General features: G+C 43.3%; 2 protein-coding genes across 4 annotated transcripts; one reads left to right on the top strand and one right to left on the bottom strand.

Annotated features, from left to right (window-relative positions):
• Positions 1 to 2,005: 2,005 nt before the first annotated feature.
• ITCH (itchy E3 ubiquitin protein ligase) lies at positions 2,006 to 70,685 on the bottom strand. 3 transcript variants are annotated; one of them, XM_074157382.1, is made up of 24 exons: positions 70,606 to 70,685; positions 41,769 to 41,859; positions 38,152 to 38,290; positions 35,336 to 35,460; positions 34,048 to 34,185; positions 31,794 to 31,836; positions 29,563 to 29,732; positions 28,180 to 28,426; positions 26,339 to 26,434; positions 24,903 to 25,077; positions 23,856 to 23,922; positions 21,719 to 21,803; positions 20,246 to 20,374; positions 19,527 to 19,599; positions 18,465 to 18,536; positions 16,280 to 16,368; positions 15,461 to 15,620; positions 15,047 to 15,180; positions 11,034 to 11,174; positions 9,130 to 9,250; positions 7,783 to 7,887; positions 7,464 to 7,560; positions 7,026 to 7,098; positions 2,006 to 5,516 (listed from the first exon to the last, which is right to left on the bottom strand). In XM_074157382.1, the coding sequence occupies exons 2-24, from the start codon at positions 41,836 to 41,838 to the stop codon at positions 5,417 to 5,419; spliced, it is 2,649 nt and encodes an 882-aa protein (XP_074013483.1). In that variant the 5' UTR covers positions 41,839 to 41,859; positions 70,606 to 70,685; the 3' UTR covers positions 2,006 to 5,416. The 3 variants fall into 3 exon arrangements, with proteins under 3 accessions (XP_074013483.1, XP_074013485.1, XP_074013484.1); XM_074157384.1 differs by lacking the exons at positions 31,794 to 31,836; positions 70,606 to 70,685 and adding an exon at positions 32,534 to 32,548 and having other exon boundaries at positions 5,378 to 5,516; positions 28,180 to 28,377; positions 29,574 to 29,732; positions 34,044 to 34,185; positions 41,769 to 41,838; XM_074157383.1 differs by lacking the exon at positions 70,606 to 70,685 and having other exon boundaries at positions 5,378 to 5,516; positions 28,180 to 28,422; positions 29,559 to 29,732; positions 41,769 to 41,838.
• A 12,592-nt stretch (positions 70,686 to 83,277) lies between these two features.
• Positions 83,278 to 112,044, top strand: AHCY (adenosylhomocysteinase). The gene is made up of 10 exons (XM_074156856.1): positions 83,278 to 83,336; positions 85,082 to 85,272; positions 88,139 to 88,214; positions 90,122 to 90,274; positions 97,386 to 97,498; positions 100,435 to 100,642; positions 101,449 to 101,536; positions 102,461 to 102,578; positions 107,758 to 107,952; positions 111,065 to 112,044. Exons 1-10 carry the CDS (start codon positions 83,309 to 83,311, stop codon positions 111,194 to 111,196), a joined length of 1,302 nt encoding a protein of 433 aa, XP_074012957.1. The 5' UTR covers positions 83,278 to 83,308; the 3' UTR covers positions 111,197 to 112,044.
• The last annotated feature ends 7,907 nt before the right edge of the window (positions 112,045 to 119,951 follow it).

Here is a 119,951-nt window from a genome sequence, read left to right as displayed (position 1 = left end):
ACAGAAAGGTATTTTACCTCAGATTGATTCAACCGGTCCCAGGTGATGGGATGGTGGAGGTGAGCAGCGCCCAGCCCCAAACCACACCAGGTTTCGGTTAAACTCAGCAGGGTTTAACCAAACCCAGCTCCCCAGCTACAAAACCACCCCAAAACCACTCAGGCAGTGCCATCAGCAACGCCAGCACAGGAGGAAGCAGCAAGGAAGTAAGCAGCAGGTCGCAGGAGGTGATTTTGCCCCTCTACTCTACCTGGAGTACTGTGTCCAGCTTTGGAGTCCTCAACACAGGAAGGACATGGACCTGTTGGAACAGGTCCAGCAGAGGGCCACGAAGATGATCAGAGGGCCGGAGCACCTCCCCTATGAAGACAGGCTGAGAGAGCTAGGGCTGTTCAGCCTGGAGAAGAGAAGGCTCTGGGGAGACCTCATAGCAGCCTTCCAATATCTGAAGGGAGCCTACAGGAGAGCTGGAGAGGGACTCTTTGTCAGGAGATGTAGTGACAGGACAAGGGGTAATGGTTTTAAATTGGAAGAGGGGAGATTTAGATTAGATATTAGGAAGAAATTCTTTACTGTGAGGGTGGTGAAGCACTGGAACAGGTTGCTCAGGGAAGTTGTGGCTGCCCCATCCCTGGAAGTGTTCAAGGCCAGGTTGGAGGGGGCTCTGAGCAACCTGCTCTAGTGGAGGTGTCCCTGCCCATGGCAGGGGGGTTGGAACTCGATGATCTTTAAGGTCCCTTCCAACTCTAGCCATTCTATGATTCTAATGTCATGGTGCAACCGAGCTGTGCATTTATCATACCATGGAGTTACTGTGTATCACACAGTGATTGATTGGGGGTTTTTTTTGCCTTTTTTTTTTTTAAACTTTGGCTATCTGTGAAATACCCTCACAGCTGTACTAACTTAAAACTACCCAAAGCAGTGCCAGTATTTGGGTTTACACAACTTACTAGCACACTTCTAAGTGATTTCCATCAAAGCACGGAGGAAAAAATCAAAACTAACCTCCCCTGCTGCACAAAAAAAAGGCAATTCTTACTGCATCTATTTACCCGGTGTAGAAAAGCATACCTGGGATCTGCCTCTACTAACAAAATCGGATTAACCAAACCTGTGTCAGCATCTGGAGAGAAAACCCAGTGGGATTTACCCTCAGTCTTACCCTCAGTGGAGGAGGATCAGTTTCGGGAATGTTTGAACGAACTGTACATCAATGAGTTCACGAGACCTGACAGGACGCACCAGGGAGCGCTGAGGGAGGCCAATGTCACTGTCAAGCCAATCTCAGTTCTCTTTGCAAGGTCATGGCGATCAGGAGAGGTTCCTGATGACAGGAAGAATGTAAATACCCCGTTCTCCCTTCAGGGAGAAGGGGACTGGGGTAACCACAAGGCTGGTCAGTCTCACCTGGACTTTTTTCCCTAAACAGCAACCACAAACTTGCCCAGTGATACCTCGTTTCTGTTATCACTGCAATAGTGGCACAAGAAAAGGTTGAAACTGTGGCTCCTGCAGAAAGTTTCTCCAGACCGTCCCCCCTCAGAGGACCACCACTGACAGACCAGCCCCCCAACCCTCTCCTCGGGCAGCATCTCCAGGACCACTAAAAATTCAGGAATTGTTTTACCTGCAGTTTCTAAGCAAAGGCAGCTGCTTCTGAAATCTCATGAATTTCCAGTGCAATCAACAACAGCAGACGAGGTCTTGGGAAAGAAACATTCCTGAAGAACTTGTAGCTGCCCCATCCCTGGAGGGGTTCAAGGCCAGGTTGGAGGGGGCTTTGAGCAACCTGGTCTGGTGGGAGGTGTCCCTGCCCAAGGCAGGGGGTGGCACTGGATGGGCTTTGAGGCTCCTTCCAACCCAAACCATTCCATGATTCTCTAACTTTGCTGGAAGGATGACTTCAGAGAGCTGAAGCCCTCACCCCCCCCAAAGAGCAGACACACAATTTATTTGCACACAGATGCTTCAGAAGGAATAATGAGGAGACTACCAGCTCTTTGAGTAGTTTTATAAAAGTATTTGACTTACTGAGATACTGTTACAGTTACCTGAGTATTTGAAATTACAATGCAAGGAAATTTCAACAACGAATTTCAGTACAGTATTTTACAATCCAGTGCTGCTGATCCCAGTTTCTATAGGAGTTCACTAGAGCACATATACACAAACAGTGATTCTGGAAGAAAATTAAAAGACATCAGAAAAAAAGGGGGCTGGAGATACCAACAGAACAGAGAGAGCTGAGATTACAAATCCAGTGCAGCATGTAATAAAAATTCAAACAAAAAAAATTAAACAAGCATTTTTTTTGTTTTACTTTTCTGAGAATAATAAAAAAAGCTTTTTTTTTTTTAAACACAAGCAACTGGATTAAAAAAAAACAAACAGCTTCCGTACTAGATGAGTGAAGACACGAGCATGTCTTCCAACCCAAACCATTCTATGACACATTTACCGTGCATTTCATTAGTATATTAACATTTCCTGAGCTACCCAGAACAATAAGGCTTTGTTAATTCTTAGATCAGCGGCTCAGCGTTTCATTTTCTCATGTCACTCTCATAAGGCAAAATTCTAAATAGAAGTTATTTTAATAGTTGAAAATTCAGATCAATTGACAGTTGCGTATGAATATAGATTTGTGACATCATATGAATTTATGCAGCTCTGGCTGCTAAATCAGTTGAAGTAGAGGGAGATAATAATTAATTTCTGCTGAAAAACTTACTTCCAAGTCCAATTCATAATAATCTATTATCTGGGCTACCAGATGCTGTGGGCTCATCCACATGTTGTTTTCACCAGATCCCCATAAAGAACAGAAAAGTGCACCAGTGGCTTCTATTAATTCCTGTTTATTTCTACAGAACATGCTGTAAAAACTGAACAGATTTGTTTGCATTCACAATGCTGACAGAATAAAATGCCCCAGTGGTCTTAACCTCTGACTTCAGAAATATTGCCAATTCAACACAGTAAAGTTGCTTTAAATTTCTTATATTTTGGGCGAATCCAATGTTTCACAGATTATTTTTCTTCCCCGCAATGAATTCTTCATTTGCAATATTTTAAAATTGTATCTGGTGCTTGGGATATCCAGCCCCCTCTCCCCCATCCTAATACAGCAGAAAAGACATATAAACATGCCATTTAAATTAAAGAAAGAAAAATGGAGTAAGTGGAATCCCGGACTGCAAAAATATATACAAGCATTTACCTTTTTCCTGAACTAAAACATTTCAACCATAAAAATATTAAACAGCCATACCCTATAGAACTAGGGCTAAGGCTATTTCAATTATAACTATTCTTTATTTTAAAAATATAGGGGCTGAAAGCCTTTTGGGTGATATTTATACATTAACAATATCTCTAGGTTCCCTACACGAATCATAAAGCATTATGCAGAACACTGACTATTTTTCATAGCTTAATCTTGCATTATCTTGCTTAATTTAATCTCTCTTGTAAATATGTTAGATAACTACATTTCCTTGTAAGAATTAATATAAACAGAAAATATTTATAAGGCTTTTTTTTTTTTTTTCTCCTTGTGAGCTGTATACTGTAATATACCCATCACGTGTTTTGAAGTTGGCAGGTTTTCCTCCTCCTAAAGCCACGAGCTGAGGTTAATTCTCACCGTCAGTGGAACTGTAGGAGGGTCATTTCTGTATCATCAGAAACTCTTTTCCATGCCTTTCCTAGAATATGCATGACAAAAGAGCTACTTACTCTGAAGTCATATCATTCTGCCTTCCAATGAGCATCTATTCTATGACCTGAAAAACTCCTGAAGTCAGTTAAAAACTGTAGTGTCTTGGTTCTTCTTAGGCCTGAATCAGTTTTTCCCTCAGAGAGAAGGGACAGCAGGGAAGAGGTACTCTCTTCAAGCCTGGAATTTCAGTTTTACAGTTCCCCACTGTCCTGTTTCAGCTCCGATATCTAGAAGCCTCTTAAAACCAGCTCCTGTCCCAAAGCTTTGAGCTGCGCTTATGCTTTAATACGTGCTATTTCGAGTGTCACGTCCCTCACTATGGCTAACAGCTCCGCTCACTGACGTCTGCTTTCCTTCCCTCCAGGTAAGGAGAGAGCTGACCATACCCAAAAAGTGCATTCAGTCTAAAGGAGCAGTAAAATGCAAAACGTTACTGTAAACCAGAAGAGAAATGAATACTAACATATCCTAAAAGGAAGTTAAAGATGTTACTAATCCAATAGGAACTCAAAGTTACTAGCTAGAAGCAGTTCAGGGTGAATTAGCTTACAAACCTCCCCCAAAAACTTTAGTTTCAATCTTTATAGAACTAGGTACTGATGCTCCAGCTTTTCAAAAAAAAAAAAAAAAAAAAAATCTGTAATCTGTGTCTGAACTTTCCAATCCTCCCCCCTTTAGCCAGTATCGTGTATCAGTTCACAGGCAAAATGATAAGTATTACCATTTCCCGAATCCAGTTGTTTTGCACCTCTTCCTGAGAGCCCGATAAAGTCTTCAGAGCAAACTGACTGCTACATGTAAGAATAACACTGAGAATAATGTCCGTTAACACTTTTGACAAGAAACATCAGTCTGCAAACAGGAATCTCAACGGAATCAGTGCAATCCCAGGTGGCCTTGTCTTTTGCAAAACAAGTACCACAGTGTTAATATGGATTTAAAAGTTAAATGTGTTATGCAGAGAAAGATCAGAATTCTTCTGAGGGCACACAGAAATGTTCCAACAACTTTGGGCGGGTGTCTGTTTTGCTGAAATTAGCAGGATTTGGAAAAGAAAAAACCAACCAACCAAAGCAAAGCTCTGCCCTGGATTTGTGCCACAGTTTGACATCCCCTTAACAGCAGCTTGAGTCCAGCTGGCACGTGAGCAGACTCCAGGGGGGACATAAAAACAGTCTGGCCACACTTGAGATAGAAAAAAGAGCTTTAGCGATGAATTTGCTCATGGTACACGCAGAGGATCGTTACAGGCTGGCTCTAATTACACTGCTGTAAAGAGGCTTATGACGCTGCTGCAGCATTGCAGCTACCAATGAACTTCCCAGTGCATCAGTAGCAAAAAATGCTACTAAAAAGGAAAGACAAAACTATTGTTAAAAATGTGTCAGTCATTAAGGACACATTCTAATTAATGAATGGTAAAACAAAGCAGAGCCCAAAGCTGCATTAAACCTCTACCTCGGTCATAATTATTTGTAGCCATATCTGATTGCTCATTTGATTTCTGAAAGTGCTCAGTAGAAATCCAGAGTTAACGTGGATAAATCCTCAGGATAACATCCATTTACTTACACATTAGTACTGTTAAATAAATCCAAGTCAAGTCTACTTTACAATGAAGTGTGCAACAAGCAGAAGAAGTGAAGAACATACATCGTGTTGAGTTCACATTCTTCAAGGTGCAAATTTTAACTACTCTTGCCCAAATCCTTCTGTTTCTTCAATTGCAAACAACAGCTTTTCCTTCAACTGCTCATAATTCTTGTAGGGTGGAAGGTCTAAGCGATTGAAACTGGAAATAAAGAAAAAAACTTAGAGTACTGAAAAATAATTAAACCATCACAAAAAACCCAATGTTATGAATATGGGTAATTAAAATTTTTGTTGTGTATTTCTACCCTGTGAAAAGCTGACTACTGACAGAAATTTATATATTTCTGAGAACAAAAGTAAGCATTCAAGTGCTTGAACAGCGAGAATTTTCTAGAAATGCAGTGTACTTGGTAAAAAGTTTCATTAATCTTTCCTAGTTGGGTAACTAGAGTCACAGAATCACAGAATGGCATGGGGCTGGAAGGGACCTCTGGAGATCATCCAGTCCAACCCCCTGCCAGAGCAGGGTCACCCAGAGCAGGATGCACGGGAACAAGTCCAGGCAGGGTTTGAATGTCTCCAGAGACAGAGACTCCACCACCTCTCTGGGCAGCCTGTTCCAGGGCTCTGCCACCCTCACAGGAAAGAAGTTCCTCCTCATGTTTAGATGGAACTTCTCATGTTCAAGTCTGTGCCTGTTGCCTCTTGTCCTGTCACTGGACACCACTGAAAAAAGACTGGCCCCATCTTCCTGATACCCACCCTTTAAGTGTTTATAGGCGTTGATCAGATCCCCCCTCAGTCTTCTCTTCTCTAGACTAAGAAGGCCCAAGTCCCTCAGCTTTTCCTCATCAGAGATGCTCCAGGCCCCTCACCATCTTTGTAGTCCTTTACTGTACCCTCTCCAGCAGTTCCGTGTCCTTCTTAAACTGGGGAGCCCAGAACTGGACACAGTGCTCCAGATGGGGCCTCACCAGGGCAGAGCAGAGGGGGAGAATGACCTCCCTCCACCTGCTGGCCACAATCTTCCTGATGCACCCCAGGATGCCATTGGTCTTCTTGGCCACAAGGGCACATTGCTGGCTCATGGGCATCCTGTTGTCCACCAGGACTCCCAGGTCTTTTTCCTCAGAGCTGCTCTCCAGCAGGTCAGCCCCAGCCTGTCCTGGTGCAGGTGGCTATTCCTCCCCAGGTGCAGGAGCCTACACTTGCCCTTGTTGAACTTCATCAGGTTCCTCTCCACCCAACTCTCCAGCCTGTCCAGGTCTCACTGTGTGGCGGCACAGCCTTCTGGTGTGTCAGCCACCCCTCCCAGTCATCACTCACATTTGAAATTTTAAATTTGTGTGGTTTTGCTAAGCACTAATTCACCAGAGAAAACTTTTCTCTAGGGGAGAGTGTGAATGTGGCTACTTCACTATCAAGATGGAGTGCAGTGATAACAAAAGATCAATCCCAACCTCTTTAGACAGTACCGCTTATTACTTTAAATTTTCAGTAATACACAAATCCATGGAATTTACAATGGAATCTACTCCATTCCCCAGGAGTTTTTCAGAAGTTCAGCTGTTATTCAACACCAAAGTTTATCAGTAGAACTTTGCTTTCACACAGTCTCAACCATTTAAGTATATGCAATAAAATCTCCAAGTAGATTTTGTCAGCAAAACTGGAACAATAGTACCGTCCTGCTTTGTGCCGTACTGACCAGGTATGACTTCTGGGTAACCAGTTTTCCTTTCCAACTTTTTCGATACAGAACTTCTGGGGTCCGTTGCTCCCTGTAACAAATTCAAATAAACAAGGCCTAGGTCTAGCTGCCTTGGTAGGAGTAAGACATTACAGCTGAAGTATGAGGCTTAAACCCAAGACAAGATTGCTGTTACTCGCATAGAAAAGAGACATCTCTCTTCCACTGTTCAACTCTGTTGAGATCAGTGTGTGGTGAAATGCATAAATTTGAAGTGATTTTGAAACTCGTTACAAGTGTAAACATTCCCTCCTTCTCTTTTTCCGTTATACTCAAGTATATGCAGGACTTACAAAAGAGCATTCAATATAAAATTCATTAAAAACGTCCATAAACATGTAACTTGGTTCTTTTAAAACAATTTTCTAATGCATTAGAGGGATTATTAACACATACCCATGAGGTCAACAAATCCTCCCACTGGTAATCTGCATGTTCCGGTAACAAACTGCAGGAGTCTCATTCTCTTCTCATTATCTATTTCTTTCACAAACTGAAAAATAATAAATAAACATTTAGATATAGATTTGATATTCAGCTTTTCACATCAGCATCCTCCATAGATTAACGTGAATGTTACGAACAGCTGGATTAGCAGTAAGAAATCATATTTACACACTACAGATCTGGTCAATAATTGTGATCATTGTTTACAAAGCTGTAGCTTGTGCTCTGTAACTTCTGTTGGTCCCAGAATAAAACACAGTTTACACACCTGCCAGAACCATATTATCTGTCTGCTGGTCCTGGTATAGTGCCGGTAGATGGTATGTCTCTGCCAGTCATTCAAATCAATTTCTTGCATTCCACACAGAAGCACCTTTAGGGGAGAAAAAGGGAAATAAACATGTGAATACAAGTTAGGACTTTCCTTCTATGAGTTCCCACAGAGCCAGAACGTCAACCGCACTCGTACTTAGAAGCACCTGCAGGGACAGCATGTTTGTTTTTGATTTTAAACTTTATCCAAAACTTCTAAAACAAAGAATGACGACTGCTCATGAAGGGTACTTGGAGAGGCCACAAAATAGAAAGCATTTCTGTCATGAAAAATGGAAGAATTGCTTGCATTTAGACATCCAAGCCAGGAACAGTTATCACTGCCCAGCCATAAAATTCTGCACTAGAATCACATCGTCACAGAGTGGCAGGGGTTGGAAGGGACCTCTGGAGATCATCCAGTCCAAGCCCCTGCAGGATCACCCAGAGCAGGCTGCACAGGAACATGTCCAGGTGGGTTTGAATGTCTCCAGAGACAGAGACTCCACCACCTCTCTGGGCAGCCTGTTCCAGGGCTCTGCCACCCTCACAGGAAAGAAGTTCCTCCTCATGTTGAGATGGAATTTCCCGTGTTCCAGTTTGTGCCTGTTGCCCCTTGTCCTGTCACCAGGCACCACTGAGAAGAATCTGGCCTCATCCTCTTGCCCCCTGCCCTTTAGATATTGCTCAGCATCGATGAGATCCCCTCTCAGTCTGCTCTTCTCCAGCTGAACAGTCCCAGGTCCCTCAGCCTTTCCTCAGCAGAGAGATGCTCCAGTCCCTCATCATCTTCACAGCCCCCCACTGGACTCTCCCCAGCAGTTCCCTGTCCTTCTTGAACTGGGGAGCCTAGATACAGGATGTCTTGCTTTTATGTTTTTTTATATTTTTAAATTGAACATGCTTCAGAAAGGGTAATTTTCAGAGATCAAAACCATCTAGAACCTTGTCCAGTCTATATGAGATCATCCATTGCATAACTGGTTTTATCCTCCTTTCTGTCAAGTTACTCATTCTTTTAACATGGGCAAATCAAATCGCTGAGGGTTAAAAAAGCAGTTTGATAAGAAATTTCTACTGGTAGAATCAGTAGAATGCATGCGTTTGGAAATGCATACACAGGCAACAAAGAGGAAAGTGAAGTGAAACACAATAATCAAATACTCCATAACTTTTCCTTCATATGCCCTATAAAAATGAGTTGTCAGCCTCAGCGAGTTCTGCTCTTCAGACATAATGACTGGAGTTTTAAGTATTTTATGTGTAAAAACCTGGATCTAGCAATTGGCAAACAATCCTTTACCTCCAGTTCTTTAGCATCAAAATACTGCAAATACTGTTGTGGCAGAATTTCGTTGAAGCCTTCAAAGAAAGCCTGTGTCTGCTCCTCAACACCTCGGGAGAGTCTCCATTCTGCTACCAACCTGGAAAAGAAGATACAGAAAGATAATTTAAATGGCTTGCGCTAACCAAAGTCCACATCCTTGTTAGCCTATTTTGAGATGAACTGCAAGCTAAGTTAAAAAAAAAAAAAAGTCTGGGAAGTTCTGGGGATAGAGAATTGCATAATTTTATCAGTAACCTTTACTCCGTGCAAACCATTTTGGTTTTTCTTCAAGTTAAAACCCTGTGTTTCCAACCATTCTGCTACGGAAAGTATTTTAGACTCAAAGAGCAGGCTGCACCTATTCACTGATGACATTAATGAGAGCACAGCAGTCCCCAGGTATTTGATGAACAGAAAAAAAAACGCAGAGCTATATTTGTCTAATATTCTCCCCAGAAATCTCAGTCATTATCCATGAGAAGGTAAAAACTAGGTCAAGTTGTAGCGGTGAAGATAAGTAGGACTGCCAGCTTACCAACAAACGCCTATGTCCATTTGGAAAGTTCCATATTTGTTTCTGTTAATCATGAAACTTTTGCTCTGTGGCAGAAAGTCCACTCTCCATTAATAAAAGGGTGAAAAGCAGGCAGGAGACCCGAAGAACCTGAACCCAGGGAGAAGCAGATATTATGCTGAATTCAAGCCTAACCTGGCAGGAGGACGGGAGTCTAAAGGAGAGGCGGCCACTCTCTGGTTGCAATCCTAGAAACTTTGGGGACTTAAAGCAGGGCTCAGAGTAAGACAGAACATGAGTGAAACCAGAATCCAAGCTCTCCCTGGGTTCCTAGAAACTAGAAGAGAATGGTTTTCTGCAGATCCTCCCTATTTTCAACCCCAATATGAATACAAAACTGCACAAAACACCAGGATGTTTCTTCTGCAAATACCATCTTTTCTGTGAATCACTGAAATGTCTTCAGGTTACTCAGGCCACAAAAACAAAATCCGCTGCCTTCTCCCTCACCCCTCCCCATGAAAGACGCCTTCACAGAACACAGCGCAAGAAGGAGAGGAAAATTCTACTATGATTCAGTTTGTTTTGTGCCTACAATGTGTGAATTCTTTTAATTTTTTTTTGCAAGCACATCCTCCAAGTTTATAAGTTGAAGTTCGCACCTTAAAGCAGAGCTTATGTAGTGCTACACGCTGAGGAAGAAGGGGGTATTTCAGCAGGTCACTGTTCACATTTTTATTCTTTAATCGCTCTTAGGGTCCTTCCTTCTTAACCTTAAAAACCTTCTAATACTGCAAATATGATCATTTATGATAATACAACTCATAACACCGTTCATAACACTGGCCTGTTACAAATGGTAAGACCTAATTAGACTGTAAGATCAGTTCAGATAAAATTAGTAGCAATCCCAAGTATCTTCAAAAAATAAGAATCATCACAGAAGCATGCAAAAATGTTCTTAAGTTTAAAAAAAGCCCCAAACAGAAATGGCTGGGGAGAGTATCAGCAGGCTGTAAAGAAATGTAATTCCAATAATAAACACATGCAACGATTTCATGAAATACCTGACACTCCGATTTGTTGTCACGATGCTCTGCTCAAAAATACCTCTAGGAAAAAAACTGGACCTTCTACTAACTGTAATCTTTGGAATAAGTGGATTTTAAAAACTTGTTTCTCTCAATATTCTTCTTTAAAATACAGAATCCAAACAACTGCCACCTGTTGCCAACATCAGCAATTACTGAGACACAGAATTTCAGCAACACTTCAGATGACACAGTTCGACAATCTTGCCCTGCCAGAGCTAATGGAAGAAAATGAGGGCGATAAGAGTATTTTAAAAATCTTCTTTTATCCTTACCTAATGTATTCTTCTTTGTTTTCTTCTGTGACCAATATGTTGCTACCGTTTGGCTTCAAATCATGACTTTTGATTTCACCTAGAATTTCTTTATCAACCGAGAAAAACATTTCCAAGCCACATTCTTCAATATCATTCTCTCTGTAAGGAAAAAATATGATTTTAAGTAACTGCGTCAAGACCTTGTACTGAGTAGAAGAGATGAGTATGAAGAACCTTAAGAAAAATAAATTTTGGAACTAAATAATCAGGATCAGGAAACGTTCCTTACACAATAATTATGGTTTTGCAAGAAGTACTGACTTTACCAACGTGTATACATGAATTGCTGTAGCCACCAAACATTGCTCAAATAAACTCTATTCTCTTTATAGTCATTTATGGCCAGAGTAACAGGTACAGCACTGAGATTTATAGGCTGATATGTGCTCCTGTAAAGTGAAGAAACACCTGCACATGCAGAGGCTTTGATGACCATTTTCCCCCAAAATAAAGTGCAAAATCAAGATATTTGGCTTGAATCATAACACAGAAATGTCAGTCTTGAAAACATTGCTGCGGTTTATCAAGCGTCATGTTCTGAAGGTGATCTTTCCAAAATACATAGAATGGTTCAGGTTGGAAGGGACCTTAAAGCCCATCCAGTCCCACCCCCTGCCCTGGGCAGGGACACCTCCCACCACACCATGTTGCTCAAAGCCCCCTCCAACCTGGCCTTGAACCCCTCCAGGGATGGGGCAGCCACAGCTTCTCTGGGCAACCTGGGCCAGGCTCTCACCACCCTCACAGCAAAGAAGTTCTTCCCCAGATCTCAGCTCAATCTCCCCTCTTTCAGTTTAAAACTGTTCCCACTTGTCCTGTCCCTCTCCTCCCTGATCACGAGTCCCCCCCCAGCTTTCCTGGAGCCCCTTTAGGGACCAGAAGGGGCTTTAAGGTCTCCCTGGAGCCTTCTCTTCTCCAGGCTGAACCTCCCCAACTCTCTCAGCCTGTCCTCGCAGCAGAGGGGCTCCAGCCTTCCCAGCATCTCCGTGGCCTCCTCTGGACCCACTCCAACGGGTCCTTCCTGTGCTCTTCCATGAAATCTCAGATGAGGAAGGAAGGCTGCAGATGGATGGGTGATGAAGTAAAATCACACCTTCCTTTTGAAACTCTAGCTGCGGTTGAGCAGAGAGCTTTGGCTAGATGACCTCTAGAGGTCTCCTTCCCAACTCAGTGATTCTGTGCAATTTTCAAAATTGCAGGAATGAGAAAAATGACCACCTGAAAGAAGCACCAAGAAATTCAAAACTACTGAAAGCTTCCTGCAAAGTTATAAAACTTGCTTTTTTGATGAGGAATAAAATTATGTCCATGCTGACAGACATGACTTTTTCCCCCCTACGAATGTGGAGTCATTTCCTTAGAGAACTTCAGCAGCATTACAGATGAGTGGGCTCCACTACACTGAACTCGAAGTTGAGGTCTCTGTATTTAGAGGACAATGTGCACCATCGGAGGTCTGAAGGTTTCTCTCCAGAACTTTCATATCTTTAAATGTTTTTTTTTTTTTTTTTTAAAAAGGCAAAGCCTTTAATGGACTCCAACCTAGAATATTTCTTTATCACTACAGAAATTGCTGCTGGTATTTGGGTCATATTTGCTCTAGAGAGAGCCTTCAGAAAAGTTCTCGTTACAGCCTTAGGCTTCCTTATTGCTTTCTGCTGTGGTAAAAGGGACAAAAAAAGAAAAAAAAAACCCAAATCCTGAGCACAGATGAATAAAAGCACATGCAGCCAGTGCAGCTTAGTCCTTTGAAACCCTGATATACAGAGTGAGATGTAAGAGCTGTGCTTAGTCAAGTTCTGAGTTTTCTAGTTCCTTACTACAGATGTGGGCTCCTCCTGGCTTTGACAAAAATCTTTCCTTCGGGACTGCTGGCCCCCAAGAATTCAGGCTTTGAAATTTCACACCAAGGGTCCACCAGGTGGTACCTGGCAACACTGCACACTTTGAATTAAAATGGGGAAATGGGGGGAAAAAAATAGTCTGCGATGTCTGTGACAAGACCCCATTTATTGCCATGGACCAGCAGCCTAACACTGACATCCGGAAGCCTCTGCACTCTCTTTTAGACCATCGTAAATTAAATACACACCAAAAGAACTATACACTGCAGCAGCACTGAAAGACCCTGCAATTATTGGGTGTTACAAAGAGAATGCATTGCTTTGAAATGTGAAAAGTGGCCAGTTTATGTGCACTCCACACACCAGTGCGAAGATGCAACTATGTCTACAGATAATGGCTTAAAACAACACCCTTTTACTCTAGACTTTCCACAAAATACTAAGATTGATGCTGTTCCTAAAGTAAACGTTGTTATATGTGCAACTTGGTACAATTCAGTCAGAAGCTCATTCATCAGTAATAGCTTCCCCCATCATTTAATGCAGATTTCTTCCCTATAAATTGCATTTTTTAGTATCGTATTTGCTTGGCCTCTAAAACTCAGTAACTCACAAGATCACAAGAAAGTGCCCTTCTTTTTAAAAAAAATATATACATTTTCTGACTACAAAACAGGTAACAGGATTCCTTAATTACAGAGATCGGGACTTACAGCTTTTGAGGCCTTTTCCTCCCTTTCAGGTCTCAGTTTCACAGCATCTTTACTCAAATAGCAATAGTTTTAAGTTTTCCTAATGGAATTTTATAACTCACTACACCTTTTAGCAGCACACACATTGAGTAGGGAACATACTGCTCTTCGAAACCAAATCCCAATTTCTGTCTCAATTTGTAAACATCTCATAAAGCTGCTTTCCCCCCTCCTCATTATTCAAGATAATGCTTCCAAGACTCATCTCCACTACAGGAGATGAAAATCTTGTCTTTTATATTTATTTCTGCACTTTAAAAACCAATCTATCCCCACGCCTTTTATAAATTTCTTAAAGCATTTTTAAAACCATTCTGGTGTTTTATGATTCTTAAGTAAAATGTTTTATCTCTCCAGTCACATCAAAAAGACTAATTTTTCTGCTAAATTGTTTTTACTATAGCAGAAGCAAAAAAAAAAAAAATTAACTGATTTTGTCTTTTTATCTTTCCCTTCTAATTATTTTTTTTTAAACCGTTGGGAAAGGAAAATCTTCCGTGTTACTGAAACAAATGGTGCACATCAACCATGGACAACAACAACCTGGAGTCCTGCTACTATAAAATAACTACAGAATTACAATGCTTTAGACCTAAGGGGTGTTTAATTTTTTTTTCTTAAAATATTTCCATAATTCTGGTCTACAAACTCCAGATCCTTTTACTTGCTGCTCTCTGGAGAGGAATCTGCAAAGGAGCAGAGAAGGGAGACTCAAAGGGTATGAACGCAGAATAAAGAGCTGCCTGACAACATGCTACACGTGGGAATAATCCTGAATCACTCAGCTTGGAGCTAAAAACCAAGGCCAGCTAGAAAAATGCATGAGCATTAGCTTCTTTAAAGCATTAAATGTTCAATATTAACCCTTAAGGCAAATTTCAGGTATGACTAACAGAAGAATTACGTGGTAGGAAATAATAAACTACCTTTGTTAACTTCATGTTATTGTAGCACTAAACTTTTTTTGTTTCTAACTAAACTAGAGAGAAACACTGAGTGGATTTTTGCTGATATCTTTTAATCAGTTATCTGAAAAGTTTTAGTGCAATTTACTCAGGCCATTTGATTTGTAACAGTGTTCAAGGCTGCCACATCTGTATAACGTCTAGCTAGATTATTAAAACGAGCAAAAATGGAATGCAAGTTGCTGTGCAGAAGATTCAATGAACCAGGAAGCCTTTTGCATTATCAAATTCTTACCTAATTATTATCTTTTATTTATATAAAATTACAGTAAAACTCCAGTACTGCTCTTGGATTGCAATATCTTTCTTTCCAGTGGGGTTTTTAGTAATAAATTTACACCCAATTCCTGGCATAAGTGAAAATCAAACATTGTATTGCTATTTCAAGAACAAAATCAAGTCAAACTCACTTTACCCAGATGAGAGAGTTGTAAAACTCTGGGTCAACAGATTCTAAATCCTTGAGTCCCACCGGCTTGTTTAGGATACGTTTATAGAATGGCAGAGAGAAACCAGTGTCAATGAATTTCCCATGGAACAAAGCCTGAAGAACATGAAAACAGACAAAATAACGCAAAGGATGATTGGATACTTAATATGACAGCATTCTGTACTCTGTACCAATGAAATCTGACAGCCAAAGAATTAAAACAACCTAGAACATTATTACTGTTATGCTGAATTAACTTACACCAATAATAGTTATATCCCAACACCTGATAATAGTTTCAACTCAAAAATGAATTGTTTAATTATCCATCTGACCGTACGGTATTTATTCATAGGAAATTTACATGAGAACATCTTTCTGCTCTTGAACTTACCATGGCAATGAATCTTCCAATAAATCGGAAGTATTTCAGATGATCTGGGTTAATATAAGAGGCTGGGTTTATCTGTAAGCAGTAGTTATCTTTCCCTGCATATTCAAACAGGCAATACATGGGGTTCAAAACTTCATGTGACAACAGAAAGAACCATTCCCTGAAATCACACAAACAATAAAAACACATTTCAAAATAAATTAAATTAGAAATTACTTTTGCTAACTCATGTTGACTTTGGCACATAGGCAGGCAATCTGACTTCTTTACCAGAAAGTATCCCAGACCAAACTGAAATCAAACTGAAACCCATACAACTAACAAACTAATATGCAAAGTGACAATGATATTCAACTGTTAGTGGTTTGGATAAAAACCACCCTTATCTAAATAAGCAGATTAAAGAGTCTACCACTGATTTAAACTTCAAGGGTTTAAGGAATGCTAATTAATATATATGCACTTCTTGGTTACATTCCCATAAAGACTTTTGACTTGAAATTAGATTTCTATTAATTTTTTCAATAACCCTCTACTTTGATATTAATAGTTGGGCCAATGGCTTACTGTAGCTCAGTAACTGCATCTTTCCAATCACTGAGATGATTTAAGTAATTCCTAATGCAAGAACGGTTTTATACAGTTTTAAGACATGCATACGTCTTCAAGAACTGTCTTCCTCAGCTATTCCAAGGAAAGATAAGGAATAGACTTCACTAATATTTTGAAAGCACTGCAGTTTAAGTATCTCATTTGGGGAATTCTTCACACCAACAACTTGCAGAAAAAGATACTATTTGCCATTTCAGTTTTCTTTACCTTGCAACACCGCCATAATCTAAGCCTTCTTCACCAGGGAAAATAACCCATAAACGTCTCCGTAGATCCTGAGGGCTGAAGCTCATTATCTTAGTAAAAGAAAAAAGAATAAAGCTATAAGCACTGCCTAAACTTATTACTATTTGCTGTCAAGCAATATAGTACTTAATAATTTAGACCATAAAATGGACTATGAACAGGTACCAAAGTACCTGTTTACGGAACGCTCATGGAATTAGAAGCGTTAATGCAAACCTATTTCCATAGATTAAAAAGTAAAAGATGTAAAAGAAAAAGAAATAATAATTCTGAAATTAAAAACTCGGGACACTTAGGGCAGCATCCTGTCTTGAGTATATGACAGAAATCCAGCCAATAAATAATTGGGCCCAAAGTGAGTAAATTCGGTGTTTGTTAAATGCCATAATGAATGAAATCCCAGCTACAAGTAATGAAGAGACATGATCAAGGACTCAAAGAAAAAAAATTAGAAACAAACCAATAACAAACATACATTATATATTTTTTTCATTTTACAGCTTCATCTCCTAAGAGGATAACAAAATCTGAGTTGGTTGGTTGGTTTATTTTTTAAAAGTCAGGAAGAATCATAGATGTTAAGGAACTTTACTAATGCTGGTTTTAATACAATGACCAAATTTGTAATTATGTTTATTTATTTATTTTATTATCTCAATTGTTGGAGGTTTAAATAAAGAAATTCCATATAACGTTTCTGTGTGTCCAAGAACCCTAAGTTTTCGTTTGCAATGACAGGCACAGAATTTGGGCCAGGATCTGCATTTTAAAATCTCTTCTAGATGTCTGTAGAAATCATCACACAGCATTTTATAACCCCAACAGGGGTATCCGAAAATGATGAATGACTAATAAGTATAAAAAATTAACACAGGTCTTCGTGATTATGTCATGTAAATTATTGATAAGGCACCCTGTTTTCCTAAGGACACCCAGTTTTGCTGATGTGCACATAATCACTTGATCTATCCCTTGATACTTTCCAGCACAGTATAATTTTATTACCTCTAGAGTTACCGTAAAAGGACCAAGTGCAATTTCAGAAATCAGGCTGTAGCTCACTCTCAGTTACAGGACTTATTTTGTCCCCTTCTAACCCCTTTTATTTGAAGACATCCTTGTTCCAAAGGAAGAGACCAGCCAACTGCACCATTTGTGCCTTCTGCTGAGCCAGTTCACAGTAATTTGCACAAGAAAGCATTAATCTTTATTTAAGAATATATTTGTCTCAAAACATAGTATTCTCTTTGTTCAGATTTCGTGGCTTGACACATTGGTGATAATTCCTACGAGATACGAAGCCTGAAGACATATAGGAAGATTTAAAAAAAATTCAGCGAGGGACAGAGGAAGCTAAAAGTTCTTATATTCTTAGAGAAATTCTGCATTTTCTTAAGTTAGTCTTAAGTCAGAAAAATAAAGAAGCGGCCAAGAGGAGTATCTGCCAAGAGGAATTGTTCCCTGCGCTTCTAAGCCTGTTTCTATGTTTCTTATTAGACTGACAAAGAGTTGCTTTTGGCTTCAAAGCAAGGGGAGTGATTTATCGCCACAATGAACATTCAAAAAGTGACAGTAAAATTCAAAAGCACTTGAAAATATTGCATAGGAACAAATTTTAACCACGGTTCAGGTCTATAGACATTAACAAGAATTTTGCTACTAATAATTAAATAGAATTAATAGATTTTGTTTTCTTTCAAACATTTCATTACTCATTTAAAGAGCCATAACACCCACACTAAGAGCAACTTAATCTATTTTGGTGCACATCCCACACTTCTAGAACACACTGTTGGGAAAAATGTGCCAATAAACATTAACCCCAATGTGAAAACTTCCTGAGAACAGGGAGCTGCTCTGCCACAGCGCTCCCCTCAAAATTAACCCAGATTTTAAAGAATTCTGAGGAAAACTAAAAAAATTTTCAAATCCCCTTCTCTGTCATATTAAGCAGTCTTCAGAGCCTGAACTTCACATTTTAGCATGGTCTTTTAATATATAAGTATGAATGTATCCCAACTATTAAATCAGCATTTTTGTTAGTCTCACTTAAAATAACACTAGATGTCAAAAAGAATGATATGCGACAATAAATATAATCAACTAAACTTTACATGCCCGCTACTAACATGTTTTAATACAATACCTGTTGAAAAGAGTCTTCGAATAATGTTTTTCTGCTCACTGTAATCTTTATGTGTTGTGGCAGTGCCAGTTGCTGAAATGACATTTTTTAGAGGTACAATCAGTTAAAGTTTCTAATACCGAGTTTGGACTGTTATTTATTGTATACAGTGCTTAAATAGCTACACTTGAATTTCAATAATACATATAAAACAAACCCAGCAATCACGATATCTGAATTGTAATTTACTCCAAGGACAAAATGCTTCCAGTATTGCTGTCTACAGTGATGTTTATTTGCCTCCAGATCCAGTTTAGAACAGGTTCAAATACTGGACTCTTGTAAGACATTAGAAAAAATTAAGATCAATAACATATCACAAGTCAGCAAGGCTTTCTACCCTGCAATTTATTAAAAAAAAAATATAGAAAATTTAGGATTTTCTGCACAAAATCCAAAATGAAAAATTAGGCTAGTCTCTCTGCTGTTTTTCAAAGGATAATTCGTTGACTCTTGAAAACTGGAACATTTAAAGCTAGAAGTTTTTTCCTAAACAGCAAATGACTGACTCTGTTGATATACACAACGTTTAGAGGACTGAGACTGACACGCTGGAATTTGATATTATGTTAGAGCACGCTAACGTGCAACACAGTATATTCTTCAGTGTTTAGAGATGCATGTTCTCTGTCAAATGCCCTGCATTTTCTCCCAGAAGTATTTGAGCAGAAAGCAGATCTCATATTAACTGTAAAAACTGTATTAACAGTTTTTTAACTGTGCCTCCAAATATTCCTTTAACAGCATAAGGAAAATTCTATTCTGAAACCCACAGATTTACAAAACAAGGTAGATAAATGGATCTTTTCCTTTATTCTAAGAAGTTTTACAGCCATGGCTTACCCAGCTTTAAAGTTTACATGAGTTCATACAAGTCCTGTAGTTACGGCCTCCTTATTTAACTCACCGTTAATCTTAAGGCAGTTTGATTACATTTACTTGCAAGGCATTGAAGAGTTCATCTACATCATGTAAGCAAAAACCAAAACTGCAAACAAGTATTCCCAAGAAATAAATCCGTACCTGACACCAGAATCTGAAATAATGGACCTTTGCCTTGAAATCCCGCACATACGCGATCTGCGGTCCGTTGTCTCTGGAACCAAAGGGAGGAAAAAAAAATGACGTTCAAAAGTGGTTTTGTAATTTAAGTAAAAGCCTGCAAATGTATTAGTTACACTGTTGTATGGTTCAGTTGGCCATCCAGTTGGAAGACTCTTATTCACATTTTTTTTATTTTGGGGTGTAATTTTCTTGCTTTTAAACTAGGAAAAAAAAAAAGTATCTTCCTTTGTAAATTGTGGAGTGCACACAGTACTTTTTAAACAGCATCTGATTATTAACTGTAAAAGAGATTCTAACAATAAAGATGGGATGATATTCAGTTAATTCAACTGGGAGTTAAATTCTGGTTTTAACTCCATTCTGGTTCCTAAAAATCAAAGAAAGAACGGGTTGAGTGTAATTGCAAGGAAGGGATCTGGTCATCAGTCTTGAGGAACCTCCTCCATTACCCTCAAATCTTATATATTCCTTGGCAAGAAGGATTCTAAAGTGTTCAAAACACTGCCTTCTTCAGGGAGACTTATCAGGGGATGAAAAAACCAGAAAATTAAGCAGCATTATTACATGTAAAACTTTGTGCATAAAAAAACCCCAAACATACAAAGACAACAAAAACTTCAGAACTGATGTGTGCTAAACTTCACATGTGAAAGCAGTATAACGTTAAAAACACTTACAGAGCAGACTTGCCCGTGCGGGGATCTATATACGTAGTGGTTCTTCTATTGTGATCCACAAAATATGGAATCCCATCCACGGTAAATCGCATTTCCCAGCCCTCTGGTAAGGGTTTCTCATTTAATTGGCTACAGACACAAGAATATATATGGCTACTGATCAACTCAATACATTAAGTCAATTGAAGAATACCTGAGACAGTAAAAATTCTGGCAGATGTAGAAAAACTACAAATTGAGAAACTTTTCACTCAATATTTATTCTGCCTTTTTTTCCCTCTTAATGAGACTGTTTAAATAAACATTAGCTCATTTGGTTGCACTACCTGGAATAAAGGCAAATAGAAACTTAAGGGAAAAATGTAAGCAAGGTTTACCAATGTTTCCTCCAATTAACATAATTTTATCTTCTATTAGGATTTTACTCAAAAACTGACATAATTTTAATAAATTGCTTTTGGTCCCTCAGGTATAATCACATCATGCAAAAACTCAAGAGTTTCAGAATGACAAAAAAAAGAGCAAATGCAAATGCAGATCTTGTATAATTTTTCAACACCGTCCAACTCAATGTTGGTATATAAAACCAGATCTCAGTGTGTTTGGAAGACCTGAGGAGCATCACTCTGAGGTGCTCGCAGAGTGACTTCCCCCCACAGAACTGCACTGCAGGACCGTGTGTCTCACTGTGAAGGCAGCACCTGTGGTTCTTGGGTTGAATTAAGAGTAACAGTGTTTTCTCCACACACTCAGCTGCTGCAGACCTGACTGGGATGGAAAAGCTGTCATCTCTAGCTACAGCTGTCACCCCGCCACACACACTGGGCTATTCCACTCCCCCTCCTAACGCCTTCTCTATAGACGACAGATGAAGTTGCTTCACCAAATGGAAGTTTTCGGCTGGGATGGGAGGAGTTGGAATTGAACACCTTCACCCTCAATTTCCTGCCTACATTCCTCACCTCAAAGAGTCAGAGTGACCACAGCCCAAAATAAACAGTGCTCCATTACTTCTAGTAGTGCCTCCAGTTCTCTTTCTTTTTTTAAAGGTGTGAGAAGGGTTGCTGCAGTTTTTCAAGTCTGTCTTCTTTCTGCCTCTTAGCTATTGACTGTCTAGGAGAATCAAATTCTTATTGAGGATCCTCTGCAGTACTCCATCACTGCATGAAATAAACCCCTCCCGCCCCCAGTGATATAAACGCTTAGACACAAGTGTCTCATTTATAAAAAGAGCAGGAGCTGTTCCGGTGAATGAATTTACTGCTGTTGACCCAAGACTTTCCTGGTAACGGTACTATTAGCGAGTAATATTTGGAGAGTTTCCATTTTGGCTAGTACCTTTCCATATTTTAAGGGGCTGGCTGAAGTTTGTGTGGCCCCTGTTTCAGCCGTGGGCAGCATTTCCCAGCTCTGTCTCACTGCTGGGTTACATCTTCTTTCCAGACTTACATGAACCTGTGACTGACTCCTTACCCTTGACTCCTGGGATCTTCCCACTGTGTGATCCGCGTGTTGTGATTGACGAAATACACTCTGCCGTTGCTGTCAGTTCTCTTTTCTGAAAAGATGCAAAAGGAAAAAAATTTCAATCCCTGCTTAATGTATCACTGAGACTGCATCAAATGAAATAAATCAATCAATCAACAGACCCTGCAACAGCCTCTAGACTTATCACTTTTGACTCAACATCTTTTCACTGTCATTGATATTATTCCTTAATAGGCTACACACAAACAGGAACCTCTCTTAATCCCGACTGCTGATGGTCACATGGAACTATGCCCCGTGAAAAGCTGCGCTTAATGGTGTTCACAGATAAGTTCTTTATGTCTCAATTCTCACCCTGAGAAGCTGAGCTCTCACTACCTGCACTGCTTATACCAACACTCCCTACTGTGGGAGAGATTCCAGGCATCACAGCCACCGTATAAACACGGGCGAGAAGGAAGCAGCTCATCACCAGATGTTTACTTTCACTAGATCTATTGGGCTACTCTTTGCACTTTTTAAAAAGGTTTTTCAGCATTTTTGCAAGTTAAAAATTTATATGGATTAATATATTGATATCGACATAATATATTGAGGTTTTCTTGGGGTTTTTTTGGGGTTTTGTTTGTTTGGGTTTTTGTGAGGTTTTTTTGGTTTGGTTTGGTTTGGTTTTGGGTTTTTTTTTGGGGGGGTGGAGTGGGTGTTGTTGCTGTTGTTTTGTTGTTTTTTTTCTAGGTGTTGGTTTTTTTTTTTTTTTTTTTTTTTTTTGTGGTTGGACTCGATGAAAGATCCCTTCCAACCAAGAAGATTCTGTGATTCTGTGAAAATATTGATGAAGTTGAAATCTCTGTCTTGAGATCCTTTCCTATGCTATTTATTTTTCTATTGTAGGAAAACTAATTGGAAGAAAGAAAAAGGCTGTTTTCTCCACAGGAAATTCCAGCTGCTTTGATTATTGCGACAGACCTTACAGCAATACAGACAGAAACACAAAACAGGTTATCAGATGTATACACAAGTACCAAGAAAGTACAAGGGCTTAATATTCAAATTATGAGCAGGGAATAAAAAGTGATCAATGCATCTATATTTTCTCTCAGAGAGTTTAGTATATGCTATGATTGAACAAAGCTCATGATAAATGCCCCGGCTTGGTCTTCTCTACCATTCTGCAGCTCTTCATGCAACTTTTATTTAGTGTTGCAAAAGAAATACAGAATATAGAATGCAAATTATAAAAACAGGCCAAAAGCTGACTACCAGAGGGAAAATGCTACGGAAGCAGAATTCAACACGACGTGCAACTCACTTTTGTTGTTTCCTGGGCATTGCCAGCCTAAAGAACGTTCTTTGAAATGTTATGTGTCATGCAACAAAGCAAAGTGTGGGGAACAACTATTTTATGGCATGAAATTGCATCAATACCAGAACTAAAAGTCCTAATATTAATGTTTGAAAAACAGATCAGTCAAAAAGCAAGGTCTAATTACAAAAGCGAAGTAATTTCTTACTTTAAATAAACACAATTCTGAGAACTTTGGCTATGTATCATGAAACTGGAATTCTTGTATCTGCTTGATAGTCACACCAGAAATTAGTTTTACATTTACATTTTTGTACAAAACCCCCAATTCTATTAATTGTAAATTGTTAATCCTGTAAAGTACAAAACCAAAATTATTCCAGGGGGAGGAGCAAGTCAAGAAGTGATTAGTTGTCATTATACAAAAAACATTTTCAGCCCAACAAACCGGCTTGGGGAGGGAATTTGGCATCCTGATTTAGAGGGGATTTGGAGTCTGATTTGGCAGGAAAAGGGATTGTGGGGGTGAATCGTACCTAATGAAAGTGGTAAAATGGATGACAGTGTGAGAGAAGCTATTATGAGAGTTACAGGGAGTAAACTGGAACACTTTCTAGTTTCTAATCTACTTTGAAACCACACATCCTTGTCAGAACTCTGTTTTAACAGCACATTTGATTAGATTTAATTTTAGAAGATTTTTGATCCAGATTTTAATTTTAAAAAACTAGCTTAGAACAGCTGACAAAATAATTTGGCAGAAGTAGGCTTTAATGTTTAATTATATTGCATTACAAAACACTTTCAAGTCAGTCTTACCCCATCCATGTGGCAGAGGGCCAAGGGGATCAAACTCTTTGTTCTGTGTGGATGAAAAGTCCTGGTTCTGCAAGTCACACAAACAAATGGTGCATTAATGACTAGTCATTTGCTTCCCAGATGCTCTACCAGAGCCATCATGAATTATTGAAGGAAATGCATTTTTGTTAATGTTACATATAAGCAAAAGATGCCAACAATTTATTTTTCTCCACAGAGAAGGCCTATTTTACAGACTTTGGCATGCTTAATTAACTACAGTGCCAAGAAAATAATTATTCTTTGTTTAGCGTCCCTGCCTACGCAGAAGGGAAATTAGTACAGTAGCACCCAAACCAATCAGAAAGCAAACCCCTTCATTCCCGCATTCAGTGCAGTGCCCTCTACCACCATTTATGAGGTCTGTTTTTATTCTCTACACACAGAGCAAGTTTAGAACCTCCACCATTCTTTACAAACTGGTAGCGTGAGTTGGAGTTGTCTAAAGTCTACTGTTTGTCAGAGGTAAACAATGGATTTAAAATTCTGGAAGGATTTCAATTTCCCTGCTTTCGTAACAGTCATTGTGCATATTTCATTTTACCCAAAGCAGAAATATACGTCCTGTGAGCTCGCTTACCTTCCAGGACTTTGGCAAAGCCAATAAGGGACACAACACAAATAAACCAGCTCACTACTAAGCTGTAGTTTGTTTTGAACCAATGGCTTTTATCAATATTGTACATATACTTTATCAAAGAACATACCTATATTCAGCTGACAAATAAAAAAACATTATACTGCACCTGCTGCCTGCAGTCATTGCAAGGACGTGAACTAAGGTCGCCAATTATTACTGCCTGCTGTGCTACACACATAAAAATACTGTATTTTCATAAAGAATAAACCATAACGAAGTCTAGTATCTTTATGGGTAAAAATGACCCAACAAGCACACCCAAACCCCAAATACATATATACTTTCAATATGCAGAAAGGAGACTAATGTGTTGAAAAACTAAAAAAGATCTTTTACTTAATCTTTACAGTCATCATTAAATTCCTTACCCCGTATATAAACCTCTGATTAAATTGCTGCATGGCTCCCTGAAGCTGACTGCGCTGAAGCTGCCACTGCTCGTAATTTCGGACAGACTCTAGTGTTGGTCTCTGCCACGTCGTTGTTCTAGTGAAGTGGTCAACGTAATAAATCCTCCCCATGTTGTCGACGCGTCGCTCCCAGCTTTTAAAACAAATTACAAGCAACAGTTTCTCAATAGCAGACAATTTTGAAGGCCCCGGAAGGATTTTTAGGCAAAGAGGCAGAATGCAGGTAGTGGATAGAAAGCAGGGGCTCATCAGCCATCATTTTATTCTCCTTTCATCCTCCACTAAAACTATGTAAGAACTAATATCGATTGAGGAGAATCACTTCTACTCTGTTGCATATCATACCAAGTCAGAGTCGGTCCATTTACTGTATTTTCAGGATTTTTTTCAAATAGTTTTCAAGAGCTACACAAACCAGTCAATACTATAACTGCCCAAGCCATGAGACAACAGGCTGCTGGTTTCTCCTAAAAAGACAGCAAAACCCCTGACAGTTTGGGCTGTACAACGCAAGATTTCCTCACACTCTCATCTAGCAGAAAAGGAAGGTGCTGGCATTGAGGTTTGGGTTGGTTCTGGGTTGTTGGGTTTTTTTGATTATTTTCAGTTCATATGAATTCAGTACTATTTACAGAACTTGAGTGAAAACACTACTATTGTGAATAAATTTAAGTAATACACCAGTCAATCCTCTAAAAAGAGTGCAAAATAAATCGAGTACGACAGGTGGGTTCCCTCTATGAGACTGTCTGCCAGGTTTTCTTCTTAATATCAAGTTCTCTTTACTATCCCATGCTTTTACTTTGCAATTTTGTGTAGCGTGTGAACCACTTGAGTATGAGTGAAGTGCAACAGAATAATTCTCATGTTTTTCTTTTTTTTTTTTTTTTAAAAATAAGAAACACAGAACAAATGTGAACACCATTTCCATGCAGAGACTAACACCACCGGCTGTTCTGACGCTCACAGCTGGAAAAGCCCAATAACCAAAGCTGGTTTATAAGAGTGTAGTAAATGAACAGCTGGGAACCCTGGGAGAAGATGAAAGGACTGCAACCAGTAACCTCGGGATATAGAGCTAACCAAGGGCGTTCCCGCTCAAGCCAATCCTTACCTCAATCCCTAAATACTTTTCTGTGGTTTTGGTTCTGTTTCACAGTTGGGGGTGTCTATACTGTCTTTAGCTTAAATCTGTGCTTCTTAGTGCTTCATCTTTGACAGATTCTGTTATTTTTGACATTCAACTCTCTTCCATACTATGCATTTTTACAGAACTCCTTGGAGATAACCTGGGTGAATCGTTTGCACTGGGTTCATATTTCTATTTACAAACATGCCGTAGTAAATTGCCAGTCAATTAATTTCTGAAAAAATCCAGCCATATCCTGGCTCACCTTGGAGGAAGAGGCTCTGGTCGATCCCACGTTGTTCGTTTTTCAACATGATCTACATAGTACACTCGACCATGCTGGTCTACTCTTTGCTCCCAACTGAAAATAAAAGAATCTTTTTATCTTCCTGCAGATCAAACTACTCCAACCATTCATCTACAGTACCAAGATGAGAAATGTTTTTTTTCATAAAATGCTTATTTCCAAATGAAATGCTTGAAACTAACACTTGGTTCATGAGATGCACCAAAATGCTGTACAGTGTTCCCACTAACACTGATTCCACGTCAACTACAATACAAAAACCGTTCTACATGACCATCTTCCAGCTTCTGGGAAAGTGAAGCTAAAATTCATGCCTACAGAGAGAATTTTAGCAAGCAATGAAGCAAAGCTTTGTATTCAACATCAAGTATTATCAACCACCTGTTGAACAGGATCATCTGTAGAGCATAAACCCCTTTTAGAGAAAAACTAATTCGATTCAAATCCTCAAAATATGCAAATTATGTACCAATCACAAATATGTAGAGTTCATCGTAAGGGCACTGCTCACATATTTTCTGCATGTGCAGCATTTGGGATACTGACTTAGCCCTGTATTTGCATCAAACGTAACATTGTGGGGAAGAAAGCGTGCTCATTTGCCATTTCTGTTGAAATCAAAATGGTAAAGCAACAACCGATGTTTTCAAGACTGCTTTTACATTTCAGTTATCCTGTTAGTGAGGTAATTCAGACCTCCCCTACCCTTTGGTTCAGCTGCCTGCCAATCGAGGCAGATATTTCACCAAATACACCATTCCCACTGGGAAGCTTTTGCTTTCCCTCACTCAAAGAGTCAAAGAGCCCAGAAACGTTTGTGTTTTTTTTTTTGTTTTTTTTTTTTTTTTTTTTTAAAGTTTAGATTCTAAATGAGAGCTCTGAGGGAACAGAGCAACCATCTGGCAGACTCTACATGTGCCTGCCCACGCTACTCCCAGGAGCTGCAGTATGGAGTCCAAAACTTTTGATTATATACCGCAATAGCAGCTTTTCTTCTACTTATCTATACCAATATTTTACTGCCGGGCTTCATTGTAATTAGAAGACAGCAAACTGTCACACCATTTAGAACGTCTGTTTCATTAACATGGGAATGTAGGACAAGTATCAAAAATACCTGAAAGATTAATTCTTTTCTTGAGTAAACCATGCCTGAAGGCCCACCCAGCAAAACAGTTATGAATCATAGAATTGTCCAAGTTGGAAGGGACCTTTCAGATCATCTAGTCCAACCATCAACCTAACTCTGATAAAAAACCATCACTAAACCATGTCACTAAGCACCATGTCAACCCATATTTTAAATCCCTCCAGGGATGGTGCCTCAACCACTTCCCTGGGCAGCCCGTTCCAAGGCTTAATAACCCTTTCTGTGTAAAAATGTTTCCTAATCTCCAATCTGAACCTCCCCTGGTGCACCTTGAGGCCATTTCCTCTTGTCCTATCGCCTGTTCCTTGGGAGAAGAGACTGACCCCCCCTGGCTACACCCTCCTTTCAGGGAGTTGTAGAGAGCGAGAAGGTCTCCCCTCAGCCTCCTGTTCTCCAGGCTGAACACCCCCAGCTCCCTCAGTCGCTCCTCACAAGACTTGTGCTCCAGACCCCTCACACCAGCTCTGTTGCCCTTCTCTGGACACGCTCCAGCACCTCATGAAAACCTCCAAATTAATATTGGGGGGAATTTTCGTTATGCAGCAAAAGGCAGATGTTACAAATGCTTTGTTACACCTCCTGTAAGTAAAATAAAGTAAAACCAGAAATGTCAGCACCAAAAAAATAAATTAAATCATGAAAGCCATACCCAGGTGGAAGAGGACCTTGACTGACTGTGGTAAGCGCTTGAGGCGGAGGATTCACTGGCTGGACCTGCCGGGACACTGGGGGGGTGGTGAGCGCAGCCGTGGCAGGAGCTGTTGTGGAGGCTGTTGTGGGGGCTGCTGCCCCCTCCGGGCTCTGTTCTGGGGACGTGTTTGCAGCCGTAGCTGCTGCTGAGCCCGCACTGGCCCCTTCGTTCTCTGTGGATGTGGGTGAAGGACCATTTACACTCACTGTGGGGTCAGACATATCAAAAACAGAAGAAAAAAAAAAAAAGCCTTTAACTGCTATTTATCATCAATCTGTTTTAGAAGCTGTAAATCACAAAGGTATACATGCAAGAACCAGTATTTCAAAGTGCCTGCACACAGCCACATTTCACAGCTTACACAAAAACTAAAAAGCAATTTTGTTTCACTTCCTAAAAATGCTTTAATCCCAGAATTGCCACCAATGGCACAATTTTGATATTTCTGATAGAATAAACCACATTTACCAAAGGAAGTTGTCTGCATTCTGTAAATACTAAATGATTATAAACGAAAAATTACTTTATTGTATTGGTGAGTTAATTATTTCCCATGTATTGTTTGGAATAATAATTTAATAGATAATAAGCATAACATTTTCAAGAAGAGATTGCCTGGAAATAAATTATCAGAATGGGAGGGGAATACAGACATTCTTTAAATGTTTTCAGGTTTTTTCTGAATGCCGTTTGGTTGGTGGGATTAAAAGTTGTAGTTCATTACTGAACTACACTCAATTCATCTTTGAAAGTAATTTCTGTATCGCAGTTTCCCATCCAGACTCAGCATTTATCAATTGTAATAATGAGACTACTGAAACCAGCTGCAGTGTATGGGGGAAAAGGAAGTTTTTAGCTAATCAGATGAAATAAAATAAAATAGAATATCCATTTCAGTGCAAAAGAGTAATGAATGTTTTAAGTGTTTCTATTTCACAGAATTTAATTAGAATTGTAGAAACAAGTAAGGACTATTTCAAAACCCAGTATTATCAATTTGAGTCAGTTCTATGAGCCCTTCAGTAGGTTTCATCTCAAGCCTCAATCTCAGGGGATGTCTCAGTGCAGAAGCCGCATTCACTCATGTTGTTTTGATCCCGGCTGCACTCTGTGGAGCAGTATCACCGCAGTCATTACTTTGCAGACATGGAAATGAGAAATTTCTAATAATAGGAACAATGAGCAAACAACACGTACTGAACACAAGCTAAAAGCCCTTTGGAAGCTATCTGCCAAAGAATTTACCATCAAAAAATGTAGCTAACAATCAGCATCACAAAGAGTTATGTTCATGGAAAGAGTGTGTGGCTTTGGAATGAACCCTGGCCCCAGAACACGTACCAGGTACTGACGGGGGTCTGCGGGGAGTGGGCGGAGGTGGCCGAGAAGGTCTGGGAGGTCGAGCAGGTTTGCAGTTCCCATTGGTGAGTAAGGGAGAATCACTGCCGTTAACAGTCTTGTTTTCATTGGCAGCAGCATCTTCACAGCTTTCAAGGCCATTTGAGTTAGTCCTTTCGCAGGAAAAGATAAAAAGGAGGATTGTTGTAATAGCATGTGGATGACATTAAACTCTATGAAGAGACTAGAATGTAGTAGTTATGTCTAGGTGAGATTCTTACAGTCATAATAACTCTAAAAACCTACACATCTGTATAAACATACTAAGAGTTTATCATCTGAGGTATGTGAAACCTCAGCCCATGAAAAGGTTGTGAAATAGATGTATATAACATCCGTCACTGAAATCTCCTCTTTCATTTCCCAACTTGATATACCTGCCTTTAGGCCCAGGCTCTGGATTTTGCAGCTCAGCTACTTCCGCCACTTGTCTCTAATGAGATGAGAAGCTGACAAAGACCTGAGAGCAGCCTGGGTGCATTTACTCCACAGGGCTGGCATGTGCTCACAACACGCAGAATGCTTTTTAGAAAACACCATACATTTTTAGAAATACACCAATTTTCCCCCCTAAATTCAAGGAAAGACTGGGAGAATTTAGGACAAAGCATTAAAGTTTTGCCCAACAGCTGTGAATATAAGCTTCTCAAATTTATGAGAATTAAGAAACTAAATAGCAGCACTCACCCATTCTGTACCCTTCAGTTCCACCGAGCAGTGTATTAGTCTGATATATCTGTAGCTCCTTAAGCAGAGTTACAGGTATCTACAGCTTTACCTCTAAAGCATTTTATTTTCAGAATATGTTGAGCAAAATAAAAGGACTGTCAACCAAAATTCTAATGGATTGGCAGGTCAAGTACTTAGGCCATCAGTAATAAAGCCATAGGTTATGGTTTCAACCCAGCACTGCAAAAATTAGATTACTTTACATGTACAGAAAATAGAAAGCAGTAGGTAAGGCTAAGTAAGTGACAAACCACAGAGGACCAACTAGAATCACGTATATTTGACGACAATACCACTGTCAAACATAGTCTTGCTCTGTACCAGGTGTGGTGCATGCAATTCATACCGTACCACGCAAACCGCAAAGTAAATGACTCTGGAGACGTGTACAAGTCATTAGTGATGTGCAGTTTGTAAGAGCTATCACCCAGGTCTTCCTCAGGCCCAGAAAGCAGAGCGGTGGCATTTGAACATTAAAGGCAAAGGTGTAACCTCTTATCTTTAGTGTGTTTGACCGGTTGGCTTAAGGTATAACAATGCATGTCAAAACGTTATTATACGTGTAACAATAACCACCATTAGACATATTCCAGGTCATTTACATGATCCTCAAAATGGACCTTTAATGAACACCAAAGACCCCACTGGTTGATAATAAAACCAAATCAGCTATTATTATTATACTATCACACACCTGGGCACTGTGAATACCCAAGCATGGAAACATTCTTCTGAGCATGAAGGAAACGGAACAAAAACCCTTCCACGGGAAGACTTTAGATGACATAGATAAGAGAGTTATGATCTATTAACAAAAAATAGTGAAATTTAACTTCGCTACTCCAGATGTCATCCAAGAGTGATGTGCATTTCACAGCTTAGTACTGGGAGCTAATTAAAGTAGCACAGTGCTTGTTGCAGGTTAATCCACCAGCAAGTATGGTCACACTTTTATCCTACCAAGCAGCAGGGCACATAATCCGATATCAACCTTTAAACACCGCAACTGCTAGACAGCTTTTGGTATCTTCTTAAAAAAGCTAAATATAATTCTGATACCTCTGTGCTATACAGCAAAACAGGGTAAAAATAACCAGTGCCATTTACTCACCAGTGGGATTATTATTTTTTTTATATTTTACTTTGGTTAATCACTGGGAGAAGGATGAGGAACACGAAGGGAAAAACCAAAAAGATCACTCAGGTCTGGAGGCAAACTGAAGCCAGAAGATGGGGCTCATATGGAAAACAATTTAACATGTGAATGCATAACAGCACAGTATTTCTGTTTAGGACACGCTCAGATCTTAACAGACGCTGTTGCAGGGCATAATCTGAAATTTTTCAGTTGTCTTCTTTATAAAACATGTAATCCCTCTTTCAAAACTGCAAACACTAAAAGGCAGTATTAAAATAAAATAAAAAAAAGAGGAAAAAAGTCTTACCGTGTATCATTCTTTACTTTGGAGCTGTCATTCTGTGTAGGACCTTAAATATCAGAAAGAAAAAGACAACAGAAGTATAAGCAACATTCTGAATCATTTCCAAGAAAAGAAGAGTCTTTAACGCTCACATTTTTTCAAATGTGGAGGTGATGTGCTGCTTATCTACTGCCTTATTTCACACTCTATACATTTCACATGTCTCTCTAGATATGCCTGCATACATTTGTTTAAAACCACTGCCGCTGTGAGTAATATTTTCACCTTATGAAAGACGGAACAGGATATCATTAGATTGTATGAATATTCCTGAACACACACACAAGTTTGATAACATTGTCTCCTGTCTTTGTAGCAGCACCAAGCAGCGTTCTCCATTCTTCAAGTGGAACTGGCTTTTCGTGTTCTCTCCCTTTTGAAGGATGACAGGCAGAGCAGGAAAGGCAACAACTTCTCTAAAATCTTCTCTCCCGTTGGCTAACGAGCAACCACAGGGCTTTATCTTTTGGGGCTCTCTAGCCTGGACCCTTCCCTTTCTCTGTAAATTATTTAGCATAAAAGCATTCAAGCAGGTACAAAATATGGCAGCCCTCCAAACCGAATTACAGCCGCTCCGCCCACATTTGCACACATTTTGTAGCTGCTTATTCAGCCAGCCTGGAAATATTTGCCTTTTGTGCCAGCATTTGCAACACTTGAATATGCAGCACAGAACTGCTCATTCATGTAGACGGCACAAATACTTTATTTCCATAGAACTAAACAAATGGCATTAACAAAGAAATCGGTTATCAATTCTGATGGGAACTATGTAGAGATCTAAGCCAAAGACAAGGATGTAGCCATATAAAGGCTTACGATAATTGCTGTTAGTAGCCGGGGCACAGAAGGGGTTTTAATCTTAGAAACAGAAATCTTAACTTAAAAGCTACTCAATAAACAATGTATTTGCCTGTACCTTTAGCTTGTACAATAAGAATGTGTTACGCTAAGATTTAACTCTCCTCCTGTGCTCCAGTCCCCTGATCATCTGGGAACCTTCAGCTGAACTTCTGGGCTTGGGATGTCAACGTCTGTCTGCCCTGTCCAGCCCAAACCCGTATCCAGGACTCAATTCCACTACCTGCGTGCCCTTTACTACTTGCTACCACCTTTTTCTCAATAGGTGAATTTCAGGAAATGGAAGAAAGCACAGATGAAACCCGAGTATTGCATCAGGGGAAAATCTGTTACTCCCAGTAGGTATTTCTCTGGCCACCCCTCAGCCCTGCTCCACAAGCCCCAGGCAATCCCAGCATCTGTCTTTTATTTACTAAAAAATCCCACACCATCAGATAATGTGATCTTTTAACAAGATGCAAAGAAAGATGGACTAAAAGTTTTAAGAAATACTGGTTACAAAGCCAGTGTGTTAATTCCATTTTCCTATGATACTTAGATAGAATCTCAAAGCATTTTAGGCCTTTAAAAAGGCCTTCTTTTAGGCCTTTAAAAAAAACAAACAGAAGCCTAAAAATGCCCAATGAATTGCCAGCCTTGTCTCCCCAATGCTGCCTGCTGGAGAAATAACCTCATATCTATTTCTGCTTTGCAATGTACCATGCAGCCCTCAAAGATGCTCCGTTGCCTGTCCTGCACCAATGGAATTAAAACCCCTTAGTTTTTATTATAGTGTAATTACACATTTTATACGTACTCAAGATTTTCAGTTAAACATAATACTAGTTATCTGAAACTGATGACACCATCTAAAAAGAATAGTGAATCCCTCTCTGCAGCACTCCACAGGGAACAAAACCTATGAAAACATTTATTTAAATGAGATATTTTAAGAAAAAACTAATATAAACCCATGTCTCCTAGTAAGCAGAATATTTATGATGATGATAAGATCAAACTAACTTATTCTATACTCTTTTCTGTTTATGATATTATTAAACATTCAGGGAAGCTAGAGGCTTTTATTAAAGTTTGAGATTTTCTACCTATAAGTTAGCAAAGGAAAAAAAAGGAAATAAAGGAAAATAAAGATGCTGATCTTTTTTTCGTTACAGTAAGGCTGAAAAGCTTCACTGTGGGCTATGACTCCACCTCAAATAAAAATGCGAAAAAGTCCTGGCCCCTACAAACAGAGAGTTATAGAAACCACTGTTATTATGATTATTAAAACATTGTGTTAAAGTTTCCATAAAAAAAAAAAGGCTGCTTTGTATGCCAAATATACGCAGACGGTACATTTGAATTGGAAGTTACTTACTTCTTGTACTTGAGGCCTCTCCATTGGTCAGGAGCTCAGGGTCCACCTGCATCCCATCTAGACAGACAGAGAGATCTCCCACCACCTCTGCCGGCTCTCTGTCACCAACAAGATGCAACGTCACCACCACCTGCTCAACTGAAAAAGTACAGAAATAATGGGAGTCTATCTTACTACATGACCAAAAAAAAAAGTGCATTTTATTCAAGAAGCCAATCACAGACCACAGAGATCAAGGGAAGAAAAAAAACCAAACAAACCACAGAATGACAGTTCTGTCTCTCCATAATTTTCTGTGTTTTGTGTGGTAAAACTAAGCATTTCCAGACATCAGTAAAAAATTATTATTTCTACAAAAAGGAGAAAACTGGAGCATAACCTTATTGCTGCCTAAAGAAAGGATTATCATTACAGCAGAGATTGAGTCTCATGTTTCTGCCCACATTTCTAAAGCAATTAATACACCTGCCCTCAAAAAACTTTCGTTAGGAAATGTAATTCACCTTATTCCTCCTACAGAGCAGGTACCAATTCTACCTTCTGATTAAAATATTTCACACTTATCTAACAATATCAACATTCACATTTAGAACATGAAGATTTTGCATCATATCCCCAGACCAAAAATATTTTCAGGGTAAATCACTGTTTTTCAGTGAAACAGAACTGTAAATAAATGTTCTTGATTAAATGATTTGAAGCAAAACCCAATGAATTGCAGCAGGGAACATGGTGTGATACAGAATGATTTCCACCCAGATCCAGCAGGACAGTAACACTCTGCCAGGAGAACGTCTTACTACGCTTAAAACATGCTGCATTTACAACGCCCACATCTGAAAGTGTAGAATTCTGTATTTCTCTTTCAAGCTCCATAGGATGCATATGCTGCCTAATGGCTAACTAGTTCCAAGATGCATGGAATAATACAACATATCCCTGTAACACTATTTCAAACAAAAATAACTTTACACATTTCCAGGTCTAGCACCAGGAACATATCAGTATTCATTTTTAAGCTGTATAAAAGGAAACACTCTTTACTTTAATTAGGCTTGCACTCTTGCTCATACTAGCAAAGTGAAAAATACCCAGTTTTTAATGGCACCAGAGCAGGCTGTGTATAATGAGAAAAGATGACACTGAAAAAGCAGGAGGAAGCTCATAAAGGGAATCTATAGCCACAAAAGGAATTCTTGAGGCCACCTACAGAGTTGCACAGACTCGGTAACAGAGAATTCCTGAAAAATCCTGCAGCATTCCAAGGTATTGTTAACCTTACACTTACGTTTCATACTATTTGATTTCAAAGTCTCATGAATATCCAGAGCAGCACTTCCCAGAAGGACATCCGATTTTAACGTTTGATGGCTCCAGACTCGAAAGTTTAATTTACTTACAGGAGTGACAATTCTGAAAAGAAAAAGTTGAGCACCACGTAAGGGCATTTGTGGGCAGAGGAAAGCATGTGAACAGAGCAATCTACTTCACTGTCACTTCAAAGTATTTAAAAACAGAGAAATAACGGTGGTAACATCAAACCATTTCTAATTAGCACATTCCAGTATGCAGTCACATTTCCATGTCATGTAAATCAAGACTGTTGCAAGACTTTGTTCATAGACTGAGTACATTTTTTATTGTTACTATTTTAAGGGAAACATCTGTAGAAAAGCTAAAAAACTACCAGCTCACAATTGGCATCTGAGTGTAACCAGGATTAGAAAAAAAGAACGATTCTTACAGGTTCACATTTCCTGAGTGTTCAGGAATTTTTCATGCAGAGAGTGAAGACAGAAAATTTGCTTTCTGAAGAGGTTATCAGAAAATTTTAGGACATCCCATAAAAAGGCAAGTACTTGGAAATACTAAAAATTATTCCAAGTGTTTTTAGAAGATTACTGTTCTCCTAATAAACTGGCACACACACTTATATTATGATAAAGAAGCAGGAATATATTAAAAATTATTTAACATTTTATTAGTATACTTCTGGCTTCACAGTACTTTTACTGATAACAGAAGAACACGCTACATCTTAACAATCCAAAAACTTCCCTCACCATTTCCAGGAGCAGGATGTATTACTTCTACAGGGCGCTAATTGGATTGTGTCCTTGGAGAACTGGTTCCAGGTTTACTACCAGAAAAGCCCCTGATGGACCTCACTATTACAACAGTTTCTCTTCATTTCAAAGCAAGTAATTCAAAGAAGATTTCCACCATTTATTTCTACTCCCCTTTCACTTCCCTGAGGCTTTTCTTTCATTTTTACTTGTTTTAGTGATACAAAAATCTGAACTCATTCAAATCATGGGCCCACAACCTGAACAATGCCTTCCAGGGAGCCAGCACAGCACAGACATGGCCATGGAAGCCTCTACAGAGTCCAACCAACCACCAAAGCTCTCTTGGCAGATCTTCGAGAATAAAGGAACTCTCCCAGTCACAAGAAAACCAGAAAAGCCTAGATTTTTCTTTTTCCTTCTTACAAGTATTCTGACAACAGCAGAAAGATGAGCACCACAAAATAGTGTCACAACTAAGAATGGACTCACAAAACTTTTTTTTCTAGGAAGTTGCTTAGAGGTAAAATATTCACCTGCCCCTCATGCTCCCTTGAGTTGTGAGAAGCTTTGCACCGGAGAAACAAATTCATGTCACTATTAGTTGCTGACACTGTATGAACATATTTCTTTTTTTTTTTTAAATCCCTAACAGCAACTTCAAAGTAATTTTTAATACTGATATTCTTTTTACAAGGAACATTCTAACATCCATGTATTTTAAAATTATTTTAATTGTGAGAAACGGGTATTACAAATGACTGTTTATTTTCTTAGTGGATAATTTCACTTGTATCCGGTTGATAAATCCAGACTTTGACAGTCAATCCCTTCAGAATACACAGCTCCACCTCACACCCAGGAGAGGAACATACCCAGTTGCAGAAGCCATTACTCTTTTCCTTTCTCTTCTCAATCTGAATTTAAGCAGCTGTGTCAAAATATTTCCCAAAAAACAATTAACTTACTCCACTAATTCCCATGTAGCATTAGCGTAATCTTCAATGAAGCTGATGTGCATTGGGGGTCTCTGTTCGGTACTTACTGAACAACAGCAAAAATTGCCTGTGTGTTATTGTGTGTACTCGCACAGCCCAAGCCACAAACATTTCAATTTTTAATAAAAAAAAAAAAAAAAAAAAGGCAGGCTTTAAAAGCTAAAAGAAAATCCCGCTCTTGCGCATTGATACACATGTAAAGCACATGGTTTTCTTCTTCTTAAAATACTTCTTTGCAGAGGAAAGCAAGGTAAATAGTAGTAACTAAAACTTCATAATCATCTGAATTACAAGAACAGGCACAAAAAAGGTTTTGATCAGGCAGGAATGTTCAAGGTGCCTTAAGAATAATAATCTAGAATTTAAGCATAAACAAATGTGCAAGCACGAGACTGACCTTTATCCCAGTGTTCCATGTGACACATTCTTAAGAGAAAACTAAATTTCATAGAAGCTGCAGATCAGGTTTTTTTCTGCGCTTTACCTCAAAACTCAAATACCGGGCCAAGCAAACATCAACAGCTGTGTGCATCTTGACTCTCATGTTAGTTATGTGCTCTGAAGACACAAATTCATCAGGAATTTCGTACTTGTGATTGAATTTAGACATGCACAAGACCGAGGTAACCACCTGTGCTACAGCAGGGTACACAAAAAAGCGGTGCACAAAGAACAGCTGCACCCTTCATGGCATTTCTGAAACACCGTAACCTTAAATGTGACAACAAAAATGTGCAGTTTTAATAGCAAATTACCTTACTTTCCTTACTACTCACAGAATTAAAGCTCCTCTGATATGGCACATACATTAATACAGAATATATTCCTTGATAAACACTGGGTCCATTCCACAGAGTATAATGCAAATGCAAATGTTTGTAAATCCGTATTCCAGACTGTAGTACATTTGCTCCAAAAATTACACAAATATCTTCATATCACGTATACCTTGCTTAAAATAAAACCGCAACAACTTATATCCATTGTCAGTTGCACTAATTTAGCTCAAATAAATTGGAAAACAAACCCATCAAACCTACACTGTAAGATGCTGTTTCCACTTTGGGCTATTTGTATTGTTGCATTTTTCTGTCTTCTTTGACTGTCCATCTACTGAGACTTCCACATAAGGGCTAGGTCCAAACCATTTGTTTTTTTCTTTTAGTTTTGCCGAAATAACTGTTAAGAAAGAGAAAAATTGCAATTAATATTTTTCAGTTGTGTGTTTCAGTATTCACGTATTAGGTCATTGATGCCTGACAATAATGCTCAAGGAAAAAAAATACATTATATGGATAAAAATGTTCTTTCGTTAAAGATGATTTTATACAATGCTACAGTTCACACAAATGCCTATAAAACATGCAACAGCACTTCTGTAACATCAGACACTATAATTAATAATAATCAGGATAAGATCCACAAAAGCATTTCGGTGATTGAAATTAGAAAACATCCTCTACAACCTCCTCGTCTATCACCAGCCAAGAGAAGTCCGGGAGTTTATTACATTTGCTCGTTAAAAAGCTCAAAACAAGATCTGTCTCTCTCATTGAGGAATCATGGAAAACTTCCAACACTTTTGCTGGAAAGAACATCATCAGGAAAAAGAACTTTGTGTTAAGTTTTCTGTATCAAAGCAAACTCACAGAAAAGCTAACTTGAGGCAAAACTCCCTGAAACCGAGTTCCAAGAACTACCTATTGTTCTAGAAACACAAAACCTGGACAGGACATGCAGCTCTAGAGCTTTAATTTGGGGGAGGGGTTGGATGGCTGTTTTGTTCTTTGGTTGGTTGATTTTGGGGTTTTTTGGTGGTTTTGGGGGTTGTGGTTTTTTTAAACATTAAACACCATTGACTGCAACACTCCTGTCTCTCCAAACACTCTGTTCCCTCCATTCAGCCCAATAGCATCTGTGTGCAGGTGTCTGCCCCGACATCCGACTCTCAGATTAGGGGGGTTCTTGGATTCCTCGGCAACACTAAGCTCACAAACCAGTACTTAAGGCAAATTATCGTTTCCGATTACCAGTGAACTCCACTCTGTTCTAACAAATCACACCTCAGTCTCCAGCGTTTTCAGCCCCCGTTCACCTGCACTACAGCCTTAAAAAAAGGATGACTAATTCAAGCCCATATGGCTAATCTCCCTTGATTCCCTTTATAGTCTATGCTCCTTTAGAGATTTAGAGAAGTAGCTTAGTATAAACTGCTCTGAACTGCTCCCAAGGGAAACTCCTTATATATTAGAGACAACTTACAGAAATTAACTTCAGTGAGCTAACATTAACGTTCACAAATAGCTCCCCTTCCCTTCGTGTCTCCAGTACGTCTACACCGCAGCGTCTCCCTGCCTCGGCACCACCAGCGATCCCAAAGGCATCAAGGCCTGCTTTGAGGCAGCACAACCCATCGGTCTTGTACCTGCTTTCCAGGTTCTTCCCCAAACAACCTGAAAGTTCATTTAAAACTAACGAAGAGAGCAGAGGGGGGAGGTGAGGGTAGGGCAGGTGGGGAGGGGGGGCTGTTTACAGAAATGTCTTCAAAAAGCAAATGCCTGCTTGCACAGAGAACAGTCTGTTTGCAGACTGTGGCTGAACTTCTACAGAAATTAAGATCTGTTTAAACATCTTAACAGTCTCAATTCTAAAGACTATGAAGGGACAGAGTGTACCCTCAGCACATGTGCTGACGACACCAAACTGGGAGGGGTGGCTGACACACCAGAAGGCTGTGCCGCCACACAGTGAGACCTGGACAGGCTGGAGAGTTGGGTGGAGAGGAACCTGATGAAGTTCAACAAGGGCAAGTGTAGGCTCCTGCACCTGGGGAGGAATAGCCACCTGCACCAGGACAGGCTGGGGCTGACCTGCTGGAGAGCAGCTCTGAGGAAAAAGACCTGGGAGTCCTGGTGGACAACAGGATGCCCATGAGCCAGCAACGTGCCCTTGTGGCCAAGAAGACCAATGGCATCCTGGGGTGCATCAGGAAGATTGTGGCCCGCAGGTGGAGGGAGGTCATTCTCCCCCTCTGCTCTGCCCTGGTGAGGCCCCATCTGGAGCACTGTGTCCAGTTCTGGGCTCTCCAGTTCAAGAAGGACAGGGAAGTGCTGGAGAGGGTACAGCAGAGAGCTACAAAGATGATGAGGGACCTGGAGCATCTCTCTGATGAGGAAAGGCTGAGGGACTTGGGCCTTCTTAGTCTGGAGAAGAGAAGACTGAGAGGGATCTCATAGATGCTTATAAACGCTTAAAGGGTGGCTGTCAGGAGGATGGGGCCAGTCTTTTTTCAGGGGCGCCCAGTGACAGGACAAGAGGGAACGGGCACAAACTGGAACATAGGAAGTTCCATCTCAACACGAGGAGGAACTTCTTTCCTGTGAGGGTGGCAGAGCCCTGGAACAGGCTGCCCACAGAGGCGGTGGAGTCTCCTTCTCTGGAGTCATTCAAACCCTGCCTGGACTCGTTCCTGTGGGACCTGCTCTGAGTGACCCTGCTCTGGCAGGGGGTTGGACTGGATGACCTCCAGAGGTCCCCTCTGGCCCCATAGCATTCTGTGATTCTGTGAGACATTTCTTCACTTCCTTTATGCGAGTCACAGGCCTTTAATGGAGCAGGCCATGGAGAGCAATCACCACTTCAATACACACCTATGTGGAGGATGTACCTCCTTCTACACCTTTTCCATTTTTCTCTCCAACATCAACCTGTAGATTTCTCCTAAAGTCTCATAGCCTACTGAGAACAAACAAGCTTGTGACCTCAGTGTGACAGCTAGAGCCAGTGCAACTACTCAGTTCCAACCTCTTTTCTAGTCTAAAGCTTTCCCATTTATTTTTGGCAACTCTTTTCATCCCCACAGTACCAACTTTGTGAAACTTCTGCTCATACCCACAGATCTTCCCACTGAGGGGGCAAAATTTACCCTTGATGCTCCTAAACACAGGCCTGCAAGCATCCACAGATGTCCCACTCCCAGGGTCCAGCTTTTACACTTCAGGAAAAATTGTTGAAGAGCACAAGTGAGGAAGACTTGATAATTAAGATTTAACTGCTGCTCTGTTGGTGGGGCACTACAAAAAGCAAAGCATGTCATGTAAATCCTTTCCTGTGCAATCTACAGATGCTCAATCACACTGATATTCTCACCAACACTTTTTATTAAAGCTCCTTTATAATGGTGGCCATAAAAACAAGAGAGAGGCAATAAGTCAAATGTAATGACCAGCAGTTGAGATTCATTTCGCTTGAGATGCAAGAAAGATGTTAGGAGAAAGCGTTAGATTTGGTTCTATGTCAAGTGTTAGTAACTGAAAGCAGGATCGTGTTACGTTATTACATTATTACTTTTCAAAGAGAATTGGTCTGTACAATTTACTTAACAGCATTCAAAAAGTAATATTCCTTTCTTTTTTTTTTTTTTAACACAAAAACGCATCGTTTCCAAATGCATTTTAGATAAAATCCTGAATAAAATTGCTATATTCCTGCCAAGTAATGATGGCATAACAGCATCAGTTTTATTGGGAGATTTCTCTTGGGTTTTGTACAACTCAAAATGTCCTGAAATGCAGCATACGAGTAACTTCCGTTTAACTGGGGGAAAAACATTTCTACATTTCTAACCAGAAAAGATAAATCCTTTCAAAGGGCTTACCAGTGATCTGAAGCTGTGATTTCATGGAAAACCCACTGGATTGTCCTGATCTGGATCCACTGCCAGCCATAATATGGGCTGGATCTTGAATCTGGATAAAGAGACAATGTAAACATTTGAATCCTCAGAAACTCACAAATTAAACCAGCTGGTTTTTGACATGTAGATACATTACACTGCAAACAAACCCACCACACTTGTTTTCTTTCCAATTCCTTTCCATTTCCCCAAAGTACAGAAAATAGTTTACAAAGGGCTTAGTCTCTACTATTGCATGATCTGTAAATACTCGTGTTCCGGGCAAAAGAGGTCTTTTGATTTTGTCCCTTCAATTTGCAAATTAACTGAGAGTGAATGATGTTCTAATCGCAAAGTTTGCTGTACCTCTTATGCCTGAAAATATCTGCCTATTTTGATGTCGCAAGTCCTGGGTAAGAAGTTTATCTTCCCATTATTACTTAGTCCAGTGTTACTTGGTTTAAAAAAAAAAAAAAAAGAAAGAAAGAAAACCACAATCCCCAAGCATAAGAAAGGCTGAAAATGACTTATGTTAAAAAGTTAATTTCAAATTTAGAGAAACCTGCTTCTGTATGTCTTTTGTTTTCATTTGGTCAGATCAAGCCTACAGACAGAGGCTGTAATTCTACCAAGCACTTCACGAGATGAGGAAACCCATCACTTCTCAAAGAGGGTAAAACAACCTCCATTTGCAGCCCAACCTTCCCTCTGACCAGCCCCAGCCCCTCACCCCTGTGCCCATCCTCATCCTCCCAGCACCAACCCGAGCAAGCAGCTATTCCTACTATTCTCTGAACTTAATGCAATTCAGTATTTGGGTTTGGGGAGCAGGGGGGAGAGAGTGGACAACATGCATCTTAGAGCTTCACAGGAATGGTGTGCTATTTTATTAAACATAGACATCACTTTGGAAATATCCAGATATCCTGGTCTCCTATTCAGTTTTAAAACACATTTTGAGCTCAATCTCCCTTACTGACTAAACTCAGTATATATCAGTAAAACCCCTACAGGAGATTACCCACTGGAAAATGAATGGGCTATTGAAGACTCCAAATTACCCGCTGGATACAACTTCCAGACTACTCACTGCATCCCCCTTATGCCGTGGTCCCTCCTTAGTGCCATTTCCTCACTGTCTTCTGTGGTCATAAAATCATATAATGGTAAGAGTTGGAAGGGACCTTAAAGGTCATCCCATTCCAACCCCCCTGCCCTGGGCAGGGACACCTCCCACCCCAGACCAGGTTGCTCAAAGCCCCCTCCAACCTGGCCTTGAACCCCTCCAGGGATGGGGCAGCCACAGCTTCTCTGGGCAACCTGGGCCAGGGTCTCACCACCCTCACAGCAGAGAATTTCTCCCTGAGATCTCAGCTCAATCTCCCCTCTTCCAGTTTAAAACCATTCCCCCTTGTCCTATTGCTCCCCTCCCTGATCACGAGTCCCTCCCCAGCTTTCCTGGAGCCCCTTTAGGGACCAGAAGGGGCTCTAAGGTCTCCCCAGAGCCTTCTCTTCTCCAGGCTCCAGCCCTCTGAGTATCCCCGTGGCCTCCTCCGGCCCCACTCCAACAGGTCCATGTCCTTCTGATGTTGGTGGCCCCAGAGATAGAGGCAGCACTGCAGGGGGGTCTCCCCAGAGCAGAGGGGCAGAATCCCCCCCCCCACCCTGCTGGCCACGCTGCTGGGGATGCAGCCCAGGTTTGGGAGGGCTTTCTGGGCTGCGCGTGCACATTGTCAGCTCATGGCCAGCCTTTCAGCACCCAACACCCAAGTCCTTCTCCTCAGGGCTGCTCTCAATCCATTCCCTGCCCAACCTATGTTTGTCCTTGGGAGTGCCCCAACCCAGGTGCAGGACCTTGCATCTGGCCTGGTTGAGCTTCACGAGGTTGACAGGGTCCACCTCTCCAGCTTGTCCAGGTCCCTCTGGATGGCATCCCTTCCCTCCAGCGTGCCAACCGCCCCACACGGCTTGGTGAGTGTTGGGTGCCCTCATAACCTCCTACAAAACAACTCATCCACCTATCTGTGTCTGATCTCTCTCTCTTTGGGCTCAGCTGCTCTGGCCGAGGGGCTGGCTGATCAGCGCACGCCAATCTCCCAGCCCATGGCTGCACAGCTTTGATCAGCCACCGAATCTGACTCCCAAAGCAGATCAAACACTGCGTGCCAGCTCTCAGGTCATCTTCTGCACACAACATTATTTCCAACAAGGAAAGTAACATGTTAGCTTAATGCTGATACCTCTATCTTGAGTACAAAAGGCTTTATGTATTAATTTCCAACTGATAACGGCACAAGAGTCTGCACAAGCGCATGTCTTGCCCTCTGCATGCCATGCAAAACAGAATTTATACAAGGAGAGCTGGTCTGAATACTGCAACTTTCTTTTTAGAGGCTGGAATCTGAAGCAGAAGTCTGGATACTGTGACAATTGCTGTGAAACTGATAATTCTGCAGGTATTTCAAAAGTGGTAAAATGGGAAGTTCTTGCATCCTACAGGTTGCTGATGGCAGTGTAACTGCTGGAGAACATGACACCACACAAAAAAGTACTAATGACGGGCTTAAATAGTATATACTGTGATTAGTGGAGTTCCGTACCATTAATTACTAGATTCCAGATGTGAATCACACATCTAAATCCTGCTACAGTGAAAAAGCTCTTAATACTGGTATTTCAAAAGCAGACTAATTTTAAAAGATTTAGAGGACAATTCTTAATTCTAATCCTGTGATTAGTTCTACTGAACTCACTCGGTATCCTTTATGCTTTAAGAAAGCAGCTGATAGCGATGAGCGTAATACAGAGGTACTGGATGGCCTAAAGGAGGCTGCATTTATAGAAGAGCTGCTGTTTTCCACCTGGAGAAACAAAACTGCACATAATAAAACCACTATTACCGAAGGTGATAATTTTCAATTGAAGCACATGCTAAAGTTAACTTTCATGTCTAAATTTGCAAAAAACACTCATTAAAAATGATTTTATTAATATTTGATAATTTTCATTGAGAACACGCAGAAAAAAAATTCTAGCAGCTTAATCACATCTGAAATGACTGTCCCCCAAACACTTGTTGAGTTAGCAGAGATGTGCCAGTGTGTACGTAGTGAGACATAGTTTTCACTAACAACTAAAGTAAAACATCAAGAACCTTGCCTCCCAATACTCCTAAAAAAATACTTCTGATCATCTTAGGGCCACGGAGATGCTGGAGAGCTGGAGCCCCTCTGCAGTGAGGACAGGCTGAGAGAGTTGGGGGGTTCAGCCTGGAGAAGAGAAGGCTCCAGGGAGACCTTAGAGCCCCTTCTGGTCCCTAAAGGGGCTCCAGGAAAGCTGGGGAGGGACTCTGGATCAGGGAGGGGAGCCATAGGACGAGGGGGAAGGGTTTGACACTGAAAGAGGGGAGATTGGGATGAGATCTGGGGAAGAAATTCTCTGCTGTGAGGGTGGTGAGACCCTGGCCCAGGTTGCCCAGAGAAGCTGTGGCTGCCCCATCCCTGGAGGGGTTCAAGGCCAGGTTGGAGGGGGCTTTGAGCAACCTGGTCTGGGGTGGGAGGTGTCCCTGCCCAGGGCAGGGGGTGGGACTGGATGGGCTTTAAGGTCCCTTCCAACCCAAGCCATTCAAATATTCTATAAAAAAAAACCAAACTACGTTGCACAATGTTTAGTTCTCTCAGCTGCCATAAAGTTTCTAATTGTTTTTGAACAATGAAAATGAAGAGTCTAATTTTATTGCGTGTTTGCTCTCCATGTAAAGCAAGCTCCAGTAGTTAACCAGGAAAAAGAGTTTCAGGGGAAGAAGCAGCAAGCAACAATTTGCCCTGCACTTTACATAACTCTAGTTCTCTTTTCATGTTTCCGAATACATTCACCCCAAATGCATCTTCTGCTCCCCTGAACTGAAAAAAGAAGCTGAAAAAGACTCATTAAGCAGAATGGCTGGTTCCAAGCCAGGCCTCCAGCAAGAAATAATCACTGAGCTCTCACTGCAGCTCCTCTCTCTGCTAGGCACTAATTCAAGTCCATTCCCTACCACACATGTATATACTCCATCCATTATTTTCATAACTCATAGAAATTTAATCAACTTTGATATCTCCATCTCTATCAATTTTTAGCTGGAATGGATCAGCAATTAAAAAAGTTTGTAGTGCAACACACAGGAAAAAGGGAAGAGAACAGCACAGGATGGGCAGCTGGAACTGTACACCTCATTTTCTTAGGGAACAGGGTTAAAATACACTAACTGATGTAATAAGATTCTGTGATGATTAATGAACTACACTTGGAAGAAGCACAAAGAGATGGCAAAAGAAAATAACCCCACAAGTCACAGGCATTCAGCTGATTTCCACATTTAAACTTAATTTTTAGCATTTAAATCCTCTTTGTTTATATAACAAATACACAAATTAAATCTGTTTGGTAGGAAACTACTAGATTAAAAGCTACTTTTAATGGTAACACTGCATATGGTTTTAGCTCAAAACCAGCCTTGGGCTACTTATAAACTTAATCACAAACTAAGACAACATACACTCTTCAGTCATTATTAAAATATTTCTATTTAGTTTTATTACAATAGAAACAATAGTTCAGATTCTGTGAAAAGGAAATGTTTTTATGGAAGACAAGCAGTTCTGTCAGCAACTGGATGTGACCAGGCCACATGTGTGAACACCAACAAGGATTTTAACTGTACTATATCTTTGGACACCTTGCCAGTGGAAAGGAGTAAAATCATAGAATCACAGAATTGTCCAGGTTGGAAGGAACCTTTCAGATCATCTAGTCCAACCATCAACCTAACTCTGATAAAAACCATCACTAAACCATTTCTCTAAGCACTATGTCAACCCGGCTTTTAAATCCCTCCAGGGATGGCGCCTCAACCACTTCCCTGCGCAGCCCATTCCAAGGCTTAATAACCCTTACCGTATAAACATTTTTCCTAATATCCATCCTAAATCTCCCCTGGCCCAACTTGAGGCCATTTCCTCTTGTCCTATCACTTGTTCCTTGGGAGAAGAGACCAACCCCCCCTGGCTACACCCTCCTTTCAGGGAGTTGTAGAGAGCGAGAAGGTCTCCCCTCAGCCTCCTTTTCTCCAGGCTGAACACCCCCAGCTCCCTCAGTCGCTCCTCACAAGACTTGTGCTCCAGACCCCTCACCAGCTCTGCTGCCCTTGTCTGGACACGCTCCAGCACCTCAAGGTCTTTCTTGTGGTGAGGGGCCCAAAACCGGACACAGCACTTGAGGTGGGGCCTCACCAGTGCCCACTACAGGGGGACCATCCCCTCCCAAGTCCTGCTCACCACTCTGCTCCTGACACAGGCCAGGATGCCGTTGGCCTTCTTGGGCACCTGGGCACACTGCTGGCTCATGTTCAGCCGAGAGTCGACCAACACAGGCAGCCAGTCACTCTGCCCCATCCTATAGCGCTGCAGGGTGTTGCTGTGACCCAAGTGCAGGACCCAGCACTTGGCCTTGGTGAACCTCATCCCACTGGCCTCATCCCATCCAGCCAGCCTGTCCAGATCCCTCTGCAAAGCCTTTCTACCCTCCAGCAGATCAACACTCCCACCCAACTTGGGGTCATCTGCAAACTTACTGAGGGTGCACTCGATCCCCTTGTCCAGATCATTGATAAAGACGTTGAAGAGAACAATAATGACTGTTTTCAAATTATGCTATATATTTTTGCTCATAAAATGATTAATTTGTGAAATCATTATAAACTAGATATGTCTGCTTTATAAATTCACTGCAATGCAACAAGTACTTCCACAAGTTGAAACTGTTGCTCCAAACAGCCAAGACTGCATAGTCAAGGGGTTTTCTGCAGTAGAAAACTACCCACATCTTCAAAAATGTTTAGGGATTTGGTTTGTTTTGGGGTTCTTTTTTGTTGTGGTTTTGTTTTAAATTACAGTAAGGTCATAGTGCCATTTTTCCCATCAGAGGATACTACACGCTTCCAAGAAACACGCCAGAATTTTAAATTTAGGAACTGAGGTTGAAAGGTTTGACAGCTGTGACAGAGCAGGGCAGTGTAACAGATACTCAGCATGATCACGTAAGTATAATTTTCTTAGAAATGAACAAGGCAAATTATTTAGCATATTAAAAAATATAACACAGTATAATACAGAAATAATACCTGCTTGTCATTAAAAATAAACCATTGAAATGCTTGCCTGAAGTTCTTCAGAGGCTGCATACCTACTCCCAGGCAGGCTGGTTTGTTTTTATAACATGCTACCATAACGTGTAGATTATTAGATAAATTATGCTCAACTTACATAATTGCACAGGCCATTGTTTGTACTTGGGCAGGTTTGAACAAACATCGCTTAAAATAAATCTGCCTCACAGTAGGAACTCGGTCCGTGCATCCTTTTGGGATTTGCTTCTTCAGTGGCATTTTAATCCAAGACAGTGGATTTGTGAGTAGTGTGGAAAAGAGAAGAAATTCCAGAGGAGCACAGCCCTGATGCTACAAACGCTTTCAGAAAAAAGTAAGGCAGAAAGGGAGGATCCTCATTTATTTTTCTTTTAAAAAGTGGGGAGAAAAGCAGCTTTGAGTGTTCTTGGTTAGAGCAAAGTAAGGAAAGAGGAGGGAAGGAGTCTTACCCCACAAAATCAGGGAGTGTAAATATACAAAAAAATGCTACCAAGGGCTTGAGAGATCTTTAGAGCACGACACCAATTTCACTTATATTGACTTTATTCAGCAATGGGATTCATCTCTTAAAGAACTGACTTATCGAAGAAGGTAATTTAGTTTCATATTTATTTGGAAGAATAGCAGACACAACTAGGTCAGTGTGAAATCCTGTGACTGTGTATTATACATGCATAGCTTGGAAAATATGTTGGCACATGCTCTTTATAATTTAAAAAAAAAAACTGAAATAATTGCACATTGTTGGCTGCTGTAAGCCTTACGTTTAGTAATTAATTTTAAGAACAGGCTAAACTGCTCTTTACAGGAGAACCAATTCAAAATGTATTTGCTGTTTCAATAATGCAGTAAAAAAATAATCACATAATGAAAAATTTCTTTAACATATCTAGTCATTTTAACAATAGTTTTTAAAACCTCGCTGTGTAACTCAGGAATACAGACTTTTGGAAAAAGTGTAAAATATATAAAGTTTTGTTTAAAAACCTGCACATAAGGTATAACATGGCCCCTTTACAACAGTTAAATTTTTTATCAAGCTATGTGAGTTACAGACAATTAAGATGAGATTAAACTAGATATTTCAGAGAAAGTTCAAAGCCACCTGTTTACATTAACACCGCTTTTTTTGTGCGTGAGAAATTAAATACAAATGCTTCTTCTCCTTCCCCCAAAACACAGAAGCCTCTTTTTAATTGAAGACGTGCATATAGTGGAAAAGTTTTTTTTTTCTTACACGTTAGCTATAATTACCCAGTAAGCCCAAGCAGCAACAGCTAGTTTGGCAACTTGTTTAGCAAATCTGCAGTAACTTTAACTGTTCAAATTTCATCTTTAAGGTAAATGTGGTTTGACAAAGCTGGTTTTACTGTTTTACATTTTTATCATTTTTTTTTTTTCCCTAAAATAAGTTTTAAGGACATGGTCAGTTTTGCCCAAACAAGTAAGCAGACATACAGAAAGAAAGAAACTGCTGAGTAATCAACCAGGAAGAAAAGATAGACACAGATTATAAGAGTGTTGAGTACAAGTTGGAAAGGGAAGCAATTATGAGGTTTGCATCAAGGGATATTTATATAAGGAACGGGAACAAAGAGGGTTTGAACAGCAGAATGCAGCTCCGCTCCCTCAGCCATCCATCACTGCGTGTGAGCAGCACTACATCTATTGACTCAAAGTGCAGTAAAATCGAAGTACTCTCTGCCATAATACAGCTGTTGAAATTTAAATTCCAGCTGCCTAAACTGTTGGTTTTTTTATTTGAACAAAGGTGAAGTACAGCACATACCGGGTCCAAACCAAGACCCTAGGTTGAATTTCTGAGCTGCTGTTGTCGTATCTCCAGTATCACCAGTAACCACGCTGCCCAGATGCGGCACCGCAGGCATGGCTCCCATGCCGTGCGCTCACAAAGCTGACGTGCAGGCGGCTGCTCTGATAAGAATGAGTGAGACGCAGACGCGAAGACAACGCTTGGGTCAATTCAATACACCAGCTAAAAATATAATTGTGGGAAACACACTTTAATCAGTTTGGGAAGCAACCCAAGTGACACGACCTTCAGAGGCAAGGAGGGAAAAGCAAGATATAGAAACCGCAAAGCACAGGAGAGGAGCTGCCCAACTTCTTTCCCTACTACGGGCTTGCTAATGAGAAACCCTTGACATTGAAGTAGGAACTCCATCCATTATGCTGTTTTAAAAATGTATATTTTGCATTTGTCCTTAACTCATCTATAATATATGAACCATTGTACTTCTGGCTCAACACAGGAACCACTACCTCATTATATCTGCTTACAAACTACCATTCCTACACCCTTTCAAAGTACAGTGGTACACCATAGAATCATGGAATTGTCCAGGTTGGGACTTTTAAGGTCATCAAGTCCAACCATCAACCTAGCTCTGATAAAAAAACCATCACTAAACCATGTCACTAAGCACTATATCAGTCAGAAGTCACATTTCCTTTAAATCAACAGATCTAATTATATTTTATGAGTGAGATTATCTGAATCTATTCTAGATAATTACTAACCTGAAGCTTTCTATTGGATGCTCTTCTGCTACCAGTAAATGGATCTTGTAGAGAATTGCACTGGAGATGTTAAGATTGGTATGAATGAAGAAGGAATGGAAAGGTGCATGTATAAAGCAGAAAAACCAGCAAACCAAAGGTTAAAAGAATGGCTTTCATTGATAACAAAGGACACTTCTTGCAGCAATAAAAGTAAGGCATGTTTGTGTGGAGACCAGGATGCCTTGACTCTGGTAAGATACAGCTCAGACACTGAGCAGCAGCAAGAGCCAGTGCACTAAGGAGAGGAGAATGCCCAGGGGGTTACAGCACATCACACATGTCATTCCTTTTCCTGTTCACCCACAGGAAAACATACTGTGGCTATAAAGATATGGATATTCCAAATCAGGAAAAAACAACTAGCATTAGCCTTCACTTAAGGTTCATGGAGGCTGAAGTAAGCCAGATTCTAAAGCAAAGGACAAATGTAAAACAACTCTTGACTCCCAAGGGATATAAAATATCTGTCTATAAAGCAGTTTGTTGTCACCAAAAGGAACCCAAAGCATGATAAGCAGTTGACAGATACCATTAGTCTCATCCTCCATGTTGTGTGTTAAGAGTCACTGGCTGTACCACTTCAACACACAACAACGTCCCGGTGCTTGTGAATACACAACAGTGAGAGAAAGAGTAAGTTAAAAGTATGAGAGAACCCCATACATGAGAGATGTACATATCTGAGTGTGAGGGGTAAAATTAATTTGAGACTTTAAAAATGAATGCCACATTCCCTCCCTGTAAAGTCTCACGCTGAGTTTAGTTATACTGATTTCCTGCAACCTCATACTCAACATGAATGATAATCACTCTGACACCAAACTGATACCCTAACAATAGCATCAACAAACGACTCTCTTCTGTGTCATCAACAGATTGAAAGTTAAAATAGCAAAGACTAAAGCACTACAGACTAAGGGCCTTAAACACCTTTCCTAAAAACAGTCACATTATCTATGCAACACTAACCCTCATCCCTGATTGCTTGTTTTTCCTAAATATCTACCACTTCAAAGGAGAACTGAACATGGGAAACTCTCTTGAATCCAAAGTTTCTAAGTCAGAAAAGCTGAAAAACATTTAACCTGAGTATGAAAACAAAGAGATCACCCAAGGAAAGGCAGAGTAACTCCAGACACATCGTGGCCAGGCACCCAGTGACATTCACGCTGTAGCTTTTACCCCAACCCCATGGTTGGCTGTTGTTCCTCATGCGAACTGTGCAGATGAGAAAAACTGGTCTGTCAACTTCAACCTGCAGAGAAAAATGCTTCCAACAAGACTGCCTGCAATCCTAATTGAACTCTGTCTGCAGGCCTCCCCAACCAAAGCCTTACAGCAAAATTGTAGAGAATTCGGTCATTACCATTTCCGTGCACCAAGAAGCCTCCTTGTAAAACCTGCACCTCAGCAGAAATAGCTCCCATGATTTTTTTCTACATACATGTAGCATTTGATACTGAATAAAAGAATTGGAAAAAGATACATCAAGAAACAGTACTGCAATATACAAATTTTAAAGAAACAAAAAAGTAATTTGACAGTTTTGCCCCGTTTCAGTAGTAATCATTCCCCAGCCCAAGCTATTCTTAGATTATAACTGTGGCAGGCAGGGCAAAAGGGACAAAACAGGCTTTACCACCAACTCCGATAACTCGCCAATGAACTTCCTTCCTCACTAAAAGGATGTCAGCTTTTACTAACTTTTAAGAAATGCTCAAAAAGGAATAAAGGACAGACGTGTACATGAACATCATATGCCTTTTGCTTGATTCCAAAAAGCCTGGCAAGAATCACCACTGCAGAGAGCTGCACAAGATAATTAAAGCCATTTGTGAAAACAAAGAGATTGTCTATTTTTATTTCAGCCACTTCCTTCTCATGGCACAATCCGTTTCAAAGAGGACAACAATTCATATATGCAAACCACTGAGCTAAACCCAGTTCACTGCTGTAATCCTAGAAATAGAGCAACGCTGAAAATGGCTGGTTCTTAAACACCACCACTGGAAAACAAGATCTATTAAAGCTGGCATGTGCTGAACCACAGCAGAGAGTTACACTGGGACTGGGAAGACAGAGGAGACGGTGAAGTGGCATCATTGTAACTACCACTAACTTCAACAGATTTTTTTAAACTGCTGGATTCACTGGTATCAACAGGACATTAATTCGATTAACTCCTGCATTTTACAAAACACTGCTCTTAGAAATCCATTTTGGCCTTTTAAACCCTTTCTTAAAAAAATCTTTTGTGGTAACACAGGTTCGACACAACTGCATTGACTCAGAACTAGGTTTCACCTTAACGCTTCTGTGATGAGGCTTCAGGAGAATTTTGCGGCGGTAGGGCACCACCGGAACCATGTTACCCTCTGTGGAGCGGAAGGTGAGCAGTTACTCACGACTCACAAAGCGAGACAAACGGCTTTTCATTTAGGAAACCAGATATTCAAGCCTGTTACTTTCATGGCTGAAAGTACCCAAGTGTTATCACGGGCTGACAACACACTTGCAAAGTAAAACTTTGTTTATAAGGGTTTGTGCTTTTTTATCCATTTCACGATGGGCAAAACTATGTTCTCAGGTCCCCTCCTGTGGAAGCTTACCCTGCAGGTGAAGATTTTTAAATCACTGCTGGTTGCCTTTTCTTGACAGAGTAACAAATCCCTAAGGGTATGAGTAAAGAATATTTTTACTTAACTTACCAAAGACAACTAAACAAATTTAGCCCCAAACCTGTCTCCATACACGGTGGTTGTACTGGATTTAGGTGGCAAGGCTTTGGTAGCAGTGGGACTGCAGGGGTGGCCACTGTGAGACCAGACCTTGGGCTGCGCCCATACTGGACGAAGCCAGCTCCAAAACAGACCCCCCACTAGGCAAAGCTGGGCCCATTGGCGATGCTGGCAGCGTCCTCTATAACATATTTAAGAAAAGGCAAAACCCACTGCACAGCAGCTGTGTGGGAAAGGAGTGAATGTGAGAGAAACAACTCTGCAAACACCCAGGTCAGTGGAGAAGGAAGGGGAGAAGGTGCTTCAGTCAATAGAGCAGAGATTCCCCTGTAGCCCACGGTGAACACCATGGCTGTCCCTCTGCAGCCCATGGAGGACCCCATGCTAGAGCAGATGTCCCCCTGCAGCCCATGGAGGACCCCACACTAGAGCAGATGTCCCCCTGCAGCCCATGGAGGACCCCACACTAGAGCAGGTGGATGTGCCCTGAAGGAAGCTGCAGCCCATGGAGAGCCCAAACAAGAGCAGGCTCCTGGCAGGAGCTGCAGTCCATAGAGAGGAGCGTGGGTGGGAGCAGGTCTTTTGGCAGGACCTGTGTCTTGATGGGGGACCCACACTGGAGCAGTCTGTTCCTGAAGGACTGCACCCCATGTGAAGGACCCACACTGGAGCAGTTCGCAGAGAACTGCAGCCCATGGGAAGGACCCATATTGGAGAAGTTTGTGAAGGACTGTATCCCATAGGAAGGACCCCACACTGGAGCACAGGAAACGTGCAAGGATGAAGGACTGGCAAATACAAAGTGCTATGAACTGACCACAACCTCCGTTCCCTGTTCCCCTGTGCCACTCAGGGCAGAGGTAGAAGGGTTGGGAATGAAGGAGTGAAGTTGAGCCTGGAAAAAAGAGCAAAGTGGAAGGAAGGTGTTTTTAAATTTTGTTTTTATTTCATACTATCCTACTCTACTTTTAATTGGCAATAAATTAATCTTCCCCAAGTCAAGTCTGTTTTGCACATAACTGGTGAGTGATCTCCACATTCTTATCTCAACTAATCAGCTTTTTCAATTGTATTTTCTCCCCCCTCCTGCTGAGGAAGAAGAGTGAGAGAGCGGCTTGGTGGGCACCTGGCAGCCAGCCACTGGTCTGCTGTGGCCATCGCATTTCAGTTACATCACATTTCTTTCAAGATGGTATAGAGGAAATTCAAGCTTCCAACATAGAAATTAAATTCCTGATCTGAAACCTACCAGCTGCCAGTACAGATCAGAGAGTTGCTGCCCTGAAGAGGATCCAGAACCAGGGGTGATTGACTATATCGTAAAACAACTTCTCAGAATGAGCAATGTTCTTCTTTCATAGGAAAATATCTTTTTAGCATCTCCAAATACCAAAGTTTCTCTGACCTTACACAATTCCTGTTATTAGGACTGTTAGACTGTTATTACAGATCTCTAACAAAAAGGCACTGAGCTCTAGCAATTAGAACTCTCACATCTTGTAGAAATTAATTACAGCTTTCCCTCTAAATTCTTCCGCTTCATTGCACTGTGAACCATGTCCTGTATGGAGTTCTGTGAAAATACAGGTTAAAAAAAAATAATCTGTGCTGTAACTTCAGGACATCCTTCCTCAGAGAGAAAGGGAAGACAGTTACAAAGACTGAAGCAATCTAGTCAACCGGCATGTACTGACAGAGCCCTGTCAGGCAAACAGCCTTCTTGTATTTCACTTTCAAAAACCAACATTGTTTTATTTCCAGGAATCTAAAAAGTACCTAGAAAGTATAAACAACATTTTCCAGTGGTAACCTTGGAAGAGCATTTTCTCAAGGGAAAAGCAGACAGTGTGGCCAGTTACAAGGATCACTGTTAACTGTGCACTAACAATAAGCTGATCAAGTATCCAAAAGCATTGGTGCTTTCTTTGAATTGCAGCTGTTTCATAAACACAACATTCTACAGCTTGGAGCCCTGGTTAGGGTTTATCTAAGTAGGATTGTACCCTAAATGTAGAAATAAATGCATCGCTTTTGTCATTCAGAGATTATATTTCTCAATGCTACTCAAACTTTAGTCAACTTTGAGCACAAAGAAGCAGTGAAAAGAAGTCCAAGACAGTTATAAAACAGGGAGTTACACAAAAGCAGCAGTATGTTTTGTTCTGTCTGCCCTATAAAATCTCATTTAGCCCTACAGCTACCTTTAGACTTCAGCTGGCTCTGAGGCTAAGAGGTTCCTACAAAGCAAAAATCCCAGTCTAGAGCATCGCAGTCCAATATTAATGCCAGTGTTAGCAACAGGTTATTTTGGACCTTACCATGAAAGCATGAAAAAGAAATCTTCTGAAGACCTTCACCCAAAGTGTCCTCCTGCCTGTTGCTATGGGAAGGAGAAAGAAAGAATTTATCTGGAGCCCTCCGCTTATCACTGCTTTAGCTCCGAGAAACAGTAGTGAAATGGTCACACAAATCCACAAGCCATAAGCTACTTATTCATGCTATTCAATTAATTTTTAATTAGGGCAATGAAATAATCTTAATGTGATCACCATTAATGCAAAAATATTAAGTCAAAATTGTAAGTTATTTTTCCCACTTTATGCAATTCTCTTACTTGTAATCTATTAACTGATCATTGCTTGGAAGGAATCACCTCCTTTAACCATCTATTTGCAGTTTTCCTGAAATGCAAGATGCGAGCAGAAATAGTCAGGAAAAACCAAATTAACAATTCTACATTTAAAACAAAGATATTCAAGGATTAAAAGTTCTTTCACATCAAACACATGAACAAAACTTGAAAGATAAAAAAATACACCATAAACCCCCAAATTTTGCCTAGGAAGTAAAGGACAGGGAGAGTCAGTGACTTCAAAGCCTTGTGAAAAATTTCACACAGGATGAGAAAAGTTTGCTTGGTTTTACTCTCAAATGTTTCTGGACACAGTCTAAACAGCTGTCAAGCAGCATTTATATCTTACCTCTCAGAACCTTCCTATGTATATTTTTGTTCTCCCCTATCCTTTAAAAAAAACTATCAAAAAATGACCTGAAAAATAACATAAATGTGTTACTGAAAGAGCATATAAGGAAACAAGGGTATCTTAAAATGAGAACGCACTTCTATGAATTACTTTCTAATTTCCTCCCAAAAGTTTTTTTTATTATTTTTAATAGAACCACACAATAATTTAGGCTGGAAAGGACCTCTGGAGGTCACCCTGTCCAACACCCTTCCAGAACAGGGCCAACTTCAAAGTTAGACCAAGCTGCTCAGAGTCTCATGAAAACCTTCAGTTGCTCAGTGCAATAAACTAGGAGCAAGATACAAACTGTAACAAAGGTATCTCAATAGATATTCCTGTTTCCAGATACACTAACAACAAGTGAATAGCTCTGTGCATTTACACAAAGGCATATCCTAATTTATGTATATTTCATAACGCATAAATGTGCACAAATTCCTTACGTTCCTAACATTTCAGGCCTTTTGCACATCCCTGCCGTACTGCTGCTAAAACATATCAAGAGAAACAAAACATTTAACATGAAAGTTATTAAGTTGCCTAAAAATGCATTCCTTAGAAATTATATTCTTCTTGATATTTGCATTAATGTGGAAAAATGGAGTGAATAAACTGAAACAGGTGAACCCCAAAGACAACCACCTCCTCCACCTTAAGCAGTCACCTTTCAATCAAGTTCAATTAAAAGCCAGCTTTAATTTAATAAGAAATTTCTCACAGTCAAGATAATTTACTTCTTTCAGGACTTCATGCCCACCGTAAATCAAACTACTTTACTGAAACCAGAGGGAAAATCTAATAGTTCTTAAAAAAAAATAATCACATTTTGTATGACAAGATTTATTTTGTTACATGATTTAATTCTTAGAAGTGTAATAATTTTCCCAGTATATGTTTGTACTTTCATATAACTTGGCTCTCAACTGAAAGACTGAGAAGAGCTCCTAATCTAATTCCTCCTGAAGCATTCTCCATCTCACCATTCTCCAAAAAGAATTCTGGGTTTAGTGAATGTAACACCTATTCCTTTAATACCTTCGGACGTGTCTTTCCTCGCATCCTTTATCAATAAAAATCCATATAAATGCTTCCCTTCCCATCAATCTAAGTTCCTTTTTCGTTGTTTCTTTTTTCTTCTTGAAGACTTACTGCTTCTTCAAATTTTAAACGCGTTCATATTGTACACATTCAAGGAAAATTCAAATTCCTTTCTAAAAGTTGTATTTAAAAATAGGCCTATCCCTTGTATAAGCTCATTGCGTTGTCTTATGGCTTCTAAGCTTCACTGAGGGAAACACTTGCCAAAAGAGACTCCTATTTTGTAACAGACCCCCTTTTCACCCCCCTGTACACTAATCTTTCCAACATCTCCTTGCACACACCTTTCAGAAACAACAACAGTCGACCTGTCTCTGTTCAGATTCTTTCAGAATGGCAACAGCCTTTTCCCAGCAATGACAGTCTTTGAACTCTCACTGTACCTTCCTCAATCTGATTTAGCACGTGCTGTGTCCACGCCAGCAATGAGAGCAGTGACAGGAGTGGAGCTAGGAACAAAGTCAGGACTGCAGTCCCCATACTGACATTGGATACATTGCTGGAGTTTTATTTTGGAAGAGCTCACCCCTGACCCCATAGCCCCACACCAGTTGGACTGCACCTTCCAGTTTAGTTTCACCCAAGAACAATTCAGCTGCCTTGGTTGAGGCTCGTTTCACAAGTCAAGCCAAAGCGCAGTCTGTGAGAACAATCAGAGCATTCATTTCCAAATGTCCAAATTAAAACAATTAAAACACTAATGCAGATGCACTCCCTGTTTCCCCTTCACCTGTTCCTCCCTGTTCCCATTCTGGCCATATGGAAACCACCACAGGTCTCCAGCTCCTTCTTTTGAACTTCTGTTCTCTTTCTTTAATTCTGTGAACGTGGATATAGGTATTTTCATGCATGAATATTCTTATTCACTTTGATTCAAGACTTGTACCTTCCACTCTGTTTTGACAGTTTCAGAGGAGACTCTTTCATAGAACGCTTTCCTTTATAAAAATATCAAATGGAATTCCTGAAGTTTCCCAACTCTCCATCATTGGGGCAGATCTGCTTTTGGGATAGATGTGCTTTCTCCTGCACAAAACCTAGACTAGAAAAATTTTCTGCAAAACTACTGGAATGACCACAGCAGTTACAGTTAAGTAAATAATAAGGATCTTTTTAGTCAAACAGATTAAGATTGAATTTAAAGCACATAACTATTTAACTTGAATGACTAATGCTGTAGGTTAAAGAAAAGCTGTCGTAAGCACAAAGTATTTGTGTTTTCGAATAGGGTAAGAGATTGTGTTTCTCTGAGACCTAAGCAATGAGCTGGACCTCAGAACTACTTGTTTCATATGGAAGGAAGAGAAGTAACTTGAGTACCCCTACCCGTGTAAATACAAATGTTTCTTTTTACAAAGAGGATAAATTTCAAGAAGTGGGGAGCATCTACAGAGATGCTGAAAAACTGAAGTTTCTTTTCCCGTTCATTCCCTGTGTTAGAGGAGAAAATATGTCAAAACTAAAATTTCTGGTAAATCTCTGAAGTCATGGTTGAGCTCAGTGAAGCTCATTCTGTGCCATGTAAAAGTGAAAAGGTCACTCAGCTCCTTCCAAGTGACTCTCCGCGTTCCCAGGTACTGCAGAAGCGAACTGGAAAAAGCAAACATGCCCCTTTCTTCAAAAGAGCAAGAAGGAACATCCAAGAAATTACAGATTGGTCAGTCTCATCTCAAGGCCAGGGAACAAACGGTCACAGGAGCCATTTCCAAACGTTTACGGACAAGAAGGTGATTTTTTTGGATTATTCAGCATGGATGGATGAAGGGGAAATCATGTTTGGCCAACCTGACAGTTTTCTATGACAAGACGACTTGGGAGTTGAGAAGACAGCAGTGGATGCTGATTGTCTTTGACAGTGTCTCCTATAACATCATGAAGTCCAGGCCAGACAGAAGACTGTGGAGCAGCCTGAAAACCTGGCAGACCTGTGGCGCTCAAAAGGCTGTGGTCAGCGGTGCACAGACCAGTCAGAGGCCAGTCGTTAGTGCTGTACCCTGCGGGGAGATATGTGGCCACCACAGTTTAACTTCTTCATTTATGACCTGGACAACGGGACTGAGCTTACTCTCAGCAAATACGCTGATGATGCAGAAGTTCCATGAAGGGAAGTGCGAATTCTGCACCTGGGGAGGAATAAGCCCATGCATCAGTAAAGGCTGAGGGGCAGCTGGACAGAAAGCAACTTTGCAGAAAACACCAGTCCTGTTGAACACAAACTGGCAACGCTTCCTTGCAGCAAAAAAAAATTGGTCTCCAACACCCTGGGCTGCATTAGGAAGAGCATCATGAGCAGGATGAAGGTGGTGGTCCTTCCCCTCTATCCAATATTGCTGAGACCATATCTGGTGTGCTAGCCTGTCCAGTTCTGGGCTCCCCGAATCAAGAGTGACACAGACGTACTGGAGCGACACCACAGGGCCATAGAGATGACAAAGTGACTGGAACATGACATAGGGGGAGAGGCTGAGAGAGCTGGAATTGTTAAGCCTGGAAAAGAGGATGCTCAGTAGGATCTTACCAGTGTGTATAAATACCTGAAGGGGATATAAAGGGTTAAAAAAGATGAAGCTGGACTCTCCCCCAGCAGCGCAGTGATGGGACAATAGGCAGTGGGCACAAAATAAAATACAGGAAATTCCACTTAAAAACAGGGGATTTAGTTATTTATTTTACTGTGAGGTGGTTGAAAAGTGGAGAAGCTTGCCAAGAGAGGTTAAGTCACCACCCTCGGAGATATTCCAAACCTGACTGAACACGTCACGTTAGTGACTGCTCTAACTGGCCTTGCTTTAAGCAGATGTTCAGAAGTCCCTTACAACCTTAATTATTCTGTGATTCTTTGACTTCCCTAAAACAAACTCAGCAATTCCTGTTGTACCTGTCCCGTTCTTCCTGCTTGTTCTCTTTAGGCCTCTGTTTTGTAGCAGATTCCTCCTCTAAAGAGACTTCTATCAAGTTGGTTATGTAGATTTTTTTTAATTTTTTTTCAAACTGAGGTTCCCTTTCAGTGCCCAGTTGCCGATTACAGCTTAAGTTTTACTAGTTTCAATAGAAAAGCACAGACTGCATAAGCCAGCATGCACCTTCTTCAGGTTCACGACTTTAATTTATACCACTTTTCCCAAGTCCTATATTAAAATTCAATGCACTAGCCTACACTAGGTAATTTTTCTCGCTTTTAAAAACTAATTTCATTGACCTTATTGCTGCTGTCTATTATAAAGAGCAATGCAACACAGCTTGAGTCCATCTTCTACAAAACATCCAAGGCTGCACATATCAAAGTGTTAGACAGCTTCAACTAATGGCAATCAGGTAATGTGAAATAGAAAAACATGCAAAAATTAAGGCCAAGTTCAACTGTCCCAACAGAAAGAACCCTCCTGTACGCTGCATACGCACACTGCTTTCCTGGCTTATTTACATTTTCTTTTGCCCTGATAATAAACCTCATAAAGCATTCACATGTCACTGCCTTGGAACCTGTGGTACCCCTTCATTATTTATATAACATCAGAGATAGGGAAGTCATTGAATATCACGCTTAATGCTCTGTTTATTCAAAAAGATGTTTTACTTTGCTATTGGCAGTTGTCCAACTGTTCATACCTTTAAGAATTTCCTTCATTTTAACTCATATGGTGTTCACTTTCCCGAGCAAATCTGGACAGTTACCCATATGTTGCTCCATATCTCCCCCACACATCTCTAAAGCCTCTGTCCCAATCTTGGCAGTACTTTCAACCAAACTAATTACTCTATTTTACATTAAAAATATCCCACGTGTGACAAATTTGGGCTGGAGCATCACTTAGAGGATGCTGATTCTCTAACAATTTCTAAAAGTTTCTCCTAGGTATCTATGTAAATTAAGCCAAACCTCAGTGGAAAGGACTGGCAATGGAGTTCCATTTATGATACTAAAAACAAACAAAAATGATGCTGCCAATAATCCCAATGACATGTACGGGTAACTCTGCCATGGAGGCATAATATGGCTGCATACCAACCTGAAAAATTTATATCAATGAGCTGTTCTACCACTTTAGCCTTATGGTTTTAACATATCCACTAACTTTCACTCATGTCACACAGTTCCCAGTGCATACATCTCATTATTACAGAAATATCCACCACAGCAGCACAGTTCAGATTACAGTTTTATGTTATTTTCCAATTAAAATGGCGGAAATCATTAACCTTCATGAGCAAATTTCAGAAACTGTAGAACTTAATTTGGTGCTCATGGAAAGAGAGACAAAAGACTGAGATTAGTAGACACATTGGAGAACCACTTGAGCTTTAACTGACTGGTTATTTTGTGATTTGGCATCAGAAGAAAACTAATGCTTTTGTATTACAGCTATTTTTAAATGTGTTTCAAACGCATTACTTTTGAAGTGCCTATATTATCTCTATATTATAAACTCTCACAGCAAAACAAAGTACAAGGCCACTACCTTCTGTTTCACCATCCACCTCGCAGCTTTTAAACAAGTCGCTTTAGAGGGAGTTGTAGATTCAGTTATGAACAGAGGGCAGCATCTACGGAGGGTTTTGTAATCTCCAGCCATTAGCTTTTTCTTCTTGTTTACAGCTCAACGCTTGCTTCAGCGTATTTCCCCATTCCATTCTCAGTGCTACGTTTCATTATCACTGGTTCACACACACCCTTATCCAAATAAGCGGACAAAGTTTTTAACTCTGGGGGGAATGGAAAAAGAAAAAAGAAAGCTTGGCCATTAAAGTACACTGAATTAATTGCTAAGAATGACAGCTTCGGCCACTATTACAATTGTTTTGAAGGATGTTTTTAAAAGTAACCTTTTGAAAGGCTGTTTTGTTGTGTTGTTATAAGCAGTCTATAAACCCAGAACCAAAACCAGACCTGCCACCTGGTAAACCCAAATCTAGCAGATACCAGCTTTATTATGTTTTTGAAAAATGTATCTACATTAACCCAAACACGATTCTTTAGTATGTTCTGTACAGAACAGCGCACAATGCACCTCGTTGTATGAGTGTTCAATAGCACAGATGGAGGTTCACAGATGTACAAAGGTACCCCCCCTCTGGGGGACAGCAATGAAGAGAGCCCCAGATACACCTCTGCCTCTTCGCTCCCAAGAACCCAGAGAGCAGGAGCCAGGGAGGCATCAGGAGAAACTTACTGGCAAATGGTATCTCCTGACAAAAACTATCCTGTTAAACAGATTGTGACTGTTAGTACCTGAGCGATAAACCACATCAAAACAGACTGTGCAGATCTGCAATCCATCTGGCAAAGCTCATCTGAGAAATGATAAATCATTCTCTAGTACAACTGATAACCACAACTCCCAAATTCACTGATTATTTGAAATCTCTTGAAAAAGAAAGTTCTTTGTCATTTGCTGCTTGTACTTGCTTTAGCAAATTACATGGTGTAAGACACAGTTCCTCTTGATTAACTTTGACTCAGCTGTAAGAACAAGAACTCAGCATGTAGCCAATGCACTGAAATTCTTACAGTTAACTGGTTATTAAGGTATGAATATACATATATTGCTCCACAGGAAAAATAAGCTGTTTCTCTGAATACTCTTAAGCATTACAAACAATCAAGGAAACGAGAACTGGAAACCTCGTATTTGCAACAAAATGAAGTAATATTCCTGGTGTGCTAAACTGAATGCCATTCAGAAATAGAGGTTGCATCTTTCCAAGTTAAATTACGTATTACTAAAGTAAAGCACACAAATCCAAAAGTTGAAACAGAAATGAGAATTTCAGGAAAAAAAAAAAAGATATTATTTAAGCAAGCACTGAAGTATCTGAAAGTCTACTATGGCACACTCTCTTTCTCTTTTTTAAAACTGCAAACTTCTGCAAGTAAAATCTTCAGTTCCAGAGGAATCACCTTCATGTGTTCCAATTGCAAAAGAAGTTCATCACCTGCTTGTTAGGAATCTTTTGCAAGTGACCAGATGGCAATGTGAAAGCATAGCCAGGAATGGACAACACAACCAGCCAAACCCTGCAAAATGCAGCTGCCTGCTACGTTCCAGCTCATGCCTCTCTGAAAAATAGAACAGAAACTATAGGAAAAAGATGGCTGAAAATTGCTCCACTATTTCAGTATTCTCAGCACTTCCATTTAACTTGGGGTTTTTTTTGTGAGGCTGCCCTAAAACCCTTCTGCCCTTTATCAGAAGATAAAGTAGACTTCTTTTCCGAAATGCTGGGTTACCCAAGACTTCTGACTGTAGTAATAAATAAAACCCTTGAATGAAAGTTTCAATCTTTATGTTCTAGATCTTCTATATGAAGAACTGAAAATTGCATATTTAAAAAAAAAAAAAGAACAGGATTATCTGCTAACAACCACCATGAATTGCATCTTTCAATTTCAAGGGAATCACCGTACTGCAGGGACACAACTCAAAGCCCACAGGTCTGTGATGAAGCTTAGAACTGTCCCCTAAACTACACCATGAGCCGGAGGTAACTGCCCGGTAGGAGTGACAGCAATGGCTGTCACTGGAGATATCAGGGGAGTGCCGATGGTGAGTTCTCCTCTGGCAGCTGGAGATTGCTGAAGGTCCCACCTTCCCCTTTATGCTCCTCCCAGTCACACAGCCCTTCCCTATCTTGTGCTAATTCTAGTGCTAAATTGACACTTGCTGACCTGTTTAAATTCAGTAAATCTTCAGGGAAAAAGAAAGCCTAGGGCTCCTGGCAATTGCAAAACAACACTTTTTTTTTTCGTAATAAACCAGGCATACTTTGCATGCCCTGGCAAAGTATTCTGTACAAGGAATGTAATTCAGTGTGAACACACTTATTACACCATACATACACCTCTTCACAGCTTACCTGTCTGTGCATTATGTGGCAAACCAAAGAGGTACTCACATAGTGCAGTAGAAGTATGGGCCCATAGGGTTCTAACGTAATGACCTCCTTAAGGAGCAAAGCTGATTTTATATTCTTCTAGATACAAACCAAGTCTGAGTCATGTGAGGAAATTTCATTCAGACACTATTTATTTCGTCTGTAACGCATAAGCACCTTCCTGCGTTTGATTATAAGTCATGAAGATAGGACTACAAAATATAAAGTACAAGTTTACTACTTTAAAAATAGGAAGTGAAATTCCTAAAAGCAAGGAAATCCCAGCAGTGGCACAGGCTCTCTCTCATACTAGATCCACTGTTATTACTGTCCACCAAGTCCCTCCCCTTAACTCCCACTTCATCCACCCATAACAGCGAATTTCATTTTGTTGGTATCTTCTACACTCAAACATACAGTTCACTGGGAAGGGCACAGCTACAAAGCTAACAAACATCAGCCTGAGAGCATTTTCACCTCTAATATCACCATCAGGACAGTACTATTTTGTTCAGATGTTCACATCCCAGATGAAAGTAAGACTTTTCTTAAATGTTATCTTTTGCTTTAATAACTCTAATTGTTACTAATGCCATAAAAGTCTTGTAGTTCTGAGGGCCTGAAGAGAGGGAAAGGAAGGGAAAGGAAAAAAGCAATAGTATGTCACACCTCAGAGGACTATTTTTAAAACCTTTAAATCATTGAGAATCCCTAACTACACACCAGCAATAACAACAGGTTTCCACACAGAGCAAATCCTCTTGCCCAGCCTAGATTTCAGGACAGGGGTTAAATACACTGATTCCGTGGGTGCACAAAAAGAAGAACAATGCGAACACTGTTGCCTTGTGATAGCTTATTCATTGACCTGAACTAGATTTGGTCCAGGCAAATGTTTAACAAATTGGTCATTTTAATATCCAGCACATACTGCGTTTGCAAAAGACAAAAAAGATATTTTAATGTCTTACTGGTAAATTCAATTTTACGAGCACAAAATGGAGTAGGCCAATTACCTGCAGAAGTACTGCCCATTGATCCTAAGTTTTCCTCTGCATCTTTAAGTGACAAAGACTTTTAAATGGAATTAGAAACATTACACAACGTAAAAAAAACTGACAACACAGGTGACAGAGGTGACAGCTATTTAGTTTGAATAGCTATAGAAAGTTTTTAAATGGAGAGTGAGGTGGTCAGAATGTTTTCCTAAACCTTCAGCGTTTCCCTCCTCTTTCCTGTTTTCATTATACGGGTTATTCCCCCCTCAAATAGCTGGAATAAGAAGCTGCTTTGAAGACTGCATCACTGATAGCAACACACACACTGGATGAATCGCATACATTTAAGAGCAGAAGCAGCTTTGCTGTCCTTATACAAAAAACAAGTTAGCGTCACACTGTTACTTTCTATATTTCAAGCTCCTGTATTTTCTTTTTTCTCCCTTTCTTTATAGACTGCAGTGTCCTTCACATGCAGGATCGCCCCAAAGGGTCTCAATTTGAATGGATAGGAAAGGGTGTTCAACTTCAGGTACAATACAGTGAGAAATGGCAGCTCACCACTTTCACAGAAGTTAGCAAACCTGGTTAGGGATTAAACCAAACACATTACCGCCTTCTAAACATTTTTATATATCAATTGCCATTTTTTTAATGTAGTCTCCGAAACAATACATTTACAGCAGCAGGAAATACACACAAGGCACTATTAGAGGCAAGCCCTTCATAGAGAAATTAATCAGAGTGATCCAAAGGTCAATTAATTCAGGCTCTGATAAGGCAAAGAAAAAAAAAAAATCTTTAAAGTTGAGGAATCCTTATAAAGAATAAACTCGCTCCATCTAGCTGCTTTGTAAATAAATCAAGATAGGAGCAGCTCACAGCATCAGCAGAGCAAAAATTAAGGTGTTAGAAAAGAACAAATGCAGTATTTGGAGCAACAGGTCTTAATCCATTCAAACGTTTATTAAACCAGCAGTGGAGAAATAAGAATTTCCATATCTGACCACTCTGTCAAGCAACAGTAATGATTATTAATATATAATTAAAAGACAGCAAGCACTGGGGATAGGAGCAGGCACAAGGGATGGTTACTGACCAAAAACATGGTAAAAATTAACATAATCCACTCTTCTGTGTCTCAGTACACACTCTTCTACTTGCTCAGCATCTAGTCTTCCTTAGCTTTCCTCACCGTACTGGACGAGGAAATGCTAAAAAGGGCAGTAACCACTTGGAATGACTTGCACAGGCAGAAGTTCCATCACAATCATGTGAAAGTGAAGGAATCAAAGAGGCCATTTTATTTTTAAGTAAATGAACATGCTCCCAGTCACAAATTTTATATTCTTGATGACATTTTGCTGCAAACAGCTACCCATTTAATGAATTAATTAATAAATCACAACCAGATTATAGACTTGACTTTACTATGTCATTTTCTATTCAAGATTGCTTTAAACCTTAACCAATCTTTCTTTTCCTTAGCATTAAACATTAAAAAGATTACCAGGTATCTAGCTAACACTAAGAGAGAAAAAGTAAGTCTAAAGGCTACTCTTGACAAAAAGCTAGACCTATAAAGAACAGAAAACAGAAAGCATAAAGATTTTAGAGCGGTTGATATTAATACCCTCTTCTTGAAAGCTCCAGCTTTCATACCATGACCTACCCAATCCAAGATCTGCACATTTCAGGTAAAAGGTAAGGCACCTCTCTTTCACCACTTCTTGATAAGAAACAGAGTTCCACGCAATAAAACATTAACAATCCACCTGAAGAGAATAGGCCTTTTCTTGCTCCACAACAATACCACTTGAGTGTAAAGCTCTGAACTTCAAAATCAATGATCTAAATGCAAACACATAAGCAGTTCTGTTCATGTCTGAAACAATGGGCCTCTCCTACCAGCAGAGTTTAGAATAGCTCAGGCAGGTGGGTGGAAGGCAGGCATTATCAGTTTCTAAATGGGAGGACTGTAATAAAACATGTAAAAAAAAAAAAAAAAAAGAACAGCACATTAACATACTGCCAAGTTTTAAAAAATTATTTGAATAACCAGCGTAACAAGATCTAGTATCGTGTTTCCTTGGATGGCAAAAAAGAAAATCTGCCCTTGATGTTTTACCAGAAGTTTGTTCTATGCCCCAGTATAGTAAAAGTAGAAATTCCAGGCATAACTTAAGAGCTGGTCATACAAAACAGGGCCTGGGTTTCTTTAAAATGCTCTTTCCCAGTTTGTTACAATACCTTCATTTCTATTAAGTGTAACTTGCCTTTTTTACATAGAAAAAGATCAATCCTTCAACTGCAGCAACTCTGAACTAGAGCAAGTAAAACCTGAATGCCAGTCACTTACAGAAAATGTTTAAGTCCTTATTACTTTATTCTTCAGGCGAGAGGGATGAAGAAAAAAAACTACCTTTCCCTTTCCAAAACGCGGATACAGCTCAGGTAACAGTCAAACCAAGCCCAAGAAGGATGGCCTGAAACCTTTAAAAATACTTAATTTATGAGACAGTAAAAAGTAAATGTCTAGAAAAACAGAATACTCCCAAGCCAGACAATAATCATGGCTTGTCTACTTCCTCTTCTGAGGCGAGCACACACTTCAAAGTGCTGCTATAGTTGGGCAAAGTACAGTTACAGTAAGCAGCTGAGGCAAATACTCTCCTCTAGGTTATGCACACGTATTCGCTTTCCTTAGGTGTACGGGCACAAAGCACTTCCTTCAACTACATCTAAGTACACATTGACAAAAATTAGAACATTAGAGGAACATAACCGGAGAGTCAAACAGAAAGGCTTAATAATAAACAGCACCAGTGACAGCACTCCCAGAAGCTTCATCATTACCACTTGCAAGGGTTTTTTCTTCTGCTCTAACCCTATACTCTTTTCCTTTGCTTCTTTGCTTTTCCTTTCCTTCTGCTTTTAAGCAGAAATCAAATTGGTTTTGCTGTAACGTGAAAAGCACTTTGCTATGGTTCAATGCATTTACCACTTTGTTTAAACAGCTTAAGTTTACAAAAGATGTCTGTTTTGATGTTAGCATTGACTCATCCTGACAATGCTGTTGAGAAGCAACTTACCTATTGCATATGCTGTAAAATAGATGAAAATTAATTTAATGAAACATTTTTCAGGCAGTTCTAAGGCAAGCTTTCTTTGGAGCAGTGATTAATTTAAACTCTACAAGAGAAACATCATGCTACTTTACTACCTGTCTTCCTATTAGCTTATTTATTCTACAGTTAACTTCCCCAAACCATTTTGAAACTTGGAAACAAAGAAACAAGAAAACTTGTGTGTTTCACCACAGAAGAAACAGAACTTTTAAGAAGAGAGAGAAAATTAAGGGAAGAAAACAAGGTGATGCTGCTTAACTAATAAATTCATATAAATAATCTTCTCTCAATCTCTCTTAAGCCCCAAAATAACTGTTTAATCTGTAAGAAGCTTTCAAAGTTAGCACTCAGGAGTCTCAGTTATTTTCCACTGCAACATCATCTTTCACATGCACTGTATCAGTTCTTTGTTTTAAAGACAAGAAAATTCACTTTGGATCAGAATGCTACATATTATTCCAATGATCCCTTGGAGGTGAATGCATCCAGTGCAGCGATTAAAACTGTCAGCCAAGCCACAACCAAGAATGCACACTAGACCAAGTCCAGATTTAAACAGCTGCAGCAATAAGCAATGTAACTATAATTAAATTAGAACTCCTTTGGACTTTCGCTGTAAGAAGAGAGAAAATAACTTAAATTTGTATTTTTCAAACAAGATTTTTTTTTTAAGCATTAAAATTCTCAGAACCAAAGATCGCTTGTAGTTTGTGTTTCTTTTTTAAACATCTATGCCTTTTTTGAGGTAAATACAAGCAAGCAATAGGTGGATCTGCTGTCATTCTGTCAACATGGGCGGTCTTCTTACAAATATCAGCCCGGATTTCTCTCCTTTTCTTTGTAAAGGATGAGTGGCAGGATAGCAGAGACCAAACAAAACAATGAGAAACTCACTAAAATAAGTAGTAATATATTGGGAAAAGAGGGTCTAAAATACCCTGGTTTCTGATTTCTTCAACTCTAGCTAAGCTATAAAGATAAGTTTTGCTGGGGATGTTCTCTGAGGCTTCAAGGTTAAAGGATGGCACACAAATGAAAAGGGATATCCCAAACACTACAGCCACCTTTTTCTCTGCATCACACACAGATCTGAATTTCTTTTGTCAGTTTAACATCACAAATTACAGCTATTAGGACAAGCTGAATTCTTGGATATCGGACCCAAGTAGATAAAGGCATCTCCAAACACCCTCTTCTGCCTTTATCTGGATACTACTGCCACACAAGGTCACAGACACCCTGTGTGGAAGCGGGAGAGTTAACAGCTAGAACTTGTCCGTGTTTCCAAAATAAAGCGGCGGCACCGGCGCTGCCATTCTGCCGTGTTTACAAGAGGGAACGCAGTTCAGTATAAACCTCCAGCTACGGTCATGCTTTATCGCTGGGAAACATGACTTCCAGGCACTGCTGTTCCCTGACAAGACAAAGGCAGCGAAGCCCCGTGAAGCGGCGGCCGCCCCATCTGGACAGGGAGCCCGGGGCAGCGGAGCCGGGCTCCTCGGAGGGGGCTGGATACAAAGGCTGGGAAGCTGGATACGAAGGTTGTGCCACGGAACAGCTGCCGGAAAGCCAAGCCTCTGACGGGAGTGAATCCCCAAGGCCCTCAGAGGGCGAAGGTTTAGAGGCTGATCTCAGCGACAAGGAGCCTGGAAGGGATGGCGGGGTCCGGTCGGGGAACAAACACCGCTGGGGACAGCTGGAGCAAGCGACGCGGAGCTGGGGGAAAGGGGCACTCCCGGCCCGGGCTCCGGGCATGTGTCCCCACCAGCCGGAGCGGAGAAAGGCCGGCAGGGCCGAGAAGGGGCGGCGGGGCCAGGCAGTCCCGGCAGCGGAGCGCCGGGGTCCCGGCATCACCGCCCCGTGCCCCGGGCAAGGAGCGATACTGCCGTCCCAGCCCGGCCCCCGGCCCAGGAGCTGTCCCCGCCGGGGTCCGGGCGGGCAGCGCGGCAGAGGGGGAGAGCCTCCCTCAGCGAGGCCCTCCCAGGGTCAAGAAGCCACTCAAGAAGCCGGGCCTACGCCCGCCGGGGTCCCCCGCGCCCCCCTGTCTCCGCCACCGCGGCCGCCCGGAGCCGAGGAGAGCGGCCGGGGCCGCCGAGCCGCACCGCGCCCCACAGGGTCCCATCCCCACCGCTAAACACCGCCTCCTCCATCCCACCCTGCCCGCAGCGCGGAGCCCCACTCCCCTCACCGGGCACAGCGGCCGTAGCAGCTCCTCCGTCCCTCGGCCAAGATGGCAGCCAGTGCCAGACCAACCTGAGGCAGCGACTTTACAAAGTCGGGCGGGATCTGCGCAGGCGCCGAGTCGCTGGGCGGCCGCCGGCGGGCGCTGACTACAAGTCCCGGCGTGCTCCGCGCCGCGCGCGCTTACGGCGGCCTGCGGGACGGGCCGCGATGGGGCGGCCCCGGCTGCGGTTTGTGCGGCTGGGCCTCGGCGGAACGCTCGTCGGTAAGGTCGGCGGAAAGCTTCTCAACAGCACTCCGTTCCCCGGCCACGGGCGGGGTTTGCCTGTGCGCTGGTGGAGCTGCCCGGAGCAGCAGGGAGGCATCTGGGTCCGGTCATCCCCTCACCTCCCGCAGTAACCTTCTGGGGCAGGGCCCTGAAGAGAGTTATGCATATATATACACACACACAGAGAACATACATATACCTCTGTGTTTACATTTATATACACACACTACAGTAAAAATTGAGCATCAAAGCAACCCTGCAGGCTGGGCTAATGTTCCTCTGAAGTTACGGGAATACTTTAAGGAACCTCTGGCCAGCCACAGTGCTGGGTTATCGCAGTAGCACTAATAACTGGAAATTTCTGATAGCACAAAGGGACGTACTGGCTAATCTGAGTTTCTACCAGTCAAGCAAGTGGGACATCACTGGTAGCAGTGTGGACTTTGTGACACGCAGTTAAGGTTTTGTGGTTTTAATGTATCTACTGCAGTTACTTAATATATTAACCTTTACATAAAATACAGCCCTAGTATTGAGATACTCAATACATTAGCCTTTACATCAAACCTTTCTTGTTTCAAGTGTATTTTTTCTTAATTAGAATGCACTATTGCATAAGTGAATATGTAGAAATTATAATACATCTCCTCTTTTGACAGTGAGGAATGAGAGAGTTTGCTTTCCATGCACTGAAATCAGGGAAAAGATTCGTTAATTTTCAAAGAGGAGGAGAATATCCCACTTTTCAGGAAAATTACATACTTTGCAAGTGCGATGTTTAGCGTTTTCTTACAACTGGTAGGGGTGTGAAAATTCATCTTGTCTTGCCTGCTTCACACATAAACTCCAGTAAGAAAGATCGCATGCCTACAACTGAGTGAGCATTTCTGTTGATGAGCAGGAAAACAACTCAGGTTGTTTTCCCCTAACAGTATAACATATGTGTTTCAATGCTGATTATCTGCAGTTATGATTGACCAGGGTATATATGCACATAACTTCCAGCACAGGAATCACTTTAATTCCCGCACAGAACAAGAGGTGCTGCTCAGGCAGAGCCTGTGAGTACTGAAGTCGTAAAGCTTTTCTATGCACCTTTAAGTCTTTATGTTCCTTTACAGATATTTGACTACTTATATTTACAGTTCTGTATTTAAATGGTCCATTCAAATTAGTAACAGTAAAAATGAGTTCCGCAAGCCTTACTTAACAGAAATTTCTCTCTCACGCATTACCTACATAAACGATCACCTCTCATGCATTGTTGTGGTACGGATTCCTGTCCTGGCAGGACGGTAAGGCTCAGGCTGACTTCAGCTGGACTTCTACATCTACATAGCTGGGTTTCCTTTGCAGCATATATCTCCTGTCTCCCAGCTCGTACATCACATTGGGCTTGTTTTTGCAGATTGTTTGATTCCCAAAACTGCAGCTAGGTGTACTATGACCTTTAACCCCAGCTGTCTGAATGAATTTTAACTTTAGTAGAAGTTTAGTGTTTGCAGGAAGAAGCTGAATGCTACCCCAAGTACTCGTACGTATGACTCCTATTGAATCCAACAGATGTGCATATATCCCTAGGGCAGTGGGGCCATTTGCAGTCTCTGTTTTTATCTTACTGGTTTTTAGGTTTTCAAGGTAAAGGTTGCTAAACCAGATGTGAATTAATAACATTCAGCGTTTCATTTCAAGGACATCACAGAAGATGTCCTCTGTGTTATCATTTTTTTCCTCCTTTTGTAACTGGCATTTCAGAAAAGTGATTGTTGTTCAACCCCAGGAACCCTAATCTATTTATTTTTCAGCTTCTGGTGCCTCAAGTCAAGTTCCACTGGCGCTGTCTGCTATGTAAAATTCATGAGAAAAAGAATGCATTCCGGGTGCACAGACTAGCGATTAGTTTGTGCTTACCAGATGAACATAGAACAATCTTCACATTCACACTCTTTCAGAGATCACTTTCCCTTTTTAAAAACCATGGCCTATCAGTGAACTGGAACAACAAATAATGAATTAAGGCCAGAACAACGTGGCAAACAGCAATGAATATAATTGAGTGGCAGAAGAGCTACGTATCCAAGATTTTACCTTTCTTTTGTTTACTTATGTAGGGAAAAGAGGAGACTACTTGATTATTTTCTTTTTCCTTATGCTTTCTAGAAGCAGAGGACACACAGATAGGATGGAATTTTCTTACTGTTCCCTGTCATAACTTTCCCTTGACTAGTAAGAACCCCAATGGATCAGGAAAGTTTGCTACAACTGTGCAGGATGATCTTGTACAAAGGCTTTTTAGGAAAGCCGTGTGTACTTTATAGCTTTTCATATTTCATAGGTTTGAAAATGAAACCAGTGCTTCTGGGAGTTCATTTCTGAGAGATAATATTTAATATTATTCATATTATTTTTTTCCATTCTTTCTCAGTCCAATCCAGATTTCAAGGTCACCGGGACAGAGGTTGTTTCTTGTGGCAAAATATGTATAGCATTTATTCTCAGTTGGGCTATTGTAAGTAAGAATATTCAAATCACTAATGCAGTCTTAACCATGCTGTTACAGCCAGAACTGGCACACTAAGTTAGTGCTGTTGGTGCTGGGAGTTGACTGGGAAACCACTGAGGATAAGGGTTGCATGGCAGAGTTGTTTAAATCCCTTCCATGTTTGACACTTTCATGTGGTAACAAAAAAATCCTGCAGGATCATTAAAATACTGTGATTCTATTAGATTTTTGAGCAGGACTCTCTGAATGGGGATTGCTCTCTGGTACCTCAAAGCCCTGGGCTCCCTCAGCTAGAGGAACACCCTTATTATTTTGCTATCCCTAGAGTATGGGATCCCCTCTCCTGAAATAGGTCCTGTCTTCGTTCACTCCCTTTTTTCACTCTGAACCAACAGATCCCCATTGACTTTGCATATGACAAACCTCTTCTTTCCAAGATCACATAATTTACTAAAGGTTGCACAGCAAGGTGCCATCAGAGTGGGAAAGAAAGCTGGGTTTCTTAGCTCCTTGACAAATGTTTAATGTTTTTTTAATTATTATTATTTCAGTGAAGCACACAAAAATCTAGATGGAATCACATAAACACAAAATCATTTCAGTAGGAATTTAGGCCTCTGGAAGCTTATAGTACCACACCCTGCTTGAACCAGAACCAACTTAGATAAGGTTGCACAGGGCCTTGTCCAGCCAAGAGATAAGTATCTTTGAGGGTGGAGATCCACAGCCTCTTCATGCCCTGGTCGAGTGTTTGGTGACCCACATAGTGAATATTTTTTTCCTTATATCAAATTGGAATTTCACATATAGGAACTTTTTGCTCATCCCTCTTCCTGTCCCTGTGCACTTCTGTAAAGAGTATGGTTCCATCTTATTGACACCCTCCCATTGTAGACAGCAGTAAGATCCCCCTTTGCCTTCTCTTCTCCAGGCTGAACAGAACCGCCTCTCTCAGCATCTCCTCATCTGCCCTGTGCTCCACCCCTGATCATCTTGGTGGCCTCCCCCAGACTCTGGTACGTCAATGCCTGTCTCTTACCGGGGAGCTCAGACTGGACCCAGCACTAACAGACGGGTTCTTACCGCTGCAGAGTGAAGGGTAAGGTTCCCTCATCTCACCCTGCTGCCTGCACTCTTGGTGACACAGCCCTGGATGCAGTGGCCCTTCTTTGTCACAGGGCCACTTGGTGGACTCAGACTCAACTTGTTTACTGGGACCCCAGCACCTTGTCCACCAAATTGCTCTCAAGGCAGTCAACCTAATGTCCTGCTGCACTGGGGTCATTCCCTCCCAGATGTACCTTTGACCACCTGCGTTTGTCTTTGTTGAGTTTCCTGTGATTTTTGTCCAGTTTGCTAATACTGTAGAGGTTGACAACATAAAGAGAAGAGACCGGTGAGACCACAGTGACTATCTCTCTGTGGAAGCAATTTTTATGAATGCTTCCCGACTTTGGGCTAGACACAGCCCCAAGCAAACATCACACAATGACTGTTGAATACTCAGCAGATGCCATCACCCTCCGTTAGCTGCTAAGCTATTTTAAATCTAACAGTGGCTTAACACTCCTGGCTGACTTAAGGCTTTCTAAAGTTGGTGGTTTATAAATGCAGGAATATTTTGTTTTCACATCATTTTTCAATACTGGATTCCAAGGCAGTTTATCAAAAAACTATAAAGTAACTCTTCTTATCTGTGTCTTCTGGAGCTTTTTGTTAAATAGGTAATTATTGCAGCAATGATTACCTAGTTTAAAAAAAGCAACAACCAGACTTATTATTTTGAAATTGTCACCCCGAATAAGAGAATTTTTGTTGTGCTGTGTTGTTGGCAGAGTCTGAATTCATGATTTCACTCATGAAGATAACAGTGCAGTGTCAGAGTCTATCTATTTCTAATTGAATTTAAAATCAAAATTGATTAATTTTACTTGGGATGTACAAAAGTATCAGTAGGAAAAGATAAATTACTTCCTGTTATCTGGAGAAGGCACGAATGAAACCCTCAGGTTGGTGAGAAACTATTATTATTTCCGAGTAATCTAATTAAAGGGTAAAACAAAGACGTGGCTATTTAATTAAGTATTTTATTACTCAATTGGCCTACAGTGCATAATCAGAAGAATGGGAGGGAGTGATTAGGTGTCATGAGAACGGAAATGACACAACCAAGATACGTAGATGTTTTAAAGGAAGGACATGATACTGTTCCTCTCATGGAGTTGTTCAGCCTGGAGAAAAGGAGGCTGAGGGGAGACCTTCTCGCTCTCTACAACTCCCTGAAAGGAGGGTGTAGCCAGGGGAGGTCGGTCTCTTCTCCCAAGGAACAGGTGATGGGACAAGAGGAAATGGCCCCAAGTTGCTCCAGGGGAGCTTTAGATTGGGTATTAGGAAAAATTTTTACATGGAAAGGGTTATGAAGCCTTGGAATGGGCTGCGCAGGGAAGTGGTTGAGGCACCATCCCTGGAGGGATTTAAAAGCCGGGTTGACATAGTGCTTAGTGACATGGTTTAGTGATGGTTTTTATCAGAGTTAGGTTGATGGTTGGACTACATGATCTTAAAGGTCCCTTCCAACCTGGACAATTCTATGATTCTATGATTCTTCCCCACTCAAAACATTATTTTTCCCTGGGACTGAAGAACATGGTACCGTAAATCTGCTGGGGACTTTTCAGAAAAAGGCATGACATGCTGGTGCTGAGATATGTGAAACACACCATGCATTTTTTAACTGACAGCTCTGTCCGCCTCTTGTCCTCACAGAGACCTTGTGAGCAGCCTTTGAGGCAGCCGGGCTGGTGGTGAGACAGCACGATGAGAGGCAGGGTACCCACAGGCACCGCTTGGATCCCAGTTATGGCTTCGCTCTCTGGATGCTGCCTCCAGGACTCTTAAAGGACAGGAAGACGTGTTTGCCCAGTGTCAGTGTGAGTTGGATGTCTGCTTCTGCCAGGCTTTTTGAGAAGAGTTTTTGAAACGGAGATGCTAGTAGAGGGGGAGCCTTTATTTTGTTTAGATCCAGGTTTATCCCCATCCCACCCCGATAACCTCCCTCATTTATAAAGTTGTAAATTATCTACATCGGAAAGGCTGACTCATCCCCAGAGTGGTTTACCTCCGTGCAAATTGCTCTGCTTTAAATCAGCTGGCATTTCAGAGCAGGCCACATGCTGATAAAAAGCTATGTAGTACTAAAACTAATACAAAGGGAGAAGGTAAGATGTAAATACCCGAGGCTTGACCCAAAGCCAAATAAAGCTAATGAACTGGTTTCCACTGTGAATTCTTTAAAAGTCGTTATCGGCTTCAGGGATCTGTACCTTCTTTACCTTATGTAGTCCCTCGTACCGGGATACCCCAATGCCCTCCACTAGAAAGAACAGACCCACCCAAGCCATCAGTCCTGTTGAGTAAGAGATCGAGTTGTGTCTTTCACTGAGTCTGTCTGTCCCTTGGAGCTGGAGCATTTCACTTCTGAACAAGAACTCTGAACCAAACCTCCAGCCTCAGACTGCAAGGAAGCTCCCGGGGCCAGGCTGTGAATATCCCTTGCTGAGCAGGGGTCTTGCTCATTCCCTCTATTTTATCCAGCCCTTTTATGCTCAGTGTGAACTGAGTAACTGGGCAGCTGAATTGCAGACTTCAGGTGAGTAACAGCCAGGGGCAGGGAGGTTGCCGTACCAGTCCTATCGCATGCCATTAACATACCACCTGCAGTGCTCATGATTTCCCAGACTGGATTAAGGGAGAATTTACTCGGTTAAACTTGCTCTACAAGGCTGAGGGCTTGGTGCTCAGTTCACCTTATGCTCATGCATGCTACGACTGCAAGAGGGAGGAGGAGATGATGCTGTACTGACATACCACCAGCCCGGAGCCTTGGGCTCTCAGGGACTCAGCCTCTTGTGTAACAGGCTGGCCCCGGGGTTTCTCTAAGAAACAAAACCTGGTGGTTTTCCTCTCTTGTTGGGAGTAAAAGGAAAATAAGAGTCAAGAGGTAAAATTAGTCCAAACTTCCCTTCACGCCAGTTCATTTATTATCTTCTAGCTCTTGCTTCAGATTGTGCTTGCACTGGGTGTAGAGAGAGCGTGTTCACAAGTATATAATTCCTAGTGTTCTTGCAACAGAAATGTAGCCTCCTTGTAACCTGTAGCCTAACCATACTCTGCCCAAAAGGCACCAGCTTGGTCACACCAAGCTCTGATTTAAATGTTGGTAGTCCTCCTTTGCAGGGAAGTCAAAACAAGGCGCTCTCTGCCCTCTGTTGGGCAGTTAATGATGGGAAGTGGTTGGTGCTGTAAACACAAAATCAGGAGCTGGTAAAGTGCAGGGGTCTCATGTGAGGAGAGGAGAGGAGAAAGTGAGCTTCGGTGAGTCTGCAATGTGTTGAATTTAACATCCCTGAGGCAAATGGTATTATCATTATAATGCTAGTGCTTGCTGCTGTAATATAAATGTTGCTGTGGACTGAGATAGTATTAACAGAACTAGATCCCCAGTGGTGTTATTCTCTACTGCTGCATGAGATGATAATGAGCGGGAAATCACATTGTAAAGGACTTTGCACAAACACAGGAGGCAATACGTGTCCCAGAGGTTGTGCTTGAGGCAGCGAGGGAGAGTTTCCTTGTGGCATGAGCTGTAACACGTTTGTAAGTGCTCTAAGTGTATATCTATGGTACCCGTAACAGCACTATGTGAGAAGCCAATCTAAGGCACGGACAACAAGGACTCTGGTCCAGAGGAGACCCCTGCTAAGCTAAATGGGTAGTGTGAGTCACACAGTGTGCATATAAGGCTGCTGCAACCTTCAGCTGCTGGCTGGGGCCCTTGCAAGCTGTAAGGCTCCAGAGCAAAGCACTGCACCTCAGAGATGCCAGGGATGGCATCACTGTTACAACCTTCATTAGGCACCTTGTGACATTTTACCATGATACCATCTAAGTGGATCATCAAAGCCTGCGCCTGCCTCCCTGCACAGAAGGGCTTGTGCCAGCTGGAACGGTGGTTCTGCAGCACCTCTTCCATCCGTGATTCTTCTTCACTTGTCAAACCTCAGTGCAGGGTAAGACATTAGTTTCCTAATTCAGGGTGCTCCTGAATGCTGCCACCACAATATCGTAGTGCTTCACAGGCAGAAATGAATTTATTTTTGCCGTCTGTATGTCAGTTTGTGGGAAAGCGAAATCATCGTCTGCAGTTTATGGGTAAGAGTGAACTGAGGTACAGAATATAACGTCAAACGTTCTCATTGTTTGTGGGTACCCCTTTGAGACAGGCAGGGTTTGTTTCGTCAGAGTATGTGGCATTGTGCTGCATTTCCTAAGGTCAGTGATGTACTCTGGCCTTCAGTCCACACAGCTTGGCAGAATGCTGGTCAAAGAACAGGGAAGAGCAGAGGATGCTTGTCGTGGGCACCTAGAAAATGAGGATGCAATTAATGATCACTCATGGAAAGCCTGTCCTGAGGGACTGAGCCAGCACAAGGGGATGAGGTGCTATGGTAGAGATAGAACCCAGTTCTCTGTGCTCCCGCTGAATTAATTGTCAGACCGTTCTTGCCACTCTGATACCCATCTTCTACCTGCTGTGACAAATGACGTCCTGTAAACAGCCACCTCCTTTTCTCTACGTTGCTAATTCACACTCAGCACAGATACTCCCAGTGCACTGTCAAGTGAAAATCCTGATGAACAAATCATGGGCATTCTTTTTATAAAAAAACCCACAAACATATCAGATTGCACAAAATCCTTCTCATAATGTATAAAGTATATAAATTGCCCCAGTCAAGCAACTAACTGGCTTTGCATGGAGTCCCTGTGTGGTGCCACCTGCGTTATACAGCAGCTTAGGCTGATGTTTTCTCCTAGTCACGAAATCTGCAGTATTTCCTACCCACGCCACTAAGCCTAATCTTTTTCTAAATATAGTTCTGAAGAAATGTCATATTCTCATTTTTGTAAAGTGTTTTTTTCCCTGAGTTTCACAGCGTTTCAGTGACTGAGAGATCTTTAAATTTACAAGCCAGAACTTCCCCGTTTGAACTACTACAGTAAAAGAAACAGTCACAGGATGTTTAACATGAATAACATCCTGTTATTGTTTCATCTACTCTGTTAGGTAGCGGGTTTTTGTACTCTTCTGTTCATTTTCCTCTTCCTTCTTCTTCACTACATCCTATTCTCTCCATTTCGTGCTGATCTTGTGCCATCTGGTGTCCCAAACCCACCAGTGACAGCAACAACGAAAGGACCGGGGTGTGTCTGAGGAGTCAAGGCATGGAGTACTTACATGTTAAGATGTAGTATAATGGGGTGCTATGAGGTATTAATCTCCTCAATCAGAGGGTCAGGGCAAACCATGCAGCTAACATGACTCGGCTTTAAGCACTCCTTAGGCAGTTTTAAACAACTGAGGATATTTTGACAAGCGTTGGAGCACCTTCACACTAGGTGGAGCTGATCTGGCCTCATTTAATAAATAATGAATTTTAAAAATAGAATCATAGAATTGTCTAGGTTGGAAGGGACCTTTAAGATCATCTAGTCTAACCATCAACCTAACTCTGATAAAAACCATGGTACTAAGCACTATGTCAACCTGGATTTTGAACACCTCCAGGGATGGCAACTCCACCACTTCCCTGGGCAGCCTGGTCCAATGTTTGACAACCCTTTCACTGAAGAAATTTTTCCCAATACCCAATCTAAAGCTCCTCTGGCACAATTTGAGGCCATTTCCTCTTGTCCCATCACCTGTTCCTTGGGAGAAGAGACCAACCCCCCCTGGCTACACCCTCCTTTCAGGGAGTTGTAGAGAGCGAGAAGGTCTCCCCTCAGCCTCCTGTTCTCCAGGCTGAACACCCCCAGCTCCCTCAGTCGCTCCTCACAAGACTTGTGCTCCAGACCCCTCACCAGCTCCGTTGCCCTTCTCTGGACACGCTCCAGCACCTCAAGGTCTTTCTTGTGGTGAGGGGCCCAAAACTGGACACAGCACTTGAGGTGGGGCCTCACCAGTGCCCACTACAGGGGGACCATCCCCTCCCGAGTCCTACTCACCACGCTGTTCCTGATACAGGTCGGGATGCCGTTGGCCTTCTTGGGCACCTGGGCACACTGCTGGCTCATGTTCAGCCGAGAGTCGACCAACACCCCCAGGTCCTTTTCTTCCAGGCAGCTCCAGCCACTCTGCCCCATCCTATAGCGCTGCAGGGGGTTGCTGTGACCCAAGTGCAGGACCCAGCACTTGGCCTTATTGAACCTTGTTGGCCTTGAGGCACAAGCTGGAACATGGGAAGTTCCATTTAAATACAAAGCGAAACTTCTTACTGGTGAGGGTGCCAGAGCCCTGGAACAGGCTGCCCAGGGAGGTCGTGGAGTCCCCTTCCCTGGAGATTTTCAAGGCCTGCCTTGATGCAGTCCTGAGTAATGTGCTATAGAAAATCCTGCTTTAGCAGGGGAGTTGGACTAGATGATCTCTAGAGGTCCCTTCCAACTCTGACAATTCCGTGATTCCGTGAAATGTTAGCTCCTGCCACCCACTCCCTGGCTTAGCTGCTCTCTGGTGCAGGTGCCTTCTGGCCTTCACAGGGCACGTGCCTCGGGCTGAAATTAGTGGGAATGATATGAAATGGTGTCTTTGTTCTGGCTTTGCTCATTAATTTAGGAAGTACATTTCACGTGTAGGGGTTGCCGTGGGTTAGTGCATAAAGCTGTTGGCTAGAACTGACAAGCTGCTGATCAGGTTTGTGAGGGAGGCTGCGGGCTGGCACTGAATGAAGGCCCATTTGGAGCCTTTTGCTGCCCTTAGGTCACACTGAGGAAGCTGGGGCTGTCGGAAGCCCCCCCCATTTGCCTGTCAGCAGAGGTGGGCGTGTGGGAGCAGGCAGAAACTGCAGTTATACTGCCTTCGTGTCTCTGGGCACTGCCAGAGCCCGAACCCCTGTCCTGCTGCTGTGAGTACACTCGAGCTGTGACAAAAAGGTTGTTGGTGATGGAAACTGATAAAAGACTGACTTAGATGAACCTGTCACAGGGGAATGGACGTGCCACTCCTTTGGGCACCTCTTGATTTACAGAACTGCTTGGTACGGTATCAGGTGTGCCCATGATATCAAAAGAATATGGTTTAAAAGTTACAAAGTTGTATAAAATTGTAACAGAACTTTGACTGAACTTTAGCTGAACTCCTGAAATTAAAACTTAATTGGGCCTTTTGCACCTGGACTAGATGTAGAAACACTTAACCAAAACGTAGCTCAAAGAAAACGAATTGTTGAAGGATTACTCTATCGAGAGCTTTCTGAAGGTGAACAAGGCCCACGGGGGGAAGTGCACTCCCAGTCTTTGATCTGAGTGTGGGGTGACAAGATGTATCGTCTGTGGAATGGAGTCAAGATAAGAGTGTGTCCGAGAAGAGCCCAAGATTATAGTACTAAAACACACACTCTCTTGTAAATAATGAGCACGCTAATTAGGGGGATCTCCCAAAATGTTCAAAACATGGACTTGAATGCACATGTATGATGAGGGATGGTAAAGGAACTGTAGCTCACCCATCGGCTGTGTCTTATCACTGTAAACCTGGGACTGTCCAAAATGTGGGGTGTTGCTGGCTGTTAGACGCTTGGCACCCAATTCTGAAATAAAAGATAAACATTTCAACTCAGTGTGCTGACAGGTTTTTGCGCAGCGGGTGAAGAACCCTGATTTAGGGCCAACACCCGTGGGCGTACAGCACTCCGAATATCAAACACAAATGCTACCACCCGCATGTGTGCTGGCTGCCCAGCTACCGGTTTCCTGCTGGGACGTCTGTCCTGGCTGTAGGACCTGTCACTGCAGATCAGCGACTGCTCAGGTAACAAATACTGAACGTCATTTACGGGGAGCGCTGCAAGTTGGGGTGTTGGGACAAAGTCTGCCCTGAGAATCATTTCAAACTTTGCAAAATAGGTCAGTGAGAACGTGAGCAAGTATGAGGAAATCTTCACTTTTAAATATTTCACAGATAAAAGGTGTATGACACCTTGGTTGCAAAGTTCGCCTCGGTTTGTGACTGAGGCTTATGAAAAACGCATTTCAGATGTCAGAAGAGGAGCGAACGTGACCCGCAGGCAAGGCCGATGCAGGGCATTGGCTGTGGCCGGGGGCAGCTCCTGCCCTGCACCTGGCAAACCGGCTCTGGGCCGGCCGGAGGAACAGGCCACGGCCAAGTCCAAGGTCCGGGCTGACAGAGCGACTCGGGTGCCCCGCGCTCGGCTCTGCCTGGCAGCCGCCCTGCCCTGCCCCACAGGCCTGCCTGCGCCGCACGCTTCCCTCAGCCCTGCTGCACCCAGGGGCCCACAGGCCACAGAGTGGCCACTGACACTAACGAACACAGGGGATGGTTCGGGGAACCCCCAGCAGCGTGGGCTGCCCACTTGGTAACACAGCAGCTCCATGGTCCTGGGGCCGGGGCCTTCCTGGCCCTGGAGGTGGTGGGTGGCAGGGCCACGGCCTGCCCTGGGGTGGCCCGCTGTGGTCCCGGGGAGGCCTTTGGGGCCCACTCTGATCCCGGGGAGGCCTCCAGGGCTCACTCTGGTCCCGGGGAGGCCTCTGGGGCTCACTGATCCCGGGGAGGCCTCTGGCCCACTCTGATACCGGGGAGGCAGCTCCTGGGGGGGTCCGGTGCCGGGAGGCGGATCCGCGACGGACCCGGCCCTACGACCGACCCGGCACTACGACCCCAGTGGCGGCTGGAGAGGAGGAGGAGGAGGAGGAGGAGGAGGAGGAGGCGGTGCCACCGGCCGTGCCCCCCTCACGCCGGCAGCGGTCGGGCCTCGGCGCAAACCCGCTCCGCCCCACGCAGGCGGCGCCGCCGCCTCTACTTAAAGCGCGCTCGGTGCTGCCGCTGCCTCCTCCTTCGGCCGCTGCCGCCCGCTCCCCGCCAGCATGTCGGACAGGCTGCCGTACAAAGTGGGTGAGTGCGAGCCCCGGGCCCGGCCCGCCTTCTGCGGGGCTTCGGCGGCTCCCCCACCGGTGAGGCGAGCGCGGTGCGCCGGGCCGGGGAGCCCCGCTGCCGCGTCTGGATGCGGCGGCGGGGAGCGGGGGGGAAGATGGCAGCTGCTTGTTGGCCGCGCCGCCGCGGGGGAGAGCGGGCAGGGGGGAAGCCGAGCCTGGCTCCTCTCTGCAGTGGGGCAGGGCCCTGTGTCACCCGTGCGGCTCCAACACCCGCCCAGAAACGGGGGTGGCCGCCCCGACTGGCTGCAGCCGCCGCAGCGCGGCGTGGAGTGGGGGGGGTGGCTGTCTCCCCCCGCGGGTTTGGCGCTCTCCAGCCCCCGGGGCCACCTGCGGGAGAGCCCGGCTGCCCCCCGGGAGCCCCTCGCTGGGGACGGGCTTCCCCCGCGGATGTGAAAGCGGCTTTAAATGCGGGACAGGCGTTACGCGTTTCCCTGCGGGTTTCGGCGAGTATTTTTGTAGACCTGAAACGCCACAAAACCCCCCCTAATTTCTGTAAAGAATTGTGTGTTCTCCGAAGGCTGAGTTCAAAGAGAACATTAGTCTATAAGGCTCAGATTCAGAAATAATTTGTGTTGGAGGCTATGAACCTAAAATACTGCAGGTTATATTTTTAAGGAGCCCCGGTAAAACTGCCGAGCCCTTAAGAGGGGTGAGGTTCAAGATCCGCCCCCCCTTCTTCTTGCTGTAGTTGTTTCCGTGGTTCTTCTATCACCTGGGCTTTTTTCAGTCCCCAGTTGGTGTAAATCCTGTGTGCTGGTCACTTAAAGTGTGGGCAATAGCTTCAGTGGCCCCGAGGCTTTGTTCTGGAGCAAAATGCAATTAGCTTGTCTGTATGAAACAGCAGACTCTAGAGGTTCGGGTGCTTTAAACACCCGGTGTTTGCAGGGTGGGTGAAAAAAGTATCGGACCATGTTCTTCAGTGAAACGGTAAGTGTCTGAAGTCTCCTCTGAAAGAGGTAACCACCGAGTAAGAGGGATGCTTGGGTGCAGCTTCATAAGGCTGGAGTTAGACATCCACGGTGAGTCCCGTATTTTCTACCCCGGGCTACCCTGTTGGAAGTCTATTTTGTTCAGTTCTTGCTGAATTTTTCTACTATATATCCTTTTTACAAAGGCAGAAGTAGACTTGTAACTAAGGGAGTTACGGTGCCTTTGAAATAGTCCTTGTGGATCCAAGGGGGTAGGAACCCTGAGCTTAGCTCTGAGGAGGGGGACCTGGGCTGGGCGCAGCTCCTGGTGCCCTTGGCAGGGAGCACACCGCGTGGGTTCTCACGGGGGGGGAAGCTATTGTCATACAGGCACCCCCCATGCGGGTCTTAATACTGTGGAAGTAAATCTCTCTAGTGAATGTCAGGCCCTTGGGCAGTGTCTGTAAGGAGGAGCGCTTAAGGCTGGGGCTTACTGAATTAATGGGCCTTAGGATATCTACACGCTAGGTCACAGTTGATTAATATGATCGTAGAGGAGCACACTTTTTTCAGAGGGGCTGTGAGGTTTGGTCTCAACTTGTTTGAAAGCCTCTGTACCATAGTAAAAAAGCAGGGGGTAACTGGAATAGGGACCCTTTTCCCCCCCTGGCTCTGTCTCCAGCTGTTGCTGGGTGTTCTGATCAGCTGTTGCAGCCGATGCCTGTCCACAAGTGTGTGAACAGATACCGAGGTCTCAGCTATTTAAACTCTGACACCTGTCCCCCTTCCCTTACAGCTGACATCAGCCTTGCAGACTGGGGTCGCAAGGCCATCGAGATTGCGGAGAATGAGATGCCAGGGCTGATGAAGATGCGGGAGATGTACGCTGCATCCAAGCCGCTGAAAGGCGCACGTATCGCCGGTTGCCTTCATATGACAGTGCAGACAGCAGTTCTCATAGAGACCCTTATAGCGCTGGGAGCTGAGGTAAAGCGTCTCTGGGTTTCTCCTTCAGCCTGCTCTTAGGTAATGCTCTGCCTGGGGCACTGCTGCTGCTTACACAACTACCTGAGGGGATCTGGGCTAATGTCTGTACTTTTTAAAAGAGATTGTGCTGCAGTCTCCAGGCGGCTGAATTATGTCTTCTCTTCTTAAGCAAAAAGCTTGTCACCTCTACTGCACACACCTCTGGGATGCGTGTCTTCCCTCTGGATGAGCTGCATCTTCCCGAGTGCCTGTTTTGGGCTGGGTCACTGCCTTCTGCAGCTCCGGCAGCTGTGTGTGCAGCACCCTGAGCTGCTCCCACGCAATCGTGTTGTGCTCAGGCATGCAGTGCTGTTGCTGGTAATGCTGAAGCTCTAGTGACTGCCTCTAGCGCAGATTAGCCCGTACTAAGAGCTGCACCGTGCCCTGGTAAAGTCAGCAAAAACTAATGAAGCTTTCTGAGGGCTGATACTGGCCCTTGAGCTGTGCTGGAAAACAACAGGGAGGCAGAGTGGTTCAGTGACCAGGGGCTGGGGACTCCACTGACCTTGAATTTGTTGTGTGACTATGGACCAGTTTTCCTGGTCCATATTAAAGACTGAGATACTCAGAAGCCATTTACTGCATTGTGTCCCCTGCCTGCCTTGCTGAATGGAGCCCAAACGTCATGGCTGAGTGTTCACTGTAACGGGGCATGAGGAGAGCCAGGCATCTCAGCGCAATCCACATAGCTTGCGTGCTGAGCGGGGAGCTGACTGGAACTTCGTGATGGATTATGTTAAGTACAAATGTGATCTGAAATTCCTTCTTCCTGAAGTTCAGCTGCCTGAACTCAGGCTGCCCAGAGGTGCCCTATATGGGACCTCCCCCACCCCCCTGGGAATGGTGAAGAATTGAGCAGTGTCACGCTGATCAAAAGGCACTGGGAGAAGGGGAAGCTTGCTCTCTCTGTACCAGCTAAGGCATTCCCTCAAAAAGTGGAGGGGGAAGGTCTAGACGGCACACCAGGTCAGCCTGGGCAAGGTACATGCAGTTATTCGGGTGTTCTTCAGCCAGTTCAGAGCTGTTCCACAGCTGTAAATGGTGCAGTGCTGAAGGGGAGCTTTGATGTGGAGGTACAGCCCTGGCTTTATCCCAGCTACTCCATGTAGGAAACACTTGACCCTCCATAGGGTTTAGTGGTAGCCAGTGAAATTTGGGAAGCTCCTGCTGCTCCTGTAGGTTGCTGTATCCCAGTATGGCTGGCCTAGGCAGCCTCTTGCTTATTTAAACATTGCCAAGCTGTGCAAACCCAAATTGGTGTTCTGTGACTTGGATCCAAGTCATTCAGGGAGGTACCTGCAGAGATTTGGTTCCTCTAAGTGTTAAGTTATGGTTGTGCCTTTAAGAGGTGTGCTATGTGTTAGCTCCTTCATACCTGTCCTCAGGTATTGTCCTCATACCTGCCTGTTAGTTTAGACCTGGACTTGAGTTTGAATTCAGCCCTGGCTCATCTGTTCTGTCAGAACTTTGGTGCCTGGGAGGGAAGAGTGAAACTCTGGTTAAACCAGACCCTACCTGATGAGGATGTAGCTCACTGCAGCGTGGTAATCTTGGTGTCCCTTTTTTGTCTAAGTTAACAAAGATAGAATAAACACTCTGTGCCTCAGAATTTAAGTTATAAAACTGTAATAAAAATGCATCCTTTTCATAACCAGTGATGTAAATATTAGGCTTGGAGCCTATCGGGTATGCCAGTTACTCCAGTTGCCTTTATCACAAACTGGTGTTACAGATCTGAGGATGCAGATTTGAAATCGCCTATGTGTTGTATCAAGTGTAAACAATATCTAGGTATTCTGTATACTCTGAATTTCATGACATCTCCTGGTGTCATCTATATTGGTATGGAGGGAGCTTAGAAAAACATGGGTGAGGATGTGTAGTACTTAAGGTTGTGAATTCAGTTTTCCTTTGCTCCTTCCAGGTGTGTGTTCACTGACAAGTGTTGGTTGTGTAGGCTCAGATGAGGGGCTTCCTATTGCAGCCCTGACTTTGAAATGTCAATTCTTGATAAAGTAGGATGAGTTTGCCTGTTACATGGCAAACAGGCTGAAGGATTATGCTTTATTGCTCCCTTTCCTGGAGGTCTGTTACAAATAAGCGTGCAAATACCTGCCAGTCAGCCCTCCAGGGAGCAGAGTGAGAACTCGTGTGTGGCGCTGGGCTGTGGTGGTTCCTGTACCTGCTGGGACGCTGCAGTAGGTCCTCAATACTTTTCAATGCAACTCAGCAACATGCCGTTGCTTTTCTAGGTGCCCAGTTATGAAATCTGGGTGGAAAACGCTTAGCTCAGCTGGAAAAGCTTCCATGACTGGAGCGCAGAGTGAGAGTTGGGTGAGCATAACTTTGGAGAATGCCTGTTGATCGACTGGAGCATTTTCCAGCTGCGTTTCTGACTCTTCACAGTGCCAGCAGGTGTGTTGCTGCATGTCCACACCCCTCAGCGGACACTCGCTGTGTGGCTGTTCTGAAAATCTGAACTATATTGACCGAAACTTCCTAAACCCACCTTACGGTGCACTTCCTGAAGATCTATACCTGAATGTACCCTCTGGCTTCCTGGCAGAAGCTCTCCTGAGTAAGGACATGGATGAACATGTGGCACAGCTAAAGCTCCATTACATTCTCTCCCAAAGTGACATTATTTTTCCCTGGTCTAGTCAGATCCTTAGTTTTCACGTTAACTTTGCAGAGCTACCGAGAAAGGCAGGAATCTGCACTAATACGCCTTTCTGCTCGTGCTCCCTGTTTTAACTCCCGTGTCTGGAAGAGAGTGCCTGATATCTCAGAACTTTGTTCAGCAAACAAAACTTGGGTTGTTTTCCAGGTACAATGGTCAAGCTGCAACATTTTCTCCACTCAGGACCACGCTGCGGCTGCTATTGCAAAAGCTGGGATCCCTGGTAAGTTTTCTGTGTTCTATAATTTGGCTGTGATGAGTTAGGGTGTGCTGCTTGTTCAAGCTAAATTAAATTTTATCCAAATTGAGCTCTTCTGAACAAGCTTCAGGATAGAAATAGCCCATCCAAAGCAGTGATTGTTACAAAACAGGACGTTTGATTCAAGCTGTATTGCATCAGCCTGTGCACAGCTCGGTGCCTGGTGTTTGGCTGTGAAAGAGCCTGGCTCTATGCTACCAGCTTTAAGCCTGGTCATTAGGATAATCGAATGGGCTGGGTAATTAAATAGATTGGTGTGTAGGTATGTGTAAATGGAGGTGTTTGGTGCTTTCTAACAAGCTTGATGCTAAATGGGCGTTGGGGAAGGGGTGTTGACTGTGGTGTGCCCCGTTACAGTGACAGGGTTGATATTCAAGATATTTTTAAGGCTAAAGCTGTGTTGCTGCCTGGTATCCCTGAAGTGGCTTGTCAGGATGCTGCTGGCTTGTTACTGTCAGCTTCCAATAAAGAGTGGTATGAATACGGTATGAATACATTAAGCTGTCTGCTGTGGTACTTGTCCGAAGGACATAACAGACCTCATGGCTCTGTGCTGGGAACTGCATGGCCTGATCCTGGATGTTGGCTAAAATCCAATTTCTGGCAGCCTGGTTCTTTGCTTTGGGAGGTGTCTTTCATTTCTGTTATAATTAGCTGTTGCCACCAGTCTTTCCCCAGCTGTGGTCTGTTCTGAGGTAGCAGAAGAAAGCAGTCCCTTCATGAACTCTTTTGGCATTACTGGCTGCAGGCATCACCCCTGCTGCCTGTCCCAGGTGTGTGATGACAAAAGACCAGGAGGAACTCTCTAGATTAGGGGCCTAGAACATCATTCTCATAAGGAAAGGCTGAGGGACTTGGGTCTTTTTAGTCTGGAGAAGAGAAGACTGAGGGGGAATCTGATCAACACCTATAAATACTTAAAGGGTGGGTGTCAGGAGGATGGGGCCAGGCTTTTTTCAGTGGTGCCCAGTGACAGGACAAGAGGAGATGGGCACAAACTTGAACATGAGAAGTTCCATCTAAACATGAGGAGGAACTTCTTTCCTGTGAGGGTGGCAGAGCCCTGGAACAGGCTGCCCAGAGAGGTGGTGGAGTCTATGTCTCTGGAGACATTCAAACCCACCTGGACACTTTCCTGTGCAACCTGCTGTGGGTGACCCTGCTCTGGCAGGGGGTTGGACTGGATGATCTCTAGAGGTCCCTTCCAGTCCCGTATCATTCTATGACTCTGTGATGTGATGTTAGGATATTGCCTTTCTCACTGCTCTCAACACCCAACACTCAACTGAAGAGTGGTTTTACGGGTGGAGTGTTGGTCTAAGTTTTTGACCTCTGCCCTTGGTATCCTTGTTTTGTGGAACTTGCTCTTTTTGTTAATATTGCACTTCACATACTGAATTTATGAGGCCTTGGAGGAATGCTAATCCTCTGGATATAGCATGAGATACTGATGCACACTTCTTCAGAAGGGGTAATTGGCTCTTTGTGGCTCAAGACTTAGTTTTCTGTGAAAACATGGCAATTTAGCCAAATGTTGGGGTATGTGAATGATGTGCCTAATACATGTTTGAATGACTGAGTACTACAGAGGCTCAAGTATAGTGTGGAGCCAGTACAGATGCCTGGAAAAGCAAAAACACTGCTGGATACAACATGCTGGTGGCTGTAGCGTGTTGCTGGTGGTAGATGTACCACTTCTCATTCTGAGATAGTTTTTTTTTCAATGCAAATGTCTTTTCTGGCCTGCAGGCACAGATAATCATCTGTCTGTTGGCTCTGCTACTGAGAGCTGCTGATGAAATCTTCCTTTGGCTGCTTTATTACATGCTGAGTAAGAAACTGCCTAATTGTGTGTGTTTGTTCCCCTGTAGTGTTTGCCTGGAAAGGGGAGACCGATGAGGAATATTTGTGGTGCATCGAGCAGACCCTGTACTTCAAGGATGGGCAGCCCCTCAACATGATTCTGGATGATGGTGGAGATCTTACCAACCTGGTTCATACCAAATACCCGCAGCTCTTGAAAGGTGACTTGTGTTTTGTGTTGTCAGGCACAGTTCTGCCTGGGAGGCTGTTTAGGCGGTCTGTTTTTTGTGGGAATTCCCTGCTTGTGTAAAAGGGGTGGGGGAAGAGGGACAGGCATGTGCAAACAGGCTGTGAATGAGTCTATGAAAGTTGGTTACAGTCCAAGACAAGAATCTCTTACCTGCAGGAACTGTTTCCGTCTCTGCTCGGTGGTATATAAGCTACAGTGACCTGTCCTTCTGGCCATACTTCACAGTGGCCGTTACCTGAGAATGACTGGTGGTTCTACTGACTTGCCAAAAGCTTCCTGGAAGTGGGCTGCATTTTAGGGTTGCTTTATGTCTGCCTGCAATTATTATTTTTTTAACATAAGTGCTTTTTCTTCCCCATCCTCTTAGAGCACTTCTGAATGAAGTCATGACAACCTGTAGCCTTTCTTGGAAAGGGAAAAGTTTTCTACCTTAAATAGACTACAAGGCATTATCTCATCCAGTTTGTCAGCGAAGATGCTGATGGAATCAGGGTTGAGACTCTTGCTTTGTTGACGCATTACCTTCAGTGTAAGCCAGTAAAACTGAAAATGGATCGGTGTGGTGTTGCTAGCACAGATTTATGTAAAAAGATTTATCTGAAGGGAATTTGGCGTGACCTGCAGTAGCAGGCTGATCTGTGCCTGGCAAGTATGACAGCTTCTCCTTCTTAGCTCTGCAGTGCCCATCATCTGCGCTGCTGCACCCCACAGATGCCTGGTGTTGCGAAAGGGCATGTCTGATCTGGCATGTGAAGAAAATTGGATGATGATGTGGGGTGGAAACTAAACTAGTACAGTGGGGTCATCCTCCCCTTCTGCTCTGCCCTGGTGAGGCCCCACCTGGAGCACTGGGTCCAGTTCTGGGCTCCCCAGTTCTTCAAGGAGAACAGGGAACTTCAGGAGAGAGAGTACAGCAAAGGGCTACAAAAATGATTAGAGGATTAGAAGATCTCTCTGCTGAGGAAAGGCTGAGGGACTTGGGTCTTCTTAGTCTGGAGAAGAGAAGACTGAGGGGGGGATCTGATCAATGCCCATACTTAAAGGGTGGGTGTCAGGAGAATGGGGCCAGTCTTGTTTCAGTGGTGCCCAGTGACAGGCCTAGAGGGAATGGGCACAAGCTTGAACCTAGGAAGTTCCATCTAAACATGAGGAGGAACTTCTTTCCTGTGAGGGTGGCAGAGCCCTGGAACAGGCTGCCCAGAGAGGTGGTGGAGTCTCTGTCTCTGGAGACATTCGAACCCCACCTGGACACGTTCCTGTGGGACCTGCTCTGGGTGACCCTGCTCTGGCAGGGGGTTGGCCTGGATCATCTCCAGAGGTCCCTTCCAACCAGTCTGTGATTCTGTGATTCTTGGTCTGTAGAAGTGAGGTTGCTGTAAAAGCCTGCTGGATCAGCTCTCCTCTGACTCTTGCACTGCTTTAAGAGGAAGCTATGGGGTAAAAATCTGGAGGTGGCAGGGCATGGATAGGGTGGTGTGAGGGGAGGAGTTGGTGGCTGCTCCCCATCCATGTGTGAGTAGGGGCACAAGGAAGAGAGGAAACTCATTGTGTGACAGGCCTCACTTTCTCCTTCATCCTCAGCCTGGTATCACTAGTAATCCGTCAGCATCTTTGTTATTTAAACAGTAATTGGTGTCTGCTCAGCCATGCTGGGATCCCCTTCCTTCTGGCAAAGGTCTCTTGCTTCCTAGATTGCTTGATGTTCATGACCTCTTGCTTTCCTGCCATCTGATGCCAAGGAACACCACAATTGATCATGCCTCCCTGTCTTCCTGGCACTGTCAGAGGCCAAAAAATGTGTTTTGCGTGTTCATACTTTGTTTTGCAGGGTTGTTTCCCTGCCATGCACATGCAAGACCTCAGCTGGTGTCCCTGTTCCTGGGGGTCCTTGTGCTGAGCTCCTCTCATGCTTCCAGCCCTCCTGCTGGCTGCTGCTTTCTCCCCTCCAGCCCCTTGCTCCCTCTTGTCTTGTGCTCCTGGGCTGGAAGGGGCCGGTGCAGTAGGGCGATGGCTGTTGAACTGTCTCCTGTCTCTGGATGGATGTGGAGATTTGCCACTGCGAAAACACATCCCGACTGCCCTGGGTTGCTTCCTAAATTCCTAGGAATGGCTCTTCCACTGGGTTTTTTAAGAGCCTGGGCAGGATGCCATACCTGTCAGCATTTCCCTTGCCAAAATGTGTGCGCTGTCTGCACTGACGGTAGCTGAAAAGCCTCCCTGCAGCAGGTCAGTGAGCTAATTAAGACTGATCTTGGTGGAGGGTGACAGAACTTGACCTCTTTTACTTTCCAGTCCATTGCTCCTTGGAAATGGCAAAACTTCCAGCATGGGGCCCACTGAGTGGAGTCTTGATCTCATTTAACTGAGCTCTGTGCTTTGGCCCTTTGCTGCGAAGGCTGCTTAAATGAAGCTGTGTAGCATCCATTTTTATGTATCTTGATGATAATAGAGGCTAATAGATCCTGAGGGCTTGTGGTGACATCTGACCTCTTTGGGGGAGAGGTAGGACAAGAGTAACCAGAGCGTGCACAGCGTGTGGGAAGATTGGATGATGAGTGCAAGAGACATTTTGCCATGCAGCATCTGAAAGTGCCATTTGCCATTTAAAGGCCGGACAAGTCTTCTGGGCTAATTCCAGAGGGAACTGTTTGTCTTCCATGCTTCAGCTGCTTCTAATTTAAGTAGAAGTTAGTTGGTTGCAGGAGGGAGGTTGGACTAGGTGACCTTTAAAGGTCCTTTGCAACCCAAATTATTCTATGGTTCAGTCCTGGTGTGCAACTAAGAGTTGGAAGTAGGGCTTGTTCAAGTCTGCTTCACCTGGGAGATGTGTGAAATAGCTGTGTGGAAAATCTCAGGAAGCTTTCCCCCTCCCTCATGGTGACTGCTGTTAGAGGGCAGAATGGCCTTTGTACTTCTGGCTTATTCCACTAAACGAAATGCCCTTAAACCAAGGTAAATAAAGGTGGTGGTGGGGGAGAAACTAGAACTGAACAAAGGAGAAAGTCGTCTGAACTCATGCAGGGGAGGTCTCTGGCCTCTGTGGAGAAGGCTGCTGTTGAGAAAGGATGGAGAAGAGCAGATCGTTTGTCATCTGTTGCTGCAGGCTTGCTCTTGATCAGGTGAGAAATAGGGAGGTAGAAAAAGGGGAGCAAAGCAGCTCTGAGTGTTTAGTGAGGCTTTTTTGATTTAATTCAGCCTTTTCCTTGCTTTGGGCCCTTTGCTTTTCTCCAGTCACTGAAGTCACCCGGTGGAGTGGTGTGGGCAGCGCTTTTACTGGAGGTGCAGAGTGGCTCAGACCAGCTAGAAATGTCACCTGGGGCAGCAGGGAGGTGGCCTTTCGGGGGAGGGAAGCTGCTGGTGTATGTGATGCGAGGTTCTCTTAGAGCAATTTTAAAGTCAATCTGCAAAGCTTAGAAATGTCACCCTGGAGAGCTTTCAAAGGATGACAAATGTGTCCTCTGGTTGCCAGATAGACCAGAAGAGAGAGGGCAGGTTTGAACTGGAGGTTTCTGCCGTGACCTCCCACAGATTTCCTTCACAAGGGAATGGTTGCACTTTATCTAGACAGTCGTGCTAGAAAATCGATGCTTTTGGGAGACTTGCCACAGATGCTGTATTTCACTGTGCACCGGGCAATGTCCTTTAAACTGGCCTGTCCCCTCCAAGCAAGCCCTGAGGATGCTAAACCCTGAGCTGGTTCTCTCTGCGGGTGATGGGGAGTGTAGATCCTGAAAGCTCTATGCGAGGTCTGTGATGAGATGGACCTCTGTGGGGACAAATCAGCCTAATGAAGCTCTATTTCCTTCTGGTGTCACTGGTGTCACTTCCTTCATGTGACACGGAGCTTCTACCCAGAGGTCTGGGAAGCGAAAGGGAGGTCCGATGGCTCTGTCTTAGACTCCATTGAGACATCAGTACAAATTCTGGTTCGAAAACCTCTTTGAATCTCACTTGGAGACTTAAACTGAAATTGTAACGTTTTGACACTGAAAGAGGGGAGATTGAGATGAGATCTGGGGAAGAAGTTCTTTGCTGTGAGGGTGGTGAGACCCTGGCCCAGGTTGCCCAGAGAAGCTGTGGCTGCCCCATCCCTGGAGGGGTTCAAGGCCAGGTTGGAGGGGGCTTTGAGCAACCTGGTGTGGTGGGAGGTGTCCCTGCCCAGGGCAGGGGGTGGGACTGGATGGTCTTCAAGGTCCCTTCCCACCCAAACCATTCCATGACTGGGTGATTCCTGCCTTCTGTATCTCATCCAACCTTACACCAGTTCGCAGCCTTTTTAAGCAGTAGGGGTGGGTTGGAACCAGAGGAGTTGGGGTGCGGGGGTTGTGGTGCCACCTCCATGCTGGGGGTGTGAGGTTGGGGGGGTGTGTGTAGCTGGGGGGTGTGAGGTTGGGGGGGGGTGTGTAGCTGGGGGTGTGAGGTTGGGGGGGTGTGTGTAGCTGGGGGGGGTGGTGGGGGGGTGTGGGTAGCTGGGGGGGGTGGTGTGGGGGTGTGGGTAGCTGGGGGGGGTGGTGTGGGGGTGTGGGTAGCTGGGGGGGGTGGTGTGGGGGTGTGGGTAGCTGGGGGGGGTGGTGTGGGGGTGTGGGTAGCTGGGGGGGGTGGTGGGGGTGTGTGTAGCTGGAGGGGTGAGGTTGGGGGGGTGTGTGTGGTTGGGGGGGTGTGTGTGTGTAGCGGGGGGGGGTGTGGCGGGGGGGCGTGAGGGGGGGGTGTGTGTGTGGCTGGGGGGGCGTGAGGGGGGTTGTGTGCCCCGGCGTGGGGCGGCTCCTGCGGGGCGGCGCTAGGGGGCGCTGTTGCTCCGCGGAGCGCATGGCGTAGGGGGTGGGTGGGTGTGTCTAGTGCTGGGTCACATGTTGGCCGGGGTGGGGGGGCGCCGGGGCGAGCGGCGTGTATCGGGCCCGAGCCCTGGGCTTTGAAGGTGGCCGTAACGAGCTTTATTCTTCCTCGCTTAATTGAGCTCCGGGACAAATTTGGGATTCCCTTTTTTCTCCTTTTCGCCTCCGTTCCCCCTTCTTGGAGGGGAGTGACCTGAGCCCCTGGGTTCCCGGTGGCTGTCCCTGGGGCTCTTGCTGCTGCCAGGCAGAGCAAACCCAAAGGGTCCGGGCAAAGCACCCGCCTGCCTTGTCCCAGGAGCCCTGCTTGGGAGGCACGGCACCCTGGGGTGCCCGGAGGGTGCAGGTGCCTGCTAAGGACCCGTGCTCTAGAGGCATGGCCCACCCTGTGTACCTGGAGGGTGCAGGAACCTGTGCCTGGGAGGCATGACCCACCCTGCTTACCTGAAGGGTGCAGGTACCTGCTAGGGACCTGTTCCTGGGAGGCATGGCACCCCTGGGTGCCCGGAGGGTGCAGGTATCTGCTAGGGACCTGTTCCTGGGAGGCATGGCACCCTTGGTGCCTGGAGGGTGCAGGTACCTGCTAGTGACCCATGCCTGGGTGCACAGCACCTTTGGGTGCCCAAGGAGTGCAGGTACCTGCTGAAGAACCCTGCCTGGGAGGCATGGCACCCCTGGGTGCCTGGAGGGTGCAGGTACCTGTGGGTCTGAAACACATACTCTAGCCTTCCTGCCCTCTAGTGCTCTTGCAGGGTCCTGGTCTGGCCTCAAGGAGCCTCCTTGGAGCCTGCAGGCCCCTCAGATGGGTGACATCTTCATTTGTCCACTGTGGGCAAAGCCAGCTGCTTGACTGGAGGTGCTGGGTCTCATTTGCTCTGTTCCTGTTCCCACCTTGAGCTGTGCTGATGCTGTTGCTCCCAACAGGGATGACTGTTCCTTGTGCCATTCAGAGAGGGGATTCTCCGGTTATTCATCCTGTCCTATAAACTTCTCACAGGTCTTGGTGGCAGGGGAGGCGGTGGCACCTGGACGCTTCTCTCACCCAGAGTTAGTGGACTACATAAATAGTTTAGGGGGTTTTGTTGGAGGTTTATTGTTGTTGGTTCCCAATAAGAGATAACACCTCTTATCAATGAGGTGTTACTGGAACATGAGAGAGATCCGTGAGTCATGGGCAGCGATGGCACCTCTGAACAATTGGCTGCTGCCGAAAGGTCCACGAAGAGTCAGGACCCTTAAAGCAGGGGGTGCCTTCACAGCTTTGGCTTTTCAGTGTGACGTGGAGCAAGGTAACCCCATGACGGTTCCTGTGGTATCAGGATTCACAGATTCATAGATTGGTCCAGGCCGGAAGGGACCTCCAAAGGTCATCTAGTCTGACCTTCCCGCAGTCAGCAGGGACACCCCCAACTAGACCAGGTTGCCCAGGGCCTCATCAGGCTTCACCTTGAATACTCAAGGGAAGGGACCTCAACCACCTCCCTGGGCAACCTGTTCCAGTGTTCCACCACCCTCATAGTAAAGAACTTTTTCCTAATATCCAATCTAAATCTCCCCTTCTCCAACTTAATCCATTATATCTTAATCCACTGTATCTTGTTGGTGTTTCTAGACAGTCCTTTGTCTCTGGGCTCTGCCTCCTGGACTGTTTTCATACAATAATGTATTTGAAATACTGTTTTTTGATTGTGCTAGTACTGAAGTTTTATGTAGCTAGTATCTACATTTAGGGGGAGTGTTGGCTGTTTAATCAGAGCTGAAGTTGATAACAACAGGAGAATTGGGATTGGTGAACCGTGAATTTGATATTTTTAACTTTTCAGTTGATTCCAGTGCTTTAGATTTAACTGTGGTTATCTAGGTATCCTCTCCTTTCAAGCCACCTTGCAAGAATGGACTAGGCTGTAGGAACATCACTGAGGTGGACATCTTGCCCTTTTTGCAGAAGATGTTTTTGATCATTTTGTGAGGAAAGAGTGGGGTCCTTCCCGATTCCCTGGTCTAGAGATGATCCCTTCCATTTTTCCAAAGAATACTTTTGTCCTGCTCTTTTAATTGCCTTGTAGGGGAAGAAACTGGTTTGAAGTTTTAAACTACTGTTTGAGGATCCAAATGAGGGTTCTTGTCTCTCCCCTGCTTCTTGCAAAGGGTTTGTTTAACTTCGGCCTCTGGAGGATGCTCCCGACACCTGGATGCGTTGCTTTGCAGCGGCATTAACCCCAACTAAGGGGAATCCTTTTGCTCTCCCCACAGGGATCAGAGGTATTTCAGAAGAGACAACCACTGGAGTTCACAACCTGTACAAGATGAAGGCCAATGGGACCCTGAAAGTGCCAGCTATCAATGTCAATGACTCTGTCACCAAGGTAATGCAGCTGGAGCCCTTCTGCTGTGTTCTGCTGTCTGACCAGTTTGGTGTTGGGATGTTGTCATTCCCAAGTATTCCTTGTCTCGCTGAACTATTCTTGACCTGGTACTGAACGCATTTTCACCATAGCCTTGAAGTGAGCCCATGATGTCTCTAATGGGACATGCCATTGGAAATACCCTGTTTTCAGAACATCAGGGGCTTTTTTTGTATGCAAGGACATGTGTTTTCCTGCATTTTAATAATGTGAAAACAACCTTTGGAAGTTATGGCTCCTGGGTACAGTCAGCTCCTGGGGCAAGGGGCATGTCCTCCCTCTGAGCAGCTTAAAGCCCACAGGCAGGTGACAGGTACCAGCTGGAAAAGTGTGACCTACATGAGCCTGTGGCTGGTAAAAGTCAGTTGGTCTGACAAGGTGTCTCTGCAGTTGCAGAGGATAGGGCAGGAGGAATTTATTCCTTGCTTAGCTGTATTACTGCTTCCCGAGACAAATCCTGGCAAACTGAGGGATGAGGGGGAACGGTGTTTAAAGGGTGCTGATGGATTTTGGATGCAGATGAATTACAGTGGGATTTTCAGGTGTACTCAAGGTTTATGCATCTAGATGTTTTTTAAATCTAGTTGCTAAATCTATTTCAAGTTACCATACTAATGTCATCCTGTTGGCCATGGCAGTTTTCACCATTTGGCCTCCTTTCTCTGCAGTTTGTGATCTGAAGAGTATCTCCTTTCTGCTCACAAAGATGCATCTGGCATTTTTATTTCATAGCTAGTGGGCTGAAATCCAGTTGATCTTGGAAGAAGCTTGTTTCTCTGCATCCTTTTCACCTAGATTTGTGCCTCCTGCATAATAACTATTAATGCTGTTTAGTAGACTTGGGAATTCAGATGTTTCTAAAAAAGCCCCTTGAGTGGATTTGGGCTGAGCTCACTTTATTCTAGTGCTAAACGAGTGCTTATTTTCAAGCACTGTTTGGTATTTATGTAGTAAAAGATTTGTAGTAACCACAGTTAGAGATCTCCAGGGAGACATACTACTGAGCTGACAAATCCTGCTCTCCTGCTTTGGTATTTTCACTTGGTGCCAGGTTCCTGTACTAGTATTTGGAGAGAGAAGGCAGGCAGTATCCAGTTCTCTTCTTCCCTCCTGCCACTCACGTGGATTTTTGGGTGGGACAGATGTCTGCATCTGGCACTCTGCTGCCTTCCCTCCATGGGAATGCACAAGCACCTGGAAAGCTTTGATTGCAATTGGGGGATTCAGTGGTGAGGAATCAAATCTGACCATGCTGTTTTCCTCTGTAAGAAGGTTTATACTGCAAGGGAAATCTGGAGGACTAGGAAAGAGGATTACCAACCAGTACTAGCTTTGGAATTTGAAGGATTAGTAACAGAAATTATCTGAAATATTGATGATGTGCCTGTGATGAGACTTACAGGCACCGAGTCAGGAACCTCTGGATCTGAAGGATAATTTCTTACACGTTAGTCCTTGGCCAGTTTCTGAGGCTGGGAGGGATATGCCACTATATACAATAGTATATACAATATACAATGCTATATACAATAAACCTTGTAACTTGCTCAGATTGTGCATTGGAGTCATAGCTGCAACGTTTTTATATGTGGACTTTGCATTTTTTTATTATTAAAAATGTTGCAGTTGTAAGATGTAGACTGCAAACCAAACTGTAACATCATCTTACACATGCTGGATGGCACCAGCCAGAGCTGCAAGGTGGGTCCCATTTGAAGGATCAGTGCCCCTACTCACATCTAGGTGTGCAGTCTTAAGATTGCTTATAGCAGACAGGGTGCTACCTGTGCCACGTGAAAGCAAGAGTGATTGGTGATGTAAGGCTGTAGAAAGCACAGGGCAGGCTTTGAGACTAGAGTTTTACTGTGAGTGGTGAGTTCCTTATACCCCTGCTTTGGGAAGTGTAGCATGACTTTGGTAGCCAGATTTTTTTTTTTTTAAGTTCTTGGGTTTTGTAACTCTTCAGGTAATCTAATCTGTTTATACAACCCATCCTTCTGATCAAAACAACGTGCCCAAGGAGAAAAAGGAGGAGCTTTACAAAAATCAGTACAGCAATATGTGTTTCTGCGTTTAGGGAGATGTTCAAGTGCAGTACTATTTGACATCTGACTTAGCAAGGGGATGTTGATTTGGAGGTCTGGCTGTTAAGCTCATGTGCTAATGTTACAGTAGGAGGATGTTGTGCGATGGGGCATTAGGAGATGAGATCCAGGGGTTCTTGATTGCAGTCACCAGTATTGTGAATGGCTACTTGCTGGATTTTTCTAGATCTGAGCAGAGGTGAAGTCTGGCGGTGTTCGTGTAACTCTTCCTGGGGGAAGACCCAATTTTGATCTTCCTGGGCTGCAGGAACCAATTTCTCGTGGTTGATGTGGACAGCTCTGCAGGTTGCATGGGAAGGTGTCTTGCAAAGATAATTGTATGTGCTAACCGATTGATTATCAGATACTCTGCTGGTGGCTTTTGCCTACCTGTGGCACTTGGTTCAGTTCATGGATAAACAGCAGAGAACTCATGAACATCTGGTTAAAGAACTTGGACCTACCTCTGTATGTGAGAATTGTTTCTGCTTTTACGAAATTCAGGTTACATCTGACAAGCTTTTAAGATGTCCAAGCCCTAGTCAGTAGACACAACATATTTATGAAGTGCTTCTCACCAGGGAAGTGCTGAAGCTTGTGTCTGGTATGACTCTATAGATTGAAACTGGATAAATAAAAACATCAAAGCATGTTATCTTCTTCCTATCCCTCACTGGTTAAACTGTTTAGCTGACTGTCAGCCTCTTGGTTTGTAGTACTTGCGTATGAGTCCATTTTGTTTCCATTTTGTTTCTCTGAGTAATTCTTACTTGAATGACTTCTGTTCTGAAGCTGCTCCTTTTTCTTTCTCAGAGCAAGTTTGATAACCTTTATGGCTGCAGAGAGTCCCTCATCGATGGCATCAAACGTGCTACAGATGTCATGATAGCTGGAAAAGTAGCTGTCGTGGCAGGTTACGGTGACGTGGGCAAAGGCTGTGCCCAGGCCCTGCGGAGCTTCGGAGCCAGAGTCATCATCACTGAAATCGACCCCATCAACGCCCTGCAGGCAGCCATGGAGGGTGAGAAGCAGAGGAGATGCAGGATTGATGCATCTGGAAGGGGTCTCCGCATGTCAGCGTAGAGCAATAAATGATAGCTGGCCAAGAAAGTTTCGGTGACTTTCAGCCCTGTCCCTGTTGAGGTAGAGGTGACTCCAGTTTAATTGTAGGAATTCTTTCCTTACAGTCAGGGAAAGGAGTTTATTAGTACAGGCCTTGAGGATGTGTTCGGAGTCAAGGATATAGAGCCTCCCATTTCATAGCGCTGTAAGCCTGGTTTGGAATGGGTTCATTAGCTTCAAGTTGTGCAACTCTAGCCTCTAGTGTGGGTTAAAACTTCACTAGAACATCTCCCCTGTAAAACACCCAATGGTTTTGGAGAGCAGTGCTATGGTGTCTGCCTTTACAGCTGTGCTCACGGTGTGCTCTGGAGGCTGCACTCTTGTGTGGGTGCCTTGTGTAACTGTGCTGCTTAGTATCAATTTATCCCATTTGTGTTCACACCTGGCTAGAGCCTGGGGGTGTTGCGGGGACTCTTTCCTTTGCAGACCTGACCCCCTCAATCCAGTCTGAGAGCTGTGCCAGGTACTACACCTGGGGACGTAAGACATTGAATGTATAGATCTACAGATTGGAAATAGGTGAGGGGTGAATATTTTTGTGCTCCATTGGTATTTAGTAAGATCAGTACGCCTACTGCCTTGCATCCTCCAAGGTGTTGGCACAGACTTCTCTTACTCTTTGTCCATACTTTTCTGCTTGTAATATTGTAGCCCACTTTAAGTGCTGCTGGTTGGGTAGAGGAATAACTTTTTTTTTCTTTTCAGGTTATGAAGTTACAACCATGGAGGAGGCCTGCAAAGAAGGCAATATCTTTGTTACCACCACTGGCTGCACTGACATTGTTCAGGGCAGGTATGGTCTAGCCACTTGCTTTAGTGAAAGCATACCTGTACAGTTAAATTTTTTTAAATATAATCATAACTTGTCAGCTGTACGGTGAGGGTTAGCACACAGTCTCATTTCTGGACATCAGAATTTAACATCAATTTAGTGAGAAATCAGGGCTTTGGTTGTTTTTGATTGTTGGATATTGCCACATTGCAATTGTTCCTGTCTTACAGCATGTAATGATGGAGGAACAAAAGGTGTAGAGGGATAGTTTTCTGGAGAATGAGAGCATCAGGGCTAAATTCTGTGTTAGGACAGATATATGTGAATAGAAGAGGAGGTAGGTTAAGGTTGAAAGTGATTCCATCTGTGACTACACATAGCAGGCTTGAAACTAGCCTGTTCTCAATAAACTACCCCGCAGTCCTTTTGTTGTTGCTTCTTAGATCTCAATTTATAGCCCCTCCACTCTACACAAACTCATTCCTGTCTTTGCCATTATGATTGTACATGTTGTAGTGGAAGATCAGATAAAGTGGGAGGAGGAGGTGGTAAGGTGTTAGTTCCAGGTGTATAACTGCTGGAAACTTTAAAGTCATGAAGAAAATGATTTCTTCATGTAGGAAAGAGAATAACTGTGGGTATTTCAGTTTTGACCAATTAAACAAAATAGTTTTACTTTCCATACTGGGAAAATATTTTCTGTTTTGATAACCATTTATAGCCTTGGGAAGTGTCCTTCCCTAGAAGCTTGGGAGTTTTTTCCAGTAGACATCATGTGCCTGGAAGATTACCAGACCCACGCATCTTGTGAGTCAAGTGCAGTCAGTGAGCCAGGCGATTTTCACTTCTCCTTGAGCAGAGCTGTGGACCAGAGCATCTTCATATGCTGAAGAAGAAACTTTTTTTTTGGTGAATTAATTTTTGATACAACTTTTTTTTTTGCAGGCACTTTGAGCAGATGAAGGATGATGCCATAGTGTGTAATATTGGCCATTTTGATGTGGAAGTTGATGCAAAGTGGCTGAATGAAAATGCTGTAGAGGCGGTGAATGTTAAACCTCAGGTGAGACAGTCCTTGCACAGGCTCTTTTGCTAGAATAACAGAATGATATGGGGCTGGAAGGGACCTCTGGAGATCATCCAGTCCAACCCCCTGCCAGAGCAGGGTCACCCACAGTAGGTCCCACAGGAATGTGTGCAGGTGGGGTTTGAATGTCTCCAGAGAAGGAGACTGCACCATTTCTCTGGGAAGCCTGTTCCAGGGCTCTGCCACCCTCACAGGAAAGAAGTTCCTCCTCATGTTCAGATGGAACTTCCTATGTTCCAGTTTGTGCCTGTTGCCTCTTGTCCTGTCACTGGGCACCACTGGAAAAAGACTGGCCCTATCCTCCTGACGTTGATCAGATCCCCTTTCAGTCTTCTAGAAGGAAGCAGTAGCTACTCAGTGTCTGTTTCCAGAAAAGGGGGGTATTTCTCTTCATGTACTTTGTGTTTCCAGCTTTCTCAAAAGCCAGCATTGCTCTGGGCTGATCAGAAAGGATGTTCTGCTCTGCTCTTCCCCAATTAACCTGGAACAAGCTGCACGTCATAGTCTTGTGTTGATACTGAAGCAGTTGATTCCAGCTGGTGTCCAAGTGTACAGTGTGGTCTCTGGCGAGAGGTGTCTGGTGTGGATGCATCTTTGCATCCTACTGTGTTCCTGCTTTCTTGACAAATGGGAGCCTACACCGTAGTGGTGGTTTTGTAGATAATTAATTGCACCAAGTTGATTCCATACAGGGAATCAGCTTTGATGTTTGGGGTATGGCGAGGAGGTGTGGAAATGTGACTTTTTTTTGATAGCCCTCTGGAAACAGCACGAAATGTTTCAAAATGCAAGTTAGATGATGTGTACAGAACAGACCGTTGGAGACCGTATAAAACTTAAGAACACAGCCCATAGGTTGCCTGGTGGCTGATCTGAATTTCCTCTCACGAAGCTGTTTGCTCACGTGCTGCTCTGCACCACAACAGTCTTAGTCCTGGTGCAGAGTGCCAGCACTGGAGTGAATCTCAAGGGAATGTGTTCTGGGATTCTGTCAAGGTTTGAAAAAATTCACACCCCTCTTTTCAAAGCATTTTTTTTTTTTTTAACTTGGAGATTGAAGCCTCAGGAAAGCCTGTCTGGAGCTCTGCCAGACTCAGGCTTCTCTCCCAGACTTAGTGGCTTCATTTTAGAAACCTGTGTAGACCAGAAGTCTCTGTGTGGGCAGACAAGGCGAGATGTTTTATCCTTGCTCAGCATGCGTTCTCACCATGTAGTTGCTTCAAGCTATGGCTGGCGCTACACAGGAAAACAGGGATACAAAAATTTCAGCTTTTCAGCTGTGTGCCTTAAAGCAGAGAAACAAAACTAAGTCAGAACTGCATTGAGGGAGAACATAAAACAAACCTTTGTCTGACTTGAAGGGGACTTCTATCTAGTTATCTTTTAAAGAAGGAGAATGCTTGCTGATACCAGGATTCTGGGACAGGTTTTCTGCCTTTTTAAACACATCACACCCAAGCACGCGTCTAGATCTCAATCTACCCTTCTGATTTTCATAATTTCTCTGTGGCTTATTGGCCACACACATCAAACTCTTAATAAGCAGTTGTGAGAGTCTGTTCGGTGTCCTGTTTGCTGTTGGGACACTCCACATGGGCTCAATGAGGCATGAAGTTGTACACTCAGCTGCTCACTGCATTCAAGTCTGTTCTTGCCTGTGACCTTAGTGTGGAGCTGACTTTGCTCAACAGCTCTTGTCCTACAGGAGCCCCTGGGTAGCTGCTTGCTTTCTGCTCACTCGGTTTTAAAACTGGGACTGCTCAAAAAGTGAACATGGAGGTTGTAGAGAGGTGGGGGTTGGTCTCTTCTCCTAAGGAACCAGTGGTAGGACAAGAGGAAATGGCCTCAAGTTGCACCAGGGGAGGTTCAGATTGGATATTAGGGAGAATTTTTATGCTGAAAGGTAATGCCTTGGAATGGGCTGCCCAGGGAAGTGGTTGAGGCACCATCCCTGGAGCCGGGAAGACGTGGTGCTGAGGGACATGGGTTAGTGGTGGTTTTTGTCAGTGTTGGGTTGATGGTTGGACTCGATCTGAAAGATCCCTTCCCACCCAGACAATTCTGTGATTCTATGAATGTTGGAGGCTAAATTGGATGTTAATATGGTAACATACAAACTACCTGCACATGGCCATTCAACGTGGCTCTTAAAGTCGATGTGAAAAGTTGTGTTGCTGCTGGCAGAGGTATTCGTCCCTTTTTCTTTATGTACTGTGTTGAAGGAGCCAGTCTCTCACAGGTGTATTGGGTGCAATGAGATGCAGTCTCATCCAAGGTATGAAAACTGTAACAAGTTTCTGGTTAAAATCAGAATATAACCCTTTCAAAAGATTGAAATTGGGGTCAAGGTTGTCCATATGGTGTAATGCTGAAGACTTACCTCCTACCCTGAATCTCTCCGGTCTGTTATTTAAACCACTGCTGTCGCAAGCAGGATGTTCAGAGTGATGCAAAGGAGATACCTGCTCACAGAGCAGGAGCTGTGAAAATAGCTGTGGGTGCCACAAGGGGGGTTGCTGAAAAATCTTTAGCTAAAGTTTGTAGGAGGTGTTACTGACAGCCCCGAATGGACCCCCTCATCTCGGCTTGATGCACAGAGCTGAGGCTGAGAGTAGAATCAGCCTGTTTGCCCATGAATGAGATATGTTTCCACACTACTGACTTAAGCCTCTGCTGGTACCACTACTATTTTGTATTTATTTCTGTACAAAGACATTAATGGCCAGAGCGTGGCCAGTAGGTGGAGGGAGGTCATTCTCTCCCTCTACTCTGCACTGGTGAGGCCACAGCTGGAATACTGTGTCCAGTTCTGGGCTCCCCAGTTCAAGAGACAGTGAACTACTGGAGAAAGTCCAGTGTAGGGCAACTAAGATGATTAAGGGATTGGAGCATCTTCCTTATGAGGAAAGGTTGAGAGAGCTGGGACTCTTTAGCCTGGAGAAGAGAAGGCTGAGGGGAGACCTTATCTATGTTTTTAAGTATCTAAATGGTGGGTTGAAGGAGGATGGGGCCAGACTCTTTTCAGTGGTTCACAGTGACAGGAAGAAGGGCAACGGGCACAAGCTGGAACATGGGAAGTTCCATTTAAATATGAGGAGAAACTTCTTTCCAGTGAGGGTGCCAGAGCCCTGGAACAGGCTGCCCAGGGAGGTGATGGAGTCCCCTTCTCTGGAGATTTTCAAGACCCGCCTGGATGCAGTCCTGAGTGATGTGCTCTGGGCAACCCTGCTTTAGCAGGGGAGTTGGAACCAGATGATCTTTAGAGGTCCCTTCCAACTCTGACAATTCCGTGATTCCATAATTTGCCTTTTCTGCGTTATCCTGTGCACTGAATGAGTCGTGTCAGCAGATTGCTGGAGGTATGTGATTCTATGCATGTGCCAGCAGCTGTCCGGGTGCAAGTTGTGTGGATATGATATGGATATATTTTGACACCTAAACTACTCGATTCAGCCTTCAAAACTGAAATGCTACCTAACTGCTACCTTGTAGTAGCTTAATCTGTAAATATAATGTTTGGTGTAAGTAATGTTGTAGCTGTTCTCAAGGCTTTTAGTGTTCTGCTTTCTGGCTGCTTCCTCCTTTGTTTCATTATTTCTTCCCATAATCTTATGATAGCCCATGGAATATTTTTGGGGTGGACTGGTCACTGTCACTGGTGGTCCATAATAGAGAACCGGCATCTGTAAGAAATACTGCAGCTGCTCAGTGGCAAGTGTTGTTACTAACCCAGCCTTACTGTTCTGTTCTTGCACAGGAGAAATTAAGAAGGTTATTCAGGGCTTCTGTTTGAGGCAGTTACTGTCTGCATATGTTGTGCTGAAAACATAATAATCTGTTATTTCTACTTCTTGGGTTCATATTAGTGCTGCGATTGAAGCGTGGCTGGGGAAGGCAGGGGGAGGCACAGACCTGCTCCAAGGGCAAAATACCTGTTCTAATAAAATGGTTTCTATTGATTTACTTACTACATCTCTGCTTAGAGCTCTGCACAAAGATGTTTTTTCTAAGATGGTATTGTTACAATTAAAGCTTCGTCTCACAGAACTTTTAACTTACAGGCCAAAGCTTTAAGAATAAAACTGGAAGTGATGTGTTTTGATTTAATATAAATAACTTTTGAGACAAAATATATATACAGCTGTGGGGAGGGACCTTTTTAGGTCTTTCACAGTTGCTGTGTTATGACAGTGTAAGATAAACGGCTTTTTCTGAAGCATTAACCTTTGTCAAAGTTGGTCATTGATTATCTTTTAAGTCTTCCCAAAGGTTTGCTCTAGTCTCATGTGCTTGGTGTGACATGAGCAATAAATACCAGTGAATACTGAGTATTGAATACTGAAATTGGCATTTCATTCTGGGCTTTTATATTGTAACCCCCTGCAGGGGTGAGGGCAGGGGAGAGAAGAGCTGGTGATGGTGCAAAGGAGAAGCAGAGTCAGCTCTAACATTGCAGGAGCCCAGTCTGGCCCAGGCAGTTGAGGCACATATTAAGTGGCGTTATCTTCTGAACCGTGTAGGACTCTCATGTGGCTGAGGACCCATCTCCTTAGCCCATCTGAGGTGTGATTCTGTGTGCAGAGTCCTGTTGTCTCCAGTGTAGCTTGGACATCAGTCTGAGTGGAGGATGATGTCTTTTGGCCCCCTGAGAGCAAAGGAGGGTACACCAGAAGCTAGGACGGCTGTTTCTTATGCCTTGTGGATGTGGGAAGAGTTACAGGGGAGCAGTTTCAGCAGGCTGAGGTCTCTGGCTCCGAGATGGCTCTGGACTGTTGCACACAGAGGTGTTCCCTCTCTGTCCTGTCTCTCCATACCGGTTGTTAGAACTAAGCATATACGAACTGCATTTTACTGCTAGCAGCACACTCCCCACCACAGCCATCTCAGACAACGTGGATGTGGAAAAACCGGAAGAACTGGATGACTGGTTAAATATGAAGCAGATAAGACTCGAGTTGTGTGATGTCCAGAATAGCTATGGGCTTCCCAAACCCTGGCTGGGAATTGGGGGAAGGGTGTCTCAATTGCAGTCAAAGTCTGTGTTGCAAACCCAGTGCTGAATTGTTGACATGGGAAGAAAGCCCACCAAGCTTTGCCTGATTTAAAATGCTGTCTTTTCCCTGACACTGTACTGTTCTTGCTCTTTCCTGCCCAGGTGGATCGCTATACACTGAGAAACGGCCGTCATATTATCCTGCTGGCGGAGGGCCGGCTGGTCAACCTGGGCTGTGCCATGGGTCACCCCAGCTTTGTTATGAGCAACTCCTTCACCAACCAGGTGCTGGCACAGATCGAGCTGTGGACCAATAGTGACAAATACTCTGTTGGAGTCCATTTTCTGCCAAAGAAGGTGAGTTAGAATAGCAGAAAGACATAAGCTTATAAGGAAGCCAACTTTGCATGTGATCATGTAGATTTGTTTCGTTTGTGCTTGAGTTCACTTTCCTACTGATTGTGGTTGCAAGGAGCTTCTGTCCCTTGGTGACTGCTTGGCTTTGGTCATGCTGAGTCTGAAGTGGGCTGGTTTTTGTGGCTAAACTCTTGTGCAGAACTGAGACTTGTCTGTCGCATGCCATAAGAAAGTCCAGTCACTCTTTGGCTTGACCTGGGGCTCCTCCCTCAGGTGCTGGGAAGCCCTCTGCTGCCTCAGGGTGGTCAGGGAGCTTCTCCCGGCCAACTTGTTCCTTCTTCTGGGTGTCAACAATCACAGCAAGCTTTCGCATGCCTATCTAGCAAAATCTAACGGGGCAGAGTTGAAGCTGGAGTGAAACTAGGAATTGCATTTATTGTGGTTGGTAGAGTGTGGGTCCCATTTGCACCTGAGCAGAGCTTATCACAATCTGGTCCTGATAGCTTCACAAAATATTAATGACACATTCCCTCGGGTTTCCCTTTAAACTTATCTCTGCGTTCTTTGTTCTTGGAAAAATCTGGATCATGTCACAACTCACAAATTCCTTTTATAAAACTAACCTGGTTTTAATTCTCCAAAACAAGCCTGAGAATTTGAGATGGTCATTGAAAAAGATGCTGGAGTTAAATCCCACTGCCTTTGGCATGCAACCAGGTGTGAGACTAAATCTGAAAATACTTTTCATTTGGGAAGTAAAATGTGTATGTTTGGGCTTACGTATGAAGTGTTCGCTGAGGGACTTAAGTTTCCAAAGCCATCCGTTAATGATCAAGCCAAGCATACCAGAAATACGGTGTAGGAGTTGATCAGCAAGCTGTCACATAATCATCTTCAAAGGGGAAGTTTCACTGACAGTTCTCTTGAAAATGATAGTCCAATGTTGCTAATAAAATGTGGCTTCATCCTCTTCCTGAATAACAAATTTTAGTAAACGAACTGGAAATAAGAAGTAATGCCCAGATTGGTTCCTTACAGAGCTACATGCTGGTGGAGCATATGGCAGTGATCTTCTCGGGGTCATATGCTGTGACAGAATGCGCTCTTACCCTTTGCCCTCCAGAGAGAATTTCAAAGAATAAAGCAGTTGCCTTGTCATTACCAACAAAAGATGGGCAGAAGAGCTTTCTCTGCTAATCTTCTGGCCAGTATCTTTCCTTCTTCTGTGTAGTAGCTTTGAGGTCCAAATTTAAAATTTAAGAATCACCAAGTACCTTACACTGCACTTTGACTGCAAGAATATTGCTTTGATGATCAGGTGTTACAAACACGCACACATTTCTGCAATGTGTGTTCCTGGAAATCCAGGGAAACTGTTGTGTCCTTGTTCTTGGCACCAAATCTGTCCATCCTCATGCTCAGCTCTCTGATTTTAAGGTAAGAATGTCAGCTTACCTTCATCTAAATTTGTGTGCCTTTTTATCTCAATCTTGAAGCCCCCAGGCTGATGCAGCTGTGAAACAACTCATCTCTGCTGCAGTTTGAGAACCTGGGAAATGTCAGGGACTCAGCTCCTTTTCAAGTGGGTGTAATCTGTCTTAAACTCGCTGGAAATGCACCTATCAGATCTTCATGTGTCAGTCTGGTCAACCAGATATGCATTCAATTTATAACTCTCCTTTCTTTTCCTGGCAGGATCTACTAAGCTTAAATACTTGTTTCCCTTCTAAACACAGTCCTTCCAGTTAGCTTTTCTTTCTTTTGTGATTTTCCTGACTCTTACGTAGTGTTTGGTGGCTTTCATGGTTCACTTCCACATTCTTCAGCCACTTCAATTACGTTTTTAATTTTGTCATGTACATCTCTGGCTGTGTTGCATCTCAGGAGATGCTGGCAGTTCTGCTCTGAGCAGCTTGTGCTGCAGTGAATTATACTCTGTACAGATGTAGCTCTTTACCAGGTTCACTACAATGGGATTATTTCAGAGTAGTTGCTTGTTACCACACTCCCTGTGAGTGGGAAATCTAAGACTAGTGATTGAATCATTTAGGACATGCTGAAGATCTGGCCCTCGATCGTTTTGTTGATTTATTGCCCTTCAAATATTTCAGCCTTTCACATCTGTTTAACTATTTGGGTGGAAATACTGCCAGTCCTTCCCGTGCTGCTAGAATTTAGACTTACCTTATATCTGTTTCCTTAGCAATGATTTACTTGTATTTTGCAGGAATTACAAATGGTGGTCAAACTTGTCCTTCTGTTGTGACTCGGCAGCACCCAATCCCTTCTTAGTCCTGTCCTTTCTCTCTGTGAATATCCTTTATGGCTGTACGTTCCCCTCTGACATAGCAGCTAATTTGCCATTTTACTGATTGTTTTCTGACTCTTCTGTACCAACCTCCTGTAGCACTTACCCATCTTGGACCTTTACACCTTTTTCAATCCCTTGAGTTTGCATTTCTGCCTGACGCCTCTGGGATGAAGAAAGTATATCAACATTTCTGAGCCTGTGTCCCACAGCCCACCTTGGCTTTATTCTCCGTGAAGATGACACCAATAGATAGTATTCTTTTTTAATTAGTGATTCTGGAATGAATTTCTTAATACATGTACCCTTAAGATGGGACATCTGGAAAGGAGATGTAGTCTTTTTCCATTATTAAACTTATCTAAAATTGTGAGATGATAGTCTGGTATGTCCAGGTGTCTTTGTAGTGGAAACATGACTGGTAGGTTGACCAGTCTACCAAACTGGATATTCTTATCTCCAATTAGTTTGATCTCTGCCCTTTACTTGTTGGATGGATGTGAATGTGTAAATGAGATTGAAACAGGCTTGACCATACAAAGTTGTCTGTCTCACTTAAGCTTAACTTGGCTCCCTTGAAAGGATGGGGCTTTTCCATCTGAACGCAGTTCTGTGCTCAGAGCAGAAGCCTCTGCGCTCGAGCAGGTGAGGTATGTTGGCAGGAAAAGAGGAGTCTCACCAGTCATCTGTGCCAGCATGTTAGATCCTCCTTGGCGATACTCATTTCTCACTGTTGACTGTGACTTTCTGAACTAATAGGATTCTTTTCCACTAATACTCTTGTCTGGGTGTTTTGTTTTCCAGCTGGATGAAGCTGTGGCTGCTGCTCATCTGGATAAACTGTGTGTGAAGCTGACGAAGCTGAGTGACAAACAGGCCAAATACCTCGGCTTATCGAGAGATGGGCCATTCAAGCCAGACCACTACAGATACTGAGCAGGTGGCACTACCCAAAGACCAAAGTGCAGAGATTACAACCTTCCAAAGCTCTTGTGTGTGCTGGGCTTCTGAGAACAAACTCTTTGCCATACTCCTCTCAGTGCTGCAGATCCCCTCCCCTTAACCAAGGGAGCTTCAGGGCCTTATTAGTGAAAGGATCACTCTGACTCTTGGAATTAAATTGATTACTTAGCTGATGTCACGCTGAAAAGGATCCTATGCACATTTTAATGGCTCCTAATGCCCCAATAAGGGGAGTAGGACAGAAGATGACTAATGAAAATGCATACTCTTGTCAGACATGTGGTTGACAGCCTCTTTGAGCAGACTAAGATGTGGAACGGTTTCTCCAGGGAGGTGCTTTCTGCTGTGCCCTGCTCAAATTAGGTGATTTAAGAGGCTAGCAGTGTCAGGCTTCTCTCTACAGAGGTACCCTTAGCTGAAGTGCACATAGTGAAACTGGAGGAAGCGGGGAGGAGTATAGGTTTCTTGGTCTCCTTCCTCTAAAATCAACTTCATCTCCTACTCAGGTTAGAGCTGGAGGTTTTTTCTGGCATAATTGACTCAATCAGTTTTGGTGAGAACAAAGACCCTTCTATGCTTCTTCCATACCGGCTCGAGGAGGGGTGAGGCAAGAGTGACTTTTTTTAGCAGCCTTCCTAGTGTGTGGTGAGTGGCTGAGAAGCCACTGAGGGGCTGGGTTAGGTTTAGGGACCTTGTTCGATCCTCTGAAAACACCAGCAGCACACATCTACCCCCAACTTGATTTTCTGAGTTGTCATGTCTGCTGTATCTTGTTTGTCACTGACTCAAAGTGCTTTTATTAAAGATCTGACTGTGGCCTGACTTGCTTTGTACAGTGAGATGCTTTGGGTTTTGCCATAGATTTCTTTAGTTTTGTGTGATCCTTAAGCTACTGAAAATTTTGAACTGTACTGAAAATATTGAACTGTATTTCCTCAAGGCAAAAGGCAGTGCTGTGGCTAGCCTGCATCATATCCTTGAGCTGGGAAAAGCTGCTCCTCTGGTTATTTAAATATTTGAAGGGCTGAATCTTGCAGGAAAGTCTCCTGTCTGCCCAAAGAGATTTATTTCCATATGTGTCATGGAAGTCCTCTCTTGCCACTGTCCTCTTCAGTCAACATGATACAGCAGGCCACCCTCTTCCTGGATGTGAGAAGGTGAAAGGTTTGGTATGGTGTTAAAACACGCTTGAAGTGCTCCGAGATTCATGCCCAAGCACCCGATGTGATGTCAGTGAGCATTTAAAACAGATGGTGTAGAGTGTGAACTGTTGGAGGAGGGAAGAAAAGGGGATGAGTAAACAAGGTGTTGCTCAATATGCAGCTCTTCTCGTTGCTTTGTTTTGCATCGACCCCTAAAAAGCACCAATTCTAATTGAATTTGGGTCCCACAAATGCCAAAGGGGATTATCCTTTAAATGTACATATATACACTGAGCTCCACACAGACAGACACAGTTGCAGTACACACCTAAAGGTAGGTGATGGTCGCCTTGTGTCACACAGAGCTGCATGTGACAGGATAGTGATGATAGAAAATGTCATTGTAGTAGAACAAATGCAGTAGAAAGGGATGGGGTGTTGTCCTTCTCATTCCTCATTAGTTTTTTCTGGCTGGGCTTTGGCTTTTCTAAACCCATGTCTCAGCTGAAAGTCGGCTGTCCTGAAATACAGGGTTCTAATTCTGCTGTTGGACTTTGGATCTTGTATTGATAGAATAATCTAGTTAGAGAGGGCCACCTGGAGGTCTCTGGTTCATCCCTGTCCTCATACCAAGGCCATTTAGATCTGGTTGGAGATCAGCTTGCCCAGGTGAGTTTTGGTTGTCTCTGGGGAACTTAGGCTTGTCTCCTAGTATTTGACCACCCTCTAGATAAAAATATTTTTCTGTATGTTTAACTGGAATTTCCTGTGTTGCAGTCTATGCTCATTGCTTCCCACTTTATCCCTCTGCACCCCTGAGAAGGGTCTGGCTCCATCTTCACCACATGCTTGTGTTAAGTAGCCATAGGCAGCAGTAAATCCCCCTTCACCTTCTCCAGGTTGGATAAACCCAGGTCTTGGTCTCTTTGTGTCCTGTGCTTCAGCCCCCTTGTGGTCTTGGTGGCCCTTGGATGGATGCTCTCAGGTATGTGGGGAGCTAAAACTGGATGCAGGTATCTTTAAAGTGCCAAACAGGGGAGAGGGATCCCTCCTCTTGACATGCTGGCTCCTTTTTTCTTGATACAGCTCCAGAAAAACTTTGGCTGCTTTACTGCATGGGCAGTCAAGGTCCTTACACTTAACAGTCTCTGGAGGAAAGGCTGCCTTCACCTTTCCATCTTTGATCAGATTTGTTTGGGGTTTTGGTTTTTTTTTTTGAGTAACAGATCCAGCAGATCTCCCATAGTTGGCTCATTGACCACCAGTGTCAACAAACTGGCCTTGATGGTCTCCGTAAATCTCCTGGATTCATTTGCAAAAACCTACTGCCCTTCCAGCAGATGCCAGAGCAGTTGAGATGAAGTCTGCCAGGTTTGCTATTGAGGCTTTTCCCAGCTATTTAAAGATATTTTCAGCTACTTCATAGTCTATTCAGGTTGTCTTTGTCACAGGCCCACCACAGAACCACTCAAGTTGGTCTGTCCTCTGATACCTAACCCAGAAACTTTTGTCTCAATTCTCAAAGAACTGCAGTCTCACAGAAGTTAAAGATGAAAGGGCTAGCTGGCCCCCTGAATTTACCTAAAAATCTATTGTGTGATCAATGTCCAGTGTGTTATGATAGCAGTGTGTGTTTGTTTTGTATGAAATGGGTTTTTCTGGGAAGATTTGTCAAGACTGTTTTTGAATAGGGCCCAGCAACCAGTGGTTCTCAGTTAGTGATGCTTTATTGGCATTTTGTATGTTGGGTAGTGGGTCAGGACCTTTTTTTTTTTTCCCCACATTTCTGTTTAAGTTCATGCCAGATTGCTTGCAGAACTCATGTGTTTAATGTGTAGAGAAATCTATTTGTGTGCGTATATGCATATATATGTTTGGTTTTCCTTGGAAGACTTGAGGTCTTGTGTTTCCTGGTGGTTGGAGCTCTTATGAAGTCTGGCAAACATTAGGCTCAGGGGCAGCAGCTCCCGAGTTTCCAAAACTGTTTCTAGTAAGAGATCGTGTGCAAAACTCTGCCTGGAGAGCCCAATGCAAATTCTGTTGTTTAGCTCCTGTCCAAACTCCAGATGCTTTAAGCATGTGAAATCATGATTTCACAGTGAGATTTCACAGTGAGACCTGGACAGGCTGGAGAGTTGGGTGGAGAGAAACCTGATGAAATTCAACAAGGGCAAGTGTAGGCTCCTGCACCTGGGGAGGAATAACCCCCTGCACCAGTACAGGTTGGGGCCTGACCTGCTGGAGAGCAGCTTTAAGGAAAAAGGCCTGGGAGTCCTGGTGGACAACAGGATGACCATGAGCCAGCAATGTGCCCTTGTGGCCAAGAAGGCCAATGGCATCCTGGGGTGCATCAAGAAGAGTGTGGCCAGCAGGTGGAGGGAGGTCATCCTCCCCCTCTGCTCTGCCCTGGTGAGGCCCCATCTGGAGCACTGTGTCCAGTTCTGGGCTCCCCAGTTCAAGAAGGACAGGGAAGTGCTGGAGAGGGTACAGTAAAGGACTACAAAGATGATCAGGGGACCTGAACATCTCTCTTAGGAGGAGAGGCTGAGGGACTTGGGTCTTTTTAGTCTGGAGAAGAGAAGACTGAGGGAAGATCTGATTCATGCTTATAAATACTTAAAGGGTGGGTGTCAGGGGGATGGGTCTCTTTCCAGTGGTGCCCACTGACAGGACAAGAGAGAATGGGCACAAACTTGAACACAGGAAGTTCCATCTAAACATGAGGAGGAACTTCTTCACTTTGAGGGTGTCTGAGCCCTGGAAGAGGCTGCCCAGAGAGGTGGTGGAGTCTCCTTCTCTGGAGATGTTCAAACCTGCCTGGACATGTTCCTGTGGGACCTGCTCTGGGTGACCCTGCTCTGGCAGGGGGTTGGACTGGATGATCTCCAGAGGTCCCTTCCAACCCCTGCTACTCTGTGATAGATGAGTCAGGGGAGTGTCCAGACCCCAGCATCTTGACCAGGGCTGAAACATCTCATCTGCTTCGCAAGGCCCTGGGCCAGTGCACTAAAGCGTCACTGTGAGAGGGAGGAGAACTGTCTAATGATTTCCCAGCACAGTATTTTCATGGAACAAACTCATGAAAATCCGATTTGCTGCTAAAAATGCAGTAGTTCAAGCAAGTTAACAATGAGACAATTTGACTTGAAATGTGGCTTGAGTTGATAAAATATAAAATTTGTATTTGGAATATGTTCTGCTAGATCTTCTGTTTTATTGGCTGAAGAGGACTAGATCAAACCCAGACCCTAATAAAGCCACTAGCAGAGTTTCTGTTCCTCCCTCCTGCTCCCCGCAGTGCGACTGTCGTTCGGCGCTGCCTGCAGAAGAAAGGCTGTGCCCAGTACCTGTCAACAGCGTGGTCTGGGAATTGGCAGTGCTAATGCCAGAGGGTGTTTGATATTTTTGTTCTGCTGTCATTGTTTGGGTACAACTGCATGGCCATTGTTTGGGCGCAGCTCAGCATCCTCCATTCCTAAACCTGCTCATCTTGCCTCTTGCTATGGTGGGAGCTGCACTTGGGCCAAGCTCAAGTGTTGCTTCAGTCTGAACTCTCTCGAGGGCAATTTTGAATAACCTTCACAGTAGAATATTAATAATTCCCTTCTGTTTCAGAAGCTTTCTAGAATGGATTGAAGACTTTGAAACATGAGCTTTGGTGTAGCAGCTGATTTACTTTAAAAAAGAATGTATATTGTTGTCTCATGTCTTGACTCCCTGCTAATTTCTCAACAGGTATCTGATCTGTGTTGAAGGAAAAGTGTGCCCAGGTGGCCAAGAAGGCCAACAACATCCTGGATTCCATGATTGATATGTGGCCAGCAGGACTGGGGCAGTGACCATCCCCCTGTACTGGGCACTGGTGAGGTCCCACCTCGAGGGCTGTGTCCAGTTTTGGGCCCCTCACCACAAGAAAGACATTGAGGGGCTGGAGCGTGTCCAGAGAAGGGCAATGGAGCTGGTGAGGGGTCTGGAGCCACAAGTCTTGTGAGGAGCGACTGAGGGAGCTGGGGGTGTTCAGCCTGCAGAAAAGGAGGCTGAGGGGAGACCTTCTCGCTCTCTACAACTCCCTGAAAGGAGGGTGTAGCCAGGGGGGGTTGGTCTCTTCTCCCAAGGAACAGGTGATGGGATGAGAGGAAATGGCCTCAAGTTGCACCAGGGGAGGTTCAGATTGGATGTTAGGAAAAATGTTTACATGGAAATGGTTGTCAAACCTTGGACCAGGCCGCCCAGGGCAGTGGTGGAGTCGCCATCCCTGGAGGTATTTAAAAGCTGGGCAGATATGGTGTTGAAGGACATGGGTTAGTGATGGACTTGGCAGTGTTGGGTTAATGGTTGGACTCGATCTTAAGTGCTTTTTCCAAACTCGAAGGCTTCTATGAAATCACTCAGGCTTATTGCTTGCTTGCTTTTTATTGGCAAGAGCACATCTGCTGTCACCGAGAGTGTCACTAAATCATTTACAACTAATTTTTTAGCTGGCTCATTTGTTTGTTTTAATCTACATGGCATTTATTCAGTATTCAGTCTGGCTTGAGCTTGAACATCTTAATTCCCTGAATATGTATTGTCAGTCCCACAGCAATTACGTTACAATGGTTTGGCAGGAGCTAATGAAGGAAGAGCACTAGCACCGAAGAGTCCCCAGCATCTGTAGGCACCGAGGCTCGTGAGTGCCCCCTCCTTGGTGCTGAGCCCCCCTGCACCAGTCCACATGGCACCCCGCATCTGGAGAGAGTCACACGACAGTGACAGACTACGGCTCTTCTCACTTGCGTGGCTCTGCTGAGCAGATGTCTCATCCCACCTGGGTGACAGGAGCCCTAGGCTCCCTGGATCTGACACGGGATCCCAGGGAGGGGGGAGATGGGTCATTGGGCCATATTGCAAACATGGAGACCTTCGCATGGGCCAGGGGTGAGGGTGTGAAAGTGGGAAGAAATGCAAGTTTCATATTCGGATTTGTGAAACTCAGCACATTGGGTGTACGGGCCAGCAGGGTGATGCCCTTCGCTGTAGGCTGTCGGATGTTCTCTGTGGAAGGTACCCTGCGGAGGCTGTCCCCAGCGCTCCCCCACTCCGCTGTTATAGAATCATAGAATGGTTTGGGTTGGAAAGGACCTTAAAGATCATCCAGTTTCAACCCTCCTGCCCTGGGCAAAGACACCTCCCACCAGACCAGGTTGCTCAAAGCCCCGTCCAGCCTGGCCTTGAACCCCTCCAAGGATGGAGCAGCCACAGTTTCTCTGGCTCACATCCTGAGCTGGGCTGAGCCAATGCAGTCAGGCTTAGAGCAGCCCCGTTCACCAGCCTCTTCCTCCAGCCTTGTTCCCAGGCTCGTTTTGAGTGGCAAAAATTAAAGAAGTGAGACTTCCACCTTCTGCATTAATGTGTGGTTTGGGAAGGTGTGTACAGTATGTCAGAGGAATGTGGAGGGGTGCTGTCTGCTCCCTTTCATAAAATAGGAATTGACTCAGATTTACAGCTTCCTCCCCACCCCCTTATTTCCCAAATACTGTCAGCCGCTGCCTGAGTGGTTGAAATGCTGCAGTCAGCTCTAGTTAATAGCTGTTCCTCCAATTTAGCCATTCCTAGCTCTTAATTTAAGAGGGATTCTTAAGTAGATAAGGGAAAAAAAAAAAAAAACAGTAATACAGTAGTGCTAAAACAGACCTGGTTTCCACACTGGGAAAAGCTCTTGTTTAATGCTATGACCAATTTAATGTTGTTTTTTAACATTATAAATAGTTTGCACTGGCCCAGTGCCTTTGGTGGGGTTAGGCTGTCCCAGGATGGTAATGAGCACCCTTGGCTTGGGCAGTCTGCCCCTGCAAAGTGATTGACCCTGGTAGTGCAATGAAATTAATGATGAGGGATTGTACTCTTAGGCTTTAGACAGGTCTCTGATTTGGCCGAGAAGAATAATCACATATTTCCTCAGATGTTTTTCAGATTCGTTTTCTGTTAACGCTTTCCTTATTGTTACTGGTCAAACTACTATTCTTTTTAAAATATGGCAACTCTTGCCTCTGTTTTTCCTCCACTGTTGAGTCAGAAGTGATAAAGTACAGGCTGTACATTTTTTTTTTCTCCATTTATCTCCACCAGATACACTAGTCTCCATGATTTTTAAGAAGCAACTGATTTGCAATATGGTCTTGCTAAGTCCTGCTCTTTTTTTTTTTATTTTTATTTTTTATTTTTGCACAGCTAGATGTTCTGTGAAATGGAGATTGATGGAGGCATAAAGCTCGCCTTAGGAAATATGGATCGCTGTGAGGGGAGAACAAAGGATGGGTGAATGACTGTTCCACTGATGACTCTGTGATTCATGACTGAGCTTGTTTTCATAGCAGTGGTTCTGTTTGAAGATGATACGAAGTTTCTCAGAAGCCAAGTTGTGGTTTTGAGCCTTTGGGGCTCTTTTGTTAAGATAAATCAAATGTAGCAAACGTACACTGTAAAGCCTCAGTTGTTGTGGTGGCATTGTTTGCCACTGGACAACTTTGCACAACTGTAAGAAACGTCAATTACAATTAAGTGCCTTTTTTTTTTTTTTCTTTTTTGAAATCACTAGCCCTTCATGAGTGCTTGTGGTTTGCACGCCTGCTTAGGAAAAGAAAAAACAAACAGACTGAAAGGAGTCTGGAGGACAAAAAAAAAAGCCCCGTGAAAAAATGCTTGCAGAAGTGAAGAGGATGAAAACAAAAAGTGTTTTAAGGTTCTGCAGCATCCTTCTGAACTGGATGGGGACTGACATCGTAGAATCATAGAATTATTTAGGTTGGAAGGGACCTTTAAGATCCCTTCTGCTTGTCCAATTCCCTGAAATTCCGTAGCAGAAAGATTAAAATTTTTAGGATATTTAGAAAGTCTACAGCAAATTTTTTTACTACCTCTTCCAGCTGTAGAGTCCAGAGACGCTTTTCAGCAAAGCTGCTACTTTTCTGTAGCACTCCGGGTTTGGTTTCATCAACTGGGAAGTCATTTCCCTGAGGGAATATTAAATGGGCCAAGTTCATAGGCACGTGCTCCTTTTTCCCTGATGGAACAGCAGCGTTTTAGGAGTAAACTGAACAGCATCTCAGTTACAATATTGCAGATGTTGGAAGCACCTTTGAATGCTTGGTAATCAGGCTGACACTCAGATTGTGTTTTGAGCCAGAACTTCTTGGAGGTATCTGCTTCCCATTATTAACTTCATTTCCACTCAGAACAAATATTTAGTGGTCCTGCTTTTCCTCCCCTCCAAAAATTGCTCCCTACGTGTATTTTATTAACTTGACACCAACTCCTTTTGACCTTTTTTGGCAGTGAAGGCCTTTGCCTGTGACATGATTGCCGAGATGCCATTTTGTAGACAGAGAAGGACATCTCTGCCCAAACCCCCGCACTTGGGAGAAAGCAGCAGTGATGGAGGGATGTTGAACAAATTGAAGAGAATAAAGGGAAGTGAATCATCTGATACGCTCATTTAGTGCTCCAAATATTTTCTTCCCAAGTAGAGAAATTATTGAGTTGAATCGCAGCTTTACAGCAAGCAGGTCTTTTAAATACTGAAACCTTCTAGCTCTGCCAGATAATTC

The sequence above is a fragment of the Numenius arquata genome, chromosome 12, assembly GCF_964106895.1.
Source record: "Numenius arquata chromosome 12, bNumArq3.hap1.1, whole genome shotgun sequence".
NCBI lineage: Eukaryota > Metazoa > Chordata > Aves > Charadriiformes > Scolopacidae > Numenius > Numenius arquata.
Note: the sequence above shows the minus strand (reverse complement) of the source record. Positions and strands in the feature narration are given on the sequence as shown.

What these genes read in the sequence shown, in the direction of transcription:
- AHCY (XM_074156856.1), top strand. Translation starts at nt 83,309, where the DNA reads ATGTCGGACAGGCTGCCGTACAAAGTGG. An exon ending in CAGGCTGCCGTACAAAGTGG is followed by an intron (nt 83,337 to 85,081) that starts GTGAGTGCGAGC and finishes CTTCCCTTACAG; the next exon opens with CTGACATCAGCCTTGCAGAC. An exon ending in TCAATGACTCTGTCACCAAG is followed by an intron (nt 97,499 to 100,434) that starts GTAATGCAGCTG and finishes TTTCTTTCTCAG; the next exon opens with AGCAAGTTTGATAACCTTTA.
- ITCH (XM_074157382.1), bottom strand. Translation starts at nt 41,838, where the DNA reads ATGGCTGGCAGTGGATCCAGATCAGGACAATCCAGTGGGTTTTCCATG. An exon ending in ATCAGAGGTTTATATACGGG is followed by an intron (nt 23,923 to 24,902) that starts GTAAGGAATTTA and finishes TGTGACTTGCAG; the next exon opens with AACCAGGACTTTTCATCCAC. An exon ending in TCGAAGACTCTTTTCAACAG is followed by an intron (nt 16,369 to 18,464) that starts GTATTGTATTAA and finishes TCTTTTACTAAG; the next exon opens with ATAATGAGCTTCAGCCCTCA.